At 42.6% G+C, this 144179-nt stretch overlaps 1 protein-coding gene across 2 annotated transcripts; it reads left to right on the forward strand.

The window, feature by feature from the left end:
* The first annotated feature begins 15136 nt into the window (after nucleotides 1-15136).
* LOC124719939 lies at nucleotides 15137-118225 on the forward strand. Of its 2 annotated transcripts, none has more exons than XM_047245137.1 (4): nucleotides 15137-15268; nucleotides 70380-70977; nucleotides 78801-78980; nucleotides 117737-118225. In XM_047245137.1, exons 2-4 carry the CDS (start codon nucleotides 70391-70393, stop codon nucleotides 118122-118124), a joined length of 1155 nt encoding a protein of 384 aa, XP_047101093.1. In that variant the 5' UTR covers nucleotides 15137-15268; nucleotides 70380-70390; the 3' UTR covers nucleotides 118125-118225. The 2 variants fall into 2 exon arrangements, with proteins under 2 accessions (XP_047101093.1, XP_047101094.1); XM_047245138.1 differs by lacking the exon at nucleotides 15137-15268 and adding an exon at nucleotides 31882-32012.
* The last annotated feature ends 25954 nt before the right edge of the window (nucleotides 118226-144179 follow it).

Here is a 144179-nt window from a genome sequence, read left to right on the forward strand (position 1 = left end):
GAAACTGGTATAGGCATGCGTATTCAAAAACAGGGATATGTAAACAGGAAGAATACGGCGCTGCGGTCGGCACAGCCTGTATAAGACTACAAGTGTCTGACGCAGTCGTTAAATCGGTTACTGCTGCTACAGTGACAGGTTATCAAGATGTGATTTTGAACGTGGTGCTATAGCCAGCGCACGAGCGATGGGACACAGCATCTCCGAGGTAGCGATGAAGTGGGGATTTTCCCGTACGACCATTTCACGAGTGTACCATGAATATCAGGAATCTGGTGAAACATCAAATCTCAGACATCGCTGCAGCCAGAGAAAGATCCTGCAGGTAAGGGACCAACGACGACTGAAGAAAATTGTTCAACGTGTCAGAAGTGCAACACTACCGCCGATTGCTGCATATTTTAAAGCTGGGCCATCAACAAGTGTCAGCGTAGCGTAATCAACATGGCCTTTCGGAGCCAAAGGCTCACTGTGATCCCTTGATGACTGTACGACACAAAGCTTTACGCCTCGCCTGGACCCGTCAACATCGACATTGGTCTGTTGATGACTGGAAACGTGCTGGCTGGTCGGACGAGTCTCGTTTCAAATTGTATCGAGCTGATGGACGTGTAGTGGAATGGAGACAACCTCGCGAACCCATGGACCCTGCATGTCAGCAGGGGACCAGGTTGGTGGAGATTCTGCAGTGGTGTGGGGCGTATGCATTTGAGGTGATACGGGACCGCTGACACGTGCAGATACGACTCTGACATGTGACACATATGTCATCATCCTCTCTGATCACCTGCACCCACTCATATCCATGGTGCATTCCGACGGACTTGGGCAACTCCACCAGGACAGTGCGACACCCTATACGTCCAGAATTGGCTCCAGGAACACTCTTCTGTGTTTAAACACTTCCTCTGGCTACCACACTCCCCACACATGAACATTACTGAGCATATCTGGGATGTCTTGCAACGTGCTGTTTAGAAGAGATCTCCACCCCCTTACACAGCCCTGCGGGACACGTGGTGTCGGTTCCCTTCAGACATTAGTCGAGTCCCTGCCACGTCGTGTTGCGGCACTTGGGCTTGCTCGCGGGGTCCCTACACCATATTAGGCAGGTGTACTATGGAGATCTTCCAGAGACGTTCGTTCACTCTAATAACGCAAGTAATGGCTGCTCAGTAAAAAAAAATGTTGAAGCTGGTAGGCTTTCAAGGGCACTGGACAAAATGTTAGTGACCCCCGTAGACTCATAGCCAATACTGTGTGGCACCACCTCATTTCGTCAAGGGAGAGATTCCAGGAGTTTCTTCGGGTGCACTAGATCAAGCTAGAGACATTCACTGATGTTTGGGAGCCAAAAGCTGTGAGACTGCGAGAATGATGATTGCACAAACAGCTACAGACGTGTGTTATGGGACAGCTATCGTGTAACGTAGCGGACAATTCGAGGTACGACACACTTCCGAACTTCAAGTAACCAGAAAACCATGAGCCTGCCCTGGGAAAACAGGTGTTGCCGTATTGGAATATGCAAAGGTGAACCATGTGCTCATCATAAGGTGTAGGAGAAAGTGCAAAACTTGGTATCGATAATGTTGAAATAAAGATCAGCGTTCGTGTTCGAGGTAATGTGACTGAATGGTCGCAATCTATGGTTCGAGAAACACCCATAAAACATCACACAACCACCTCCGGCCTCAACTATACCGTCCCCACGCTGCAGGCTACACGCCTCATAGAGCCGTCGGTCCAATCAACGGCCTGCATTGTTTGAAAAGGGGCAAAGTCGAAACTCGTCGGAACGTGCTACTCCCTACAGTCATGTGACGTCCAGTTGCGCCGTTGTGTGGCAAATCGAAGACGTGCAGCTTTACATGCCGTTGCGAGGGATGGACTTTATGGACTTTAGCGAGGTTTCCTACTCCAGTTTGCCACTGCGTGGAGTTCCCTTCACAATCATGGCTCAGAAACTGACTGGGAAGGACAAGCATTGACTAACAGCTGACATTTCTGTCGGGTTTGTAGCAATTTTGTGCCGTATTACATGTTTTCGAGATGGAAATCATTCGTTGCAGACATGTTGTAAAATACGCCTTGATACGTCAACAAATCAGGCAACTTCATTCACCGTGTAGCTATTGGCAGCTCCAAACACGGCAGCAGCTTTCTGTCACATCTCCACGCAAACAGATCTTTCGGTGTTCATTCAACACAATCGAGTGGCACATATCATCGACAGTCGCGTCTGCACGCTTTGTATCGCTTCTGTTGTGTGCGCAAATCGGTAGGAGTTGTCGCTATGATACAACGTGACGTCACAGCACTGAAGAGTCTCTGACTAGAAGATGTCTCCGAGAGTGGGCTCGAATTTTTGTACCCATTATACAGTGATGGTCCAAGGCGTCATTCCCTGCAGTCGTTCACACTGGTGGGCCCTCGCCTCTGAGTGATCGATGAAAAGAATTTCTGAATTTCGTGAGTATCTCTACTAGAGCGTTGAGTAGATTCGTATCTCGTTACAGACTTAGAATTCTTTTATTTTTTAATCTTTATTGAAATCACTTTGATCGTTATTTTTATTCAAATAACAGTTTTAAATATAACATTTTTTATTCCTTTGTAACGTCAATTTATTTACACTGTTCATTCTTTAAATTGCTCTCATTTTATCTTCCTAAAATTTTCTACCACTTGGGATAATTGTGCATGTGAATTTAATTATTGTGATTTATTGGTTACGATTTAATTTCTTTCCTTTTATCATCCTATATTCTCGTCCATGTTATCGCCTTCATTATTTTTATTCCTGACTTTGCTACATACAGTTTTACTTATAACCCTTCTTTCGTCATCTGCGTTGTTTTGTGCATAGTACAATAAGAATTTTTTTGTCAATGTCAATGTGGCACTTGCCATCCAAAAAAGCTATGCACCTTGTAACAAAAAATATGTTTTTGACACCATACCACAGTCAATAGGAGTAGGTTTTTTTCGTCTTTTGTTTTTTTGAATGATAAAATGGCATTTTAAAGCGTTTAAATATTATGATAGATACATTGAAAATAATGAAATTCACATCCACAAAGATTCGAAGTGGAAAAATAATGATGAGAAGAAGTAATTACAACTGAAACAATTAATACACTGATTAAAGTAACGTGATAGTGGAATAAAAATTTAAAAAATCACTTTCCTTCCAGTTAATTGAATAAAAATAACACTCAAATCAATACTCATGTTAACAAATTTCTCTTCTTCAGAAATGCTTTCCTTGCCATTGCCAGTCTACATTTTATATCCTCTCTACTTCGACCATCATCAGTTATTTTGTTCCCCAAATAGCAAACCTCATTTACTACTTTAAGTGTCTCATTTCCTAATCTTATTCCCTCAGCATCAGCCGACATAATTCGACTACATTCCATAATACTCGTTTTGCTTTTGTTGATGTTCATCTTATATCGTCCCTTCAAGACACTGTCCCTTCCGTTCAACTGCTCTTCCAAGTCCTTTGCTGTCTCTGACAGAATTACAATGTCATCGGCGAACCTTAAAGTTGTTATTTCTTCTCCATGGATTTTAATACCTACTCCGAATTTTCCTTGTTTCCTTTAATGCTTGCTCAATATACAGATTGAATAACATCGGGGAGGGGCTACAACCCTATCTCACTCCCTTCCCAACCACTGCTTCCCTTTCATGTCCCTCGACTCTTATAACTGGCTTCTGGTTTCTGTACAAATTGTAAATAGCCTTTCGCTCCCTGTATTTTACCCCTGCCACCTTCAGAACTTGAAAGAGAGTATTCCAGTCAACATTGTCAAAAGCTTTCTCCAAGTCTACAAATGCTAGAAACGTAGGTTTGCCTTTTCTTAATCTACCTTCTAAGATACGTCGTAGGGTCAGTATTGCCTCAGGTGTTCCCATATTTCTACGGAATCCAAACTGATCTTCCGCGAGCTCGGCATCTACCAGCTTTTCCATTCGTCTGCAAAGAATTCGCGTTAGTATTTTGCAGCTGTGACTTATTAAACTGATAGTTCGGTAATTTTCGCATCTGTCAACGCCTGCTTTCTATTGGATTGGAATTATTATATTATACTTGAAGTTTGAGGGTATTTCGCCTGTCTCATACATTTTGGTCATCAGATGGTAGAGTTTTGTGAGGACTGGCTCTCCCAAGGCCGTCAGTAGTTCTAATGGAATGTTGTCTACTCCCGGGGCTTTGTTTCGACTTAGGTCTTTCAATGCTCTATCAAACTCTTCCTGCAGTATCATATCTCCCATTTCATCTTCATCTACATCGTCTTCCCTTTCTACAACATTGCCCTCAAGTACATCGCCCTTGTATAGTCCCTCTATATACTCCTTCCACCTTTCTGTTTTCCCTTCTTTGCTTAGAACTGGGTTTCCATCTGAGCTCTTTTCTCCAAAGGTCTCTTTAATTTTCCTGTAGGCAGTATGTATCTTACCCCTAGTGAGATAAGCCTCTAAATCCTTACATTTGTCCTCTAGCCATCCCTGCTTAGCCATTTTGCACTTCCTGTTTATCCAGGTCCCATCTTCTTAAATTCCCACCTTTTTGCAGTTTCTTCAGTTTTAATCTACAGTTCATAACCAATAGATTGTGGTCAGAGTCCACATCTGCCCCTGCAAATGTCTTACAATTTAAAACCTGGTTCCTAAATATCTGTCTTACCATTATATAATCTATCTGAAACCTGTCAGTATCTCCAGGCTTCTTCCATGTATACAATCTTCTTTTATCGTTCTTGAACCAAGTGTTAGCTATAATTAAGTTGTGCTCTGTGCAAAATTCTACCAGGCGGGTTCCTCTTTCATTTCTTACCCCCAATCCATATTCACCTACTACGTTTCCTTCTCTTCCTTTTCCTGCTATCGAATTCCAGTCCCCCATGACTATTAAATTTTCGTCTCCCTTCACTATCTGAATAATTTCTTTTATCTCATCATACATTTCTTCAATTTCTTCGTCATCTGCAGGGCTAGTTGGCATATAGACTTGTACTACTGTCATAGGCATGGGCTTCGTGTCTATCTTGGACACAATAATGCGTTCACTATGTTGTTTGTTGTAGCTTCAAATGGTTCAGATGGCTCTGAGCACTACGGGACTTAACTACTGTGGTCATCAGTCCCCTAGAACTTAGAACTACTTAAACCTAACTAACTTAAGGACATAACACACATCCATGCCCGAGGCAGGATTCGAACCTGGGACCGTAGCAGTCGCGCGGTTCCGGACTGGGCGCCTAGAACCGCTAGACCACCGCGGCCGGCTATGTTGTAGCTTACCCGAACTCCTATTTTTTATTCATTATTAAACCTACTCCTGCATTACCCCTATTTGATTTTGTATTTATTCCTCATAGCACTGATGTAAATAATGAAACATGGCAGTTCACCATTGCCGGCCGCGGTGGCCGAGCGGTTCTAGGCGGTACAGCCTGGAACCGCGTGACTGCTACAGTTGCAGGTTCGAATCCTGCTTTGGGCATGGATGTGTGTGATGTCCATAGGTTAGTTAGATTTAAATAGTTCTAAGTTCTAGGGGACTGATGACCTCAGAAGTTAAGTACGATAGTGCTCAGAGCCATTTGAACCAGTTCACCATTGGCACGTGACAACTTCACTACAGTGACCCAACAAGACAATGCGTTCATTCTTATACTGTTCCGAAAACTCTGTGTTACATCTACATCTATGTACATAAGTCAGCAAGCCACTGTATGTTGTATTGTGGAGGATACCATGTACCACTACCAGCGATTTCCTTTTCTATTCCACTCGAAGCGAGGGAAAAAAAGATTGCTTACATGCCTCCGCAAGAGCTCTAATTTATTTGGTGTTTGTAATATTTATGCAAAATATATCTTGGTCACTGTAGAATTTTCTGCAGGCAGCTGTAGCTATTTCATGGGAACTGTGCCGTCTTCCCTTTAGGGATTCCCGTTTGAGTTTATGAAGCGTCTCAGTAGCAGTCTCACGATGATCAAATCTACTGCTAACAGATCTACCAGAATGCTTCTATATTGCTTCAATGTCTTTCTTTAATATTACTTTCTGAGGATACCAAATACTCTAAGAGTACTCAAGAATAGGGTTGCCTTAGTGTTGTATATGTGGTCTCCTTTTGTAGGTGAGCTACACGTTCCTAAAACTTTTCCAGTAAACTGTAGCTGAAAATCCACCTTCCTTACTGCTGTTTTAATGTGCTCATTAGATTTCACATCACTTTGCAATGTTATGTGTAGATATTTAACCGATGTGAATTTGTCAAGTAGCACAGCACTGTCACTGTGCTCAAACATTACAGGATTTTTCTTCCTACTTATCTGCATTAATTTACATTTTTCTACGTTTAGAGAATATGGCCATTCATCCAGACAAAACAGAAATTCTAAGTCACACTCTATAACTCTTCAGTCACACAAGGAGAACATTTCCGCATATACTACGGCTTCATCATACGGTGAGGAGTAAAAATTCTGCAAATTTTTTACTAAACAAAGGCAATTAATAACAAACTCCATTTCTTATTATGAAACGAAAGATGTTCCAGCTAATAAACCCAATATCCACCAGCCAAACAGTTTCTTTTTCTCTAAATATTATATGCACCTGCAGATATTAATGGCACTGTATCACTTGGAAGCGAGTCTGTACAGCCAAACAACTTACCGTGTTTCCATCCAGCTCGCATACTCAAAGTGTAACTACACTCCTGGAAATGGAAAAAAGAACACATTGACACCGGTGTGTCAGACCCACCATACTTGCTCCGGACACTGCGAGAGGGCTGTACAAGCAATGATCACACGCACGGCACAGCGGACACACCAGGAACCGCGGTGTTGGCCGTCGAATGGCGCTAGCTGCGCAGCATTTGTGCACCGTCGCCGTCAGTGTCAGCCAGTTTGCCGTGGCATACGGAGCTCCATCGCAGTCTTCAACACTGGTAGCATGCCGCGACAGCGTGGACGTGAACCGTATGTGCAGTTGACGGACTTTGAGCGAGGGCGTATAGTGGGCATGCGGGAGGCCAGGTGGACGTACCGCCGAATTGCTCAACACGTGGGGCGTGAGGTCTCCACAGTACATCGATGTTGTCGCCAGTGGTCGGCGGAAGGTGCACGTGCCCGTCGACCTGGGACCGGACCGCAGCGACGCACGGATGCACGCCAAGACTGTAGGATCCTACGCAGTGCCATAGGGGACCGCACCGCCACTTCCCAGCAAATTAGGGACACTGTTGCTCCTGGGGTATCGGCGAGGACCATTCGCAACCGTCTCCATGAAGCTGGGCTACGGTCCCGCACACCGTTAGGCCGTCTTCCGCTCACGCCCCAACATCGTGCAGCCCGCCTCCAGTGGTGTCGCGACAGGCGTGAATGGAGGGACGAATGGAGACGTGTCGTCTTCAGCGATGAGAATCGCTTATGCCTTGGTGCCAATGATGGTCGTATGCGTGTTTGGCGCCGTGCAGGTGAGCGCCACAATCAGGACTGCATACGACCGAGGCACACAGGGCCAACACCCGGCATCATGGTGTGGGGAGCGATCTCCTACACTGGCCGTACACCACTGGTGATCGTCGAGGGGACACTGAATAGTGCACGGTACATCCAAACCGTCATCGAACCCATCGTTCTACCATTCCTAGACCGGCAAGGGAACTTGCTGTTCCAACAGGACAATGCACGTCCGCATGTATCCCGTGCCACCCAACGTGCTCTAGAAGGTGTAAGTCAACTACCCTGGCCAGCAAGATCTCCGGATCTGTCCCCCATTGAGCATGTTTGGGACTGGATGAAGCGTCGTCTCACGCGGTCTGCACGTCCAGCACGAACGCTGGTCCAACTGAGGCGCCAGGTGGAAATGGCATGGCAAGCCGTTCCACAGGACTACATTCAGCATCTCTACGATCGTCTCCATGGGAGAATAGCAGCCTGCATTGCTGCGAAAGGTGGATATACACTGTACTAGTGCCGACATTGTGCATGCTCTGTTGCCTGTGTCTATGTGCCTGTGGTTCTGTCAGTGTGATCATGTGATGTATCTGACCCCAGGAATGTGTCAATAAAGTTTCCCCTTCCTGGGACAATGAATTCACGGTGTTCTTATTTCAATTTCCAGGAGTGTATGTTCTGACAATTACGTCAAATGCATTTTCATCTTTAGTATGGAATGGAGATGTAGACGAAGAGAATTTTTAACGACTGTGCAGTGGCCAATAGCCAAGTAGTGCTTTTCGCAACCACACTTCTTTCATAGGTGTGGCCCTGGTGGAGTCGGGGCAGCTTTGCCCTCATCTGTAGTGTGCACAGGATCACACGGACCCACTGTCCCACCCGGACTTGTAACACTGGTCTTCTTTTCTTTCAGTGTTCAACCCTGAGGTTGGTTTGCAGCAGAGCGCCATTCCTCTCTTCTGTCTGCCTTTGTCTTCATTTCCACGTATGTGTTACATCCAACGTCATTCATGATGTGTTGCATGTGTGATATCCTTGGTCACCCCCGCCGAATGCTTCCCTCAGTAGCTCCTTCTGCTATTGTTCCAATCATTTTGTTGTGTCGTAGGACGTGCCCTACAAGTTTGTCTCTTCTTGTTTAGATGTGCCTCCACAGACATCTGGTTTCCTGTACTCTTCCAAGCACCTCTTCATTTGTTACTTTTTGTCTCTCCAGCTGATCTTCATCGTCCTTCTATAGCACCACTTCTCCAGGGCCTCTAGCCGTGTTCTCTCTACTCTTCCAATTGTCCAAGTTTCTCACCCTTATAGGGTCACACTCCAAACGAAAGCTTTCATGATACGTTTCCTCATTTTCAGACTGATGTTGTTGGTGGTGAGTAAGTTCCTCCGCCAGTTAAATGCAATTTTGGCCTTTTGTATTCTGGTCGCAATTTCTTTCCAGCTTCTACCATCCCTTGTGATTTTGCTTCCCAGGTAAGTAAATTCCTCTATGACTTCCAGCTCTCTCTTTCAATTCTCATTCTCAGACGTTCATATTCTGCTCCTGTACTGCATACCATCACTTTAGTCTTTTTCTTGTTTATTCTCATTCCACACTGATTGCATAGAATTTTTTCCATTGTTCTGAGGACTTCCCATAGATCTTCTTTTGTCTCCATGACTATAGCAATACCATTTGCATAATGTACCATGTCTATCTTCAGCCCACTAATTTTGATACCCACCTTAGTAGTTTCTCGAACTTGGTCTATACCTTCCTAGATGCAAGCATTGAATATAAGAGGAGAGAGAGCACATCCTTGTCTTACCCCTTTTCTAATATCTGCTTCTTGTTCTTGGTGACAGTCCCTAATCTCTGCCACCTCATTCTTATAGAAACTGAGTATCACACGGATGTCTTTGTACTTTATTCCACTTTTCCTCAGCACTCTGAATATCTCTTGCCAGAGAACGTTATCAAACGCATTTTCCAGGTCTACAGAGGCAATACAAGTTGGTTTATTTTTCTGTCATTGCCTTTCGATAACGAGTCTTAGTGTCAGAATCGCCTCTCTTGTTCCCAATCCCCTTCTGAAACCAAACTGATCTTCACTCAGCATATCCTCCACCTTCTCTTCAATTCTCTTCGGAACTAATTTTATGTGAATTTTTGATGCATGTGATATTAGACTTAGAGTTCGGTACTGTTCACATTTTGTAGCTACTGTTTTCTTTGGTATAGTGCAACGTAACCTTCCAGTACTGGTGGTGGTAAAAGTCTACCTAAGTAGGTAGGTTACCGTCGCTTTGACCTGTCCAACCGCTCCTGCAAGCTACCGTCTGCAGTAAATGGTTTCTTAAATTCGTGTGGACCACAAAATTACTGGCCCCTGCGAGTTATTGCTGGGTATTAACAATTTCTAGCGGAAGGTTTTAATGAACCGGTAAAAATTGGAATGCAACGGATAACGCATTTTTTTAAACCACTACAGAAGGCACCTATACAGGGCTTAATAGGCAGTATACAGCTTTTATTTGCTTTCATGACCCAGAATTCGCCTGGGGTACTCACTGCCACCTATTTTTTATGATGGACGGAGTAAAATCAGTGGGCATTAAAATCCGATACTTTTCCTAGTGGCACGAGTATTTTACTTAACGCACAACATCGCCAACAAATCAGATCGCTATGGGGGTGCACAAGAAACATCACTGCAACGCAGTTCAACCCACATGGCCAAGTTTCAGTAGCCAACAGAAACCCAGAAAAATATGGACACACACGATTATTCTTTCCCTATTTTACACTCGCTCACTATCGTATGATTATTCATCGTGTACAATATATTTTCAGACCGAAACTACAATTTATCAATGCGGCGGTTGCTCCAACCGACCACGTGGTGCGAAACCAATTCACAAAGAAAACATATGGAAAATAAATAAAAATCCCAAAAATATTACTGTAAATGGAAGAGCAGATTAAAATACATTGAATGAGTGAATTTCCGTTAAGCACAGAGCAGTAACGTGACCGTGAGCTTATGGCACATGGTGCGTTGCCTGAACAGGGCACTGACGCAAGGTCTACTGAAATTCGAGTAAATTAAGAAAATCCATTCCCTTATGGGGTTCAGTGGTAATCTCGCACCTGATTTCAACATCTGGACTTCATTACAGAGCAGATTTGAGACAATCTAATACCTATGTTAACATTACCAAAACGGGAGCTGCGTCTCCATGTCTGTCCCGCACCTCGACCCAGGAACAAGTGCTCTTCCAACCGAATTCACCTAACCGTTCCGCTTACAAACGTGGTGTGGGTGGCGTGTCAACCTGACAGAGCCAATACGCGCGCCTCCGTGTCATCTTTGCCCTGACCTGCAAACTTGGTCTCTGTTAAACTTGTTCACGCTTGGGGGGTTGGTACTACCCTAAGCCAGGACGACCATTCGTGCAGTGTTACAATCTGTGCCTAAAGCTCTGTGCTAGTTCACACATTCACTCATTTATACCGTCCAGGCCGCACTAAGGAAAAGAAAATGGGAAACGTGGTACACAACATAAAAAAATTCAATAAATAACACTGTTTAGTCCATTCCCTCCTTTTGGACACCAGCTATTACCTGCAAGAGAAGAAACTCTTGTTAGTAATTTCTGCGTGCTAGCAATTTAGTAAAACATTGGAACGGTACAACAAGTTCCGTTTCAATAGGAACAATGATACATTTGTGGAAGTCTGTTGGTATCTCTCCTGTGTTATAGATGGACCTAATAAGTTTAAGCAGCATCATTTTCGTGCTGTCACCAACGTTCTTTATTAGTTCTGCAGGGATGTCATCAATACCCGTTGCTTTGTTGTCTCGTAGTTCTTTGAGAGCTCTGTAAAATTCTTCTTGCAGAATGGCTTCTCCCTTGTCACCATCTTCTTGCTCTTCTCTTCCTATTACTTCCTCGGAAAGAGGTGCTCCGGCGTACAACTCCTCTCTGTATTCTTTCCATCTCTTCACTAAGTCTTCACCAAACAGCAATTTCCCCTCTTTATTTTCTATTGTGCCTAAGAGTGTTGTTTTACGTTTGTTAAAAAACTGATTTGCCTTTCTGTAGGCTAAATCAGTTTCTTCCGTTTTGCATATTTTCTTCCACTTCCCTGCACATTTCTGTAGAGTGAAAATTTCATTCCAGAAACGTCCACCAGGCTGCGGCTAAGCCATGTCTCCGCAATATCCTTTCTTTCAGGAGTGCTAGTTCTGCAAGGTTCGCAGGAGAGCTTCTGTAAAGTTTAGAAGGTAGGAGACGATATACTGGCAGAAGTGAAGCTGTGAGGACGGGGCGTGAGTCGTGCTTGGGTAGCTCAGATGATTGCCGGCACGGTAGCTCAGCGTGTTTGGTCAGAGGGTTAGCTGCCCTCTGTCATAAAAAGACTGAGTGAATGGAACAATACCGAACTTCAATGGGCGTCAGGAGACGTCCGCCACGAACAATTGCAACTAACTATAACGAACAAAATGAGATTAAAAAAAAACAAAAACAAAAAAGATGGTAGAGCACTTGTCCTTGAAAGGCAAAGGTCGCTAGTTCGAGTCTCGGTGCGGCACACAGTTTTAATCAGCCAGGAAGTTTCAAATTTTCTTTTGCTTTCGTAGATTCTCTATTAACTTAATTCCTTAGTCTTCTGCATTCAGCTTTTCTTTGTTCATCAGTGCATTTTTGTATAATCTCTTGTTTTCTGTAAGCTCAATAATAATACAAGTAGTGCTTCATTTAAAAAAAGAAACAGAAAAACAGGGGATACTGGTAGTGGTCAAAATCACATATACTTGTCTGCAATTGCAAGTCAAACCCTGATACATGAAATCAGCCCCTTGGGTATGAAGCATCCAAACTGACAACGTACAGACAACTGTTTGGATGTCTGCCACCAGTGCTGGTGCTATGGTAATGAACTGCTAACTGGTTTTCATCAGTCATTTTTAGCCTACCATGCAGTCTCATTATCATTCTATATTTTGTTTGACCAGTACTTTAATTAACAGCTAGTCGTCTCATCGTTTCCAGTGCGAGAAACCGCCTGCTCTAATCCAATAGTTTCTGAGTCGCTGAGTTACTTTTCTGTGATTGACATTTCTCTTGGTAATTCCGCACCTCTGTGTGATTGGCTGTTAAGAGGCGGTTAACTAGATTATGTGATCAAAAGTATCAAGATACCTGGCTGAAAAGGACTTACAAGTTCTTGGCACTAGCCATCGCTAATACTGGAATTCAAAATGGTGTTGGCCGACCCTTAGCCTTTATGACAGCTTCCAGTCTCGCAGGCATACGTTCAATCAGGTGCTGGAAGGTTTCTTGCGGAATGCAGCCCATTCTTCACGGAGTTCTGCGCTGAGGAAAGGTAGTGACGTCGGTCGGTGAGGCCTGGAACGACGTCAGCGATCCACAACATCCCAAAGGTGTTGTATAGGATTCAGGTCAGGACTCCGTGTAGGCTAGACCATTGCACGGATGTTACTGTCGTGAACCACTCCGCCACAGACCGTGCATTATGAACAGGTGCTCGATGGTGGTGAAAGGTGCAATCGCCATCCCCGAATTGCTCTTCAACAGTGAGAAGCAAAGAGGTGCTTAAATCATCAGTGCAGGCCTTTGCTGTAGGAGTACCACGCAAAACAACAAGGGGTGCAAGCCTCCCCTCCCGCCATGAAAATCCCGATCACACCGTAACACCACCGCCTCCGAATTTTACTGTTGGCACTGCACACTCTGACAGATGATGTTTACCGGGCATTCGCCATACCCACTCCCTGCCATCAGATCGCCAGATTGTGTACTGTGATTCATTACTCCACACAACGTTTTTCCACTGATCAATCGTCAAATGTTTACGCTCCTCACACCAAGCGAGGCCTCGTTTGGCATTTACCGGCGTGATGTGTGGCTTGTGAGTAGCCGCTCGACCGTGAAATCCAAGTTTTATCACCTCTGACCTGACTATCATAGTACTTGCAGTGGATCATGGTGCAGTTCGGAATTCCTGTGTGACTGTCTGGACAGATGTCTGCCTATTACACATCACGACCCTCTTCAACTGTCCGTGGTCTCTGTCAGTCAACAGACGAGGTCGACCTGTACGCTTTTGTGCTGTACGCGTCCCTTTGCGTTCGAAAACATTGGACTTAGGGGTGTTTAGGAGAGTGGAAATCTCGCGTGCAGACGTATGACATAAGTGACATCTGTCACCTGACCATATTCGAAGTTCGTGAGTTCCGCTGATATGGAGTAGCTGGCAGTAGGTAGCAGCACACTGCACCTACTATGAGAAACGTATGTTTTTGGGGGTGTCCGGATACTTTTGGTCACATAGTGTAGCAGCGCTGGCCCGCCGCGGGACCGAATGACGTCATCTGGAACGAGGGGCCGGCGCCACGTTTGAAGCTGCCACTCCCGTCTCTCTGAAAACGTCGAGCGTCCACCGTTGTTTCCTTTCAACATACAGTGCCCGCCCCCACGCCCGGACAACTGTGTTCCCCTCGTCTCTTTTAAAACTGTTGCTGTCCACTCTAATCTCATTCAAAAAATGGTTCAAATGGCTCTGAGCACTATGGGACTTAACTTCTGAGGTCATCAGTCCCCTAGAACTGAGAACTACTTAAACCTAACTAACCTAAGGACATCACACACATCCACGCCGGGGGCAGGATTCTAACCAGCGACCGTGGCGGTCGCGCGGCTCCAGACTGAAGCGCCTAGAACCACTCGGCCACACGGCCGGCTAATCTCATTCATCTCTTTTATAACGGAATCCCAGTATGTTGACGCGTGAGCTAGGACTCTCGTGTTTTCGAACTGTAGTTCGCGTCCGTTTTCCAAGTAAAGGTCAGTTATGGTCAACTTGACAAGCTCCCTGTGTTTAATATCTTATGCTCAGTACAACGCTCTGCAACTGTGAATTGTTTGACGCATGTAAATGCTGCCACATTTACAAGGAACGCCGCACATACTGGGCACATGAACAGCTGTGCTGTCTTTAAGGGGGTAGGACGTCAAACGGCCCGACTTGTAACAGGAGAGGCACCATAGGACATTTTATTCAGAAATCACACTCATAGCAGTGGAAGTTCAAAAACATAAAATAATTTTCTTTTTACATGTGCAATTTCAACATTTTTCATCCACTATTGGCTGCATTTGTTGCTATAGGTATACTTTTCTTCATAAGTAAGAGAGATTCTACTATGAATTTGGCAAAGCATACAAACCATACTTACAGCTGTATGAAGCTCTAGAGTTTACTTAATTTATGAAAAAATGAGTAAGCTGTTACATTTTAAACTTTATGTTTAGATAAAAAATCTATTTTTATTGTCAATTATCACAGTTTTTACCAGAGTTTTTATAGATTTGGAAAATTCTAGATTTTCATACACTTGTAAGCATGGTTTGTACGCTGCGCCAAATTAACCGAAGAGTCTGTCTTACCTATGAAGAAAAGCCAATAGCAAGTGAAAAAACGATGAAATTTAATTACTTTATTTTTTTGAATTTATCAGCAATAACAAAATTGGGACGACAGTCTTCGTATTAAATTCGCATGTTCTGCGCGCGGCCCCTGGAAGCGAGGCAGACTGCAGTTGGTACCTACCGGCCTCGCAGCCGTTGGCAGCACTGACTGCGAGCCACAGCCCAGGCGTCTGTCGCATTTGTAGCGAGTCGTGTCCAGTGTGACGTTCCGCATTGGGATTTCGTGCTGCTGTTTCTGCGCCGAGAATTTCTTCTGCTACACCCACATCCTTAATAAGGTAAGGACGACTGTTTTCATGCGTTCCCGCAGTGTTGAATTATTTTCTTTGTTTTCTTTTGGTTTGTTTCTGCAAAGTCATGGCAGCTGTAAGGTTTCATTTAGGTTCACTATGGAGACTATCGCGTATAAAACAAACCGCGTTCGTTTATTACGCTCTCAAAATACTAACGAATTTCGTATTACAAATCTTATTATTTTAAAGTCCTACCGACGTTCCTATTAATTCTGCTGTTCTACGGACTTTAGGCATGAGTGAAAAGCATAGGCTCGGACGAGATTTATACTCGTATTCGCGCCATTTTGTTGAATTTTTTTTCCCGAAATGTAGGTTCGTATTTGTACACATGTGATCCATAAAAGGATTATTCTGCTTGTTAGGAATAACAGAACAGAATGATGGAACACTGCTTGTGCAAGTAGATAAGGTGCTATGGCAACTTCGACTATAGAGGAATTAAACAATTACTTTCCGTCAGGATAGTGCGTAGACCTTGGGACAGTCTGATCCTACTCCTAATGGCTTGATATCAAACCAAGCGAGACGCATTTTGACAGTTCCATAGTGGAGGATTGAATCAGATATTTCCCGAAGCAGTCGGCTCCACGAAAATTGCCGAATTTAGTACAACTAATCTGTTGGCGTCTTTCCCCCAATCCTGCATTAGCAATCGTCAGCACGTCAAGTCACGCAAATGTGCTTTAATACAGAACGCTGTTCCATTGAATTTCGATATCTTCACTTTTCTAGAGAAATGTTTTTGGTGACAAGGTAGTCTGTTGGGTAGTCAGTAAGACAGAAAATTTTATCGTCCATTTCGTCTTTGTTCTATATGTGTAAGTGCAGAAATCAATGAATTCTTACGTTGACCTAAAATTGATCCTCTTGCTGGAAATGTTGTCAAAATTCCCGGCGTTAGGGGCTTAGTCTTCACTTCTGTTAATAATCGTGCATCTCCAGGCAGTGACTGTGCCGTACACTTACCAAAAAAGTAGTCAGTTTTCTGCTAAGGGGGTATCTGGAAGAGTGAAGCAGTATCCCACGTAAAGGACGAGTACTCAAACATTTTTGCAGTAAAACCAGCCATCCTCAGAATCCTTTCTGACAAGTGTTTGTCATTGCTGAGAACGATATCAAGATACAGAGTAAAAGTTACAAATCTCACTGCAGAACTCGACTATTATATATATTCTTGATGGAACAGTCCATAGCTGTACTTTCGGTTCATAGCGTGCCCGTTGGACACTACGAACAGGCAGTTCACCTGTGGACTGTTCCATCAAAAAAAAAGTAGGGGGAAAATGAAGATTCACACACATGTTCTTGTCAAACCAAACGGGTGCTGCTGAGTAATACTTTATTAGGACAAATAAAGAATTATTAAACTGTTGTGGCTTTAAGAACGCATTGTTACATCTGTAGTTGCCTACAGTATAAAGTGTGTTGCTGTTGCGTAGAGAAAGGAATACACAGTTTATATCACAGCAAGCGGATCTCTTGACATTAATACGTTAAGAGTAATTTCATTGTCTTTTGTGGAAGTAAATGAAAAATAGCAATGCAGGTGGTTGTAGACAAACTTCCACAAAGAAGGGCTGATAAGATAGCCACCTCATCACCTCCCTGAAATATGGGTTGTGTTGGCAAATTGGTCTGCATACATACATACATACGTACATACATACATTGATCCTTGTTGCATAGAGCATTAATACATTTCGTAATGATGTGGGATGTGTCACTTTAACATAAGTTTTCTGTATACAAAATAGTAAATATTTTTATAGTTAATACTTCATGTCTAAAGATTCATCTATTCAGTAGGAGCTGTCATTCAGGAATACTTTTATTTTCTTTTAAATGTTGTTTAGGTATCTGCCGGATTTTTAATGCTATTTGGCAAATGACCAAATACGAGTATTTTTGTGGCAGCATAATTCACTCCTTTTTGTGACAAAGTGAGATTTAATCCAGAGTAGTGAAGATCTTCGTTTCTTCTAGTGTTGTAGCTATGCACTTTGCTGTTATTTTTGAATTGGGGTGAGTCATTGACAAATCTCATAAATGAATATATGTACTGCGAAGGTACTGTGAATATCTCAAGTTAATTAAATAAATGTCCGCAAGGTCATCTTCGGTGGGCTCCAGCTGTTAACCTGATGCTATGAATACTTTTCCTCTTAGTGACGAATTGCCCCCAAATAAGATACCATGTGTAAGCAGTGAATGAAAGTAGGCATAGTAGGCTAATTTAATGATGTTCATCACCAATATTTTGCAATAACCCCAGTAGCATAAGTAGCTCAACCTAATCATTTCAGCAGATCATTGATGTTTCTTCAAATTCAATTTCTCATCAGTGTACACATCCAGAAATTTTGAATACTCTGCCTTAGCAATAGACTTGCTTTCATAGCCTATATTTATCAATGGTGTTACGCCATTTACTGCACAGAATTGCATACACTTTTTCCTCAAAATTTAATGAGTCCATTTGCAGAGAACCACTTAATAATTTTGTGAAAGACAGTATTTACAATTTCCTTGAGTGTGATTACTGTACTTGTATCATTAGCAAAAAGAACTAGCTTTGCATGCATTAATATATATTGAGAACAGTAAGGGACCCAAGACTGAACTCTGTGGGACACCATTCTTGATACCTCCTCAGTTAAAGGACTCTGCTGATTTTTGCAGACAATCTGTTGTGCTAATTTCAGCCTTCTGTATTCTTCCAGTTAAATATGAATTAAACCATTTGTGCACTGTCCCACTCAGTACACAGTACTTAAGCTTGTGTAGAAGAAATTCATGATTCACACCATCAAAAGCCTTTGAGAGGTGACCAAATATCCTAATGGGTGATGTTTGGTTATTCAGTGCATTTAATATTTGATCAGTGAAAGCATATTTATAGCATTTTCTCTTGAAAAGCCTTTCTGAAAACCAAATTGACATATTGTTAGTACTTCATTTTTACAGGTACGTGATGCTACTCCTGAATACATTACTTTTTCAAGACTTTTGAATAAATCTATCAGAAGTGAGACTGGCTGGTAGTTGTTAGCATCAGACCTATCCCCATTTTGGAGATACGGAAGCGTCCGATCCCGCCCGTCTGCTTTGACGTCACAAATATGGCGGAAACGACCATAAACCACGATTCCAATATGGCGCATATAAAGTCGTTACGTACACATTATGAGGACGAAAATACATCGAAAAACACACACACTTTCCACAAAAAGCCTAATGAGACTAACGGGACAAGCGCGGGAAATGGGGTGTTTTTGGGTGGGGGCAAACTAAATATAAACTAATTTAGACACCCACCCCAATACAAAACAACACAACTCTCCAGATACCACTAAACTCAATATCATCTGGAATCTGACACTTCCCTTGACCTATATAGCTCAACAGCAGCTCCCGATCCCATAAATTAGGATCAAACACTTTCCTTGGCGTATATAGCTCGAAAAACATCTCCCGATACCAATACCAACACCAACATACGCAGCCACACATTGGGATCGAACACTTCCCTTGACCTGTGCACTGTTAATTTTATCCGTCATATCCATTCCTGAACAAAAACAACAATCGATTAATTTTACTAAAATTACCGCACGATGTACAGCGAACACTAAATTAACTTTCACACAAAATCGTTAACTCACTGAAACGAATTCCACCACAAGCACAGCCGACACTCGAACAATTCTGGATAATGATCAAAAGCAAACTGAGCCCATTACACCACACAAACGAAACCCCTGAACATACCACCAGAGCACAACAAACCACAACACGACGACATCTACAAACACGCCACACTCACAAACCAAACTCCGCGCCGTCGTGACGTCACACACGACACCCTTACGTCACGGGTCAAAGCCGACGCGTGGGATCGGACGCTTCTGTCGACCTCTCATTTTTACGCAGTTTTTGAACAACTTATTTCAGTCTATCAGGAAAAATACATATCTGGCTGAGACTCCTACTTATTTGTTGGGAACAAGCTTTCAGTACTCCGTAGCACAGCGAGAGGTCTAGGTTGGTGTGGAGTAAGGTGGTATGGCTGTGAGACGGGTAAGAAAATGAACGTGAATGCGAAATAAAGGGTGGGGCTACGGGGTTCGTATGTAGCATGTACTTCATCATAAGAGCGAACCAGATGTAAACAAACGCAAGCGGGATGATTGGTCAGCAGCCGTAGCTCTCTTAAACTGGTGGTGTTCCGCTCTTGGAAGTAGGTCCAACTTAAGTGTTCGGTAGCTTATTAGTATGTCATTGCGGAAGAACCTTTCAGACATTCTGACGTATTAACAGCCATCAACGTCTATCTTAATCGTATTTTACCTACGTAACTTTTATCTTAAATTGTGTACAGTCAGTGTCTCTGTAACCAGTACTTGTGCTCTGATTGTCTCGCTGTTCATACGTACCGCGAAAATGGACGACACTGCTTCCTGCTTCGTAGTGAAACACGCTCGTGGAACACCGTTAATGGCGAGAAACAAGTAGTTAATGTTCTTCACAAGATTACAGACAAAAATCAGCTTTTTACTTTTTTCGAGTAGGACTATGTATCAGAAATAAGGGAGGTGTTAACTACATGCGTGGCGTGATGGACAGGGTCGTAGACTGACCATCGTGTGTGCCGGCGGGCGGTGGTTCTACGCTCCACGTGGTGCGTAATTTTCTTTGTTAGGTTTGAATACCTAAAGCATATAAATATGAAACTCATCACATCTACATATACATCTATATGGTTACTCTGCAATTCACACTCAAGTGCATGGCAGAGGGTTCATCGAACCATTTTCATACTACTTCTCTACCATTCCACTCTCGAATGGCGCGTGGGAAAAAGGAACACCTATATCTTTCCGTTCGAGCTCTGATTTCTCTTATTATAATATCATCATCATTTCTTCCTACGTAGTTGGGTGTCGACAAAGTATTTACACATTCGGGAGAGAAAGATGGAGATTGAAATTTCGTAAATAGATCTCTCCTCAATCTAGACTGCCTTTGATTCAGTGACTCTCAGCCCAACTCGCGTCTCATATCAGTTACACTCTCACCCCTATTTCGCGATAACACGAAATGAGATGCCCTTCCTTGAACTTTTTCGATGTCCTCCGTCAATCCTACCTGGTAAGGATCCCATACCGCGCAGCAATATTCCAGCAGAGGACGGACAAGTGTGATGTAGGCTGTCTCTTTAGTGTCCTGCCAACAAAGCGCAGTCTGTTTCGCCTTCCCCACAATATTATCTATGTGATCTTCCCAATTTAAGTTGCTCGTAATTGTAATTCGTATGTATTTAGTCGAATTGACAGCCCTAAGATTTGTGCGATTTATCGTATACCCAAAATTACTCGGATTTCTTTTAGTACCCATGTGGATGACCTCGCACTTTTCTTTGCTTAGTGCCAATTGCCACTTTTCTTACCATACAGAAATTCTCTCTAGGTCATTTTGTAGTGGGAATTGATCGACTGATGACTTTACTAGACTGTAAATTACAGCGTCATCTGCAAACAATCCAAGGGGGCTGCTCATATATCTCCTAGATCATGTATGTAAATCAGGAACAATAGAGGGCCTATGACACTACCTTGCGAACGCCTTATATCACTTCTGTTCTAGTCGATGATTTACCGTCTATCGCCACGAACTGTGACCTCTCTCGGAGAGGAAATCACGAATCCAATCACACAACTGAGACGATACTCCATATGCACGCAATTTGATTAATAGTCGCTTGTGAGGAACGGTATCAAAAGCCTTCTGGAAATCTAGGAATATCGAATCGATATGAGATCCCTTGTCGACAGCACTCAATACTTGATGGGAATAAAGAACGATATTTTCTGAAGCCGTGTTGGTTATGTATCAATAAGTCATTTTCTTCAAAGTGATTCATAATGTTAAAGTAGAGTATGTGCTCCAAAATCGTACTGCAAATTGAGGTCATTGATTTGGGTCTGTAATTAAATGGATTACTCCTATTTCCTTTCTTGAGTATTGGTGTGACCTTTGCTACTTTCCAGTCTTCAGGAACAGACCCTTCGTCAAGTGAGCGGTTGTATATGATTCATAAGAAAGGCGGTGTTGTCTGCATACTCTGAAAGGAACCTGATTGCTACATCATCTGGAGCTGAAGACTTGCCTTAGTAAAGTGATTTGAGTTGTTTCGCAACACAAATCTACTTTTGTCACTCACGCTAACAACTGTTCTGGTTTCGAATTCTGGAATATGTACGTCGTCTTCTTTCGTGAAGGAATTACGGAAAACTGTATTTAGTAACTCCGCTTCAGTGGCGCCACCATCGGTAACTTCTCCATCGCTATCGCGCAGTGACGGTGTTTACTGTTTTCTGCCACTGGTTTACTTTACATACGACCAGAATCTCTTTGGGTTTTCTACCATATTTTGAGACAATGTTTCATTGTGGAAACTATTAAAAGCATCTAGCATTGACGTCCGTACTATTTCGAACTTCCGTGAATCTTAGCCAGTCCTCGAGATTTTGCGTTCCTCTGAATTTGGCATGCGTTTTTCGTTGCTTATGCAACAGTGATCTGACGTGTTTTGTGTACCATGGTGGATCAGTCCCGTCTCTTAACTTAGGCGGTAAGAATCTATTGCTGTCGATACTGTATCTGTGAAATTGAGCCATATCTTCTCTACACTTACATAATTAGCTTGGGAGGAATGGAGACACTCTTAGGAAAGCATCAAGCAGAATTTTTATCTGCTGTTGTAAATAGTTATATTTTGCGTTTGCTTTTAGTGGTTTTGGTTGATATGGTTTTGCGCCATATATGGCAATTAACTCATGAGTCACCAATTTTAAGAGAAATGCAGATCTTGCAGTTCACAATTACGTATCACACGAAAATTTCTGGTTTTCATTGCAAGTATAAATTCTCAATTACCGATATTTTATAAAAGATTGTAAAAGATGGTTGAAGATAAAACGTTATATAAATAAGTTTCTTGGAGAAAAATTGTAAAGTCAAGTACGCTCTTCGCATATGCCCATTGTTTTGTAGGACAGATGTGATCTAACATGAGCCAGAGTGATAAATGGCGCAGGAACATGGAAGACAATTTTGACGGCGTCGAGCACGCTGTACAAATGGATTATTTTTAGAGTTGTGGTCGTAACACTGCAGTCTGAACCCGGCAGAATTGATATGGAGCCAAGTTAAGGGATTTGTCGCGAGAAATAACAAGACATTACGCTGTCAAACGTACTGCAACTAATGCGCGAAGCTTTGTGACACGTGACTGCCTAACGATGGCGAACTGCAGAACAGCACGTCACGAAAGAGGAGGAGGAAATGTGGACATTTTTGTGGCTTGGGGTTCTGTCTCTGATAGACTCGTTATCAACGTAGCTGTACTGAAGTGTGTTCAGCGGTGGCCGATGTGGAAGGAGTTCAGAGATTACCAGACAACTGACTCCGATACCTTCAGTGGCTTAGTATTTTACTACATTGCGCTTTTACGCCACACACAGCTCATGTAGAAAAATTACCCTCGTTAGTCACGAATTTTCATCACTCCTGCTTTTAATTAAAATTCTATGTTCGCTAATATCGATGGCATGTTATATTTTCCGTCCGGTCACCTGAGGAGAAAACACCTGACTTTTACCATATATTATTTCCTTCTGTTTAAAAATTCACATCCAAAGCTGTATTGTCCTCTGCTCGTCTCTGTTTACGCCTGAACCGCCACTGCTCACACCAGTGCACGTTAGCTGGACCACTTGCCCGGCCAGCGCTGTCAGAGCTAAACGCGCCGGTAAAGCTGTTGCCCCGTATTACAGCACAAGTCGATACGCACAGCATAAAAGGAACCCTCATCAATGTACTTAATTGCACTGGTGACCGCTTGGCATCTGCTCCTCCTGAAACTAAATCCAGTGAGTTTCCAGCAAACGCGGAAGAGTACATAGTCTAATGTTTACATGAAGTTTATTGTGATGAACGGATGTCCAGATTTGCAATATATTTAATGCACTTTGCCGTATATATCATGCCTTCCAAATTAAAACCTAACACTGCTAGGGCACAACCACGTACCGTAAAACAGACTCCCCACCGAGTGTCCTAGCGATGCCACACACTGGCTTTGACCTGTGTCGTGATTTCACGGGACTCTCTTTCTACTCCCAGTGCAGAGGCAGAACACAACACTGACGTTTGTTTCCCTCCCACATTGTTGCTTGGAAGGCAGGGTGTGCTGACATTATTCTGCAGCTGAGACTGAAAGGGCAGTTCGTGATTTGAAGTGTATGAATGTGCTGTGATGGAAACAAACTAAATAGTCCTTGTTACTACACGTATTTTACGCACACTGCATTTTGGTTATTGGCTTATCCGGCATTTTCGTCGTCGGTCAAAGAAGATTGGCAGCGGTAGCAACAGGTGCGGTATTTTCTTATTCCTAGTCTGGACACATCTCGTAGAGTACTGGTCCGTATATCCTTTCACGAAATTTGTGTAGCAAGAATCGTCATGTGCTGTTAAATGTGCATTCAGTCTGTGTCGGAAAACATCTTTCTGTTCACTCTTTAGGTGTTTCTGATCATCTGATCTTCTGATGCAAAGCTGTAAAGTGTCATATGGAACCCAGAATTCAAATGATGGTTAACTCATCAGTATGCAAATGAACAGACAGTAATAAATTGGTCATCGGGATGGAAATTTCATTTTTAGGTACGTAATGCATACGAAGTTGTACGGAGAATTTTCCCGTCATTTACAATTAGCGGAAAGTCAGTGAATTCTCCCATGACTTCAGTTGTGTCGTGTCGTGTTGTGGTTGGTTGGAAACAGCAGTCGCAGTAGGCGCCAGGTTACATTCAGTTTCCTCGAAGCTTAAGTGGTGCATTTCGCAGTCCTTACTTACTAAATTGCACGCCACGAAACTCTTAGTGATACATTTTACGGTACATAGGTATTGGAAAACTGAAACGCCCTTCGCAAGTGTGCAGTCCAGGCATGCAGTACGGAGCATTGGACAGCGTTTCCAGTACTTGGAACTGGAACAACGGTTCTGCTCGCTTGGTCGGCTGTGTTCCTGTGGAGACAAAGGAAATGACGGAAGTTGAGGCTTGATGTGGGCCGCCAAGACTGGTTAAAAAAAGAAACTTATCACACTGTTACTCCGTGAGTTGACGACATTTGCACGTGACTGTTATAATTATTTATGCATCAAAAAGTAGTCATTTGTCATGGCTGCTACTGGATATGAGGTCCTGAATTCCGTATTATGAAAAAGCACCGTTTCAAGGCAACAGTACATGGAAGATATGTAAAAACACGTCACTTTCTTTCGGATGTGTTATAATCAGACGTCATGTAAGGACGTATCGGCTGCTAAAGCCTTCATTACATTCAGTTTATGGTGCGGGGGCTGATCTTCCAGCGGTTGATTGTGAGGCAGCGGTTGTAAGCGTTGAGTTACAGAGCAGAGGGTGGCTACGGAGGTGACTCGCGTCCTACCATATCACCTTCACGTTTGCAAAGGTTCCGGGACTTCTTTATTACGTTAATTGCAGTTAGTTCTTAAATATTCGATATTGTGTACATATAGTAGTTCCCTTTCTCTGCCGGCCGGAGTGGCCGTGCGGTTCTAGGAGCTTCAGTCTAGAACCGCGTGACCGCTGTGGTCGCGGGTTCGAATCCTGCCTCGGGCATGGGTGTCTGTGATGTCCTTAGGTTAGTTATGTTTAAGTAGTTCTAAGTTCTAGGGAACTGATGACAGCAGTTAAGTCCCATAGTGCTCAGAGCCATTTCAATCATTCCTTCCTCTCTCTCTCTCTCTCTCTCTCTCTCTCTCTCTCTCTCTCTCTCTCTCTCTCTCTCTCTGGGCGTGTGCGTATCAGGTCTGCGTTGTCATTGTCAATAATTTACAAGTCTACATATTAAGTGTGAAACTCGGAAATGCGAATAAATATTCACACGTTGATCATCTGGCAAAGCTAATTACCATACAAAATAAGCATAGAACTGACTGACACATTTGCAACAGAATAAAACGGTGGCGTAGTCTCAGCTATACATATAATGTAGCCATATGTGAAGTGTACAAAAGACAATTTACGGGCTAGTTTTTCTAGGCCACTTCTTTCCCAGACAAAAATCTCCCATTAAAGTACCTCTTCAACCACTTATATTACGCTTTTCTTGATTTTATTACACCAAATGTAACATATAGTGACGTGTTTTCGAGAGATGCTAGCTGTGTTTCGAAACGGCTTTGCTTACTGGACACAAGGTAAGTGAGCTGATGGTTTACCTCACTTGTTAGAGTGGCTGCCCCCCCCCCTCCCTTTTTTTCTGACTACGGACCAACTCCAAACATCAGTTTTCAGATGTTTTAAAAATTTTATTTTGTTGAAAAACTTGAATGAGCAGGATATTGGATTCTGTGCTGGCTGGCTTGAGATTCTTTTTGCTTGTAAGTCAGTAAGTGGTCTCACTTTTGATGTTAACGAAGGTGTATTAGCAAAAGCAGTTGGCACAACTTTTTCAGTATGTTTCAGAGCTAATTCTTGCCAACGTTTTAATCTCTCTTATCCACAGCCCGGTCCACATGAATGCAAAACTACTGGCGTCAAAAATGTCACGTTTGCAGAAACTCGTGTGAACTGTAGGTTGCCCTTAACACAGCTGCAAGATCACACCACAACGCTATCTCTGCGGAAGACGAAATATTAATATTAACCTCATAGTTTTTTCAGATGATCCTGTTATCTATGATGTATTGTCTGAAAGAAGCTGCATATTCACTCAGATCTTGATAAGATTTCAAAGCGGTTGAAAGACGGCAAATTGATTTAAATGTTCATAAATGTAAAACTGTGCCTCCAGAAAATTAAAAGTAGTATTCTAGGACTATATCATAGTAACTGTTAGAATCGGCCGACACATATAAAGTACCAGGTATGAAATGGAATGACGACATACGCTTAGTTGTACGTAAAGCAGGTGACAGACTTCCGTTTACTGGTAGAATTCTGGTGGAGAGCGGTCAGCCTACAAAGGACTTTGCTTACAAATCACTCGTACCACCGGTTGTAGAATATTGCTCAAGTGTGTGGGACCAGTACCAAATACGACTAACAAGGGATACTGAACGTATACAGAGAAGGGCAGCACGAATTGTCATGGATTTGTTTGACCCGTGGGAGTGTAACGGAAGTACACAAGTAACTGAACTTCCAGACTCAGACAGACGCAAACTATCCCGAGAAAGTGTATTAGCAAAGTTTCAAGAACCGCCTTTAGATGGTGATGCTAGGAATATACTTACAACCCTCTACGTACCGCTCACATAGGGATCGTGAGGATAAGATTACAATAAGTACTAAGCGTACAAAGGCATTCATTCTTCCCGCGCTCCATTCGTGAATGGAAAAGGAACAAACCCTGACAACTGGTACTGTGGGACGCACTCTCTGCCACGGTCGCTTGCAGAGCATGTAGATGTAGATGCAAATGTAGGTGCTGTTTAGCATCGTATTATCACAGCGTCTTCCGTAGTTTCAGGCAATTCTCGTTGTCATTTTCTTTTATTTTTTCATCGCAGTGCATCATAATTTTCGTTTCATCACAGACACAGGAATTCTGCTGTAGATTTCTTCTGCACTTTCTCGAGCTGGCCTTTTCATCCACAGTTGTTCCTACGTGTACTTCGGTGGATTCAAAGTTGAGCTCCCATTTCTCTTTCAAAATTACCTAATGTTTTTTCTCATTTCAGCTCGCAAGTACTGTGGATTCCTATAAAATGTTAATGATTCCAGTTTAAGTGGACTGCCTGTAGGTATTTGTTATGATTTGCCTAAGGCCTCTGTGCATGTACTGTATTTGCAACATCGAGCGTTCCCTTACCTGTACTTTCCAGTTGGAAAACTCCTGCTGTTTATTCGCTCCCAAGTGTCTCGATAATGTCCGTACTTAGCGTACATACAGGGTGGCGCACGAAATGTGTTAACATTTTGTTTTTGAATATAAACTTTCTCAATACAATCTGAAAGAACATATACTACAATGAGGAGCCGTCCATGGAGATTTGTTCTGAGCACATGCTCTATATATCCGCCATTGGGGAGCCAATTTTGTCCGTCATTGAAGCGACCTGGAAGCCTGAGTGAAATGATCCTCACGTCGAAATGCTCGTGTAAAAACTCCAGTAGTCCAGACCTCAATCCATGTGACTTTCTTCTTTGGGGGTTCCTAAAGGAAAAAATTTCCCCGAAACGTCCACGTGATGTAATGGAGCTCAGAAGACTTATTCTTCAAGCTTGCACTGAAATTACGGAAGACATGTGCTGTAGGGTAATCACTAACTTCAGTATTCGTTTGAAGGAAGGTCGGAAACGAAATGGTGGACATATTGAGTATGCGCTGAGTTAGAACAAATCTCCATGGACGGCTCTTCATTGTAGTATATGTTCCTTTCAGATTGTATTGACAGTAAAGTTCATATTCAAAAACAAAATGGTAACACATTTCGTGCGCCACCCTGTATGTTGCCAGTGAACATGGGCATTTGTTTTAGTAGATTAAAGAATTCCCTATGATCACAGTCAGTCACATCTCCCATACTCCTGTTCTAGCCACCTGGCAAACCAGCCTTTCCCGCTCACTCTTTCCTGTTCTACTTCTATCCCACTTCACCGGTTTCCTACCTCCTCAAGTGACGATCGGTTTGAGGCGCCGTGTCACGGATTGCGCGGCCCCACCTGCCGGAGGTTAGAGTCCTCCCACGGGCATGGGTGTGTGTGTGTGTGTGTGTGTGTGTGTGTGTGTGTGTGTGTGTGTGTTTTGTTCTTTGTATAAGTTAGTTTACATTAGTTTAAGTAGTGTGTAGGTCTACAGACTGATGACCTTAGTAGTTTGGTCTCTTACGAATCACACACTCTCACACACTCTCACACACTCTCACACACTCACACACACTCTCATACACACTCTCACACACACTCTCACACACACTCTCACACACACTCTCACACACACTCTCACACACACTCTCACACACACTCTCACACACACTCTCACACACACTCTCACACACACTCTCACACACACTCTCACACACACTCTCACACACACTCTCACACACACTCTCACACACACTCTCACACACACTCTCACACACACTCTCACACACACTCTCACACACACTCTCACACACACTCTCACACACACTCTCTCACACACTCTCTCACACACTCTCTCACACACTCTCTCACACACTCTCTCACACACTCTCTCACACACTCTCTCACACACTCTCTCACACACTCTCACACACACTCTCACACACACTCTCTCACACACACTCCTGACCTCAGTGATTCTACTGTAGTCATTGAGGTGCCATATTCGGCAACTAAATCTCAGTTCAGCTCCTCCTTTGACGCCAGCAAGTCTGCAGTCTGCCTTTAACTCTTCGCTATGTGCTTATTCTTTTTATCAGCGTGGCCAAATTGGCCAATCATGTTCTGCTCAGAGCTACATGCTCTGCTGCCCTCTGTTCACTTATTGTTGCTTCAGCCTCGCCCGCACTCACGCTTAGTAAGTTGTGCACTCGACCTGAAACACTGCTAGCTGTGAGTGGAGCAGGCTGTGCACATCCTAAATCTAAACATCTCCGCTGCACCACTGAAGTCTGGCTCACTCATTTGCCTCGCATCGGAGGAACCTACTGTTTCATTTTGCACATTTTCGTGGCTAAAAGTGGGGAGAATCCATCTCCCACACGTCTCTGTACCGTCGCAGTCTCTTTTTTGGGCATTTCGTCTACTGACTCCTCACCACCTTTTTTCTTTTCTCCCCGTACTGCTTTTGGAGCGACTACACGTAACTGTTTTCTAATAACACAAATGAAAATTTTATACAGAAAAAACACTACCTGAAACAGTCACTTAAATAACATGCTAAATTTTTACCAAGTTCATCACACTGGCTAAACAAGAGTATTCATCACAAGCAACCTAGTAAAATGAAAATGAGCTTCACACGCAATTCCCAGCGCAAAATCATCGTCACACGAGCATTAATTACATTTAAAAAACTCCCCACTCAAAAGGATTACAACGAAAAGCTCCCAAACTACCATAAACACACTTCACACAAAATTCAAAACAGACATCAAAGACGACACTGTTTCATAAATCAACCACAATGAAGAAATTGTGAGAGATCTGTAGAAAATAAAATTTACGTGTTAGTACACCCTAACAATGTCACAGCATCAACATGAGATCCCTGGGGTGACCGAAATCCTGTGCAAAAGGGTCTCGCCATTATGAAGGCTACCTGTTCTCCGCAAAATTCAGACTTAATGGCAAAGTCGGTGTTCCAAATGAAACCTGTTGCTGACTTCAAATACCAACAGCCACCAGGCAAACAGAGGTTATTTTCGTTTCATTGAGCACGCACCAGACACACAAACTTAGATTGTGGCTGAAATTCGTTCATGTGCTGGAAAAATAGCAGAGAAAACCACCACCTGTCAGGCTGTTGTATGAGCTAAGGAATGAAATATCCTCGTACTGGATACACAAGACAACATATTACAATTTTGTTGGTTCAAATGGCTCTCAGCACTATGGGACTCAACTGCTGAGGTCATTAGTCCCCTAGAACTTAGAACTAGTTAAACCTAACTAACCTAAGGACATCAGAAACATCGATGCCCGAGGCAGGATTCGAACCTGCGACCAGAGCGGTCTTGCGGTTCCAGACTGCAGCGCCTTTAACCGCACGGCCACTTCGGCCGGCTATTACAATTTTATTGATCGCTATTAAGGGAGGATAAGAACTGAATGATTTTAGGGATCTTGACTAGGAAGCAGAGTGGTGCTGTGAGGTGGTATGTAAAGAGCCACTCGACGTTTACGTCTGAATTAAAACACACGAAAATATTAAATGGTGCTTCAGCTTCGACATAGGGTACGTGTCTCTCGAATGCAGCCTCCAAATGTGGAACTCAATCTGCCAAATATGGAGTAGGATTTACTTGATGCAGACACTGACCATCTCCATACATTATATAGTTCTGAAGAATGCTTGCTTATTCTGCTTTTAAGTACACTGGGACAGAGAGCAAAATACTTTAGACAGTCAACTTCTGAGGACAAAGGCCCATTGCAAGAATTCACTATAAATCCAATAATTAGACAGTACAGTTACCGAATAAGAGCACCTCTACTCTGTACTTGACAAAGAATTTTATGTTCGTTTTTGGCCTCTAATATGAGACACACTAACACGTGTGGGGAATGAAGTGGTTCTAGCACTACACATTCCACCCTCCAAAGGGAACTTATAATTGAAAATATTCTTTCCACAACAATATTTGTGTATAGTACAGCAGGAGCAAAACTCACAAGCGTGTCTATATTTTTACATGAAGTACCTGTACTTTTAAGTGTATTGAAGACATCGCACAGTCTCATCTGTTTCCAAATTAGCTTTTTCCAATTCCTCAAGTTTCTGGGATACAAAGTTGTTCACGCATCCTTCTCGTCTGAAATATTGCACATGTCTACGGCCTTAAGAATTATCAGAAAATTTAAAAGTTCAGCCCAAGAAACAGTATTTTTTTTGGTGTTATCCAATGAGATGATTTCAGAGGTTGAGGTGGAGAACTCTACTTTTCCAAACAAGTCACAAAAGTGTCTTAGAATTGGTAAAAGGCTCGTATTTTGACTGAGTGAAAGTATCTTCTTTTCCAAGTTAATTAAAATGGTATTATTTCTTGAAGCAAGCTGAAACCGTGGTTATTTCCAACTTTTGGATTGAATTTAAAAAAAACATTTTCAATGGGCATTGTGTGAAATGAAGCCAAAGAAGTGACTGTGGGTTCTCGAAAATTTGTTTCAGCAACGTGGGACACGTATTCTGAGATAGAAAACAAGATTTCAAAGGTTCATACATATCAATAACTTTCGTAACTCCTGGCAACAATGACAACCATCTAGTTTTAATACTACCTAGAACTTTGCCGTATCCAGTATCAACGAAATCACAGAATGATTTCAGTTGGTCCACACGATGAGGGTAAATGTGTGTCGTGCCCAGTGTAACTTATTTTAAGTTACAGTAGTACGTGAGCCCAGGCACCGATGACCTCAGCATTGATATCCCTGTAACGTTCTTTAACGAAAACTTGTCACACTCGTCCGTCGTTTCTGGAGTAGCAAATGATCGATACGAATCGCGAAGCTCGCGCGTAAGTCACTGGCACTCAGCACGATGACGGAAGATGTTGTGTTCACACCTCTCCTCATCCCGTGACCAAAATGCAGCGTCTTTGTTCCATCTTTGCGTTCACCAAAAGCGGTACTGGGGAATCGGTTTACGAAATCCGGTTTTTGGGGCGCCAGGCGAAGGGTGTGTGTTGCCAGCTGTATAGCGCGGTTCGAGATAACGGACTGTGGCGTGGGTGGGACGCAGGCGGTCCGGCAGTGCCGACACAGACGTAGACGCCCTGCTGCAGCCGTTCCCTCGCCTGCCGCGCGAGCTGGCAACGCCGCCCCGTGACGTCAGCGCTGGGGGGGGGGGGGGGGGGGGCAGCCGGCTGTCTGTGCGGTCCAGTTGTGACGCAGCAGCCTGGAGGGAAGCAGCGTGCGACGTTGTCCTGCCTGCCCAGACAGAGCTTGTGTATCTTGTGTCTGCACGGGAATACCTCAGAAAGGTGAGGCAGGAATTTATGGGAGCGGCGGATGTTCTGCACGCTTTTGTGTGGTTTTTGTCGCGTAACTCACTTACTGCTCTTGTCTAATACTTTGTCTTACTTTGAAAAATTACGACCACTACGAACAAAGGGGGTGGCTAACAGTGTGTTAAATTACCGTCTTGAGTGTTCAGTGATTTATTGGTCGTTACGTGTGGCCTTGCTCCAGTCTGTGAAAACTTGAGCGAGAATAACGTGGAACGAATGGAAAATAACGCCACATTCAGTCGGCTAGTGTTTCGATGTGCCAGTGTAGATTTCCACGGAATTCACGTACAACAGGCATTTAAAATGAAAACCTCGCGTTCTTGATTATGTTCGTAGGACGCAAGTTTACGAAAACCATGAAATGCAGAACTTTGTAGTAAGCGAGTTTTAGTGCGACAAGGCGTGTAGCGGCTTGCAGGCGCGGCAGAAATTTTTTAATGTTTCGCGTAATGTGACCAAATTCAGACATCTAAAATGTTGTCAAGATGTACTCATTCAGAGGTATAATCTTAAATTGCGGTTGTCACGCAGTAAGAGAAGTACCGCAGTTGGAAACATTGCGCGTCGCGAGGTAACGTGACTAAGGGCGCCGAAATACGCGGACGTTATTCAGCCAGTATTTCAGAATAAGGGCAGTTACCGACTTCCAAGAAACTGCACGCAAGACTACGAGAACTGGAGAGATTTTTCCGCTACCCCCCTACTCCGGCCACGTTGCCGCTGTTCATGGAGTCAACTTAGACATCAGACGTATCGTTGTAATTTATCAGTACCTACCTATTTGCGACGCAGTTTGCAGACAGTATCCCCACACCCCGTAGCGTATCTGCAAAAATTACATCGTCGTACGGCCCACACATCAGTAGACATGACGTGTCAAAAATTTAGACGCGCGATAAACGGGCTTTTATTTAAAAAGCAGCGCAAATTAAGCAGACTGTGCTTACTCAGTATTTCAGAATGAGCACTTGCTTTCGAACACACATTAAGAACAATTTCAAACCGTTTGTAAACTTTTATCTCGCTTACATGCTTAACGTCAGATGTTACACACGTAAACTCGTCCGCAAAGTAATCAGACGTCGGAAGCTGTTTCGTGCGTGGGCGTTGCGGATCCTGAAGTCCATTCGCGAATCACAACTCGTGGCGTGACGCCGACACGCTTGTGGCGATGAGACGCAGCACTCGCGTTCATTTCAGTATCTTCACAATTTTCTGGAATTAAGGTTATGGTCAACGAGCAATCTGTAGCTTTCCCCAACACCCTCATTACAAACAGGCGACCATCTGCGTAGTAGTTGGCGAATTCTTGAGAATTTATCGTAATGTTTGTGCTTCACGAAATAAACATTTCGTATTTTTTATCGCTCTGTCACGTCTCCTCGTTTGTGATGTGCTCATGAAATTTTTTTTAGCACTCTACAACGCTGCATCGTTTTGTTGGGCTGTTCTCGTGTTACTATTTGTCTGATTATGATGAGAGAGCCCGGTGTGTCGACAAAGGAACGCGTCAGCGATCTGTGAGGCGCGCCGTGTTGTGTGCGGCCTGCGCTTCAGTCGTGTATTATGTGAGGGAAGGATGAAGGTCGGTGATTCTGACGCCGTCACTTACCAGCTTCTTCATTTCACGTTCAAATTACACCATTAAAGTGCAGTGTAGATTTCTATGTGCAGGCACTAACGGCGGCAGAATCTAGATTTAATTTGTGCCATTTCCAGTGCAACAGTTGCGAGAGTCAAGGTAGATTTGTTGTTAGTTTCCGTCAGAGGGTTGAATCACGTCAAAATTATAACATTTGTGGGGGCATTTTCTAATTATGTTTGACAGTAACCAACAGTAAACATTATTTCGTTTAGCCAGATACTGTGCCAGAAGCCTTACCCGTTATTCATGGTAAGTCAGTTTCGTAATCGTTGGTGGCCACTGACGTCGCATTTGCAGACACTTCGGCGTGACAAAGTACTGAAGACGACCCGTCTTGAAGAGTTCAGAAATGCCATGTGTCAGTTAGACTGCACATCGTCGTAAAACGCAAATTTGAATACCAAAACCATAAAATTGACAATTTTATCTCCGGAAACAGGTAGATCAACACGACTGTTCAGTGTGCTCCCCTCATCCACTGCAAGCAAAGAACGCGTGACGTCACGGAAAAGTGACTGTCGTCACACGTGAGGGACACGATGATTTGATAAAAGTTGCGCGAATTTTATGTATAAAAAGCAACCCGGAATCGGTGCTCTAAATGCCCTTCACTTTCGTGACATGGAACTGTGTGTGGTGGTTTTCGTATTTATACTCGCCTATCACAAAATATACAACGCAATTGATGCACGCCGTATTAAAGACCTGTTCAAAGCGTATCGTGTGTAGCGAGATAAGATTTGCTGAATTGTAGAAAACTGTGGCGTTCACGGATGAACAGCAGCGGCAGCCAAAAGTGTTTCCTAAAAAGGTCGCGATTGTGTGGAATCAGCTCTTTAGGTCACACATAGATATCCAATAATAAGGGAGTAAGGTCACTCGTGACTTGGGAATGTGCGCAGTGTTTCCGGGTGCTTTCAATTCATTAGGTGTTCTGTCCACCAGTAAAATGTGATAGCCGCATAAAATTTCACATTGTGGTGTCTCACAGGATACTTGGGCCGGCAGTAAACGTGACTCAGCGTGGAGACGGCGGCGAGGTGTCGCCCTGACACGTGGCTGAGGGTAGCCGTGCCCTACCACTGGCTGCTTGTAGTCTCAAGTTGAGCCACTCTGAGCTCCATCGTGGGCTGTGACTGCTGTATGGCGGCGAAACTTGGTGTGCTAATGCGCCCTTGCGGAACCTATTTACACTGGAAGGAATGTTCCCATATGTAATGGATTGGGAACGGAACGTGCACAGGAAGGGACAAACAAGTGAGAAAGGCAGAATGTCGATATTATTAACCGCCACTTGCTGAACTTGTTCAGTATGAGCACCGGAGACTTCCGCGAGGTGTTGCACAGTGACAGATTCGCACCTGGTATTGGAATTGATTTCCTCCGGCGCCAACTGGTTTCGCGTTAACGCATTAGCATGTCTACAGTGTTTCGCTGCCTTACCATACTCACAGACCACAGTCGACTTGGGTCAGTAGCTTCATTTTACTTACAAGCACCCGCTACTTGAATGTCTCAGACGGAGAAAAAAAAAAGTTCGTGAAAATTTCGCTGTCACCTTGGTGGCCCATGTGGTCATAAACCATTTAGTAGTTAATCAGTGAAGAAATCTGCAGTTTTCTCAGACTTCCGTCGTGTGTTTCACTTTTCTCAAAGCATCAAGGCTCTGCCAGTACCCGTATTTTTAGTACAGGCGGCTGCCTAAACTGGAGCAGCTCGCAGCTGCTGATAGCGGCCGTCGACATTGACCCGTGGCGTAATGGTTTGCTGCGTGACGTCACACACACACTCACGGATACAACAGAACGCGTGGCTGCTATATTATTTTCTGTAAAGAGTGTTGTGGTGGAAAAGTGATCCGTTGCTTGGCCAGAGTTCTGGTACAGGTTGTCAGGTTACAGTATGGTTGTCACTCAGCGGAGCCAAAGAAACGGAATGCTACAGTAACAATTTTTGTGTGGCACGTATTTCACGCATGTTAGCTTTCGAAGAGTGTTGTATGTCCGTTTTGGTGACGCACAGTTGGAATCGGCAGGTTCAGTGCTGGGCCCGCTTGCCCCTAGTGTGGAGGCAGGTCCACACCTGTGCAGCCGGCCGGCCAGCACGGCGCCCCGCGGCAGCCCCCACTCTCCGGACGAGTACAGACCGCGCTCTCCCGCCCGCGGTGTTTTTCTGTCTGTTTTTTGTACTGCGTCTCACGGTTACGTTGCTGTGTTTCGCGCCCTTTCAAATTTTCGCAAGCCCATTGGCCGAGTGGTCTAAAAAGATACAAAATGGCTCTGAAGATCATCGTGCATACATACCTGTGGCGCGAGTTCTCGGTAACATCCAGTATGGCCTCTATTTTGTGTAATCAGTGATCGAGTGGTCTTCTGCTAATATTTCAAGTTCATTTGAGTCAGCCACAGTGCAATGAAACCCTATTTTAATCGCTAGATTTTCGAAAATAAACATTAAGAGAAACAGGGCTGTAGTACAATTATAAACATTATGACTTAAATATAGGAGACAACCGCAATTACGATACACACACACAGTTTAATTACACAAACCCGTGACCAGCTTCAGATTTTCAAACATCCCTTGTTAACTGCTTTTACAAGCTGATCAGTACTTGCGTTAACCGCCTACGGCCAATCCAGCGATGCGAAATTTCGTCGTTTAGGTAGCAACAAACATCGATGCTCCCTGAAGGAATGAGTAGTCCAAACAACCACAACTGTAACATATCGAGGTAAGATGTATCCGGCACAGTTGTCTCTCAGTATTAAAACGGCCCATTCATCTTCGCCTGTCACACAGCACAGGATACATTAACCCTCGGCGAATCTCCTTCATGCGCCGAAATTACCTGAGGTTTTTCAGTACGGCACACTCTCACATTGCGGAGATAAACTTTTTCAGTAAAGTGTTAGTTGCTTTGTCGCTGAATATCAGCGTGGGGGCGAAATGTCCATCCTCAATTGATCCCTGCAATGTGGCGCAAATGTGGAGGCGCCGGCCGTAACAGTCCGCTTTTAATTGTTGTAAGGGATCCAGACGGTACGGTTTGGAGTGTAACCGCCGACGCACTGTCTTCCACATGCTTTGCTGCGGTGTTCAGAGTTGGTGGCTTCTGCGTGCTGTTGACTTGTGTGGACTGCGTACATAAATCTCGTTCAGCCCCCCCCCCCCCCCACCCACGCCTTACACGGTTTTTTGCACCTGCCACATTTGGTCAAATACCTCGCATGTTACAACACACGAAAAGTCTTCCCTTGCCTTGTCGGCATTTTGGCAAGGCGCTGAATTCGTAATGGCATGCAATCATATTCGTACATCTAATATTGCGGAAAAATTCGAATTCTGGAAACGAGTGAATCGTTCATGGTAGCCCTCTGTCTCGCCTTTTACCCGTCGTCTTTAGTTTCTGCACCAGTACGGTGCTGAGCAGTCCAACTCATGATCTCGATCCCCTTGCTCATTTTACACAAGGCCAAGAAGTCTTTAAATTCTTAGTCTGGTTGACAACATTGCATTTACGAATTATTTCAATAACGTACGTAATATCTGTACACGTAATGTGCCTCCAGGAACACCCGCGAAATGTTAACCATCAAAGTACTTCTGTGCCCTAACAATGAATCACTGCAGCGCCTAATATTTAATTCACAGAATCTGGTACTTTCTGAACACGCTTGCTTACACTTCACGTGCCGACTTTAATCCCAGTACATACACTGTGTACCTTAGTCGCGAATCTTTCCGTAAGCAATGAAAGATAATGTACGTAAATGATGAGTATATGCCTACTTCTACTGAACCCATATTACTCCTCTGTGGTACACAAGTTAATTATGTACGTACATGTAAACGATGCAGTTCCGCGTGTAACTGACGTATACAAAGACGCAGGTATCGTTAATACGTCGAGTGTGTTTGAATTCTAAAATTGGATGTTGAAGTTCGTTATGTGGAGAGCCAAGTACGGAAACCACTGCATCAGTGGCTTTATTCTTCTTTCAAAATAATGCTGAGAAACTTATACACAAGTGCGTTTTAACGCGTAAATACCTAGTGTATGGTGAGCTGTCAGTGTTGCTGTTCATTAACTTGTAATTCACGCCCTACCTACCCTTAGTTCACTTACAGTATCACTGAAGCGTCATTCCTTTCCGTACGTAAAATTCGTAGTACAAGTTACGAAATGCCACAGTAGGTGAAGTAACGTTCTCTAAAGCACTGCAGGACCTTTGCTTGTCTCTGAGTTGCACACCAGATACAATGAATTTTCGTCTCTTTTATTGACGATTAAAATGCGTAATACTTGGGCAAATCTGCTGATAGCAAATGTCGTTCTGCTTACTGTTTATCAAAATATGTCCCCGACCTTCATGCCTTCTTTCTTCTGTCGTGTAAATTTTGCCAACTCCAAGGAAACAAGATGACCGGCAAGTCAGGGATTTTTGTCTCCTTATCTATGAGTTTCAAACACCTGTTTCTCTTTCTTTTTCTCCTACAGAAATTAGTATTGCGTATTTCTTTATACTTACCGCGTGTACAAATTATTTCCTCTTTTTTACTTCTTTACATAAAAATATGCAAATAATAGTTACCACCTAGATGGACGTAGAACATGAAAAATATATCTATGGACGGTTAGTCTCTAAATTGGCTAAAAGAGAATTACTACCATCTTTGTAGCCTCTTTCATGTAGGTGCTTTAAAAATATATTCATTACATGATGAACGGTGCAGTTTTTTATAAGCTCACGCAAAGATTTATTAACGTGACTTTTCTCGACCGATATATTTCAGACAGGACTAAAGAAAACGATGGCGTCCACTCTTGGCAGTTTTTGTGTGGTGATCCACAGTGCGGACCTTACTGTAGTTAGTTTCTTACTGTGCTTAGTTTGAAGCGTCAGAAATTAAACTTGGTATTTGAACCTAAAGTAATTGCAGAGTGCGGGGATGACGTCATATAACGATATTTTGCGCGGTTAGATTGTAAGAATTCGTATATTTAACTAAGGGATTTCGAGGGATTTTTTTCCTTGCTCTTTCTTCAGTACAAAGCCACTAAATGTGGCACCAGTGCTCCGGTAGTGTAAAACCGAATACGGCGACCGGTCAGTCTCCTCTGCATCAACGAATCAGAGCGCAGACAACAGCCACTTACTGGGAACTGTTGAAAGTGAGCAGCGCAAATATATAAGGGTTACTGCAAAAAACAGCCGCCGTAAAATAAGTTCCGGCCATCGCACTCGGCGCAGCACAACGGAACAGACAGGGAAAATTTAGGTTCCTCTTCCGCCCACGAATGGCGCGTGGGTAGGGTGATCCTCGGTAAGGCGTCTTTATTGGCCGCAGTTTCTCGATTTTTCTCGTCGTCGTCATTTCGCTGCAAGCCTGGAAGCTTCGAGGAGACGCGCTGGCGCTGCGGAACAGCGGTTTGTGGGCAGGAAGCGGGCGTCCGCGCAGTGCAGACAACTGCGGGTCGCCAGTCCAGGGTCAGCCGGTGACGTCACGCGGCGAGGCTGGTGGAAACCGGCTGCAGTGAGAAAGACAGCGGCAGGAGGGGGGGGGGGGGGGGGGCAGCAGCGAGACTGACGTCACGGCGCAGCGAAGAACGGCTTCGGTGAACAAAAAGTACCTCCCTCCATATTCCGCAAAGTCGTGTGAGGTTTGAATCTGTAGGTGGTTACTTAGTTTTACTGCATGCCCCATCAAGACATTAATTTTGTGGTGCTTGTGTTTAGATTTGATTCATACATGAGAAGTGTGTTGGAAAAGAGCACTATAACGTATTACGGTTATGCACATGAGGGTATACAGGTACATTCATGGCGGTGCATTTTGTGTGGTTCATATCGTTTGAAAGATGTTTCACGCTGATACGGAAAACACTGGGGCGTAAAATGTGTACGCCACAGGAAGTTTTCAGGCGGAAGAACGTTTCCTTCAGCTTGTATAAATCATACAGAAGTGTACATGTTGGCATAATTTGACAACAGTAATTGTATAAATTTTTCGTTCCTGTTTAGATATATAGTAAAAGTTGTCTGTGGACTGGCGCGGACACACACGCACACACACACACACACACACGAGTGGTCCTACAAGAGTTTAGTTTCTACCGACTGAGCTGCGGAGCCATGGAAACAGAATGAGGTGGCGGTGTTGGCCGGGAGGTTTGCTCCCGGGGTTGCTCGGCCGGTGGGTGAAAGCCGTCCCGTTTCACTCGACTTGGCCCATCTGCTCGGCGGTGAGATGACCCGAAGTTACGGGGGCGGCGCAAACACCCAGACCCCGAGAGAAGGAAATTAGCGACTCTGTCGGGAATCGAACCTGGGACGCTAACCACGGACTGCGGACACTGCTGCACCGACCGTGAACACGAGTCGGTCTGGGATACGCAGTGTGGGGCTCACCGCCTCTCTTTCCTGCTAGAAGCAGTCAGTGTTCCGAAATTCTTCCGTTCATTACCGCCTTAACAACGTCGCGTTTTGTCTCTGTGGGGGGGGGGGGGGATGTGAAGACGTTCTACAAAACAAAAATCTACTCGCATTTTGACCTAGAACATGCGAATTTCTTCTCAGATGGGTCTCTGATAAGAGCCGTGCTGTCCGTTCAACGGAAAGAAAGATTGTGTTTTGCGGCATCGAATATCCGCTGACAAGCTTCGGGGTCACGTTACTCTGTTTACACTTATTAATAAATGAAATGGCCATGCTAGTACTCGCAATTATGTAGGAAAATTATATTACAAATCGCCTACTTTCAAAAAGAAATTCATAGCTCAGATCCTCAATAACAGAATTGCGGAATTGTATACAAAGAAAGATGGGTTAAACGAGAAAGCTTACTTGTTGTATCTTGAAATATTGATGCACTATTCGAAGTCTTAAAATTATCGAATAGATGATTTTTGGGCACTGGCCAATGATTTCATTGGTAAACAGAAAGAAGAAACACGCTGCAAGTCATGCGAAAAAGCGTCAAATTTGTGTAAGGGTGTTATCAGAGGTAACCAACAAGGATGTTCGAATAATAAAGTTTTAAACCCACGTTCTGTGAACGTGTTATTAGTAAAACTTATAATATTTCCAACAGCTAAGACCCAGTTACTGTCCAAAGGGCTGAAATTCAATATCGCACCTGCGATTAAAGAACCACACGTGGTAGACAATTTCATAGCAGGCCTTAAATTAGGTTTGGAGTGTACCAAAACGCCAAAGAATGTTCAAACGCGGTTAGGCTAAGAATTCTGTGAAATCTTAGGAAATGAATTGTCTGTCGCTCAATCAAAGCATTACGTTATAGAACTGTGAAAAGTTTTAATCGTAAACTGGAGAATAATGGCGCCCTAGTTACGAAAGCTGATAACGGGAACTCGTTAATTATAGCTTGCGTATTTCGGTTACTTCGGCCGGCTTTAAACATCTAAAATGTTGTAATGTACTGATTAAGAGGTATAACCTGACACGCAGTAAGGAAAGTATCACATAATCATCTTGTGGTGCAGCTCTTCTTGTCGTCTCCGTGCTTGCTAAGAAAATGGGATGAGAAATTCCGCCTTATGCAAGACACCTTTCTTCTTTGTTTCACACATGCATGTTTCAGCACTTTTGTGCTATCGTCAGTGGGTTCTATGTCTCTTTTTAACTGTAAATTTGTTCTTGACATATTAACATTTGTGTCGTTTACAACATTATGTAAAAGTTGCATTTCTAACTTAATTGGCGAAAAGTGGGTGTAATCATGAGTAACATGCGTTACATGATATGTGTCCACTTATTTTGGTAGCTGTTCTGCTACACAATATACAACTTGTCATCTGCAAACAGCAAAACGTAATTTATTTTAAATGCGAACATTTTTAGGTTAGGCTTTACCGTGACTGTTGCTGACATTAAATGAAACAACAAGTTCACTGTTACCAGTCACCGTTTTATTTATTTCCACGACGCGTTTCGAAGGTTTAAACCTCCATCATCGGGTGGATTTACATTAGTAAGTATTACATTTGTGTGTTGTGTTAAGATTTTTTGTTTGTTATCATTTACCAACGGAAATAAGACTGTATCGCGTTTTCTTTCCGTAACTTACAGTTTTGAAGTTGTGGTACGTTTCCTTGTATTGTTGGCGAAGTAAATAGGCTTTCTTCTGTGCCTTTGTTCGCGTGGCAATGCAGTTTGTCAAAACATGGGCGGAGTTTTCGCTGCCATTACGTGTTGTTGTGGCTGTGTGGCGTTCATTTGTTTCGTAGCGTGTTCTGCTGGGTGAGGCGCGCGAGCTTCAATTACATTTGGCGTTAGTGGTGTGTGTGTGTGTGTGTTTTACTTGTATGGTTCTTCTATTGTAGCGAAGAGGGTTTTGTTGCACAGTGATGTGTATTCATTGAGTACTTTGCTTCCTTGGGCTCTTGATTTTTGGATGTGGTAGTTTTCCTCTGTAGCTAATTTTTGGTGTAGGCTGCTGCTAGTTTTTAGGATGTGAAGGTCAGTTGTTGGGTAGTGGTTGTGTGCTACCAGGTGGTCTGCAAATGTTGAGTGTGTGCTATTGCTTTTCAGTGCTCTGAGGTCTTCATTATATCTGGTTCTGAAGGTCCTGCATGTTTGGCCCACATATACAGATTGACAGCAGTTGCAAGTAAGTTGGTAGATGCCGGACTGGCTGTATTTGTCAGTGTTGGTGATATTTCTTCCGAGTCTGCTCTGTATTGTGTTGTTGGTTCTGTATGCTATGTTGAGTCCTTGTTTCTTTAGTATATTACCCACCCTGTGTGTGACCTTGTCGTTGCAAGTCATTATGTGCCATTTGTTGCTTACTGCCTGCTGATTTGTTGTGTGATGTGTGTGTTTGATGGTTATGTGCTGTTTGTTTCTGTATTTTCTGGTTTATTTTGTCTACTCTCTTTGCGTCATATCCATTCTCCTTTGCAATTTGCTTTATCGTGTTCAGTTCTTGTGTGTAGTCATGCTTGTTTGTGGGTATTTTGTTCAGCCTGTGAAGTAAATATCTGAAGCTGGCTTGTTTGTGAGATATGGGGTGATTGGATTGGTTATGAATAATGGTGCTGGTGGGGTGTGGGTTTTCTTTAGATTGTGAATTCATGTTTGTTGTTTCTCTTGTGTATAGTGAGATCTAAGAAATGAAGTTTTTCATCTGTTTGTGTTTCTATGGTGAATTGTATTTGTGGGTGGATGGAGTTTATCATGAAGTTCTTTTATGCGAGACAGTGGTTCATCTATTAAGCAAGTTATGTCATCTATGTATCTGTACCAATATACACTCTTGGAAATGGAAAAAAGAACACATTGACACCGGTGTGTCAGACCCACCATACTTGCTCCGGACACTGCGAGAGGGCTGTACAAGCAATGATCACACGCACGGCACAGCGGACACACCAGGAACCGCGGTGTTGGCCGTCGAATGGCGCTAGCTGCGGAGCATTTGTGCACCGCCGCCGTCAGTGTCGGCCAGTTTGCCGTGGCATACGGAGCTCCATCGCAGTCTTTAACAGTGGTAGCATGCCGCGACATCGTGCACGTGAACCGTATGTGCAGTTGACGGACTTTGAGCGAGGGCGTATAGTGGGCATGCGGGAGGCCGGGTGGACGTACCGCCGAATTGCTCAACACGTGGGGCGTGAGGTCTCCACAGTACATCGATGTTGTCGCCAGTGGTCGGCGGAAGGTGCACGTGCCCGTCGACCTGGGACCGGACCGCAGCGACGCACGGATGCACGCCAAGACCGTAGGATCCTACGCAGTGCCGTAGGGGACCGCACCGCCACTTCCCAGCAAATTAGGGACACTGTTGCTCCTGGGGTATCGGCGAGGACCATTCGCAACCGTCTCCATGAAGCTGGGCTACGGTCCCGCACACCGTTAGGCCGTCTTCCGCTCACGCCCCAACATCGTGCAGCCCGCCTCCAGTGGTGCCGCGACAGGCGTGAATGGAGGGACGAATGGAGACGTGTCGTCTTCAGCAATGAGAGTCGCTTCTGCCTTGGTGCCAATGATGGTCGTATGCGTGTTTGGCGCCGTGCAGGTGAGCGCCACAATCAGGACTGCATACGACCGAGGCACACAGGGCCAACACCCGCCATCATGGTGTGGGGAGCGATCTCCTACACTGGCCGTACACCACTGGTGATCGTCGAGGGGACACTGAATAGTGCACGGTACATCCAAACCGTCATCGAACCCATCGTTCTACCATTCCTAGACCGGCAAGGGAACTTGCTGTTCCAACAGGACAATGCACGTCCGCATGAATCCCGTGCCACCCAACGTGCTCTAGAAGGTGTAAGTCAACTACCCTGGCCAGCAAGATCTCCGGATCTGTCCCCCATTGAGCATGTTTGGGACTGGATGAAGCGTCGTCTCACGCGGTCTGCACGTCCAGCACGAACGCTGGTCCAACTGAGGCGCCAGGTGGAAATGGCATGGCAAGCCGTTCCACAGGACTACATCCAGCATCTCTACGATCGTCTCCATGGGAGAATAGCAGCCTGCATTGCTGCGAAAGGTGGATATACACTGTACTAGTGCCGACATTGTGCATGCTCTGTTGCCTGTGTCTATGTGCCTGTGGTTCTGTCAGTGTGATCATGTGATGTATCTGACCCCAGGAATGTGTCAATAAAGTTTCCCCTTCCTGGGACAATGAATTCACGGTGTTCTTATTTCAATTTCCAGGAGTGTATTATTTTGTACTGTTTTGGTATTACTATTTTGTCAAAGATTTGTTTTTCCATCTGACTGAGGAAAATGTCAGGTAGGAGGCCACTGATTGGGGATCCCATGGGTAGTCCATCTTGTTGAGAGTAAAATCTGTCGTTGAATGTGAAGTAGTTTTGTTCTGTGATGAGCCTGAGTATGGCTAATATTTCTTATATGTTTGTTGTGGGTATGTTTCCTTGCAGTTGGAGGTTTCTTTCTATTATGTTGATGGTTTCTTCTGTTGGGGTGTGTTTGTGTACATTGAAATTATATCAAATGAAACCAATGTTGCTGTGTTTTGTATGTTTTCATTTCTTACTTTGTCTAAGACTTCTGTTGTCAGTGTATTTGTATATTGTCTGTAGCAGAGTGTGTTTGGTGAAGTGGTATTTTGTGGCTTTATTGAAGTTTATTAAGACATATGGGTATTCTGGGTTTGTGAACTTAAGGCAATGATTTTAGGGTGGGGGCCTTGGGATTTTACTGTATCATTTTTTTAATCTGTGTTTCTGTGAAAATTGTTTCTATGTTTCTCAGGGTTTTCTGTAGCTCACTTTGGTATCGGTTTGTTGGGTCACTGGTTAATTCTGTGATGTTGTTGCTTTGGATGAGTTCTAATATTTTGTAAATGTATTCCTGTTTGTTTATGACTACTATTGAATTACCTTTGTCAGATTTTGTGATGATGGCATTTTCTTGTGTTAATTTATTCTGTAGTTTTCTGTAGGTTTTTTCTTCAGGAGTCCTAGTGTTTTCTTTTATGGTGGTTTTGTTCTCTTTGATTATGTTTATTTCCTCAGCAATTAGTTCTCTTGTTAGGTTTGCATTGAATACAGGTGTGTTTAGTCTTTCTTGTTGCTTTATGATGTTTTCAGCTTCTGTTATGATATTTTCTACTGTCCTGTGTGACACCACTGTGTTAATGTTATGTTTGGGATGCTTTTCAAGTAGGCTGCTTTCTTGTTCAGATAATTTTGTCTGTTAGATTAATCACTCCTTTGTGAAAGGTGTGTTTGTTGTATCGGTGGTGGGAATGGTGGGTGTTCGTGTGATTTAACATTTTTGTGTGTTTCTTTTGTTGGATTGTCTGTTTCCTGCCTATTATGGTATCTGTGTATGCTCTAACCCTGTACATTAGTTCATCAAAAAATGGTGGGTGTGTTATGTGATTAGCTAGTTCTATATGCAATCTGTATAATTCAATATTCAGAGTCAGTTTTTTGGAATACAGAGACCGGATTTCTTGCTTTATTCACATGATTTCTGCTTTACGTTTTGTCTGCTGTGCTGCTGGTGACATGTTGTTTACAGTTATTGTTATATAGTTAGGTACAATTTTAGAAGCCAAACATAGTTTATTGAACTTAATGTTGAGTATGGTTTTATGAAATCTGATGGTTGTTCTGATATATGTTGAAGAGCTGCGATGGAAATACCTGGCTTGGTGTAGAAATAATCATCTTGTGGTGCAGTTCTTCTTGTGGTCTCCGTGATTGCTAAGAAAATGGGATGTATCACAGCTGGAAACTTGGCGTGTCTCGAGGTGACGCAACTCACAGTTCTGAAATACATGGTCGTCATTCACCCAGTACTTCAGAATGATGGCAGTTAGCGACCCGGAACCAACTTCAGACAACATTTCAAACACTTGAGATAATTTCCCCTAATGTCACCCCGCCCCACACACATACACACACGCACATAAACATGCGCGCGCTCTGGGAGATTGGCATGTCGGACATTTAGTCGCGCGAGAGACTTCCTTTTGTGTAAAAAGGAGTGTCAACTAGCCACACTGTAATCCAACTGTGTTTCAGAATGAGAGCACTTGTCCACATCGAACACACGTTAAGAATAATTTCAAACCGTTCCCAAACTCCTCTCATACATGCGTAACGTAGGATATCACACGCGTTAACTCATTTATAAAGCAGCCAGTCGCCGGGCGCTATTTCGTGTGTCGGCATTGCGTGTCCTGTAATCCACTCGCGAATCAGAACCCGTGACGTCATCCCGACATGGTTGTGGCGATGAAACGCAGCACTCGCGTTCATTTCAGTTTGTTGTTGTGGTCTTCAGTCCTGTGACTGGTTTGATGCAGCTCTCCATGCTACCCTATCCTGTGCAAGCTTCATCATCTCCCAGTACCTACTGCAGCCTACATCCTTCTGAATCTGCTCAGTGTATTCATCTCTTGGTCTCCCTCTACGATTTTTATTCTCCACGCTGCCCACCAATACTAAATTTGTGATACCTCCATGCCTCAGAACATGTCCTACCAACCGATCCCTTCTTCTGGTCAAGTTGTACCACAAACTCCTCTTCTCCCCAAATCTATTCAATACCTCCTCATTAGTTATGTGATCTTCCCATCTAATCTTCAGCATTCTTCTGTAGCACCACATTTCGAAAGCTTCTATTCTTGACTAAACTATGTATCGTCCATGTTTCACTTCCATACATGGCTACACTCCATACAAATACTTTCAGAAACGACTTCCTGACATTTAAATCTATACTTGATGTTAACAAATTTCTTTTCTTCAGAAACGCTTTCCTCTCTACTTCGACATTCATCAGTTATTTTTCTCCCCAAATCGCAAAACTCCTTTACTACTTTGTCTCATTTCCTAATCTAATTCCCTCAGCATCACCCAACTTATTCGACTACATTCCATTACCCTCATTTTGCTTTTGTTGATGTTCATCTTATATCCTCCTTTCAAGACACTGTCCATTCCATTCAACTGCTCTTCCAAGGCCATTGCTGTCTCTGACAGATTTACTATGTCATCGGCGAACCTCAAAGATTTTGTTTATTCTCCATGGATTCTAATACCTACTCCGAATTTTCCGTTTGTTTCCTTTACTGCTTGCTCAATATACAGACTGAATAACATCGAGGAGAGGCTACAACCCTGTCTCACTCCGTTCCCAACCACTGATTCCCTTTCATGCCCCTCGACTATAAGAGCCATCTGATTTCTGTATAAATTGTAAATAGCCTTTCGCTCCCTGTATTTTACCCCTGCCACATTTAGAATTTGAGAGTGTATACCAGCCAACATTGTCAAAGACTTTCTCTAAGTCTACAAATGCTAGAAACGTAGGTTTGCCTTTTCTTAATCTAGCTTCTAAAATAAGTCATAAGGTCAGTATTGCCTCACGTGTTCCAACATTTCTACGGAATCCAAACTGATCTTCCCCGAGGTCGGCCTCTACCAGTTTTTCCATTCGTCTGTAAAGAATTCACGTTAGTATTTTGCAGCTGTGACTTAAACCTGATAGTTCGGTAATTTTCACATCTGTTAACACCTGCTTTCTTTGGAATTGGAATTATTATATTCTTCTTGAAGTCTGACGGTATTTCGCCTGTCTCATACATCTTGCTCACCAGATGGTAGAGTTTTGTCAAGACTGGCTCTCCCAAGGCCGTCAATAGTTCAAATGGAATGTTGCCTACTCCCGGGGCCTTGTTTCAACTTAGGTCTTTCAGTGCTCTGTCAAACTCTTCACGCAGTATTGTATCTCCCATTTCGTCTTCATCTACATTCTCTTCTATTTCCAGAAAATTGTCCTTACGTACGTATAGACCCTCTATATACTCCTTCCACCTTCCTGCTTTCACCTCTCTGCTTAGAACTGGGTTTTCATCTGAGCTCTTGATGTTCATACAAGTGGTTTTCTTCTCTCCAAAGGTCTCTTTAACTGTCCTGTAGGCAGTATCTATCTTACCCCTCGTGAGATAAGCCTCTAAATCGTTACATTTGTCCTCTAGCCATCCCTGCTTAGCCATTTTGCACTTCCTGTCGATCTCATTTTTGAGACATTTGTATTCCTTTTTGCCTGCTTCATTTACTGCATTTTATATTTTCTCCTTTCATCAATTAAATTCAATATTTCTTCTGTTACCCAAGGATTTCCACTAACCCTAGTCTTTTTACCTGCTTGGTTCTCTGATGCCTTCACTACTTCATCCCTGAGAGCTACCCATTCTTCTTCTACTGTATATCTTTGCCCCATTCCTGTCAATTGTTCCCTTACGCTCTCCCTGAAACTCTGTACAACGTCTGGTTTAGTCAGTTTATCCAGGTCGCATCTCCTTAAATTCCCACCTTTTTGCAGTTTCTTCAGTTTTTAATCTACAGTTCATAACCAATAGCTTGCGGTCAGAGTCCATATCTGCTCCTGGAAATGTCTTAAAATTTAAAACATGGTTCCTAAATCTCTGTCTTACCATTATATAATCTATCTGATACCTTCTAGTATCTCCAGGATTCTTCTATGTATACAACCTTCTTCATTTCGGTATTTTCACAATTTTATGGAACTAACGCTGTGGTGAGCGAGAGACCTGCTGCGCTCCCCTGCACCTCGGTTAGACTGAGGCGAAGGCTGGATTAGCAGCAGGCGGATTCTCGAAGTTTTGTCGTGATGTTTTGCTTCGTGAAATCAAATATTGCATATTTCTCTTTTCATCTGTGACGTCACGTCTCCTGCTTTGAGATTAGCTGATGAAAGGGAAGCTATCAGACACAACACTTTTTTTGTACTATGCAACGCTGCAGTGCTTTGTTTGGCTGTTCTTGTGTTAAAATTTGCGAGAGAAGTCCATGGCGTGCTGACAAAGCAAAGCAGAAGGGATCTCTCCGAAACGCCTCGAGTTCTGTGTGGCTTTTTGTGCAAAAAATTTGCCGCAGTCGTGCTTGGGCGTTAATAGCATCCTTTGTTACGAAAGAATGGACGACTGACGCTGTCACTTACAAACTTCTTTACTTGAGGTTCAAATGACACGATTAAAGAGTAGTGTAAATTTTCACGTCCAGTCTACAACGACGGTAGAATTTTGTCATTTCCAGTGCAATAACGGCAAGATTAGGCGTAGACTACTCTGTTATTAGTTTTCCTGAAGGGACTGCTCCCCACATCCAATCGTGGCAATATTCAGAACTTGGTACCTCTACTTCAGCAGAAGCACCTTCCTCCGGGTTTTGTGCGTAAAACGTGCTTGGTGGTGCGTAGAGCTGGCCGCATCTTCGTCGTAAGTAGTTACAGAGTACACAGCAGGCAGGCACCGCATTCTGCATATTTTCTGCATCAATTTTTAAAGGACTGGAATGTGGAAGAGAGAGTCGGAAACACGTTCTCCAGTTCTTCGACAACGGGATTGGGGATAATAGCAAACCACCTTCTCAGAATTTAGTACCTTGAGACTATAGGGATCAATAAAATCGTGCCTTACGCAGAAGGCATCTCTCCTGCAAAAACATACGGCAGTTTGTGACCTATGACACAAGATTCACACGGTATTCTTAACTTACTTTTCTTCGGTTTGTTGCAAAATACTGTGTTTCGCACAACGCCACCATCAGGTATCCCGTCATTGGTTCCAAAGCCTCCATAGTGAACTCGTAATTTGCGTTCACTGTTGCAAGGAGCACCATGTTGCAGTAGCCATTGTAGTTACCACTCTCCAGGAGGAGGGACGATTAATGCGCACGTGTTCGCCGTCGATATGATCAAGACATTTCGGAACTCTTTTGCATTGTAAATCCATCCATCCTGAGACCTTGGGAACCGTAACATAGGAAGGAAAAACACAGCTACATATAACGTCAACCTTTTTTTTTTTTTTTAATTTACAACCTACCTCCATGTGTTCATTTATCAAAGCATAGAAAACTGCGGCACAAGTATCTGGCATAATTTTCGAGAGACCCAGTTGTGAAATAGCAACACAGTGGTGCAGATGACGGTATGTAGGGCCAGTAGCCAAGTACCTTAATGTTGGCGCTGATTTCTCATGCGGTGCCGCAGCTCTCCCCATCTGTGTCTCCCGTCTTTGTAGTAAAGGGCTCACGAAGGGGGAGCAAGTGCTGGTAAGTTTCTCCATCCATTCTTAGGTAATTGTCGAAATCACCACATTCTAAAACTGGCAACATTTCTAGGTGAGAGACTCTCCTCTCTTCTTTGCAGCCATTTCTTCGTCGAAAATGTTGGTGTCCTCCTCCTCTTCTTCCTCAAGCAGCCGTATAGTTTCAGAGCCGGAAGTGCGCACAGCGACAGCGAAACGACGTCGTCGTCCACCCTGTCCCGCTCCACACAGCAGACTGACAGTCGGTTCTGCCACCGAAAATCCGCGCGTTTTCTGCAGGGAGAAAGTGTCCTGTGGGACAGCGCTTCGTACGAACAATTTACCCGCGGCGGGAAATGCGCGCGCTCCCGCCTACGCCCTGACAGCTTCCCCTGCCGGCAAACCGCGCATTTTCCCCCGCGGTAAAACGCCGTGTCGCATAGCGCCGACGGGGAAACTGCCAGGGACGCCGAGCGCAGTGACGTGCTGCGGGAGGGAGGGAGGGAGGGAGTGGGAGCCGCTCCACGCCCTCAGGAGTGGAGGGACGGCAGTCGGGCTGGCAGAGGCCGAACCACGCAGTGGGGTCGCGAGTGCCAGTTTCTTCAGCTCTTCCAGGCGAATTGCGCTGCTGGACTCACGGATAGTAATATTCCCGTGTCACGACAGGGTGGCGAGCGAGAATGTTACCGGATCGCTGCTGAGTGGCTGTTTCTGAGACACTCGCCACTGGCCAATCTCTATTCTCAGAGTGCGTGTGTCCGTGACGTCCACAAATGCGCCAATACTTTGTCAGTTGATTTTGATTCATATATTCTGCTAGGAAAACATTATCTCATGTCTTCTTCAGTAGCGTTCGTGTATAAGCAACTTACTTTCTGGAGTTCAGGTTTAAGAGTGCCGTTGGCGACTGCCGCACACGTGGTACAGGGCGGCGCGAGGCGCACACAGACTGTTTCTGCAGCGTCGTGGCGTGTCCCCAGTCCAGACCAAATGCTGCCGAAGCTGCCGACGCAGGCTGCTTGTAACACTGCAACCGGTTGTACGTAGCGTGTGCAATCATACCAAATTTGGTATATTACGTGCTATGCCCCAAAAGAGCAAATAGTCCTGTCCCGGAAAAGCCACCTATAACACTTCTGTCAAATACACCTACTGTCATACCGTAACCTCAAAACTGGACGCAGTTCGTATAATGAAATTATTTTTATTCAAGCAATTATAGTAATAAGAAGCAGAGCAGTGTTACCCTCTGACAGGAATTTTGATATGTTGACCGTGTTGTACCTAACGGAGGTGGTTTATCGGAAGTGAAACACAAAATTACGTAAATATTTAAACAGTAACAAACAATATCTTACCGATCTGCACTGTTCAAAGAATAAAGAAAACGGTCGCCAGCCTAATTAGGCAACAGAATGATTGACATTCTTGTTCAACAAAATAGGTGTGAGTAACTTCACTGAACCAACACAACCTATACTTCGCCACACGTGACTGCAATGAGCTCTGGCACCTGAATACAGCATGTTCACGTTAAGACTGGAGCTACCAAATCAGAACAAACTATTTGCATAAATATAACACATAACAAAACACACTATTACCTTGAAGACTGTAGAATCGTAAATTGGACACAGATTTAATATTACTTTTCAAACAAATTCCTATCTGACATGAAATATGGATATGGTCCACAGCAAATTTAGTTACTCTGCGTAGATTAAGTCTTTCGCTACTAAGCACCTTTCTACTTAAAATGAAAATTAAATGGAATTAACTAACAGATTACTCCTCACTGTCTTTTGAATAAAGAAATTATTGTTTTCATAGATAGTGGTCTTTCTATGAATCGTTACCTAGCATGGGCACAATAGACAAACTGTTGCTCCTGTTACACCATTAATGGTCACCTTTAATACACAAGAGGAACCCAGTATTGTACAGAATTTCACTTGAATAGCAAGAATAGTAGAAACTACTTTGATTGGAGAGGGGCCCTTAATCATGACCACTGTAGCAGAGCATACTAAACACAATTTCAATACACTAAAGAAACAAGGCCTTAACAAGTATGAACACGTAACCTTCAATAGTATTAGTTCTCAACTCTTACTGCAGTAGAACACAACTCGATGTGGTTATAAGACAATAGCTCGCCTTTGGTTGATTTTCAACAGACTGCACTGTCATCATTTACTAAGCAAACTTCATAAGCCTCAGTTTTGAGGACTTTCACTTTAGAAGTTGGCAATAAAATTTTAATAAGCAGTTTTAATAGAGAAATTATTTTCAGCAAGCATTATTTACTATGTTACTCAGTTGTGCTAAAACACAGAGCTTTAATGTTCTTTCAATAAAGACACTCCGTAATCACTTTAACATGGGAAGGACCCTAAGAGGTTGTGTGACTACGGATAAAAAAATCAAGGTAGGTATAAGAGAGTATAAGTTACCTTGTATTTGTCCGCACTAAAACATCCAGTGAGCTGATCCTTCACCATACACTTCTACTATTCCTTGGTTCCTTTTCAGTGGCTGCGCAATGTGGTGGCGATTGCATGTAGGTAGGTGGATTTGCAGGTAGAACTGCTGGACTCTGTCATTTCTTGGTGGAGATGATACATATCAATTCAAAATTAGCTCCAGCTCTTTATGCATCCATCCATCCGAGGCATTGGAAAGCGCCACGGAAAGCCTCTCTCGGTACCAGCACAATACACAACTTTTACATGAGCAGTTGACAGTTTGGTAGCTCGGCCCCGACTGACTCTTGGTTCCACCTTTCTGTCCATGCCCACCACGTTTAGCGCGTGCTACGGAGTTCCGTTCCCGAGGGGAACCACAACACCTTTTACATATGAAATAACTTAAGAACCCTAAATGAAGGTCAGTAGTTTACATAACAGCAAACAAACGTTTAAAAAACAGAACATTAGCATATATTGACATTTCTACAAAAAATTATTTAAACAAAATTACAATTATATACATTAAGTTTCGTCTCCCTCCGAATGAGACAAAGAATTTAAATGATAGATACACTACATTGCATAGAATCAAACCATGACATCAGAGTTTTTACAAAGAAAGGACTATACAGTTTTGTCATCGATTCAATCAAACATTTACAGAAACTCAACGATCTGACATTAAATGAAACAAAAGGCAAAATGAATCAGTAGAGCATTAGAGCTATGGTGTTAGATGCTGCATATCGGCGGGCACACTTCTCTGTACGACATGCAGCCCGTCTTGTTCTCTCTAGTGTGTTAACTTTATTCGCAAAAACGTGATTCCTGTTTTCGGCAGTTACATGCAGACATCAGTTTAAATACGTACAAGCAGAGACGAATTTCAAAATTATCGACATGTGCTGTGGTTTTACCTGTAAGGAAGACGCAGTTTTCACATCGTTTAAGTGACATCAGAAGACATCAATGTGTACGACACCGCCCTGCTAGCGCCATTCACGAGTGCAGTTTGCTGCTGAGCTCGGAATGGAAATGAAAGAAAATTACGGGTTGCCTTAGAAACGTCCTTCCTTCTGTGCAAGGAATGACAGCTGAAACTACCGCTCGCGAAGCAGACAGCGTAATTTCGAAGTAGAGACAAATCGCTATCAAAGTACAAGTGGGCCACGTCACAGACGTATGCGCTTGTTCGCGCCCTGACAAGACTGCTGTGGGAAATCTTGACCCAATAGTCTCCGTCTCCGTCAGTGCACGATAGTTCCAACTGCATATTCCAGTGTATTCAACTAGATCCGTAATCGAGCTAATGTAACGCCTAGATATTCTGAAACAAATAGAACTCGATGGTTACAATGGCTGTGTCAATACCATCTCTGTATCACATTACACTGCCCTTGGGAGATGCATACACTCTCGTCTCACGATTACAGCTGCGTAAATAAAGCGAAATGGATTCGCATTTCACGAATCTGGATTTACGTGAGCCGTTTGTGGCACATGGAAGTTTGTGCGGGATTTGGGTTCGAGTCGCGCTCCGACAAAACGTTTCATGTTTCGCAAATAGCGGACGTCAATTCGGATTCGCGAAATGGGAATAAATTTCACAATAAATGTAAAACTCTTTCCGAGCTAGATGAACCACAGATCGGTGGTAACGTTTCTACTGAGGTTATGTTTCTCACACGCAAACAGATTGTCTATCGGAAAAACATGACAAATTGCAATTTTGTAAGTTTTTTTAGTGTGTCAGATGTGACGCTTGCATATCTTCCGTATAAAGGAGGTAACGGAATGAACCGTGAACGCTTCAGGGTTGCGTATACTGTTGTAAAACTTGCTGACATTTTAACTTTGTGACTCACGACAGATGACGCTTGCGTATCTGGACATGTTTAAAGTTGTGTCGTTAAGGCGTGGGCGGCTAGCTCAGCTGGCAAGAGTGAAGGTTCCGCGCTGGAAGCCTCTTTCGGGGCACAAACGACACAACAGCCAGAATACTCGGGTGCGGCTGGCGTCCTGTTGACAGACAGGCGCGGAAGTAAACACTGTGTCCGCAAGCCTGGACACTGGGGAGACACACAACACAGCCGCCGGGAGAGAGCGGTCTGCCGCCAGGGAGCGGCCGTCCGCCGGTGGAGACCTCTCCGTCCGCTGCGGCCAGCCCGGGCTGCACAGAGGCCGGGACTTCCCCGAGCAGCTGACGCAATGCGGCCACACCCGCGGAAAACTACTGGCAGTAGTGGGTGAAGGAGGGAGGGGGGGGGGGGGGGAAGGGGAATGTGCGGCAGACAAGGCGGCGCGCCGGCGGAGCGCAGAAAGGCCCTGGTGCTGAAAGTACCCTCCACCACACACCGTAAAGCGGCTGGAAGTAGGTTACTTTCTCCTTTTGGATCACACCCCAGCTGTGCCGTCGGATTAGAATTTTCTCAGGTACTTGCCAAAGTGACTTATGACATGGAAGTTGTATGCTCTGGATTTTCCGCAATTTTGTGATTAAACTGCCCTTAATCCACTCACTCGGCTCGTACTGCTTCAGAGAGCAATTTCCAATTATTTTACACCTTGTCCATAATTCCTTCACGTCCATCGTATCGAAATTAAATGATGCCTATTCATTGTCTTAAGATACTAATACCTCGTTATTTACTATATCCATCATACATATTCTCCTAGGCTTCGTGAAGCATGTATTAGCTTCAGTAAGCATCGTCCCTACGTTGAAATAGAGATCATCAATTCCTGTCCTTATAGTTGCAATATCTATAAAGTCAGGTCACTTTGTAGTTTCATCGTCTAAAACATTCCCAATGTGTGTGGGTTCCCGAAATAGCGGCTCAAGACAGTTCTCAGAAAAAGCGCAGTAGCACTTTCTCTTGCGATTCCACTTGGTTTTCTATCACATGGTCGCATCTTTCGATATCTGCTATTTTGACGTTTGTGCGATTATTAAAGGCGGAACTACGGACTAATATTCGTCAGTGAAACAGTTTTGGGAAAGGACGTTTAGTATTTTGGGCTTTTCTCTGTAATCCAAGGTTTTGAGGTTTTCTGAGGAATTGGAAGAGAAGTTAAACTTCATGGACAGTGTCGTGGAAGGAAGATACAAGATCATCAACAAAAGCGATACAATGTAGCCAGATTATATTAGGCGATTTTGACGAAATTAGTTTAGGAAAAGACGTTAAAAGTAGTAGGTGACCTTTCCTAGTTATGCTTAACTGATGGTAGACAGAGTAGAGAAGATATAAAATGCACACTGGTAAGGCCGAGAAAAGCGTTTCCGAAGAAGAGAAATGTTTAAAATTCGAATATAAATTTAAATATTAAGAAGTCTTTCCTGACAGTATTAGTGGTAGCCTTTTCTGGAAGTGAAATGTCGACGATAAAAAGTTCAGACAGGAAAGGAACAAAGGTTTTAGATTGCAGTGCTACAGAAGAATGCACAAGAATTGATGTGTAGATCACGTAAGTAATGAGATACTGAATAGAATTGCCGCGCAAAGAAATTTGTGACACAATCTGACTAGAAGAAGGCATCAGTTGACAGGACACATTCTCAGACAGCAAGGGATCCCCAATTTAGTAGTGGAGGGAAGTGTAAAACAGGGGGGTTGGGGTGGACAGATGGTTTCGACCTATTTATTCACTTAAAGTGGGACTAAAACTTCCTGGTACCAGTACATCCTGTCAAGTTGGTAGATAGGATTTGACTTCTAAATTCGTTGAATGCTGCACATAAGGCTCTCCTTACTCTAATTTAGTTCTGCTGTGGGGTTTTGGCCGCGCGTAGTTTTGCAGTGGAGCCGTGTTTGCCTCCTAACGCTGGTGCGGAACCTCGGCGGGTGTCGGCCCTCCGTCACCACTCTGGCCGGCGCACCCGTGCCGGAAGCGTGTCGCACAGTGCTGCCGAACTCTGCCCACTGGTGCTCAAGACAGCCGCTGGTGATATTGTCATGCTGACCCCCACATAACCTGCCGGCCTCTGTATGCGTATTTACAGCCGTACTGAGTGATGCTGAAAGATACAGTTACCAGTTTGATCTCTTGCTTCAGACGTTGTTCTACAGTGCAGTGATACGTTAGAGGTGATTAATCTTCTACTTGTTGAATATTCTACTTTGGTAAAGTAATTAGTCAGCATCAAGCCACGTCCGATGAACCCCGTACAACCACTCACACGAAGAAACATACGTAGCTAAAGACGGGGAAGTCGCACGGGTCACACCAATACTCAAGAAAGGAAATGGGAGTAATGCGATGAAAGACAGCCTCACATCACTGGAATCAATCTGCAGAATAATTTCGAAAATGAGTTACCTCGAAGAAAGCGATTTGTTCAGAAAAAATTTCTTGTAAAGCACAACTAGCTCTTTTTTCACACCAAATAACGAGCGTTGTCGACAGAGGATCTCAAATCTATTCCATATTTATGAATTTCGGGAAGGCTCTTGACAGCGGTCCTCACATGCAACTTGTAATCGAACTGCGTGTCGCCGGCCGCTGTGGCCGATCGGTTCTACGCACTTCAGTCCGGAACCGCGTTGCTGCTACGGTCGCAGGTTCGAATCCTGCATCGGGCACGGATGTGTGTGATGGCCTTAGGTTAGTTAGGTTTAAGTAGTTCTAAGTCTAGGGCACTGATGACCTCCGATGTTAAGTCCCATAGTGCTTAGAGGCATTTGAACCATTTGAAACGGCGTGTCCAGGGAGTGCCTTCCCAGTTGTGCGACTGGATTCGTCATTTCCTCGCAGAAAGGTCGCAGTTCGTAGTCATTCGAGGAAAGTCATCGAGTAAAACAGAAGGTGCATCTATCGTGCTCCGAGGAAGTGTTGAAGGTCCTCTTCCGTTCCTGACGTACGTAATTGCTTTACTAGATAATCTGAGCAGCCATTTTAGACTGTATAAAATTATCACATTTACCGTCTGGTAAGGTCAGCAGAACATGGAAACCAAATGCAAAATGATTTGGAGACGGTAACTTGTTTGTACGGATACTGGCAACTGATCCTACATAATGACGTGTTAAGCTTTATGCAAAACCGACTGAAATTACCATTACGGACAACTTAAATTGGAAAGAACACATAGAAAATGTTGTTGTGAAGGCGAACCAAAGAGCGCATTTTATTGGCAGAACACTTAGTAGATACAATAGAGCTACTGGAGAGACGGCCGACACCACGCTTGTACCAAATTACTAAATTACTAAATTGGTGATCCCTTGACGTCTCCTCGTTCGGAATGTTTGCTGTGGTGAAGGGATGCTTACCAGATGCGATTGACGGAGAACATCGAAAAAGTCCAAAGGAGGACAGTTTGTTTTGTTTTATTACTAAGTAGGGGAGAAAGTGTCACGGATGTGACACGCGAGTTGCGATGACAATAAGTGAAAGGCCATTTAGTCGGGGCGAGATCTTTTCATGAAATTTAGTCACCAGTTTTGTCCTGCCAATACAAGAATACTTTGCTGCATAGTGAAATGACCGTCGCTAGAGAATTAAAGTTGTCGTGGAACGTCTTGAAGTGTGCATTTTTCTCGCGCGCTCTTGGGAAAGTATAACGGGAAAGAATTAGTCGGAGGGTAATTCGATGAACCTTCTGCCAGGCTCTTAAGAGTGAATCGCGCCGTAATCATGTACATGGTGAAAATGTTGTGTGGCATAAATTATATGAATGATTCATCTGGAAAACTTTGTTGCATATTGCATGGTAAAATGTAAGTAAGTTCTTGATGCGAAATTGGACGAGAAGCGTATCTATATTTTAGGGGTATCTTCGATGTACATCACCTGCGGAAGTACGCAGTCTTACCTGTCGGCTCAGAATTAATTGGGGTGAAAGTCTGTCTACTTGATATGAGAATAAGGAGCTGATTTTTTTATCTTTTTATTAATCAAATTTTTATTTGATGTTTATTATCTTTATAGCAGTTTACCGTCGGCTGAGAACGACTGGTAGCAAAGCTAAACACTCGAACCAACAACGATAGTGAATAATAATGAAAAATGCAAAAATAATTCCCGGGCCCGTCCTGTGTGGCCGCGGTCCAGCAGATGCCGCCACGTTCTGACACACCACGGCGGGGCGCGGATTTCTGAGCAGGAAAGCAACTGCTGGGAGAGAACCCACGACCCCTTACGTCAGTCCAGTAGTCAGGACTCTGTAGAGGACACGGCAGTCAAATACTGTCTCAACACGAGCAGACGTCACTGGGAAGGTCTTGAAAAAAGTGTAGTAATTGGTGTGGTAGGGTCTTTTCTCGCATTATGAGATGGAATACCCACTCTTTACATGACGAATAGGACAGTGTTCCCAGCTGATGCGAAAGTTTATGAACGCGGCTTTTCTGGAACGAAATTTTTCAGGCAGGACTATACAAAACTACTATGACGTCAACAGTTTTGTGCGGTGATCCACAGTGTTGGCCTTACACTGAAGCGGCGGAAATTAAACTTGGTATTTGACCCTAAAGTAACTGCAGCTTACGTGGATGACGTTTTGGTATTCGGTTATTTTGCACCGTTGTATTGTAAGAAATTGCGCAGGTATATCGAGTGTTCGGTGGCCTTTTTTGCTTTGGACGTAAGTTTCAATACAAAGTGAGCAAATGTGGCACCAAAGCGCCGATAGTATGAAACCGAATACGACGACTGCTCAGTGTGTTCTGCCTCAGCCAATCACAGCACAGATGACACACTGTTATTACGAACTGTTAAATATTACTACCGCTTACTGCGAAAACTGCTGCTGCAAAATAAACATTTCGACCGTCGTACTTTGCGCAGTACATAGGAGCAGACAGGAAATTTTAAGCTGTTGCATGGACACCAGGGCAGCAGGCAGTCAACTGAAACGTTATAAGATGAATGGCCAGATCATGCGAATTAATTACGTTATGTACTTGTGACCTATGAGCTTCTCGGTTAAGACTGAAATCAAAATAACTACGGAAAATACAGGCGATGACGTAGGGAGAAGCCGGCCGGAGTGGCCGTGCGGTTCTAGGCGCTGCAGTCTGGAACCGAGCAACCGCTACGGTCGCAGGTTCGAATCCTGCCTCGGGCATGGATGTGTGTGATGTCCTTAGGTTAGTTAGGTTTAACTAGTTCTAAGTTCTAGGCGACTGATGACGTCAGAAGTTAAGTCGCATAGTGCTCGGAGCCAATTTTGAACGTAGGGAGAAGCGAGCGACGGAGATGTTCATTCATTCGTTAGGCAGCGTTCTGTCGCAGTAAGCGTTGCGTGTGCTCGCTTCTCGGAGAAGGGAATGAAACGCTGCCACGAAGCGCCAAGGTCGTGGCGTTGCTGGCGGCGGAGGGGGTCACGTGACCTGAGAGCCGCTGCCCCGGCCCGGCCCGGCCCGCCGCTTGTGGGGCAGCGAGGCGGCGCTCAGTCGCTTTCCTACGGGAGGGGGGGGGGGGGGGGGGGGCGAGTGTGCGTGTGGGCGCAGCAGCAGCAGCAGGTGGGGACGACGCGCAGTCGCCCCGTGCTGTCTGAAGGGTGCGAGATTTGTTTGCAAAAAATGTTGCAACTATTGCCGGTACTAATAGTTGAATTCAGTATAAAGAGCCGCAAAGTACAGACAGCTGTTACAATTGACAGTATGTACTCAGTTTAATCTCAAAACAAACAAATTTTTTCGTTGTAGTGATCTGAAAAGGCAGCAACACAACTCATTTAGGTACAATAAACTCAGCTTGCTACTAAGTGATAGAATAGAAATGAAGGAAAATTACTTGTTCCCTCAGACACGGCCTCTCGCGAAACAAATTTTATTGCACGCAACTTCCTGGCAGATTAAAATTGTGTGCCGCGCCGAGAGTCGAGAACTCTGGTCATTTGCCTTTCGCGGGCAAGTGCTCTGCTGCTTAAGTAGAGCTATGAGGAGGTGTTTTGAGTTGTGCTTCGGTAGCTCAGGTAAGCTGGCACGGTAGCTCAGCGTGTTCCGTCAGACCTGTTTGGCCTGTGCAATAAAAAAAAACTGAGTCCAAGGATCAACAAACGAACCAGACCGGATGTCATGCGACGTCCGCAACGAACAAACACAACGATCAACAACGAACAAAATGCAAAAAAAAAAAAAAAAAAAGTGGTAGAGCACTTGCTCGCGAGAGGGAAAGGTCGGGAGTTCGAGCCTCGGTCGGGCACCCAGTTTTAATCTTCCAAGAAGTTCAATATCAGTGCACACTCTGGAATTTCACTCTGGAAATTTTATTCCATGTTTAGAAGTGAAACTGTGACTGAAAGTACTCTGGTGAAGTAAGTAGGATACTTCAGACTCCGTATTGGCTAAATAAAATTCGTTTATATCGACAAGCCTACATCAAACTACAAATGGCCCACGTCGTCTGTACAAGCCTCTTACAAATAGTTACGTAGATGAACCCATTTCGTTAAATAAGGCGCCTCAAACGACTTCTGGAGGCAAAAAAATTTTATTCTCAGTATTTCACTCTGTTATCCGGCGAATTTAAAAGTTATGTCGTAAACTGCTCGCTAAGAGGTCCAAACTTGTGTTTAAAGCCCTCTTACAGCGAGACAAGTATTACGCTGAACGAGACAGATACGGAGATTGCCATCGCATCTCGTGGAGCCCAAATAACCCACGATACGTTCATCGATTGTCTGGGAATGACAGCACATGGCAACTTGCAACAGTTTGAACATTATCTCAAACCTTCTCAAAAGTTTCTCTCGCTTCCATGCATAACGTCAAATATTCGAGACAGTGGCGCATTTGTAAAGTAATAGATTACACGTGTAGTATAAGTGCGAGTTGTAGTCTTGACAGAATCGGCCGTGGCGTGGGGTTTATACTGGTTGTGACTTGTGAGACCTCTGCACTGTACCTCATGCCGCTGTAGGACTTTCAGCAAACTTGCAAGTCTAACACCTAAGTCTGTATGTACGTGCCGGCAAGCCGCGTGGCAGTGCGTGGCAGAGGGTACCACTCACTGCTCCCATCCGCCTTGGCTGTGCCGCTCGCGAGTGGTACGTGGCTGGCGTCATCGGCGCTAAGCCCGTGTGTAGGCTGCAGTTTCTGGAATTTTCTCGTCGCGCTCATTTCGCCGCAGGCCTGAAACCGTCGAGGAGACGCGCTTCCACTGCGGCACTGCGGTTTGTCGGCAGGAAGCGGGCGTCCGCGCGGTGGGTGCAGATAAGTGCGTGTCGCCAGTCCAGGGTCGGCAGCGGCGGGAGGTGACGTCACGCGGCCACGCTGGTGATAGTCGGCGGGGGTGGGCGGGAAGCCAGCGAGGCGCAGAGTAGAACGGCCTCTGTGCACGAAATACCCTCCACCACACACCGTAAAGTGGCCTTAGGTTTGAAGATGCAGGTGGTAACTCATTCCTGCTACATTATGCATCGCAATATTAGTTTTTAGTACTTCATGTTTAGATTTGATTGCTACGCGTAAGGGGCGATGTAACGAATTAACAATTATGCAGACGAGAGTATACCGGTACATTCGTAACAGGAAACACTGGAACCACTTAAAATTTACGGTTTACGGGTGGAACAACAGTTTCCTTCAGGTTGTATAAATAATGTAATTGTTCACATGCAGGCGTACTTTGACAACACAAATTGTACGGTTTTGTGGTGAATGTGGTTCGTCGATTGGCGGTCGGCGTCCTCCTTCCTGCTCCACGCTTCCGCAGTGCGTTCCTGCCGCCACCGAGTCCGCGGCACTCCCACCAGCCCGCCCGTTGCTGAGGAAGGGCCGTCTTTAGGCCTGGGCGCGACACGACGCTACAGCGCGACGCGCACGAATCACGCGTGTCCAGCGCAGGTCGAGACGCGTGCACGTGTTTTGCACGCGCCGGCTGACGGCGCTCCGCGCTGACAGAAACGAAGCGCGCGCACACTGTAATCTTTCTCAAACGATTTTGCAGAAACTACTCAGTAAAAATATTTCATTTTTTACTTGCTTGTAGCGTTATATGGCAGCTTCCTGGCCAAGTGCCCATAATCTCGCTGTCATACTTATTTCGATGTACACATTATAGTAAGACGCTACGCAAACTTCGAAAAGCCTGCAATGAAAAATAAGGGTCGCTATGATTTTGCGTTTGGTTAAACCATATGTTGTTGCGTTTGAAATTTAGCCAACATGCTGAATTTTTGTTTAGACTTGGGAGGAGGTCTCTATCTGCCTCCGATCTCGAGAAAACGGATCCTATGTAGCGCGCTCACTTCCAGTCTCACGCCCGCGAGAATGAAATACGCGCAACATCTCTCGTATCTCCTAAACCGCTCGAGACATCGAGACGAAAGGTTGGCGAATGATAGCGCACAAGGAGAATATTTTGCTAATTCGTAAACACAGGGAACTTTATATTTGGCGATATATCAGTACTTATACTTACCTTCTTATTTTTTTGACTCCATTGGTACTAATTTGAGTTATCGACAGCTAGCGAAACAAGATTTTCCTTGTTGTTGTTGTTGTGGTCTTCAGTCCTGAGACTGGTTTGATGCAGCTCTCCATGCTACTCTATCCTGTGCAAGTTTCTTCATCTCCCACTACCTACTGCAGCCTACATCCTTCTGAATCTGCTTAGTGTATTCATCTCTTGGTCTCCCTCTACGATTTTTACCCTCCACGCTGCCCTCCAATACTTAATTGGTGATCCCTCGATGTCTCAGAACATGCCCTACCAACCGGTCCCTTCTTTTAATCAAGTTGTACCGCAAACTCCTCTTCTCCCCAATCCTATTCAGCACCTCCTCATTAGTCATGTGATCTACCCATCTAATCTTCAGCATTCTTCTGTAGCACCACATTTCGAAAGCTTCTTTTCTCTTCTTGTCTAAACTATTTATCGTCCGTGTTTCACTCCCATACATGGCTACACTCCACACAAATACTTTCAGAAACGACTTCCTGACACTTAAATCTATACTCGATGTCAACAAATTTCTATTCTTCAGAAACGCTTTCCTTGCCATTGCCAGTCTACATTTTATATTCTCTCTACTTCGACCATCATCAGTTATTTTGCTCCCCAAATAGCAAAACTCCTTTACTACTTTTAAGTGTCTCATTTCCTAATCTAATTCCCTCAGCATCACCTGACTTGATTCGACTACACTCCATTATCCTCGTTTTGCTTTTGTTGATGTTCATCTTATACCCTCCTTTCAAGACACTGTCCATTCCGTTCAACTGCTCTTCCAAGTCCTTTGCTGTCTCTGACAGAATTGCAATGTCATCGGTTAACCAGGAGAACAGTTTGTGCCGAACATGCGTGTAAAAGTCGACGGTTTGCGAAACTGTTAGCGCGTTACGGAGATGATAGATAAACTCCAGTGGAAGACTCTGCAGGAGAGACGGTCAGTAGCTCGGTACGGGCTTTTGTTTAAGTTTCGAGAACATACCTTCACCGAAGAGTCCAGCAGTACATTGCTCCCTCGTACGTCTCGTGAAGAGACCGTGAGGATAAAATCAGAGAGATTAGAGCCCACACAGAAGCATACCGACAATCCTTCTTTCCACGAACAATACGAGACTGGAATAGAAGGGAGAACCGATAGAGGTACTCATGGTACCCTCCGCCACACACCGTTAGGTGGCTTGCGGAGTATGGATGTAGAAAGAATTTTCTACGCGTAACATTTTTTCTGTTACGCAAATTAGCCATGTGGAAAACAAGGAGTAAAATTCTACAGAACGAAAGCAACATTCATTTAACGCTAAGTGTGTGTGTGTGTGTGTGTGTGTGTGTGTGTGTGTGTGTGTGTGTGTGTATGTGGGGGGGGGGGGGGGGGGGTCAGCGTAAACACCACTAGTCCTGCACATCTGTTTTTTTTTTCCTTTTTTTAGTCCAAAGTGAGTTTGTGAAAACGTGCCTTCACATTTTTGAGGAAATAAAATTACTATTTCCGCTGGATGGGCAACTAGTTTAAATGTTAAGTCATTTTCTATTACTTTCAAAAAATACATTTTCATTAAAACTTAATCTCCCTTTGTACTGGTTAAAGAAATCTACGCCAATTGGCATTTTTATACATCGATCAGCGATTATAAGGAAGTCATGGAGTACACGATTTATTTTCAATCGCAACAGAACTTCCTGTTTAACAGGTTTTCAACTTTTCCTGTAGCTACAATTATCTGCAGCCCCGTTACTGGCATTATTACAACTTCATTTCTATTTGGCAACGATCCTAACAAACTTTTACCCACAGCACGTAAACCACTGCCACTATCTGCCAAGCACTGCACTTCTTCGTTCCACACTTGCAGACTGATTACTGGCTGACTCAACACCTTCCCTTCATTGCTGGTGTCAGAACCCTGCTCCAAAAAATCGTTCACAGCCTCTCTTCTATCGAAATCTTCCCTGTTTCCAGAAATTACACAGATTTTTGCAGAATTACCCACATCACTTTTCTCCCCCATACTATTTATTCTGTTCACTAATGACAGCTCAAAAATTTTTTCCGGCGTTTCGCCATTCTCCGTGTTCTCCTTCCCCACCGCCCCAATCTCTCTCTCTATCTCTCTCTCTCATGATTAGTTGGCTGACCGCCATTTTGGTCACAATTTTCCTGCCTCTCCCTTATAGCCTCACAAATGTCATTTATAGACAATAGTATTTCTTCTATACTGACATCACCAATCTCTTGTAATTCTGCAGCTTCTGTACTTATTCCTTCCCCAGAACATGACTAGACTTCAACTTGGTTGCTAAGGACGTTCTCCGCTAATTCATCACCCGTTTCGTCTGCAATACAGTGCTTATTTTGTGTCTGTCCAAAAAATCTCCTAGACCTCCGTTAAATGTACAGATGTGTGTATATAGCTCGTTTCGTCTGTTGTTACTACCTTCTTCTGCTCCTCACTCACAGTCCCAGCCTGTTTAGTTCTAACACGTACAAAGGGTTTTGCTAGCGGGTTCAAATTACTACTTCCCATCTTGTAAACGCTAGCCCTTTCACAGACGGCATTTAGTTTAACGGATTCTGTACCATTTCTTAAGTTTACCACCATTTGCTGTCACCTTGGCGCATCATCATCCTCTCGCACCGGAGAATACGGCCGATGATTGAGCACCTGCTCCCCATTATTTCGCCTATCATTTGTTGGGTAGCGCCACCTCCTGCTGTTTCCGGGGCTCACACCAATTCTGTTAACGTTTGCATTCTGCCGCGGTTCTGCATTATTTGGTGGTCTGATGTTACGATTTGCATGCTCCTCCTCATGGAACAACTTGTCAACTCTCTCCAAACAGCAATGAATTTATAAACGTCATCCCTAGGCGCTGCAATAATTTTGTTTCGCCAGTTCATGGGCAATTTACCTTCCAGGCCCATAACAATTTCTTCTGTCTCGGCTTTGTTGTTTAAATATGAAAAGTTTGTCGTCCATTTTAACGCAAACTTTCTTAAGCTTTCCTTCCTAGGATTAAACGTTTCCCTAGCCCAGAAGCTATTTAGCAACTTCATTTGTTTTTGCTTGCCCCAAAATTCTTTAAAAAACGCCTCTTTAAATATATATAGAATATCGTACTGTTTAGTAGCAATAACCCCCCAAATTCTAGGCTCTTCCTAGAATTGAGAGGTAATGAACCCTATTTTTTGTCTGTCTGGCCACAAACTAGGTAGAACTCCTTCGAAGTCATTCCAAAATTCTTTTGGATGTACATTTTCTGTTGAATCAAAACTGCCTTTTAGCGACATATGATATTTCAGATAATGCTGCTACAAAACTACACCCACTACTGTTTGTTCCATATCTGAGGTTAGTTTCAACTTGGCATAATCTACTGCTGTGCTCACCAGACTTATTTTCAACCTCTTCTATCTGGTTAATTAGCTGAAGAACATTTTCTTCTGTCTCGCCCATTCAGTCGGACACACTTCTTACTTCAGTCATACATTTGGCATATTCAGAACTGATTTTACTGCCTAACAGTTTGTGATCTTAAAACACACACACACACACACACACACACACACACACACACACACACACACACACACTACCGCCGTTATTTTGACCTAGTTTCTGCACTCTATCTTTTATCACTTCTGCCCTTTGTTTGTTTCCAATAGCAACTTCTTTCAAGGCATCTGTTAATTCTTTTTCTACAGTTCTAGTGGATTGTTGGCAGTTATTCTCAACTTCAGAAATTTTGCCATCCACTTTACTTTCTAACGACTTCAGATCATTTTCCCACATATATTTTAAAACCGCAGTCTGCTTTTCAAGTTTTCCATTGATGTTCTGATCAGTTGTTTCAGCCAAATTAGTATGTCCATCTTTCATAGAATCCATTAATGCTGCAAACATATCCTCTTTGTTCTATTTTCTGCTTTACTGTTCCCTGTTTATCTTTTTCCTTCGGTACCATTCCGAATTTGGTATCCACATTTGATTCAGTAACACTACCAATATTGTCATCATGCAATTGATTTTTACCGATTTCATGCGTAATGTGACTTTTTTTCAAATTGCTCTGAGCACTATGGGACTTAACTGCTGTGGTCATCAGTCCCCTAGAACTTGGAACTACTTAAACCTAACTAACCTAAGGAAATCACACACATAGATGCCCGAGGCAGGATTCGAACCTGCGACCGTAGCGGTCGCGCGGATCCAGACTGTAGGGTCTAGAACCGCTCGGCCACTCTGGCCGGCTTAATGTGACTTTCAGGATCTTCATTGTCTCCAGTAGTTACATCAACTGACGTACTTGAAGCAAAGTCTACTTCACCGTCCGTAAATAACAAAGAAACATCCTCAAAAACCTCCTCTTTTACTTTAACATCTACTCCTCTCTGTTCAAGCGTGCTAGTTTGTGAAGCACTTCCACTGAATGAGAATCCTTCTTTTTTCGTATTTACAAAATCTTTATCACTTACCATGTTACTCAGTCTGCAGCTCGCTCGCGCGCGCACACACACACACACACACACACACACACACACACACACACACACACACAAAACAGTTCTAACAAACTCATCTTTCGTCGAATGCTGCAGCCTCGGCGTGCAGAAACTGAGTGTCAGACCTCCTCCGTCTGCCGCCGTCCCAGTTTCAGGGTCCCCGCTTGTCGTGTAAGTTGGTAGCGCTGCCCTGCCGTATTGCTGCTCGTTGATGCCGCTATGAATGAATTTATTTACCTTCACTGTAAAGCACTTTTGAGACATGTAGCACATGCAGACATGAAACTGGCAAACAACTACTTCCTTCGGAGCTCATACTACACACGACCGTACCATTGAAAGGCTGGGCGCTGACTTCTTGGATTGGTGTAAGCATTCTCCATTTGCAAGAGAAGAGATGCGTGAAGAATACTCCGTTGCGATTGCTCAGTCTGCATTAAGGCCAATACAAAAATATTATTCTCCTGTGTTAGCGCGCTTTTCTCATGACTAACAAATCAATAAACAACACACTCGAACTGTACTTTTTTCCAAAATATTTGACATTCTGATACTTTATTTATACTTTACATTATTAACTGTTTACATTTACACTGAAATTAGCTTCCCTTTACCATAAACATACTTGACACACTATAATACAAAATTCCCCGTCGTCTTAATTCACAGTGTATTAAAAATTTCTCACGTTACTTCGTACGGCGTTTGTCACTATAACAGTGATCTACATATTTACTTTAGACCACATTCACACATCATCCACACTACTAAAAACATACACAAAACTGTACAACCATAAAAGAAAAATCCTTCAAGAAATAAACAGTACAATTCACTGTTTCTTGAATGTGTCTGTCCGCTACTGTACCCTGGTGGATGACAATTTGAACTGCGTACTCGGCTGAACCCACTTCACGACCTTTCACTGTGAACGCACGTCAGTCTCCCGACGCACGGGCTTCATCCCCTGTGTGAAGCAACTCCTGCAAGGGTACACGCATGACTGCTTGTTAAATGACGAATAATACAGATTCAGGTCATAAAACGGTGTTGTTTTCTTGAATAACAGAAGTAAAGAGAACATCTCGTTGAATAGAGTAATACTATAGTTCTGTACAGCCTATTTAGTATTTTGGTAGACGTCTATTTCAAACCATTTCCATACCAAATAACATTGCACTGTAGAAAAAAAGATGGAAATAATGTCCTTGCCGCTTCTGGAGCTTGTTCTCCAAATGAAATATGCTGAAAGAAAAGGTAAAGCTTGAAAATGGTATTATTAAAGATCTGCTGTTATTCACCAATGGCATCAGTCGGACAGAAAGGGTGTGATACTGCTGGAACCGACTAAGGATGGACTTTACACGGTGAGTCACCTAACATTACCGCTGGATATATTTCGTAAACCACATCAAATACTGACGAACCGATTCCACACACCGAACGTGAGGAGAGGGGCTAGTGTAATTGTTTAATACAAACCATACAAAAATGCACGGAAGTATGTTTTTTAACACAATCCTACGTTGTTTGTTTAATGGAACCCCTTTAGTTTTGTTAGCACATCTGAACATATAAACAAATACGTAATCAGTGCCGTTTGTTGCATTGTAAAATGTTAATTACATACGGAGATATTGTAACCTAAAGTTGACGCTTGAAACATTGTCCCCACTTCATTGCAGGGGCCCAAACAGCTGCAACATACATCGCGTTTCTACAGAATGATCTGCCAACGTTCCTCGAAAATGTCCCCACTGGAAACGCGTCGACGTATGTGGTATCAGCATGATGGTGCACCTGCACATTCTGCAATTAACACTAGGCTGGCCCTTGACAGGATGTTCGACGGGCGTTTCATAGGACGTGGAGGACGCATAAATTGGCCAGCCCGTTCTCCTGATCTTACATTTCTGGACTTCTTTCTGTAGGATACGTTAAAGGAGAATGTGTACCGTGATGTGCCTACAACCCAGAGGATATGAAACAACCTATTGTGGCGGCCTGCGGCGACATTACACCAGGTGTAATGCGGCGTGTACGACATTCATTACGCCAGAGATTGCAATTGTGTGCAGCAAATGATGGCCACCACATTGAACATCTATTGGCCTCACATGTCGGGACACACTATTCCACTCCGCAATTGAAAACGGAAACCACGTGTGTACGTGTACCTCACCCCTCATGGTAATGTACATGTGTGTCAGTGAAAAAGACCAATAAAAAGGTGTCAGCGTGTGGACGTAATGTGCTGTTCCAGTCTCTTCTGTACCTAAGGTCCATCACTGTTCCCTTTGGATCCCTACGTAATTCGGTGCTCTCCGATACAGACGATTGAACAACAGAGGAGTGGTATTCAAGCGTCAAGTTTAGGTTACAATATCTCCGGATGTAATTAACATTTTAGAATGCAACAAACGGCACTGATTACGTATTTGTTTGTATGTTCAAATGTGCTAACAAAACTAACGGGGTTCCATTTTTAAAAAAAACGTAGGTTTGTGTTAAAAAGCATACTTCCGTGCGTTTTTGTATGGTTTGTAGTAATCAATTACACTAGCCCCTCTCCTCACGTTCGGTCTGTGGAATTGATTCGTCAGTACTTGATGTGGTTTACGAAATATATCCAGCGGTAACGTTAGGTGACTCACCCTGTATTTATCAACTGTCGCTGGAGACAGGTGTGGCTGTCACTCGTAGAAGTATCGTCAGTCACCTGTATACTGAAACGGCTGCTCCGTGTTGCCGTGTTTCAGAATCGTCCGCAATGGAAGCAGTTAAGGACATCACAGAGACGGTGGCTGTGGACCTGGGGGACCTGCTGGACGCCGGGGACGACGCCATGGTGATACTCGAGGCAGGTGAGACTCGGCTGGTGGTGCACAGGGCCGTCCTGGCGGACAGGAGCCCTGTGTTCGCGGCCATGTTCGCCCACGACACCCTCGAGGCGAGCACTGGCGTGGTGAGGATTGCCGACATCGGGGGCCCGGTGCTGAGGCAGCTGGTCTCCTACCTGTACACCCAGCGGGCCCCCCAGCTGCCCGGCGCGGCCCCCCAGCTGCCCGGCACGGCCCCCCAGCTGCTGGCTGCAGCAGATAAGTACGGGGCGTCGCGGCTGAAGGCGGAGTGCGAGCGGCAGGTGGCCGCTCAGCTGACCGTGGAGACCGCGGCGGCCGCGGCCGTCCTCGCAGTCCGCCACTCCTGCAGTGACCTCAGGCGAGCCGCCATCGAATTTATTAAGGCACGTACCCACGAGGTGATGGCCACTCAGGGGTGGGCAGATGCGATGCTTCATCAACCTAAGGACTTGATCGAAGTGAGCAGATTGCTGTATGATCCACCACCACAAACCAGGTAAGTGTGAGACAACCGACTGATTAGTGTCTCTCGGTTCTAGGTGTGTGTATTTCCAACTGTATAATTTTTCCCACTGAATTTTCGTAGACGTGTGTCTGCTGTAAAATACACCATCATAGACAGTCATTTCACGATAGCTCACAATGCTATCATTACCCTCGTGTAGCAGTTTCAGCGAACCCCTAAACTGAACAGTGTTCATTACCAGGTATGCTAGCTAACAAAAACCATCAAAGAGCCAGTTTGTGGGCATTATATTAAACTACATGTATACAGAAAGTGGTTGTTCAGGTTTTAGCATCAACTGTCATGACAGAGGGTACACTCACTGTGTGAATAGAGCATGAGGCAGACTGCTGTGGACACAAAGCTGTATTGCCCAGCACAGGCTCAGACACAGTGATGGGTGTAGTTTGCAACCGGCAGCCTGTACTGGTTGCTGTAGCCCTGTTCCCATGAAGTGGTCTCTAAAGTTGTCCATTGCCTCTGTGGCTGATGACAATGAGACACCTTTGAATAGTGCCACACTGCATGAAGATGATGACAAAGTCACTTACAATCGACACCTCGAGCAAGGTAGTGTACTGCAGAATGATTATAGAGGATGGTGGTAACATTTTTACAAATTTAGATGGCTGATGTTGACCTGTGGAAGTTTCGTCTTGTATAAAAGCAGATTATCAGAGTAATCACTATTCACACCTTAGTATTACAGCTTTGGCTCTTACGTAGTTGTCGGTCACTTTCTTTCCACGTGCAAGCCATATGCCAGTAACTATCCCAAGATAATTCTTGGTTCTCTCCAAATCCAGATAGTACACGGAAGATGTTAATTGCTCTAAAGACGCATAATATAAAAGAATGCTCTGCTGTGAGGGCTTGTATGGAAGATGTTCAGAAAACCAGGTGAAGTAAGCATCGGTGCCCCAGTGGCTGACTGCTCACACCTCTTGCAGCGCAGTTCCAGCTGGTCCCATAAAGTTGAGTCTTCCCACCTCATTTTGTTCGCCTCTGTACTCAGCATTACATAAAGCTCACGCAGTGCTTGGATACGTTCCCTTCTGTGACACACAGAATACCGTGCCTTACTGTGTATTCGACGAACAGGTGTCCACCCCTGTGTGTGTGTGTGTGTGTGTGTGTGTGTGTGTGTGTGTGTGTGTGTGTGTGTGTGTGTGTGTGTGTGTTGTTTCAGTGGATCTATGGCTTTACTATAGCCACCCAGTGAAAACTACAGGCTTCCATTCTCCTGTGGCACACCTTATGACATTATCTATCCCATCCATTGTTGTTGCTATTGTGCCTCTGATTTCTGTGAGCATTGAAGTCTCTCTGCGTCCAGAGTTACCTTTATTCTGCACCATTTTCCAATTGTATATGTCCATAAAAGTCTACTAGCTACTAACACTGATAAATGATCATTTATTTTTCATTTAGGTTTTAATACTTACGTAATATTTTATGTGCTATGTGGCATATCAGAAATCTTGTGTTTGAGATGACACTATGTGCATTCCCTGAACCAATTGTAATGAACATAGAGCCAGTGTTGTAAATCATTCAGTGTCTTTCTCTTGTATTCTATAAAGATTAACTTCAAAATTCATTGTTATTTACATTCTTGAAAAAAATGTAAAACATTACATTATTCCAAACTCGTTATGCACGCTGTGGGAAATGACTCAAACTCTTATGTTTGAAAAAATTTTTGTTAACGGGAATCTTTTTACTAACAGTTATCTTTGTGTACATTTTAAAAATTCTCTTGATGATGTATAATAGATTCTTGTCGTGATCTTCACCTAGTTCACTGCCTCATACTTCCCACACTATTGGGTGTCAGTTACAGACAGATATACAATGTTTGGTTCTGGAACTGCCTCTGTCTTTCACTGATTCCACTTGACACCCCCCCCCCCCCCAGCCTCTCAAAATTATACATAGTATTACACACAAATTTTATACACCACAGGTACATATGATTTTAATAATTAAAATAAGACGTATAAAACCACATGTAAGCAGAATTATTTTTTACTTCATACAGTGTCCACTTCACACAGTGAAGTGATACAGTGTTTTCCCATTTTTTGGGGAGGATGTCTCACTATCCCATGTTCATCCTACTCCCTCTTGTACCCATGCCAGCCCTTCTAGATAGACTTCCAATTCTCACGGAATTTACCATTCATACCTACTGTTTGTGGAGGACAAACTTAATTTTATTTCAGTAGCAAGTTTACAGCACAACTTACATCATCAATCACAAACATTGCTCATCACCCCCCCCCCCCCACACACACACACACACACATTAGTGTGTGTTTTTCCATCACTGGGGAATGACACAGCTTACTTTAACTACCCCATGGTTTCATGTGTGCTTACACTGTGAGGATGCTCACTTGAAAAATACTTAAATTCCTGTCAACCGTATTTAATTAATGAAATTGAGATGAATGTGGTAATACTGTTATGACATGTAACTGTTCCACACCCACAGCCTCTTTCTGTTGTCAAATCACGAGTTTCACCGTGCCTTACTGCCCGCTGTACTGATTTCCTTCTCCAGCTCAATTTGAAACACGCTGTCAACCATTTCATTAGCTGTACCTTTCAAAGACCAGTTTTAAGACAGGCTTTGAACGATGTCTGATGATCAAAGTATCACATTAATTACAATACGAAATGTTTGACAATCAGACAAGTGTCGTGCCTGTCGAATTTATATGCGTGTGTTACCATGCTCAGAAGCAGCCAAATTTCCTGAACTGCGTTCCACCTGGTTTGTATGCAGGCACATAACTTTCTTGCACTTCGTCTATTATCGTCCATATGAAAACCAATACCACAGTAATGTAAATATCAGAAAACCCTTTACCAGAGATGATGGTCCTCAGTGCTTGTAAACTGAAGTGAATTACAATAAATGAGATTTCAAAAAGCAAGATTCAGCTTCAAACTACATGCTTTTGTATTGGACTGTGATCCAGGACTCCAATCCGGTCACTACAGATCTTAACTATCATTTTAACTGCATGTGACATCATATGCACTTTTTCAAACTTGATATGATGGGGCATAAAGTTTTGTTTTGGGCAGGGATTGTGAATGAAGCACAATAAACTGTTATAATTTTATGTATCAAAATTTTTCACCGCTAGAGGGATGATGAAACTGAAATGATTATACAACAAAGTATTCCCCTGCTGCATTTCGAACCCAGCATATATCATGTTGTTTTCTAGCCACATATAGATACACAATGTCAGTTCATTTCACCACCAGTGAGATATGCTCATGTCTGAACTAGAAATTATGCGAGGAAAAGTTCTGTGCTGACTGGGACTCTTAACCCTGTATGTGCTATCACCACTGGCTACGCACCTGTCAAATACTTTTCCACCAGCCACTAGGAGTGGAATTTATAAATCTGAAATGATAGGATAAAACGTTCTCTGCCTGTTTCATAGTCAAAATTGGCACCAATTGTTATTGTTGATGTTAGCATGCACAAATGCTAAAAATCGTAATTGCTTTCCACATGTTATTTGCAGTGCGAATGCTACAACTTGAAATCACACAGCGAAAATTTTTGTACCCAACCAGTATTTAAAACCAGACCTTCCCCTTTCATTGAAACCTGGAAAACTGTGGAATGTTGGGGACTCAACAAAACGATGGAACTGTATTGTTCGAAAAGTGTTAAAGATGGCAGAAAGAGATATCCAAGTTAGATTCCCAGTTCAGCACCAACATTTTCAACATTGCAAGTTCAAATAAGTGTGCTGTGACTTTACATGACAATTGTTTCAGGGATGAAATAAAATTTCTGGTGCAAGAAAGGTTAATGGTGAGCTTCCACTAGCTGGACGTCTGCCTCTGTCATGGCCCAACATACACCGACTCTCCTCCAGCAGGTAGTGAAGGAGCGTCGGCTTTATTGTAGATTAGGAAGGAAAGTGGAACCTTATGTTGTTAAACAGAAGTCACCGGAGGCAAAGAGGGTCTGTTAATACTAGTCAAGTGTTTGGCTGATCAGTGACTCGAATATAGAGCTTAAGCAAATGAAGCCAGAGCAATTTTAACAGACCACCAAACTACTTTCAATGCAGTGCCACTGTTTTGCTGTTAACGAAGGATGCTCGTCACTGGATGAGCGTTCCGTTTCCCTGAGGTTCATTACAGCCTTTACAAAACATTCTTTTCCTTGTTAATCCATGTCAATGGTCACTAGTTGCCTCAGCTACCTAATGTGTACTTTAGAGTTGTTTTTGTAATCACTGAAATAAAATCGCATAATTGTCAGCTGCACTACTGGCATTATTGTAGGCTACAGAAATTTCTGCAGGAAGTGTTTTCTCCCACCTGAGCTGCTGTGATCTTGTAAGAGTTTAGGTTACACCAACATTAGATCGTACAAAATAAACTCAGCGACAAGTATCAATCAAACTTCCAGAATGTTCTCCATTGTCACATTTATAACTGCAGTAGTGTGCCATTGTGTCAAGGAACGTTAATTATTTTCTAGCTCTTTATTATTGTGATAGAGGCTTATAATTTTACTAAAAGAAGAGAGGTCATTTGATATATAAGGAAGTCAATCATAGGCAGTGACTGTTGTTTGAGAATGCGTCCATTGTTATTCTTGAAGTGGCTTTCCTTTATTATAATTTCAGAAGGAATTTATTTTTTACTTTAAAGTGGTATTAAGCTACTAAGCAGCCATGTTTATCCACTATAATAGTTTTTTGAAGAGATCATTCATTATTATAATTTCTTCTGTTATTATTAACACCGTCAATCTTGGCAAAGATGAGGCTTGTCTTCAGTAAATGTAGCTTATGTAGCACAGATAATCCCTCCATATAAATTCCATGTGGAAAAAGGGGGCCTAAAAATGTACTGTGCAAGTGCGTAAGAAAGTCCATCATTTTTCCTCATGTAGCATACTACATTGATGCATGTAGCCTAAAAGGACCATCCATAATTTAATTGAAACAAGTAGATTCATGCATAATATCATAGACTTTTGTCTGACGTGTTGTCATGCATGTTGGAATAAGTACATTTATCAATCATAATTTTTTATTTGTAGCTATAAAATATTCTTGGAGTGACTTATTGAATATTGTACACTTGAAGGTCATAAGGATTGTTGTTTAAACCTTCGAAAATGCTGCATGAAGTATTTTGTGCATCTCAGTATATTCATAATTTTTACTTATGGACCAGCTGACAGCAACTGAATAAAACACAATTTTAGTGCCATACGCGTTTAGAGTTTATTTTCTGCAAGGCGTTATCAGTGGCCTGGAATATGTACATATGCTAGCTATTTAATTTACATTTTTGTCACTGTGCCTATAGGTTATAAACAGTTCTGGTGGTTGGTATTTCCTATTAAGTAGTAATGTTTTGAACTGTACTTACAGGTTGTGTGGACAATTTCTTACATATTACACTCCCATTGCATTTTTGGTGTTCTTCTTATGAATGCCAATTTGCAGTTTTTCCCACATTCCACAGCACTATGAACTGAAAGATTGTTGCAATGCAATGTTTTGGTTTCTGTTGCCGACTGTCAAATGTTTTTGCCAAATATCGAATGTTATTGCGAAACTTTCAAGTGTAATTATTGAAGTATCTGTGATCTGTTTGTGTACGCATTTGTGCGTGCATGCGTTTGTGTGTGTGTGTGTGTGTGTGTGTGTGTGTGTGTGTGTGTGTGTGTGTGTGTGTGTGTGTTATGGTGTGGTATTTTTTTTTTTTATTTTGGCTCTGCTTACGTGTGTTAGTTTGTGTGTAGGTTATGGTGTACCAGCTGGTTCTTTTCTGTGTGGTGTTGTCAGTGTGTGTGTGTGTGTGTGTGTGTGTGTGTGTGTGTAAGTTTTCAGCTTGTGAGTCCTTTTGTATTCTGGAAATGTGTTTGTTTTGTTGTATTATTTTGTGTGTGTGTATGTGGTAAGTGTGTCAAAGAAATTACGTCAGGAAATAATTTTTTCATTTGCAGTTGGTTTGTTTTGATGTGGTGGTTTACCAGTATGGCTCAATCGATCACTGCCAAATGTCATGAAATGTGACCAATTAGCCATCATGCGGCACTTTAATTCATAGGAAATGTTGAGGAAGAAAGAAAGAAGAAATTGTCAAACATCCCATCGACTGCAAGACCATTAGAGACAAAATAGAATCTACAGCTCTGAAATGTTAGAAAGGAAATAGATAGTGCCATTTCAAAGGAATGGTCACAGTATTTGCATTGCTTAGTTTAAGAAAATAAAGGAAAACTTAAAACAGGATGGTTGGATGGACATTTGAACTATTTGGCTCCACCTTCATAAAACAAAAATGTTTGGTCCTGACAAAAAACTTAAAATCAAAGGCTAATGTGAGTCCACAGAATGTAACAGTACACATCTGGTGTAATGAAGCTCTTTTGTGTTACGAAGTTCTTCCCACGGATATGTCCATAGTTATTAGCATCCATTGTATTCATGGTTGTCTGCAAAGATTTTCATTGTGTCATGCACATAAAACCAGAGGAGAAAAGCAATTTTGATTTTTATCGCCTCTGCATGTCTTGTCAACTATGACAGCTGGTGTCGATTTCAAGTCTGTCACACAAAACTTTAAATGATTGCTTGAAAAGTTAAAACATGTACCTCGTAGCAAGTGGCGAAAAAGAATTCGATAATCAACATTATCTTGTGTGCAGTCAACAACGATGGCGCATGCAGCATGCAGGGATAGATTCCCACCCCACACAGAATGTTCCGTTAGGTTATTTCCAGTTCATATATGGGCACATCCTGCTACAGCTAAACTAAGCAGATGTTTAACATGTATTTGTGGTTAGAAAACAACGGGAGGTGGTGGATTCAGATCCCAGTAAAGGAACAAAATACTTTTTCTCGACAGTTCAGATTCTCATATTGCTATATTTGGATATGTAATGTATTACTGCACGTAGTTAACAATCCTATTAGTTGCTAGGTTTGAATCATCAAACACAATGCGAAGCCATTTCAACATTCCAACATGCACACATACACACATGCTTACCTGTGGCTGAAATGATATTTAAGATCTTTCGTACTTAGTTAACAGAGACAATAGGTGCTCAGTTGGAATCCTGGATGGTAGTCTTAATACAAATGTTTTCGTCACTTAATTTCAAGTTGAAACTTAGTTTCCAAAAAGTCATTTATTGCAATAAACTTGAGTTTACAAGCTGCCATCTAATTATAACAGGTTTCGATATTCACATTATCGTGATATTAGTCTGATTGTGGACTCAGTGTTACAAATCAGTTGCTTCAAGTGGGGTCTTTTAGTAATCGTTTTGTAGAGTGAAATGCCCATATCGAAAAGAGATCAGAGGAACTGCAAGACAGTAACATTATGTGGGTGCATTCGTCGTTCCCCTACACTCTGTCAAGGAATATGGGACTTCATCATCATCATACAATTTAGGTGGAGTGGAATTCAGGCCGTTTGGATAGTTTTGATGGCGACAGCACCTGAGCTAACCTGTCCAGTAATTCTGTAATTATGTTTTGTGCAAGTATTGGGCGTTGTATGTACCTTCTGGCTGCACTTAGATTTGAACTACCTGTTGTACGGGGTTGAGCGACTGCCGTGGAAAGCTCGGATGGTACAACTGATTGTTATTAGCTTACTGGTAATTCATTTGTATTAACTGGAGCCCTATCCCCTGTGTGGATGGTCCCTCAGCAGTGCTGGCCATAGCGAGCCACCTCCACATCCCCACGAGGACACGCCTAGCCAGCTCACACCCTGCCTCTCTGTATGTGCAGTGCACCAGTCGTTACAGAGCTGAGGACCACCACTACCACCAGCACCACAACCACAACCAGAACCACCACCACCACCACCACCGCTGCCACCGCCACCTCTGCCAGCGCACCTCGCCAGACACCTGCTGCTGCGCGGCCCACGACTCCTCCACCTGATGAGGCCACTGTCTCTCAAATGCGGTGAGTTCCCTCAAAACACACACGCGCACACACACGCACGCGCGCGTGCACACAACATTATATGGTAGATAAGATATAAATACTGAAAAGCAAAGTGTAAATGCTCAGTCTAGACTTAATGAGGGTCAGCAAAGTGAACTGGGAATAAAATCAAAACATGCAATCAGAGGTGGTATCCCCACGACTAGATCATAGTACCATGGAAGAGAGGTTAGTTAAGAATAGGTTGGTAGGAAAAATAGTTATTGTCAACAGTTAAGTGTCTTATTCATAAAGACCAGCAAACAAATGCCAACAATAATTCAGACTGAGATTTTCACTCTGCAGCGGAGTGTGCGCTGATATGAAACTTCCTGGCACATTAAAACTGTCTGCTGGACCGAGATTCGAACTCGGGACCTTTTCCTTTCGTGGGCAAGTGCTCTACCAACTGAGCTACCCAAGCACGAGTCAAGCCCAGTCCTCACAACTTTACTTTTGCCAGTACCTCGGCTCGTACCCTCCAAACATTACAGAAGCTCTCCTGCAAACCTTGCAGAACTAGCACTCCTGAAAGAAAGGATATTGCGGAGACACGGCTTAGCCACAGCCTGGGGGATGTTTCCAGAATGAGAGTCGTGCTTGGGTAGCTCAATTGGTAGAGCACTTGCCCGCGAAAGGCAAAGGTCCCGAGTTCGAGTCTCGGTCCGGCACACAGTTTTAATCTGCCAGGAAGTTTCAATAATTCAGACAATGTCATGCCCAGAAAATTTAGTGATGGGGAGAGTATGAGTGCACTGAATGTGTAACACTGTCAGATGAGATAAATGTCTATTACTTTAGATGCATTGGAATGGTCTAGCAGAGGTCACACACACACACATTTATGAGACCATTTTTGGTGCTTGTCAGGAATGAGAGAGGAGAAAGAACCCAATAATTTGCTATAGTTTCTGTTAGTAACCAAGAAATATACTCGGCAATCACCAAACAGAAGCAAACGCCAGCAGAGCCTCAGCTTGCCAGGGTGTGCACCACCTTGGTTGCCCCACTGTAGTCTGCTGTAACAGCCAGTCTCGGTAACCACAGACATGCAAAGGGGAAACTCTGCCTTCTGTTGACAATGTGTCTGTCTGTCTGAGCAGCAGAATTGCAGTGCCATGAGCTCCCAGAGTCCACAATTATTTATGACATGCATTCCTATCTCTGTCTTTCCCTACAGTTTTTAACCTCAGCAACCACCTCTAGTTCCACAGTGGTTATTCCCTGATGCCTTCAAATATAACTTACTCTGCTGACCCTTGTACTTGTCACAGTTTTTCACATATCACACTATCCTCACCTATTCTGCAGAGATGTTCGATAGTTCTTCTGTTATGAGTTCACCTAGTTTAAACATCCGTCAATAGCACCGCATTTACAATGCTCCGATTCCCCTCTTGTTTTTTCCATAATCCATGATTAATTTTTATGCAGTACTCTGCTCCAAGCATACATTCAGGTATGTCTAACACAAATTAAGGCATATCTTTGATATTAGTAACTTTGTTTTGCGGGGAATCTCCTGTTTTTCCATGCTACATTATTCCTTATAACAACCGTGCTTTGACCCTCAGTGTAAATTAGCATCACATGTACCAGAGTCTGTACAAGTGGTCTACTGTGTGGTCCTTAATTCTGTAAACTTTGCCACCAATGTTACTTCTGCCACACCCCAATACTTTCCTCTTTCTTCCATTCATTAATCCTGATTTGGCACTCATTCAACTGTTTATTACATTCACCAATTCTGGAGATTCAGTCTGACTTTCGGTGAACACAGAAATATCACCAGTGAATTTTATCAATGATATCCTTTTCAACTTAAGTTTTAATTAAATTGCTATAAGTTTCTTCAGTTCCACCAATGATTCTTCAGTGTTCATCTGAACGTGTGTGGAGATTACCTGCATCCTTATCTTTAACAATCTTTAATTCAGAATACCAATTCTTGTTGATTATTGTACATATTCTATGTTACCTGCTGTTCAATATATCTTATATGTACCTTTTAAAAAAATTTCACACACTTTCATTATTTCATGCTGTCAAATGTCATGTAAAGATCTTCAAATCCAATAAAGATGCCTTGATTTTTCTTACACATTCCTTCCACTATCCCTGGATCCTTTACTCCAAATTTATCTTCCTCAAACAGATAATCACCTTTGTCTTCCATTCTTCTTCATGTTGTTGTTATTTTTTCAAAAAGCTCTATTCATGAGCTGTTTAGCTATTGCACTTACAAGTGCTTGGTTGCTTCTGTAGTATCTGGATGGTGTTTCTCTGGCATTCTGTTGCTATGACTCCTGTCTCACGGATTATGCAGACAAATGTGGATACTCGCTTGATTGCCGTTCATTATCACGTTGTCTAGAGCCTCGTAGAAGTTAAAATTCCCATTCCATTCCTGGGTACTTCACTATCCTATTTATTTACACACTGAATTCTCATAACAGTTCTCTTAAAATTTAGTTCACTCATTATCATACCTGAATTGTGCTCCGAGTGCACATCTGTTGCTGGATACACCTTACAATTCAATACCTGATTCCAGAGTGTGTGTCTGGTTGTGATGTACTCCAGCTGGAAATGTCTTTACCAACTAAAGCTCTGCCTTCCTCCTGAAGAGCTGAAAATGCCAAGATACCGAAGCAGCCATACAAATGTCACAGAATACAGGGCACAGCCTTCCAGAAAGTCAGCCACCCACATGTGGTGGAATTGTGCAGGAGGGCCCCTCCAAAGGGACTGCTTTTAACGGTAATGTGGCCAACCATAAAAGGCAATCAGTGCTAACCTTAAACTGCTGTGAGGAATTTTTGAGAAAGTTGTGACCACAATATAACCTAATGGGAACAGGACAAACAGACTGGGATTCGTTTCCAAAACACTCCAGTAGAGTATAACCAACACTTAACATTTGTGTGAGGAACAGATGTTCTCCAGCACAAAAGCAAGTCTTATTAATCACATATTAGTTATGTATTAATATCAGTCGCCAGCCTAATTAGGAATTCTTGTCAATGTAATAAAGCAGAAGGCAGTGCTAAGGCTAACCTAACCTTCCTTGACACACACACACACACACACACACACACACACACACACCTGTTTCATTATATCTGTTCACATTACACCAGAGCAACGTAACCTTGCAGATAAATGTAATACTAATTTGGAGGTCAAACAAATGGCCAATAAGATTGCAAACTGTAGCATATGCCTAACAACAACATGTACCTTGAATCAGGGCTTAATTTTGGCCACAATGCATTCTGGCACCTCCCAGAAACTCCCTTTCTTCTAATTCTCTCTTTTCTCCCCCCCCCCTTTTTTTAACAGTACAGTACCGGAGATTTGAAGCAGTACATGTGTATTAAATCAAACCGTAACCGTAATTTTCTGCTGCACCAGCACAAGTGAACATGACAATGGCTCGCCAACATGATGTGACGGGCAGGAGGTAGAGAGAGAGAGAGAGAGAGAGAGAGAGAGAGAGAGTGTGTGTGTGTGTGTGTGTGTGTGTGTGTGTGTGTGTGTGTGTGTGTGTGTGTGTGTACGCACGTACAGTATACCCAAGATAATTGGAGTATCATTCTAAAGTTGTGATTGGTGCATATTGCCTTTTGTATACGACTGCCAACAACCTCGGCAATGTAGTAGCAAGGCAACATCTCATGTTATGTGTGTTAATGAGAAATAATGTAAGCCATGTTTGAATGTGAACGTCTTTATAATGTGCTTTCACGAAATCATTTTATTCCATGTTGTAATTTACGTCACAGCTAAAAATCATATGTGCGAATGGAGCAAAAATGACTAAAAGTTGGCAGCCTTGCGACCCGATATGTCCCTTTGCCCACGGCACTCTTGACCTTTGTCTTTATCTGCCCGCACCCTCGTTAGAACATGGTTGACGCTATACAGTAGAGGGGAGCTCCCACAGGGGGCAAATTTGAACTCCCAATGCAGAACGGACATGTATATGTTTGACCCTTAAGTCTGTCTGTCTGCCCCAGCATAGTCCTCAAACGAAAGTTCCAATTTTAAAGCCGTTTTTTTATTTGAAAGCTGGTTTAATGGGGACGGTTCTTAGCTATATTTCTGAAAGTCTGTTCAGCCGTTTAAATGTCATCAGCTATGTGAAGTAAAAATGTTTTCTGCCAGCATGCTCTCTTGAAATACATTACATAATCCATAAGAACTATATCACGTTATGTAGTACCAAACTGTAGAGCTCAAAAAGATGTACCTAAATAAAAGATTAAGGTTGAAGAATAATGATGATTTTTGTCTTCTGAAGTCAGCTGTTTAAACACCCACAAAGCAGAAAAATTGAGTGTGACTCAACTGTGAAAGACAAACATATGCTCTTGCTGACTTTTTGTGGTTCTTTTTGAGGTCTACAATTCATTAAAAAATCAAATGATTTTGCTCTAATAGTGTAAGGAGCACGACGGCAGCCCAGTTTCTTGCGACTTGACTTACAATTATAGCCACAGCTTATTTCTTGTGCTACCTAAAGTAGCTAAATATATAATAATAGATAGTAAATGAATATATCTGTGAGTTAAAGAAAGAAACAAGTAAATCCCATAAGTGGTTCTCGCATTACAGTTGCCTGTCTGTATGTCTATGTGAATTCAGTCTTTTTAGTCCACGATTCAGACAGGTCGTGTCTATGGCTTTTTCAATTTGAATCAGTTTACCTTGTTAGCCATCGCTGCCTCACAGAGAAGCCAACAAACAATCCAACAGGCACTTCAGGAATTCACGTTCAACAATATTACTCAATCACTCTCTGTACGTCAATCGCTTGCAGTGCAGTTGTTCTGCTCAGAACCGACAGCATTGTTTTGGTTTGTTCGTAGTGTTTATTTACACATTGTGACTCAGTGGACAGGAGAGTTTAATAGTAATGTGTGTCTCTACAAAAATTAGTGACTTCTTTAAACCTAAAAGACAAAACGTTAGTGAGGGCAATGAAAACCACAGTTTAGATGTAGAATCCATGACGTCATCTGTGGCTGGAGAAGAAGATGCAAACAACAAAGCAGACAATCCTTCTCCTATGTCATTGTTGCAAAATGAAAATTTCTATAAGTTGGTGGATATGGATACAGACAACACATCTATAGACTGTATTGATAATTGTAATGATGATGGAAAGCCAGATTGTCGGTCTGTCGAACAATGTACAGATTATAAAGCTAAAAACCCGTGGTTGATTATTAAAAAAAGGCCAAGTTTGTAGATATACACTAGGTGCTGAAAAAACAAAACGGTTAAAACTGAGTGAGCAATGGCTTTTAGGAACTGTAAGCTCATGTGGGACATGATCAAATAACGTCTCTTAGGAAAAAACTGTTTGATCACTGCACATTTGAAGCTCACGGTTTAGCAAACAAAATCCAGACTACGCAGAAAAATATCACATTCAGAACTCCGTCGCTTCCACAGTAAAGGAACAAGAAGTTGTTACTGAGCGTATTTTTGGACAACTTATAAGCAAGCAAAGTTAAATAGACTGTTTAATGAGTTTCAGACAGAAATTGATCTCCAAATTAAAATTGGTTTGGATATGGGCCGAATACTATGTTCAAATGTTGCTTGATCTAATATAGTGATTCATATTTCTGACCAGATGACATCAGATCTAATAAATAAATTAATAAAAAGTGACTCCAAATTTTCACTTCTTTTGGATAAAGCCACTTCACTTTCACACAAAAAAGCTTTGATTGTCTAGTTCAGAACATTGTTAAAAGGGAAAACGCCATGACAATTTCTTTGCGACTTTTTGAGCTAAATGACACAACAGCATCTGATATCTTGAAAGAACTTTTAAAGCAGTTAGAATCACTAGGACTAGGCTGTGAGTTTTTGAAAGACCATTTAATCGCTTTGACTTGCGATGGAGCTTCTGTCGTGTTAGGAAAAAAGTCTGACCTTGCAAAGCTGATGTTTTCCAAACTTATTCATCTGGCATTGTTTGAATCATCGTTCAGAACTCACCATGCATGACACGATAGAAGAAGTGGTGGGAATTAATCACTTTAAAATATTCATGGATAAAGTTAGCAATATCTTCAGCTGCTCCCCGAAAAACAGCAGTGAGTTGGCAGTTGCTGCTAAAGGTTTGGAGCTAGAAATTTAAAAATTGGTCATGTGTTTTGACACTCGTTGGGTGGCCTCCAGTTTATTGGCAGTAAAAGCTGTGTGGAAAGATTGCAGGGCTCTGTACAGTCATTTTTTAGAAGTATCAGAGGACACGAAACGAGACTCAAAACAACGGTCTTCTTACAAAGGGCTTTGTAATACATTGTCATCTACAACTTTCGTCTCCAACCTAGCTGTAATCTCTGATGCCTTAGAAGAGTTGGCCGATCTATCCCTACAGCTTCAAAGATCAAGTGTTAACCTTGCTCAAGCTCACGACGACATTACACTTTTATTAAAAATGTTTGAAAGTCTGTTTGATGCAATGGGACAACATGCAAATGTAGCTAACATTGCACTGGAAAATATGAACTTTCACTGTGTTAAACTTTCTCAAAGAACAATTATTTCTAAGATTCCTGATGAACAGTTTAATCGCAGCTTGGCAAATAATTTGTGATCCAGGTTGCTATCAACAGTGAATGCATTTGAAAGCTACGATGATGATATGAACTACATGAAGGCCATTCACCTGAAATTGTGGCCTAAAAACATATCGATCACTTATGGAGAAAATGAGATTTTTCGAATGTGTGAAAGATTTAAGATTAATAGCCCTCTGAAATAATGAAGGACTTCAGGGAGTACAAACAGGGTCTGAAACCACTACTAAGTGGAGAAGTGCCAACTGTTCTTGTACAGCCACCAATGTTCAAAAATTTTGTATCAATAATAAACAGCATTGCAGTGTCGATTGCAGAGTGTGAACGTGGCATTTCTGCAATGAACTTAATTATGACACCACTGAGATCGTCACTCTACATCTGCACTGTTTGTAGTTCATTACGCATCAGACTTCTGGGACCACCTGTAGCTAGATATGAAAATGGGCGTCTTGGATGGTGAAGGGATATCATTCTGCACTTGCTACACAGTCAAAAGCACGAAGTGATAAAGTGGATAATGAGGATAATTCTGTATTATGGAAATGTTTTTCGTAATCCATCTCCATTGATTGTGTTTAAAATAATTTCACAATGCTTACTTTTTCTTCCTTTATTTGAGCCACTGAGTATGAACTTAGTTAAAACTATGAGTTCAGTTAATAATACATCCTAAAAAGGTACTTTTTAACAATAAATACACAATGTATATTCTGTATAAACTGACTCCTCATATGCCACTGACTTTTGTCAGGATAACAGATGTTTGTCATTTTAAGTTAATACACTATGTTGAAAGTGTAATAAAATTTAAAGGGAAATATTTAAACAAAGTTGTATACCCTTAGGTCAAAGATATATACTGCATGTTGACAGGACTTGTTATTTTATGAGTGAAGGGAAATTAAATTCATATTTCAAACTACAAAACTGTAATCTCAAAATTAACGCTCGGTACAATTTATTATTAATGTGATATTCTTGATTTGGAATCATTTGTAATTTTATCATATATGAGTTAACAGATCGATACTCAATCCCACCGATTCAGTTTATTGGTCATTAGCGGTTTAATTGTTGAACGGCAAATCGAGCTAAAAATCTACTGAGATGTGGGATTCTTGAAGTTTTCAACTGCTGTTTGAAACAGTATAACATCTTCGTGCAGCCCGCTGAAGTAAAATTGTTTAAATAATGGTTTAACGTACAAACTAATTTTTTTATATACACAGTATGTTATTGGAAATGAAAAAGTAATTTTAACAGAGCTATAATGGAACTCAAGAAGCTTTGACATTTTTGTAAAATATTCGCCAAAGATGGATGATTGTTATAAGTGCGACTTTGACTGAAATGGTCGACTTCACTGTGAAGCTGATTTTAATATAAGTGCATGTTTATTTTTGTAATAATTCTCTCCCAATGCCAAATGCATTGATTGCTTTTCCTACAAGATGTATTCTACATGTAAAACATTTTTCGGTCAGATTGCAGCAAATGTGTTAACATTTATAGTAACAGGTCCCTTTTGATTTTTTGTGGTTTAATAAATAAATATTCAGTTTGCAGTGGCTACCCATGAAGTATGTTTTTCTCAGTTAAGACACTATGGGCTTATGGAAAAGAACAAATCTGCCATCTCTATGACGAGTTTATCATTTCCTGATTATTATAACATAAAGAACACTTGCCCACAAAAAGCAATGGTCCCGAGTTCGAGTCTCGGTCCGGCACACAGTTTTAATCTGCCAGGAAGTTTCATATCAGCGCACACTCCGCCGCAGAGTGGGAATCTCATTCTGGGAACAATAGTGTTTTTTCAGTTCAATTTTTACACATAGGATCTCATGTTAATTAAATGGTAAAGACCTTTCTCTTTGGCTAGTAACATAGGAACAACTAAATTTTTTACGAGTGTAAAAGTTAAGTCATAGATATTTTTAGTCTATTAGTTACATTTTACATTCAGAAGGGAATTTATTTATTACCTGTATAAATAAAACTTGTGATTTCTTTTTCACTCACTATCATGAAAGTTTCAAATGACAAAATCTGACTGAAGAACATTACATATAGTCTTTTCCCATGGCAGTGTAACATGTGGGGAGGAGAGGAGAGGAGACGAGAGGAGAGGAGAGGAGAGGAGAAAGATTACGGCAGCCTCAGGGTGAGGAAGTGGGAGGGGGGAATGTTTTAACTTTATCTTGCATTGTTATCAACTCAGGCGCGACGCAACGATCAGCTGCTATAATACAAAATGCTCACAGAATTAACATTGCGTGAAGATGTGGGAAATCGAAATTGTACTAGACCCAGATGGAGCAGGAATATCTTAGTCATTAACTGCTAAATGCCTTGTTGATGAATACTGAACACACGTTCATAGAGCAGCTACAAAGAAACTGTTTGAACGTTGTGGCTGGCAGCATTTGAAAACGTGATGTCGTGAGTATGACTTGGTGCCAATACGTGTGAAGCAGAACTATGGAGCAAAGTGACACTGGTACGGCAGGTGGTGGAACCTTGTGGTGTTATGTTTTTGATTATAAGATATTATGGTTTAAAAACCTGAATTTCAGAACTGTATTTAAGAAAGAATTTCTCATTGTAAGTCTTATCACAAGTCTCTCTCCGTGGTCAGTGTGGGGAGTGATAGAAGGGGGCGCCTTACGGCACCTAAAAGTTTAAAAGTTAAGCCCTGCCTTGAATGAACTAGATGCAGCAGTTAATAGAACCAGTCACCAACACACATGATACTAATAGCAATACTAAACAGGGCAAAGCATGAAATGATTGATTTAAATCAGGAGGTCTATTATGATCCTACCATATAACATCATTGCTAGTACACGGTCTCTATACCTTTACGTTACCCAGCTTACATTTGAGTAGCTAATGCAGTAAATATTTCTTTATTGGGCAACGTTTGAAGCAATTAAACAGAATGCAAATCTAACTACACTGGCTGTGGAGGTACCTTTGCTTTGCTTCATTAACTAACTAGTTCAGTACATGAGGGCCTCAAAGTTTCATGGTTTGAACAGCCATGCTCATTAACAAATCTTCACAAGTGTGTATGGAAAATGGTGAGTATTCTCATCAATAATTATTCATTAAGCGAAGCACAACAAACTATAACTCTTCAAATAACAAATGTGCTTTGAAAAGTAGTCTTTTAACCTTCTCAAAATATAGTTGGGTGGGCAAATGCCAACACCATTAAATTCAAGTTCAAACACCTTCTCATGGAATGAACAGTAATAAAACTTTGTAATTCTGATCAAAGTGCATAAATGCAACAATTAATAATCTTTTTCACTTCTAATTAGTATTATTATTATTATTATTATTATTCTTTTAACTAACAACTTTACTATTTTTGGACAGCTTTTAAGTAAGGCAAAGTATTTAAGAAAAGTAATGCAAATCAATTTAAAAATGCACTGGAAGTGGTGTATTTCTCAAATTATTAAACTGAACTTGAAACACAATAACTCCACACATTAGAAAGCAATCACAACTATTTTTACGGCTGCTGAATAGTCTTTTCATAATAAATTAGCTCACTCGGAATTAAATTCACTAGGATAGGATTCCTGGTGAGGTTTGTGATTTGGGATAATCACAGGTGCAAGATAGAGCTTTTAGCAATACCGTGATTATTATTAAAATCAACCAAATTTCACAAATACCTGGTCCATTTACAGAGTGCCAAATATAAACATTTTGCTGGAAGGCTGGTGGCACTGCCACTGGTGGCATGATTTGCAGTGGCTGTTAACATGGCAGCGATGTAGTCATCGCAGTACTGTTGGCCCCGCCCTGTTATAGACCTTCTGAATTATATTTTTGCAGGGCCAAAAACAATGCCTTTATACATGGTATCACCAAATGCAGCATCTGAGGTCCATATGTAACACTCTTAAGTTCCTCTGCCTCAATACTCCAAAAATATGAACTACAATGTTCTGCTACTGCTAGCGAGATATTAACCACAGCACTGCTCAAGCCAGACTCCTTAGCCGTCGCAAGGGACGAGTTGCCGCTTGCGTGAACGACACCTTTTCCATTCTGCCAGGCTACTTCTGTAGCTGCAGGGATTCCCCTCATTTTTTACATTCAACCCTGCATTCCCTAACTATGGACCAAGTCATTTACAGTACATTATATAATAATCATTCCGGGAGTTATTTTCATTCATAAGCATAAATTGAACATTGTTCAAAAAGTTCACATAACTGAAATATGTATACATTGTCTAAGAATTTCCGTGACAGGTAAAACACTCTGCATATGACAGATACAGCACTCTACATAAGCAACTCTACAAATAGAAATATCAATACAAAGTAGGTCAAAAATGGATGTTACATATGCCCCATGGTTCACTGAAGATTCCTGCTACGCAAACATCAATAACACCTTAATGGTGCCAAGCAGTCGAAAATAATAATCACTTCATCCAGAGTTGAGCATGAAAAGAATACATTGCAAAACACATTAAAACACTATACACTCTATACACGTAATTACCAAAACAAGACATAAGCAACATTATTCAATTATTTACACCTGTCACATCTCTCATTTTGTGAAACAGTAAGTTGAGTAGTAAGCAAAATTTATCTGTATTGCCAAGAATATTGAGTAGCATTTTGTAAGCATTAAGAAATGTAGGTATACACATAAAAGTATACCCCCTACAAATATCACAAGCAATTTGACATTGTACATGCAACACATCCTATAGCATGATTTTGAATTTATGAAGGAGGAAACTATCAATGCTGATTCTAATAATAGTAGTCCATTATTTGATATTTACATAAACAAACATATTTAAACTGAACCTACTATTCTTTTCTTACTGCCTTTATTTGAAACACAGTCCCTCTTTGAAAACTGTAGCAAAACACATACAACACTAACAGATATGAAAATAAAATGATTTTGCTACCTGCAATGGCATCTTGCACTGCATTTGACAACATTAACAAATTACATATCACATTAATCAATTGGCTGCCCATTTTGGGTTTTGGCAGTCTATTATAAACAGTTTTTTTTCCCCACTTTGGCAAGTCTTCTATGCTGCCCATTCTGTATTTAAGGCATTCCACATTTCTTTTCAGTTTGGCAACATTTGCTTGCAGCCCTTTCAGTACAGGGTTTTACATATTTTACAACAGGTTTTAGAATCTGAAACTTCTAAGATAGTAACAGCAATTTTACATAGGTAACAACATTTTTATAGGAACATAAATTACAGTTAAATACAGTATGGTAGCTTCATAAGATAGATACATTTCATCTACAGCATAATACACATTTTTAGTCTGGTATGATTTCTTCATTTATTCATTCCTAGGTACATACAGTTTGAGATCCACTACATTATGGACATCAAGGAGCTTCTTCGACTCTGGGTAGATTAAATAGTAGGCATTGTTGTGAGGTGTGTCTTGTACTGTGAATGGCCCATTATATATACATAAATTTAGAAATTTCGTGGTTAAGTTCACCTGATTATTCATGGGTCTTCAGAAGAACATAGTCTCCAATTTTGAACATGGAAAACTTCAGGTTGCTCGTTTTAGATCTCGTTTCGGCTTTGTTTTTTCTTTTACCAATTCTTTCTTCTGGGCTAATCCCAAATCTGTAAACGGTGGGAACTCTAGTTTTTCCTCATTTAAACATTTGCTCTTAGTACTGAGCAGAATTTCCCCAGGTGTGAACTCAGTAAACCCATGAGGCAACGTCTTCATTAATATATTTAGTTTCTACACCATTGTGCTCCATTCCATCTTTCCAGGTTTTGAAATTAAATTGGGGCCATTATTGGGCAGTACTGCACTGGGTTTTCCAATGGTTCTCAAATACTGAATCATCCTATCGAATACTGACATTGCTGTCACCTTTTTCAGGAGATACAATTTTATAAATGTAGAAAATACTTCCGAAATCACTAAAATACATTTACAATTACCAGAAGTTGTGGGGAGGGGTCCATACAGGTCCACAGACAGTAAATCCATGGTATCTTTAGGTAACGTGTTCTGCATTGGGCCTTGATTAGTTCTATTGGTTACCTTAGCTATCTGGCAGATGTCACAAGACCTAATACGTTCAGTTACCTTTCGACTCGTACTATTGGCAATCACTATAACACTAGCCAATTTATCTAGACACTCCTTTGGCCCAATGCTAGTGAAAATAATCTGACATCTGTATCAAATTGGGTAGGCCAACACACCATCCATTCTTCAGTAATGAAGCCTTTCCTCTTATACAAGATACTTTTAAAAATCAAAATTTACTTATACAGATTTCCAATTTGGTTGCTCATTTTGATGATATCGCATGGTTTTGCAAATCTGTTCAGATTCATTTTTGCCTGATCTTCTTCATGTAATTAATTTGGAAAGTTCCATCTCCATTGCATTCCTTGGGTACATCAGTACCATTGGGACAATTCATTGCCACATAATTTTTTGTACCCTTTACATAGCAGATTTCATAATGAAATTGTTCCAGGTATTAAGCCCATTGGGTTAGCCTGCCATTTAGAAGGCAACAACCTTTAAGGAATGTTTGAGCTTTGTGGTCAATGTGTGAAGATCGTAAAACCCCACCAACCTATAAATTTCTTTAGATCCCATAATATGGCCAAGGCTATCTCCTCTGATATGGTATGGTTCCTTTTGTTTCCTGTCAATGCCCTGCTGGCAAAAGCTATAGTTCTATGTGCTAAATTTCCTGTACCATTTATCTCCTGGAAAATTTCAATACCAATCCCATAGGTGCTACTGTCAGTATTCATATTGAAAGTCTCTGACAGTACTGGGTGATGTAAAACATTATCATGTCAAAGTTTAATCTTTAAAGATTCACAATCCTGCCGACTCTGATCTGTCCAAACAAAAGCACTAAATCTTTTTATAGATTGTTCAAGTGTGGATTGTTGAAGGGTTTCCCCTTAACAAATTTTCTGTAAAATCCACACCAACCTAAAAAGGCTTACACCTGTTTCCTATTTTTTGGTGGGGGAAATTTTTCTAAGGCACGTAGCTTTCTCCAGGTCCTTATTAATGCTGGTAGTAGTAATTACACGGCTCAAGAATTTAATTTCTGATTTTACAAGTTCACATTTCTATAATTTTAAAGTGATGCCTCCTGCTTGAAGAGCAACAATTTGGAGCTTTTTTTGCCAGTTTTCATTGTAGATAAATAAATCATCTACATAGATAGTTAACCTGGAACTCAACTCCTCTCCTAACACAAAGTCCAGAGCTCTAATAAACACTGCCAGAGAGGTATTCAGTCCAAATGGAACTACTTTGTATCGATAACATTTCCCAGTAAACAGGATTGCTTTATATTCATGCAATTCTAGACTTAATGGGATTTGCCAATAGCCAGCAGTCATGTGGAAACTGGTTAAATACCTCATTATGAAAATTTTGCAACATTTTGTCCAGATTTTCAGGCCTGTGCACCTCTCTTTTTACTTTGTTTAGAGTTTGTGCATCAATGGCCACATGTACTCCTCCATCCTTGTTTACAATGATAAGTGGACTGATATATTCGCTGTTACTGTGTTATATCACTCCTCATTCCATAATCTTATCTGTTTCATTCTGTACGGCCTGGTTTTTAGAAAAAGGTACCGAATACGGTTCCACAAAGAATGGATCTAGAGTTGCAATACAGTATCCAAAATTTTGAGCCAGTCCGGGTTAGCCGAAAATGATCTACTGTTGCTTTCTAAGATAGTAATAAATTCCGCTTTCTCAGAGCCGGCCAGAAATTCTGCACGCATGCGGTGCTCCTGCACATGTGCAACTTCCGGGTCACAGCGTGCATGCCGCAGCCGCCAGCGTTCATATAGTGCACGTTTCTATGCACAGATGTCGCTTTATCCACTTGCTGGGGTACTCTGTACCAGTGCATTCTAGTGCTCTTTCCACAGCATGCAAGCCAACCATGGGGAGGTATTTTGCGTATTAAAACATTTAAAATACCGTCACAGTCTACTCATTGAGACGTCTACTTTTACGTTACCAGTTTAACCCAGTAAGACAAGTAATACAGTTAACAACCGTGGGTTTTTATTAAGGCAGCTTGACTGACGGCACGCAAATACGTGTAATGTTTTTGATCTAGTATTTAAGAAAGAGAGCAGTCAGTGACTTCCAGCGAACCTTATTCATGATTTCAAATAACATTAAACTAATGCAAGGTTTCCTATAACTAATTCTCGGTGCCCTCAGTTACACCCACATAATTTCTGTCTCACTGACCTCTGAACAGAATGATAACCGCAGACCTCTCGATCACCTGCTATTTCAATACTATTATCAGTTCCGTCTAAAATCTGCATAATAACAGACAATTAGATGAAGGTTATTGTTTATCGACTTTAGCTGAGCGTAGCCCTTCACACATTAAAAAAACCCTAAATGTAAGTATACATTGGAACAATCGGTTTAATGAGCAATTTTCCTGATAATAGTGTACCATGGAGCAGAATGATGCAATAATGCACAGTTAGTAAACAATAATTTTTAATTATGAAAGGAATAAATCCAAACACGTTTATCACTGGTCATGAGGAATGATATAGTTAATATCGGGCGTAAAGGATTAGCTCATTGACGAACGCAAGCAGTTGTGTAGATTTTCATAACTTATGCTTGACAGAAACCTTGATTTATTCATTTTCATCACCCAGAAAAACCTTTCACAAACATATGTCAACCCAAACATGGACATAAGTCTCGCGGCATCTTTGTGCAGGCGTGGAAATTCTTGTTGTGAAAAATTTTCGTAGAATTCTTTTGAACTTCCCACTTCAAAGAACTTGTCCTTCAGTCTTGTATTGCACTGTAGGTCGATCAGTTCCCTCTGTAGAACATTCGGAGCATCTTCAACTGACGACGAGAACGGTTGAGCAAAGAGGCCAATGGCAGGAGACAAACTCGTATCATCTGCAAATTGTGCTCGAAATTGTTCCTTAATTTTTACAATTATTGATATGTATTCTTGAAATCTAGCACTTTCATGGACCAGTCCAAGAGTCGGGAAATGTGCAGTGTTTTCTGTCATTAGCTGGCGCTCCCAAAGCGCAAGCTTCCTTTCAAAGGCATTTACTTTTTCCAACGTGTCAGAAATTATTTTCACCTTGCAAACTGATGTTCAGGCTGTTCATGTGAGACGTAATGTCCACAAGAAATGCAAGGTCTGATAACCAACAAGGGTCTTCCAACATAGGTTCACTTTTTCCGTTCTCATGTAAGAATGTTACTATGACCAAACGTAAATCAAAAAATATTTTCAGCATTTTACCTCAACTGATCCAGCCTACTTCAGTATAGTAAGCTATGTCGCCGTACTCCGCTCCTAATTCCTCCAAGAACCGCCGAAACTGGCGATGCTTATGCCCATGTGTCTTCAGGTAGTTTATAGTATGCACAATAATTTGCATGACGTTTGCTAACGTTACTGATTTTGCACAAAGTGCCTCTCGATGCAGAATGCAGTGAATTTCATACGTCCCATTTGTGCGCCCTAGCTTTTGGCGCATCCGTGCTATGAGTCCTCTCCGATGGCCTTGCATTGATGGTGCTCCATCTGTGGTCACTGAGACTCACAGATTTCAATCCATACCGACACCATCAATCGCTTGGAGTAAGTCCACACCTGTAGTAGTCCCTTTCAAAGGTACTAAGTCCAAAACGTCCTCTGTTACACAAAGTGCGTTATCGACACCTCGTATGTATATCACAACTTGGGCTGTATCTGTAACATCTGTTGCTTCATCGAGCATAACAGAGAAAGCAACAAAGTCTTTTGCCTTATTTATTAGCTGCCTGTGCACATCGCCGGCCATTGCACTGATACGTCTTTGTCACTGTTTGTTTGGATAGACTGATTTCTTGAAACCTGCTAACGTTCGTGGGACACTCAAGTTCTGCAGCATCAGTGAGACACCCTTTCACAAACTCCCCTTCCTAGAAGGGTTTCCCAGACTGCGCAATTCTTAATGCGATTTTAAAACTTGCTTGCAGTGAAGATATAGTGTGGTTGTCATTCTGGAAAATTGAAAACAGTACATTGTACAGCATACAGTAAAATAGACATAAATGTAACACAAGAAACTAAGAAGTATCAGCTACTCTGACGTACTGTAAAATCGAGTTGATGTGTCTCGTCCATTTTCTTAAGGACATTTAATTTTGCTTGCCGTTCTTCACTGTTGAGTACACTATACTCGTCTTTGTGATATGTATTGTAGTGTCTTTCAATTGAAAACTTACGTTGGCTGCCTATTATTCGGTGGCACAGCACACACTGAGTTTTCACCAATGGCTACAAAAAAGAATTGCAGTACCCAGTCATTTTTAAACAACTGAGAACATAGATCTACATCTACATACATACTCCGCAATCCACCATACGGTGCGTGGCGGAGGGTACCTCGTACCACAACTAGCATCTTCTCTCCCTGTTCCACTCTCAAACAGAACGAGGGAAAAATGACTGCCTATATGCCTCTGTACGAGCCCTAATCTCTCTTATCTTATCTTTGTGGTCTTTCCGCGAAATACAAGTTGGCGTCAGTAAAATTGTACTGTAGTCAGCCTCAAATGCTGGTTCTCTAAATTTCCTCAGTAGCGATTCACGAAAAGAACGCCCCCTTTCCTCTAGAGACTCCCACCAGAGTTCCTGAAGTATTTCCGTAACACTCGCATGATGATCAAACCTATCAGTAACAAATCTAGCAGCCTGCCTCTGAATTGCTTCTATGTCCTCCCTCAATCCGACCTGTTAGGGATCCCAAACGCTCGAGCAGTACTCAAGAATAGGTCGCACCAGCGTTCTATAAGTGGTCTCCTTTACAGACGAACCACATCTTCCCAAATTTCTACCAATCAACCAAAGATGACCATCCGCACAACTGCCATTACATGCTTGTCCCACTTCATATCGCTCTGCAATGTTACGCCCAAATATTTAATCGACGTGACTGTGTCAAGCGCTACACTACTAATGGAGTATTCAAACATTACAGGATTCTTTTTCCTATTCATCTGCATTAATTTACATTTATCTATATTTCGAGTTAGCTGCCATTCTTTACACCAGTCACAAATCCTGTCCAAGTCCTCTTGTATCCTCCTACAGTCACTCAACGACGACACCTCCCCGTACACCACAGCATCATCAGCAAACACACACATTGCTATCCACCCTATCCAAAAGATCATTTATGTAGACAAAAAACAGCGGACCTACCACATTTCACTGGGGCACTCCAGATGATACCCTCACCTCCAATGAACTCACCATCGAGGGCAATGTACTGGGTTCTATTATTTAAGAAGTCTTCGAGGTATTTACATACTTGGGAACCAATCCCATATCCTCATACCTTAGTTAGGAGTCTGCAGTGGGGCACCGAGACAAACGCTTTCCCAAAGTCAAGGAATATGGCATCCGTCTGATACCCTTCATCTATGGTTCGCATGATATCATGTGAAAAAAGCGCAAGTTGCGTTTTGCAGGAGCGGTGCTTTCTAAAGCCGTGCAGATTCATGGAGAGCAACTTCTCTGTCTCAAGGAAATTCATTATATTCGAACTGAGAATATGTTCAAGAATCCTGCAATAAACCGACGTTACGGATATTGGTCTGCAATTTTGAGGATCTGCCCTTCTACCCTTCTTACATACAGGCGACACCTACTCTTTTTTCCAGTCGCCCGGGACTTTACGTTGGGCAAGAGATTTGCGATAAAAGCAAGCTAAGTAAGGAGCCAATGCAGTAGAGTACTCTCTGTAGAACCGGAATCCCATCAGGACCTGGCGATTTATTTATTTTCAACCCATTCAGCTGCTTCACAACCCCAGGGATGTCTATCACTATGTCCTCCATATGGGAATCTGTACGAGACTCAAACGGTGGTATGTTTGTACGATCCTCCTGCGTGAAAGATTTCTCAAATGCTAAATTTAGAATTTCAGCTTTCGTTTTGCTGTCTTCGGTTGTCAGGCCAGACTGATCAGTGAGTAACTGGATGGAAGCCTACGACACGCTTACCGATTTTACGTAAGACCAGAATTTCCTTGGGTTTTCAGCAAGATCTTTTGCTAAGGTATGACGGTGGTAGTGGTTGAATGCTTTGCGCACCGCTCTTTTTACAGCAGCGCGAATCTCTAATAACTTTTGCCTGTCCTCATTCTCCCGATCTTTCTTGCACCGTGAGTGCAACTGCCTTTGCTTCCTGAGCATTCTCCGAATTGCGCTGTTAAACCACGGTGGGTCTTTCCCGTCCGTAACCCACATTTTCGGCACACACTTGTCCAATGCGTGATTTATAATGTGTTTAAAATTTGCCCGTAATACTTCCACGTCCATCGTACCGGAAGTCAATGAAGTCGATTCATTTACTAAGTGGGATGCTAACAACTGCTTATCTGCTCTTTCTAGTAAGAATACTCTGCTAGCCTTCTTGACGGACTTTTTAACTTTCGTAACCATAGTCGTAATGACAACATCATGATCACTAATCCCTGTCTCAACACTGACACCATAAATAAGGTCTGGTCTGTTTGTGGCTACCAGATCTAAAATATTTCCATTACGCGTTGGCTGTCGATTCAGCTGCTCAAGACAGTTTTTGGATAATGTGTTGAAAAGTAATTCACGCGACGGCTTGTCTGTACCACCTGTAATGAATCCATAGAGATCCCAGTCTACTACGTAGGTTGAAGTCGCCTCCAACTAATATTGCATGATCCGGGTACTTCTGCGATACAGAATGTAGACTCCCTTTGAATGATTCTAGAACTGTTACGGTGGGACCTGGTGGCCGGTAATAACACCCCACAATTACCTTTATTTCCCCTAGCCCTGTTAAACGTGTCCAGTAACTTCACTATCACACTCTACTTCGACCTCGGTAGACACAATATTTTTGTCAACTGCATTGAAGACACCACCTAGTATGGTGTCTAATCTGTCTTTCCGATACACGTTCCAACCCTCACTAAATATTTCAGAACTTTCTGTCTTGGGGTTCAGGCAGGTCTCAACCCCGAGAATAATTTGCGCGCCACACACTTCCTGGAGGGCAGTAAATTCAGGAACTTTATTCTGAACACTCTGAAAACTTACTGCTGATATCTTGATAGCTGAAGTGTCTTTACACAGAGCGCGTCCTGATTTCTCTGCCTGCACGTCGACTGGTGAGCGTTCATCAGGACACCTCGCACTACTGCCTAGCCTAAACAAAACCCATGTGCATGCCACAAGTACTCTGCTACCCGAGTAGCCGCTTCCTTTGTGTAGTGCACCCCTGACCTATCTAGGGGCGTCCTAAAATTCCCCACCCAAAAGTGGAAGTCTAGAAATCTGCAGCCAAGACCGTCACAGTCGACGAAGCCTCTGGTTGAGACCCTCCACTCGGCTGCAAACAAATGGACCCCAATCTACTCTGGGAACGATGCTGCAAATAGAGAGCTCTGCTTGCACCCCGCGTGCGAGGCCAGCGGTCTTCACCAAATCCGCCAGCCGCCCGTACGAACTGAGGATCGCCTCAGAACCCTAGCGACAGGCATCATTGGTGCCAACGTGAGCAACTACTTGCAGGCAACTGCGCCCCGTACGCTCGATAGCCGCAGGCAAGGCCGCCTCCACATCTCGGATGAGGCCCCCCGGCAGACAAACAGAGTGCACGTTGGAATTCTTTGCAGCCCTGTACGCTGCTTCCGTAAGGGGCCCCATTACCCGCTTAACATTGGAGCTCCCAATAACCAGCAAGCCTTTGCCCCCGTGTGCCTGCTCGGGCCCTGCTGAAGGAGCGGTCACCTGCCCACTGACTGGACGATCGGGCGAGGCCAGCCGGCCAGCCTCCACATTGGCCCTCCGCCTAGAGAGACGCGAATGCGTTGCAGTCCGCCACTGGCCCTGAGGTGAGTCCTTTGCTTTTTCGCAGTACCTGCCATTTCTCAGTACTTCTGTCAAGGTTTTGGACACCAGGGGTAAACGGGACTGGGTGTGTTGCCGTCTTGCTTGTACCACATAAACAGGGAAATGGAGCCGCCGCCGTTCATTTAGGACAAACGTCTAATAACAGATGTGACTGTCGTTTGCTGCCGCACATGTGCGCACATGATCAGCACATCCCCATGTCTGCACACTCATTTCCACTTTGACCTTTTTAATACATGACACATGGTCGTGTGACTGTTTTCATTTCTGAAGAAGTCCAAAGTACGATACATGTGAATGTGATGCTTTCAGTTTATCTTGTTCTCATCGTGAAAGCTGGTTACTCCAAAGACTGTGTTTATGTATACATTTTCTGGGAATTACCTTTCATTTTGAGTAAAGAGGTCCACGTGACAGTTTTAGATTATGCTCCGGTAGCGCCGAAAATAAGCTGTTGCGATCCCGCAGTTGCTATACTCAAATTCCTATGTTTCATGCTGTCCATCCACCCTACACTTTTCGTCAAACTCTTCTTCCGCGCCCTTTATAATGTTGGATGGCAAACCTCGCTCCACCAGCACTGCTTAAATTATTCATTTCTTAGGTGCGTTATGCATTATCACTGAATGACCGCCAACCCGGGCGTCAGCCTGTATTCCGCCAAGCGTCAGCAGCTTGTGGTCTTGCCGTAGTGTTCTCGGTTCCCGCGCTCGGAGTCCCGGGTTTGATTTTCGGCGAGGTCAGGGATTTTCTCTGCTTCGAGACGATGTTGTGTGTCCATCATCATGTCATCATCATTGGCGTCAACTAAAAAGGATTTGCAGTACGGCGACCCAACTCCCACGCGGGGGGCCTCCCGCCCAACAATGCCAAATGATCGTATCATTTCATTCCGCCATGTCACTAGAAAGCCAGCACACTATCTACAAAATCACGAAACCAGCACCATACTTGAATAGTGACACATTACTGATTGTGAGCACATTCAGAGATTAATCACAAATTCACGTGGTAGTAATGCAGAAGCCGAGTTGACTTTTCCGTTAATTCCCCGTGTAATGCAGCCCACAGACCTTCGTCGCTACCTCAGCGAATGATTGTTGCCGCTAGCGCCGAGGAAAGTTGAAATTTTAAACTCTCCCGCAAGGACCAAAGACACTCTAAAGTTAGTACATACTCACAGCACTGCGTTGGGCGAAGTTCGAACATAATGTACGAGGTAGGACTGGCAGCTTGCATTACCAAATACAATTTTTTCTTCTGTTTGACACAGTAAGTTTCATCTAAACGTACTTGTTGTACAATATACTGAATACGACACTGCAGAGCCCGTGTTATTCCGAATCACAGTGCGAAGTTCCGCTGCATATGCTTGCGTCTCCAGTGGAACAGGCACTACGGCGGCTACAGCGTGTGCTCGTACATCTGTACAGGTGAGACATTTTACCTGCAAGTCGTTTGCCTGATGTCGGCGAATAAATACGATATTGCGACCGGTCGCGATAAGCGGGAAACACGGCTTCGAGTCCCGGTCCGACACAAACTTTCACTGTCGTCATTCCACTGTACATCTGATGGTTGTCCGTATTCGCGACTGCGGAAGCGTTTCTCGTATTTCATAGCACCTGCAGTCACCGCTTCGCCCGTTCCTTCGGAGGTGCACAAGAACTTTGCATCGTAATTCTGAATACCACAGGCACTGTAATAACGCAAGTAAATTCAATGTTAGTGCGTATCTGTAAAGATAAGATTGTGGCGGTAACTCTGTCATTGACGCAAACTTCCGATTACCCTTCCAGGAAAAAAAGTCAAATGTAAATACAACGCATCGAAAGAAGCAGAGCAATGGGCAATTCCGTTGAGTTTTTAGTACTCAAAGCGACATCAGTGAACCCCTGTATCGTAGATCGTATCTCTGCGTAGCAACGTAAACAGAGATCGCAGTTTGGTTCGCACTGCTAAATAATTTAAAAATATATTTGGATACGGACAGTTGTACTTTGGGCGGTGTCCATTATCGTTCATAGCCTTTCGTCAAGCAATTACACAAAAGTTTCGTTTGTCTGGGACCAGAATAGCAGAATAGCGGCTTTTGCGGCCGTCCTGAGCGGGCGCGCTGTGGCGCTTCTGTTTCGGTTTTACGACTTTACGTTCAGTCTCTGCGTTACAGTGTTGTGTAAAACTGATTCTGGTGATGCAGCATTTTAGTTTCCTTGTTTTCCCGAGCTGTTAACTGCTGACATGGCAACCACGTTTCCCAGAAAGCTTACCCCAAGATTTGGACTTGACAAAGCAGGCCGTAATGTTCAGCCAAGTTAACTGGAAACTCGTGACTGGATCGTTGACGTTATTGGCGTTACTTCGGACCAGACGCACACTGCTTATTATAACTTGGAGCAATACTGCTTTTTTGTGAAGCTGCTTTCCTCGTTGGTGCTGGAACGGATTTTGCAGAAATTTGAAGGAAAAGCCGAATTCCGCCATCGCGATAATTCGGTGAGTAGAGTTACCATTTCAAATGCTGATGTTGATTATAAACAAGTCAGAGAATTTAATTTCCCCCCTGAGGTAGAAAACTGCTACTTAAAAGACGTATTATCTAAATAAGCTGACATCAGGCAAATTTGTAATGAACGATGGTCAAGCCAGCATAGATTTGTTCTGTCGATATGCATGTCAAACAGAACATTCCATCTCACATTTTGGTTTGTGGCTACAAAGCGCACGTTATATACAATGGACAGACTTTGATTTGTCACATATGAAAGTGGGCATCTCCGGCAAAACTGTCCAAAAAAAGTGTTTGTATTGCAGAATAATTTACTACAGCGTAAAAGGTTATCACTGGCTGATCTTGTGACCGAAAATGAATGACGGGCGGTCACCTTTCCAGCATTACGGGAAATGTGGACGATAGGCCACAAAATACTCTTGAAGCATTTCCACCTTTACTCAGGAAAGACACTGCAGACAATCCGGCTGGAAAAAGTAGTATAGCCACTAACAAGACACGTCGAACTTGTAACGGCAGTAGCACAGATGAAGAAGGTATCAGCCTGTCGCTGAAAGCTGTAGGTGACGTTCAGAAAACAGTACTGGGAACTACTGTTTCAGACAATATTGTCAGCATAGATTCAAACTCTTGAGTCAAGTGCATCAGTAGACAAATCGTATCCGCCACCATCACCCGAACAGGTCAAAGTGACACCACAGCCCCACTCTGTAGCGCTGGGCGCGCCGGTAGATGGCAATGCGCTCGTCTTCGTGATGCCACAGCCCCCGCGCTGCAGTAGCCGTACGTCGACCAGCGCAGACAGATTCACTCGCAGATGCAACTGAAACCAAACGTGACGAGGTAGCGAGTGATTGTCAACAACAGGCGACGTCACAGCCCAAATCCCAAGACGAAGAAGCGGAGTTTTACAGCAATAACACACAAACAGCAGACGAAAGTGATCATAGAAGTGACGGGGCGTTGGAAGAACGTTCGCAAACTGCGTGTGCGCCGCCTTTGGCAGACGAGACGAGATGGTGGCACACGACTGCCCCCCAGATCCACCGACACCGCCCTCAGTGGAAAACTGCTCAGGGGGTGGGCGGAGCAGACATTCGGTGAAGGCCAGAGTCAATGCAAATCGCAAGAAAAGTATAAAGAAAGGTTGTAATGCAAACCGGGACGGTGGTCTCCAGTCAGATTCTCAGGAAGTATCCGGCATGGAGTGGCATCAAATGATAGACTAGCGGGAAAAGAGGTCACTCCCCTAAGTTAGTCATATACGATTACCACGCTAAACATTAATAGGATACAGTCGGATGTTAAAATAGCTGCTCTGAAACAGTTTTTGTATGAGTCAGCGACGGATATTGCTCTCCTACAGGAAGTGGTATTCCCACAATTAAATTTGTCCAGTTACGTCGATTTTTACAATATTTCCGCTGAAACGAGTGTTGCACAGCCACTTTAGTTAGAGAAGGCATCCCCGTACATAACGTTGATAAATTAGAATCGGGATGAGGTATTGGAATAAACGTAGCAGGAGTCACTATAGTCAGTTCATATGCTCCTTCTGGCAGCAGTAATAAAGCTGCAAGAGCCACATTCTTTATTGAAAGCGTCATTTCTTTACTGAGGAAACACCCCCTCCAACTTAATAGGGGGAAATTTTAATTGTGTATTGAGTCGAAAGGATCAAATCCCCAACTTCAATTACTCACGAGACTTGAGACATCTCGTTGTTGATTTAAAATATGCGTGGGAAATAAAATAACCAACAATGGTGAACTTCACTCATTGTTGCGAATTAATGTAGTAGAATTGACAGAATTTACGTAACGGAAAATTTAGCAGATAAAGTACTGAAAACAGAAGCTGTTCCCGTTAGTTTTTCCGATGACAGTGTGTTGTTGACCTGCGTAAATTTAACACCACAACCTACCAGAAGAGTAAGAAGCCAGTGGAATCTAAATATTTCGTTATTATCAGAAGAAGACTTAGAAGATGCCCTGACCAGAGCTTGGGAAATATGTCTCCGTTCACTGACCAACTTTCCAAGTGTGATAGAATGGTGGACCCAACGAGCGAAACCGAAGTTAAGGAAAGTTTTAATATCTTTCAGTATAGATATGGCCACAGAAAGGAAACAGACTGTAGAATTCTACTACAGCGTGCTAAGGGAACTCTACGATCAGACAGATGCAATTCCTACAAGATTAAAAGACATCAAGCAAATAAAAGCAAAATTATCAAGTCTGAAACGTAAGTAACTGGAGGGACTTGAAATGAAAAGCAAAGCAGAGTCAAGTCACTGAATATGAGACTGCTGCACTGTACCACCTTGTCAGACACGCCAAGAATAGTAGTAGTTTCGTGGATGAACTTCAGATCGATGATGGTACCATATTCACCACCCAGAAGGAAATAGAGAGATCTCAGTGTATTATGAACGTATGTATGCGTCAGGGGAAACAAACGAAGAAGAATACGATGAGCTCTTTGGTGCATATCTTCCACGAATATCGCGAGGAGATGATAACATTTCTTCGGACATCACCAAGGAAGATGTATTGGAAATCGTGTGCAGCTCCCCCGCTAGGAAATCTCCAGGACCTGACAGACTGCCCATTGAATTCTATAAACGATTTTGGACCCTAATAGGAGAAAGTTCACCGAAATTGTCAATGAAGTCTTACAGGGGAAGCCAGTGCCTGCAGAGTTGAAACAATGCAAAATCGTGTTGATCCCGAAGAACACAGGCTGCAAAAAAATAACCTACGGCCGATTTCGCTTTTAAATTCGGATTATAGAATTATAGCTCGAGTAATTAACAAGCGCTTTACACCATGCACCGCCGACATCATAGGCCAACAGCAGACTTGTGCTTTCAGAAGGACGATTTTACAAACTGCGGCTTTGTGTCGCGATGCCATTGCGCTAGCGCAGGCAAGTGACATAAAATGTGGACTGCTTTTCATAGACGTCCGTAAGGCGTTTGATCAAATTAATCACAAATACCTGATAGAGACAATGCGTCGAATGGACTTCCTGCCAAAAACCATCGACATCCCCGAGAACGTGGCTATGGGCGTTACTGCACAAATCTCTGTTAGCTGTCAACTGACAAAAAAAATTGAAATAAAAAGGGGTGTTACCCAAGGAAGCCCCTTATCCATGCTCCTGTTCGATATACCGCTGGAACCTTTCTTGAGACAGCCACAGCACAGGCTGACAGGCATTACCATGACCGTGGTAGGCGCTTACGCTGACGATGCAGGCGTAATCATCAGAGACCAAACAGATGTGACGCAACTAGAGATGGTACTTGCAAAATACTGTTCCGCATCAGGTGCCGAGGGTAAATGGAAACAAAAGTAAATTTCTAGATATAAAGCGGCTTGCTAACTTGCGCATTGAGTGGGCGAACCATGTTAATGAAAGCAAAGCCCTTGGAATAGCATTGACAACTTCCCTTTTAAAAATGATCGCAATAAGTTGGCGGGAGGTGGCAAGAAAAATCAAGGGAGCTTTGATTTTATCCAATGCCTACTACATAGCACAGGTTCTCCCCATTCCATCAATGGTGGAGAAGGCGATCATGTCCACTTTAGCAAAGTTCTTGTGGATAGGGGAATTGTTTCGAATGCCGGTGAAGACAGCAGTTTTGGATCCAAGCAATGGAGTAATGGGTCTGACATAAAGTTTAAAGCGATGGCATTGTATGTTAAACGAACATGGGGCATAATGTGTAACGATCCAGGGTGCACTACAGCGAAACTATAAGACATTGTCAGGCCAGAAAGTGTAGAGCCGCCGATAAATATACAAAAAATAAGTTTTAAGCTAAAACACATTCGGGAGTATAATATTGAACTAAGTTATCTCAGCAAAAAGCTTTTAAACTCCAAAAAAGTTACAGCAAAGGTGATTTTAGCTGAAAGACGGAAGCATGAAAATACGGAAAATGAATTCGAGAAAATACTGAAATATCAGAATCACAATAAGAAATGTGGCAACATGCTCCGAATTGTCTTCAGAAGAATGGGTATTGGTTAGGAACTGGATTCCTAGTAGAGAGGGAATGGGTTGGGTTCCCGACCCCAACCTCACCTGCAAGTCGCACATGAAAAATAAATCAGTAGTACAGCAGATACAAGAATGTGACGGCAAACATCTGGTGTCTGATACGAAGGAAGATCTTGAACTCCCCAAGGATGCGTTTAGAAGGCTGGAACTGACAAACATAACAAGGCAGTGAAGGACTTTGCGATGTCGCTGTTCGGGACTGCTCCTCTGTCCACGTAATTTACTCTGGAAGGAACACTCGTCAAGGATTTGCTGAATGATTAATTTGGGTCCGGGAAATTATGATCAGGAACCTCAGGCTGCAGAAGAGGAAAATGTGCACGCTGAACTGCCACCTGTTGAAGGTAACAGTGAAGGTGCGGATTTGTGCTACTGCTAAAGACTGAATATGATTCCTCATTCTTTGAACACTGTAATTTATGACTGCAATTATCTGTCACCTCATCTATGTCATTTCTTTCTTTTTGTCCAACAACACAAATCATGGCGGTGGGTTTTCCATTTTCCATTGTAAAGTATATGAGGAGAAACATTGGTTTTTTAATCAGAATAACAAAGTCGATTGGGAAAAATTCAGTTTTTATACATATAATAATTATAAACAAGAACCGCAGTGGTAATTATCGTAAAAACAAACAAAGCAGTAATTTTTGCGACATCTTGCGCAACATATAAAAACGGGCGTTCGCAATAAATCTGTACAAAAACATGCCCCATTAATATTTACGAAAATGTTTCTAGTTTCTGATAATTTTGAGGCAAACCAGTCATACTGAATCATGTCTCGGAATATTGGTGACGATGATTGATGGAGAATTATAGAATGGATTTTGATGCAATCTTCCCGGGAATTAATTTCACGATTCTCCTGTTACAATGCGCTGCTATTTTGCAAGCGGTTTACGAAATTTTTAACTTGCCTGTAAAAGTAAACATCACAAGGTTGCACCAAAGAAGTGCATTTTTGAGGTATGACTTTCAGAGACCAAGTTGGCATATTTCCGTCATCTTGAAAAATTGCATCATATGTCTCCGGAATCGTTTGACCTCCCCAAGAGTCAATGAGAAGCAAATATTTACTCTCCCCGACGAAAGATTTTAAACATTTGCGGAAAAAATATCCATGTATAAAACTGTTGTTCCTTTTCCGGACTGCGATGGTTACGATGACGTTCGTATAAGTATTGCCATAGCCATCTATTAATTAGTGAATACGAGGTCCGAAATGACCGGTCGCTTCTTGTAAGCATATGAAGACATGTGGGAGCAGTTTTCCGGATAATGTTATTGAATATTGTGCGGTGTACGAATGCGTCACTTCATTCAAATCCGACTTTTTCACGAAAACTGTTTTACTTACTTTTTCAGTGAGATTGATATTGGTATCCTAAAACAATAGTATTTTTAATATTAAACAATATTCGAATGTGTATGTAAATATATTTTTCTATAATTAAATTTGAATTGATATATTTTACATCGGTAAAAACATTTTGTACGCACAAAACATGTATTTACCTGTTTGGTCAGTATTTATCGCATAATCCTCGTCGTGGTATTGAGGGATTAACCGGCACGTCTGCCGACGAAAGGCATCCGCAGACGCCTGGATGGCCTCCATTGACGCCGCTTCTTTTTTCGAAACCAGTTTCGTGAGCTTGCGTTGTGAAATTCTGTGCTTCTGTTTAAATGCCGTGACCTATCGATAAGACGCCTTGAATTTGAAATCGACGAATTGTGCAGCCGCAGCCAATGTCCATTGTCGCAACTTGCTGATGTTGCTGTCTTGCTTCCACAAAACGGTCGTAGGTCCACGAATCTATCGCCTCAGATTTTAAAAGTGGTGGTACGCGAATGGATAAATTTGTCTTCCATTGTGAAAGATATTCTTTTCGCATCAATTGGCTTTTTTTGCAATGTCGCCAAGGACCACGTGAGGTGCGCTTTAGCAATATTCACGACTTTGACTTTGTAGGCAAAGGGAATCATGTTACCTTTAAATCTTTTCGGTGACTGTTTATATTCGTCTGGAGACGAATCATTTTGTGGCACTTCGAACTGTTCGTCGTTCTCCTCACATTCTTCGCAATCCTCATGAGCGTGAATTAATTCCTCTTCAGTTACGAATGTTTTTGCGCCCAAAAGTTCCAGTGTATAAAGTTCTCCGGCCAATAACATAGCATCGTGAGAGATTTCTTCCGAAGATGTCGATGCAATTAAAATATTTTCCGTCAACAGCTTTTCATAATACACCACTGCGCCCTTCAATCGTAATTTTGGTAGGTCACTATGAACGGACTCTTCAGGAATTTATTCTCCTATTCCAGATGAGCCAGCAACTTCTTCAGTCGACGTGTTTAACCTCGGATCGGAATAACACGTCGAAATTTCCAAACGGACATACGAGACGTCACTTTGCTACTTGCTGCGCGAGAGTCCTTCTAGGGTGGGCCATGACAGAGACCTAACCATGCCAGGTTGAAAGTCAGCCACCAGTAACCTTTCTTACGCGAGAGTGTTTTTTGATGAATGTGCCACTGATCGTGCAAGATCACTGGGCAGCTGATTCTTATTTTATTTCGGCATGAGATGTGCAAAATATCGGTGCTGGACTGAGATTCGAACTCGGATCTCCCTTTTCGTCACGTCTGATGCCTTGGTGTTGATACTTCCCACCGTTCGCCGCGCGGTCTGCGCGGCTGCCCCCGTCGGAGGTTCGAGTCCTCCCTCTGGTATGGGCGTGTGTGTCGACCTTAGCGTAAGTTAGTTTCAAGTTAGATGATGTGGCGGAGGGTACCGTGAGTACCTCTATCGGTTCTCCCTTCTATTCCAGTCTCGTCTTGTTCGTGGAAAGGAGGATTGTCGGTATGCTTCTGTGTGGGCTCTAATCTCTCTGATTTTATCCTTACCGTCTCTTCACGAGACGTAGGAGGGAGCAATATACTGTTTGACTCCTCGGTGAAGGAATGTTCTCAAAACTTCAACAAAAGCCCGTACCGAGCTACTGAGCGTCTCTCCTGCAGAGTCTTCCACTGGAGTTTATCTATCATCTCCGTAACACTTTCGCGATTACCAAGTGATCCTGTGACGAAGCGCACTGCTCTCCTTTGGATCTTCTCTATCTCTTCTATCAACCCTATCTGGTACGGATCCCACACTGCTGACCAGTATTCGAGCAGTGGGCGAACAAGCGTACTGTAACCTACTTCCTTTGTTTTCGGATTGCATTTCCTTAGGATTCTTCCAATGAATCTGTCTGCCATCTGCTTTATCGACGATCAACTTTATATGATTATTCCATTTTAAATCACTCCTAATGCGTACTCCCAGATAATTTACGGAATTAACTGCTTCCAGTTCCTGAGTTGCTATATTGTAGCTAAATAATATGGGATCTTTCTTTCTGTGTATTAGCAGCACATTATACTTGTCTACACTGAGATTCGATTGCCATTCCCTACACCATCCATCAATTCGCTGCAGATCCTCCTGCATTTCAGTACAATTTTCCGTCGTTCCAGCCTCTCGATATACCACAGCATCATCCTCAAAAAGCCTCAGTGAACTTCGGATGTCATCCACAAGGTCATTTAAGTATATTGTGAACAGCAACGGTCCTACGACACTCCCCTGCGGCACACCTGAAATCACTCTTACTTCGGAAGACTTCTCTCCATTGAGAACGACATTCTGCGTTCTGTTACCTAGGAACTCTTCAATCCAGTCACACAATTGGTCTGATAGTCCATATGCTCTTACTTTGTTCATTAAACGACTGTGAGGAACTGTATCGAACGCCTTGCGGAAGTCAAGAAACACGGCATCTACCTGGGAACCCGTGTCTGAGGCCCTCTGACTCTCGTGGACTAATGGCGCGAGCTGGGTTTCACACGATCGTCTTTTTCGAAACCCACGCTGATTCCTACAGAGTAGATTTCTAGTCTCCAGAAAGTCATTATACTCGAACATAATACGTGATCCAAAATTCTACAACTGATCGACGTTAGAGATACAGGTCTATAGTTCTGCACATCTGTTCGACGTCCCTTCTTGAAAACGGGGATGACCTGTGCCCTTTTCCGATCCTTTGGAACGCTACGCTCTTCTAGAGACGTACGGTATCACGCTGCAAGAAGGGGGAAGTTCCTTCGCGTACTCTGTGTAAAATCGAACTGGTATCCCATCAGGTCCAGCGGCCTTTCCTCTTTTGAGCGATTTCAATTGTTTCTCTATCCCTCTGTCGTTTATTTCGATATCTACCATTTTGTCATCTGTGCGACAATCTAGAGAAGGAACTACAGTGCATTCTTCCTTTGTGAAACAGGATTGGAAAAAGAGATTTAGCATTTCGGCCTTTAGTCTGCCATCCTCTGTTTCAGAACCATTTTGGTCGCAGAGTGTCTGGACATTTTGTTTCGATCCACCTACCGCTTTGACACAAGACCAAAATTTCTTAGGATTTTCTGCCAAGTCAGTACATAGAACTTTACTTTCGAATTCATTGAACGCCTCTCGCATGGCCCTCCTCACATTACATTTCGCTTCGCGTAATTTTTGTTTGTCTGCAAGGCGTTGGCTATGTTTGTGTTTGCTGTGAAGTTCCCTTTGTTTCCGCAGCAGTTTTCTAACTCGGTTGCTGTACCACGGTGGCTCTTTCCCATCTGTTACGATCTTGCTTGGCACATACTCATCTAACGCATATTGTACGATGGTTTTGAACTTTGTCCACTGATCCTCAACACTGTCTGAACTTTTGTGTTGAGCCGTCAGGTACTCTGAAATCTGCTTTTTGTCACTTTTGCTAAACAGAAAAATCTTCCTACCTTTATTAATATTTCTATTTACGGCTGAAATCATCGATGCAGTAACCAGTTTGATAGTTGATTCCCTGTTCTGCGTTAACTGTTTCAAATAGTTCGGGACTGTTTGTCACCAGAAGGTCTGATATGTTATCGCCACGAGTCGGTTCTCTGTTTAACTGCTCGAGGTACTTTTCAGATAAAGCACTTAAAAAAATTTCACTGGATTCTTTGTCCCTGCCACCCGTTATGAACGTTTGAGTCTCCCAGTCTATATGTGGCAAATTAAAATCTCCACCCAGAACTATAACATGGTGGGGAAATCTAAATATTTTCCAAATTATCCTTCAGGTGCACAGCCACAACAGCTGCTGAGCCAGGGGGCCTATAGAGACATCCAATTACCATGTCTCAGCCTGCTTTAACCGTGACCTTCACCCAAATTATTTCGCATTTCGGATCTCCGTCAATTTCCTTCGATACTATTGCACTTCTTATCGCTATAAACACGCCTCCCCCTTCACTGTCCAGCCCGTCTCTGCGGTATACATTCCAATCTGAGTTTAGAATTTCATTACTGTTTACATCTGGTTTCAGCCAACTTTCTGTCCCTAGTACTATGTGGGCATTGTGACCGTTTATTAATGAGAGCATTTCTGGGACCTTTCTATAGACACTCCTGCAGTTTACTAATAGCTTACTAATATTGTTTTTCCCTGTTGCATTTTGCCTACTCCTACCTTGCCGCGTCTCAGGAGGCGTCTTGTCGGGCCTAGGGAGGGAATTCTCTAACCTAAAAAACCCCCATGTGCACTCCACAGGTACTCCGCTACCCTTGTAGCCGCTTCCTGACGCCTGACCTATTCAGGGGGACCCTACATTTCTCCACCAGATAGCGGAGGTCGAGAAATTTGCACCCCAAATCTCCGCAGAATCGTCTGAGCCTCTGGTTTAAGCCTTCCACTCGGCTCCAAACCAGATGACCGCGATCGGTTCTGGGAACGACACTACAAATAGTTAGCTCTGATTCCACCCCGCGAGCGAGGCTTTCCGCCTTCACCAACTCCGCCAACCGCCTGTACGAACTGAGGATGACCTCTGAGCCCAGACGGCAGGAGTCATTGGTGCCGACATGAGCAACAATTTGCAGTCGGGTGCACCCAGCGCTCTCTATCACCGCCGGCAGGGCCTCCTCCACATCTCGGGCGAGACCCCCGGCAAGCAGACAGAGTGAACACTGGCCTTCTTCCCCGACCTTTCCGCTTTTTCCCGAAGCCTAACGTTGGAGCTCCCAACAACTAATAAACCCCTCCCCCCGTGTGCCTGCTCGGACCTTGCTGAAGGAGCGGCCACATGTCCACTCACAGGCAGAGCGGGCGATGCCACACGGCCAGCCTCCACATTGACCCTCCGCCTCGTGCGCCGCGAACGCCGCTGAACCCGCCACTCCCCTTGGGGAGAGGGTGGCCCAACCGCGCCCGGTACCCGCGAAGATGTCTCGACAGCAGGGACAGTGGGTGACGCATGTAACACCTGGGGTGTACCTTGCGACACACCGGAGTCCCCACTGCCGCTACACTGCGAGGCAGCAGCCTGAAGACGGCTGACCGCGGCCATCAACACGCTCAGCTGTTCGCGGACAGTGGCCAGCTCCCCCTGCGTCCGTACACAGCGGTCACACATCCTATCCGTCCTAAGGAATCAATTTACTGTAGAGAGTTAATCAACTTTTAACTAGACTGCTAATCCAGTAAAGGCGGCTGATAGCTGACTAAACTGTGGTTACCAGACACTTCTTGTAGAAAACAATAAAAAAGCACTACCTGTCTAAGGACTGTATTGAAAACACTAGCACTGCTGGCACTATGGCTGACTAAAGGGACTCTTGAGATGAGTTATTGTCCTGAATGGTGGTTACAAAATTAATGGTGCGCGTTCTTGCTGGAGAGTGAAAATGATAATGCATGAGGTGACTGGCCCGTATCGAACTACGGTGGGTAGAGGCAGATAAAGTATTCAGACTGTCCGTGAATATAGCGACATGGTAGCTGCGGCACATGTTGTCACGCTCGAGTGCGCCGTAATGTCGCTCGATTTCGGGAATGCTTTCGGTAGGGTGAGTCACCAGTGCCTTCGTGAAACAATGACAGTACTGGATTTTCTGCAATATTTTGTCAAGGTAATTGGTATAATGTTGAAGAACAGCAGTTTGCAAGTCATGATCAGTGAGTGGTCCGCTAACCAGGCAGCTCGCACTCAAGAGTTGTGTGCGCCGAGGTGGTCCTGTGTGGAGGGCCTCGTTCGCCACTGCCGCTGAGGCCCTGCTAGCCGCTCTGCAGAAACAGCTACGAGGGCTGCACGCACGCACGCACACGCACGCACGCACACACACACACACACACACACACACACACACACACACACACACACACACACACATATGTCGCCAGAATATCGTGTGTAGGGCATACACAGGTGACGGGGTGTCGTGATCTCCGGCGAGAGCGAGTCGCAGAAGGCACTGCAGGTCACCAGCAAATACCAACTTGCATCAGGTTCAAAGCTAAGCAACACTAAAGCACACGTCATGAATGTGGGGTGCGGAATATCTTTGCGAAACATGCGATACCTCAGTCCAAGTTCTGGCTCTGGACTACAGGTCTAACGTAAATCGTACTGCAGCTGCAAACTCTAAGAAAGTGCTTGCCAGCGTGCCAGTTGGAGTCAAAGAACATAGAGAAGGCTTGACGACATCCAAAGGGCACACTTTGCACATATGTAGATGGTCTCTAAAGTCAACTGCGTGGCACATGTTTTACCCATACCACATGAAACAGCAGCAAGATTTCTGTCAGCTACGAGACATTTTCTAACTCGTGGTAATATTTTTAAGATAAAGTTTGACACGTTGACCATCTCAGGCGGCAACGGGGAGGGGGAGATTAAATATCGCCGACTTTGGGAGAAAGTGAGAAACTATATTCGTGTGTTCGACACACTAGATGCGGAAGAAGACACACACACGGCCCTCACGCCGCACTTACCAGACGAAATTACTCCCACTGTCTGGAATCCACCCACAGATGTACGGCACGTCGCCAATGACTTTTATCATTTTGAACAATTTTGATTCCAACTCAGTTATACTCAAACCAGAGTTGGCCGTCGAATATGGTAAAAGTCAAGAACATGTACGTGGAATTAATGAGAAGCAAAAGCGGAAACGTGACTGTACAAAAGTAGCCGCACTACGGCTGGAGGGCCATCTGGACAAACATCGGCACCCCTCACCTACCAACGAGTGTGAAAACTACTCGGTAGAGGGCAGTAAACAGGAAAGTAGCAACCAAAGCGAAAGTTGAGGCAGTCCACCTGGGTGGTCGGCAGCACGTGAGAGAATTACGACCTGACAGCAGGCGAGGTTCGTACGCGCTCAAGTGAACGACATCTGGTGAGTTATCAGACAATTGTTGGCCACAATAACACGAACTCTACTCCCAGTACCTTGCCTTCCAAATTTTTTTGAATCGTAGCGACGTGCCGTGTGAATAAAGGAATGCTGTAAACTGGCTAAGAGGACAGACAACGCACCACCTGCCAGCAGAGGGAAGCGAGACGGGCGGGCGCTGGGTGGGTCGCCGCACGCACGCCGGGCACGAGCGGGCCACGGGGCGGCGCGTGCGTCGCTGAGGCGGGAAACTGCGAGAGGAACTTCGCAACATGTTTCAGTACATACAGTTACGTGAAACAGTGTGCAAACTGAATAGAAAAAGGCGTAACGCAAGAACAACATAATGTATCGTCCTTAAGCTCTTTTGTGTTAAACGGTGTTTCTTACTGCCTTATTTATTTTTAAGGAAACAGAAATCTAATTTAAAATACATAGGTCAGAAGCACTCTATTTTGTGTTGAAGGAATCTCGGAGGAAAAGCTGGTCCTCATGACAGAACACGTCGTACTTTTTAGTACACTTTATTTTACTTCATTCCGTATGTTGAAACTCCTTTTGTCCAGAAGCGACTGCACTGATTTCTGCTGTTCTGCGTTACATTCATCGTCACCCGCTGTATCAGGAATCGCAGCAGGGAGCTTCCAGCGCGTGCAGTACTCAGGGGTGGCAGAAGACAAACTTGCCAAACGAGCCTCGGGAACTGAGGCATTGGCCGAGTTACAAGATGTTGAGAAATAAATCGGAAAGCAAACCATCGTGAACACAGAAGTTGGAAGGCGTCGCTCTCAGCTGAGTTAGTTTGTGTGCAAACATGGTCTTTCAGATCAAGTGCTAAAAATAAAAAAAAAATTAGAAATAAAAAAAATAAAAAAATTATGCGCGAAAATAGCGCAGCGACTCTGTGACAGGTATGGGGAAGGCGTCGTGGCCAGACCTCGGAATGGTTAAAAAATTAAATGAAATAAAGGGGTTAAGGGCGCGAGTTTCTAGTCTGCATGTAGTGGATTCGAATACCGCAACTCGCATGAATTTTAATTCGTGGTAATAGTTGCTAGTTAAGAAAAAGTTGAAATGATTCTTGCTACATATGCTGAAGGTCTGGGTTCGTTTCTCGTATCCGGCAATCATTTTTACCAAGCATAAGCAGCATCTCTCCCACCTCTGGTAGCCTGGAGGAGAGTCGCTACAGGTTGGGCCCTGACAGAGGCGGAAGTCACGCCGGGTCGAAACTCTGTCGCCAGTCACATTTCTTAAGCGATATTTTTTTAAAATCAATGAGCCAATTGCTGTACAAGGCCGCAGCGCACTTGACTCTTACTGTATTCGAGCCTGAGACGTGGAAAATATTGACGATGGACTGGAATTCGAACTCGGATCTCCCTTTTCGTCACGTTTGATCACTTTCAGATGATGCATTTCCACTGCTTCATTGTCTCCACTTGTCTGCAAAGTCATAAAGACGTTCACAAGAGACACATCCCTGGGTTCGAATCCTGGCATGTCACTTTAAGTTGCAACATGAGCTCAGCAAAATACATGTGAGAAATTATTCTGATTTTACCGATTCTCTGGACTTTGTTAACAATAATGGTGGTACTGGTTTCGAGTCCCAAGTCAGACGGGCAGCTTTTCGTCCCTTTCGTGTCACTTTCAAACATGCCACTCCTAGCTACTGGTGAAAGAGAATAGCACAGCCGAGGTATCTTTGTATGTAGTCAACAACTGTGTGTCCAGGGTTCGATTGCTAGTCAGCAGAAAATTTTCATAATTTTATTTACAATACAGAAATGCGCACATTTCGCTGCTAATGAAGTAAGTCATTATACAACGTCTACACGTGACTAGAGGTCCGTGTCGATAGGTGTTGGTTTCGAATGCCCATAACACAAAACACTTTCGTCTCCTGGTTTCAGTTTGTCATCTCATTGCTGGTTAAAAATGACGGTTTCTGGCGTTTCATTCTGCTTAGTTAACCATCCGATTAAGTGCTGCGTTCGAATCTCCGGGAAGCAAAACTTTATGGCAGATCATTTCAAGTTTCAACTTGGACACTCTTTGTTACTTGTGACTGAAACCATACTTGAGATATTTCGTCTTTACTTGCTGGATTGCATTCCCAGATAGTAGCGAAGTGAGAAAACTTTTGTCGTGTCATTTAAAGGAGGATGCTGCTTTCTGAGGTTTGATTTATTACAATAAATTTGAATATGCAAGCGTAATGGCTGTGTAATGTACAATAACACGATTCCTGATATTTGCATTATCAAAGTGTCAGTTTGCATGTAAACCGATAATCACACAGAGCAGTTTTCTCTTGTGGGCTCATGTAGTGAACATTTTGTACAGGCAAAGACTGCATAGAACAACAACAAAGAATGAAAGAAAATTTCCGTTAACACAATTAATTAAGTCTCCAGCAACTATAAAATCTACGAAGCCAACAAAGCACAAGTGTAGCTGTTCTGTGTGTGGAAGTGTGATTCAACGTACACATCTGGCACAGTTCTTCTTCAATAAGACAAGAAATTTTAAATGTCATTCATACTGAAGTAATTAAAGAAAATAGAAATACTATAATTACGCAAGAAAACCAGAATTACACTCTAATACAAGAAGACAAGCCAGATGCTTTGTTGACTGAACCTGTAATGACGCATTATTCAAGACATTGAAATAATGAGAAAAAAAGCGAGTTTTGTTACCTTCATATATATTGATGAAAAGCACTCTAATCATTACAATATCTCCATTAGAACAACATCTGCTGTCTAGCCCATCAAACAACTGCATAAAACATGGAACAAGCACTCCCTACTAAAACATCTCAACACCGACTCGCTACTACCACATCTCAACAAGCACACTCCAGCACGACCTCTCGACCAGAACTCTTTACTACGACATCTCAGCAAGCACTGACAACTGCCACATCTCGACAAGAACTGCCAGTGGAGGCGGCGGAATAAAACTCTTTGGTGCAATCTCTGGCGCTGTGGCTCAGTGTAGCCACCTTTCAACTTGCAGGAATGAGTGTGACAAAATGTGGTAATGAAATTCTTTCAGAGGTTGTATAATGCTATTTGTAATGGACGATGAATGAAGATTTTCTTATGAGGGGGGTAGAACAGATTTGCTGTAATTTAATACATACACACAATTGCGCACTGTTTTGTACTGTGGGAGGGGGAATACGGTAGGTTTATTTCAGGACAGATTTGTATTCGCAACAGTTGTTTCCTCGTGTGACTGTTTTCCTCGTTCTGTGTGTTGTGTGTTTGTAGCAGAGAGTGGCAGTTTGTGTGTTTTGTGCAGGAGCCTCTCTGCAGAGGAGAGGGGCAGGAGGCTGGTCCAGGCGGCTAAGCAGCGGGCAGTGGGGGAGCTGAGGGCGCTGATCGCCGCAGGGGCCGACGTGGAGGCGAGGGGCGGGCCGTGGGGGTGGACCGCCCTGCACTGGGCAGCAGCCAGGGGAGACGTCGAGGCGGCGAGGCTGCTGGTGGGGGCGGGGGCGGCGGTGGACGCCAGGGATGATTATGGGTGGACGCCGCTGCATCACGCGGCGCTCAATGGCCGCGCAGAAGTGGCGGCTGCGCTGCTCGTCGCGGGGGCCGACAGGGGGGCCACAACTGGTGATGGTGGGCAGACAGCGCTGGACCTCGCCAGGGAGTGCAACCTCAGGCGGCTGGTGGAGATGCTGTCATGAGGCAGGCAGTCCAGCGAACTCTGTGCAAAAAAACAGGAACTGAAAGAAGTTGTACGAGAGCAATATTCATAATTTTTTAAATAAAGATCCAAAAAACTCAATCCTATTGTGACTCACTAATTTCAGTCCTCCTCAAGTAACATACAGCACACACATAAGGAACGTTGTAGCAAAACCCAGACAACGCCAGATAACAGCAAAATAATTCATATAACAATGGACAATCCTCCTCTCAACAAAAATGTCTCGAGTAGACTTCCAGACTAAACATGGCAAAAGTCATCAGTTCATTGTGAACAAACACAACTGCTCTATAATATCTTATCGCTGAAAAGTATTTCACACCAGTCTACAAGGTTCTACATCAGACTATTCTAATTTGCAACATACCGAGATTAATGCTATATCAGTTGTATCACCAGAATTCTCGCTCCTGATACCAGACTCAATTTACTTCTCCATATTCAGCAAACATTCTACTCTACCGTACCTGTTGTGTTCAACAACAATGACATAGTAGTAGCGGTATTCACACCACATAATGCGACCATCATCTGGAACCATACAGTCAGTCTACATTGAACTAAACTCAATGAGACCACAACGTGACACGCATACAAAATGTGAAGGAAATCCTCTCTATCTGGTACTGTTGTCTCTACTTGACGTAAAAGATTGCAACGAGCAAAGCAATCCTAGTTGTATTGGAGACAGAACACCGGGGCCCGAGTTTCAGCACACGAAAGCAATTTCGCAACGACGCACACGAGTCTCCACACTCATCGGTCACAACGGCACAGCTGAGACGGTGACGCAAGTCATGGAGCTACAGGTAATAAAATTACACTTACTTTGACTCGTACAGCCCGCATCTCGTGGTCGTGCGGTAGCGTTCTCGCTTCCCACGCCCGGGTTCCCGGGTTCGATTCCCGGCGGGGTCAGGGATTTTCTGTGCCTCGTGATGGCTGGGTGTTGTGTGCTGTCCTTAGGTTAGTTAGGTTTAAGTAGTTCTAAGTTCTAGGGGACTTATGACCACAGCAGTTCAGTCCCATAGTGCTCAGAGCCATTTGAACCATGTGCGAAATTGTTGAAATTTGATATCGATATGCGTAAATCTCAATACAGTGCAGCAGAACTGTATAAAAATGTATGTGAAGGACACGCTACACGATGCGAAATCCCCTCTAGCCAGTTCATCAAACGATTTGCCTGCGAGAGAGCAGGCCGCTTTGAATGTAATTTATATACGCAACTTGTCTACAAAACTAATGACTTAGATTAAAATGTTGGCCCTGGATACTGTTAATCCTTATCTTTAGACATGGAAACAATGACTGTACCAGAACTGCTTTTGTATTTATAATGCAAATGAACATAAAATTTAACACATCTGAGTTTGTGTCAAACTGCTTAAAAATTCACAAGATAACATCTTTCTGAAACAATTTACCGATCAGAAACGTCTGAAATGATATGATATCTTCACAGATCCATTCTGGTGTGTGATGGAGGATACTCTGAGTACCACAGGAGTTTCAGCCTTTTCCTGTTCCAGTCGCCAATGTGTTGTACTCTCATAAAAAAGTTTGAAATCGACTGAAAAACTTCCACGTCCACAAGAGTAAACAGCTTTCATAAGTTTTAGCTCAAAGTATCAGTTCCAATTACGATTAGCAGAAGTGCCGAGCGCATCCTTCACGTACTTCGGTTCAAAATTTAATTTTTGTACAGTTCTGTTGAACTGTATTGAGATTATGAAATTGCATTGTCCTCCTTTTCCAAAAAGCTGCTTCACAACTGTAGTGGACAAGGTTCATTCTGACGCTAGGCTTACTGTAACTCAGGAACCAATCGAGAACGGAGCTGAAATTCTGCCGTTTCTGTTCACATGCTTCCCATGTATCAATGATTCGGAACGGAGGACTGTAGAACATTCGGTAAGTGAAAGGCCGTGGCAGGTTAGTCCTCAGGGACGGTGCGAGAAATATCTTCCGACTACTCGTCTGTTAAGAGCTCTGTCTGGTTTTTCGTCCTTTGGCGACAGACCGACGTTGGGCGGCCATTGCTCCCAGAATCCACTCAACTCGTGACGTGTTTATTACAACCGATCCAGCGCCGTCACGCATGCAGCACGCTATAATCTGGAGAACTTGGCCTTGAATTGTTCTCACTGTCTCAACGTGGTATTAGTTAACTGCAGCAGCGTCTGCGGAAAGTTCTCAGAACTAATCTCGCTTAAAAGCGGTAACAGTGTCCACATAGTAGCAGGGACGGAAAGCTGGGTGAAACGCGAAGTCAGTAGCAACGAGATTCTAAATTCCGGTCGAAACGTAGGTCGTAAAGACAGGTCGATCGCTGGTGTTTAAAGCAGTGAGAAGTAGGATTACATTAGAGAGATCAGTGGAGATACCGAATGTAAAATAATTTGTATCGACAGAAGTGTTAAGGTTGGCTCAAATGTGGTAGTGAGATGCTTCCATAGACTCAGCGGCAACAGCGGCGCAACAGTTTGAGGGGAACCTGGAGAATGTTTCGCGTGAACTTGCTGGCCATTTTAGGTGGAAACTTTATCCTGCCATCTATACAGGGAGACAGGTGGCTAAAACTGGTGGTAGGGCCAGAAAATCATAATAAATTGATCCAAGTACTTTACCCAAAAACTACCCCGAGCCATTAGTCTGAGAACCGACTGGTGAAGATAACATCTTAGACCTGCCGGTAACAAAGAGACCCGAACTTTTCGAATCTGTTAGGGTAGAACTGGGAATCGGCGATCACACGGCCGTTACAGCATCACTGAGGATGACTGTAAACAGGAATACAAAGAAAGGTGGGAAGGTCGTTCTGCCTAGCAAGAGCGACGAGAAACAGGCTTCAGACTACCTGAGCAGTCAGCACTAAAATTTCCTCTGCAGCACAAACAGCGTGGGTGTCTGTGGGAGAAGTTGAAGAGCATCGTACAGTACGCTTTAGGATCACAGCGATGAGTTTAAGGCACCGATCTGCATACAAGTGCGCGTCGGCGCACGCCAGAACACGAGAGAACAGTACAGAAATGACAGAGATCCGAATGTCAACAATGGAACTCGAGCCAAAGAAAGAGTTCTTTGTGGGAAGCGATCCACACCTGTAACTTGCTGCGTTACTCTCTACGTGACGAAAACCTGCGTAAACATTCGGTCTGGTGGTTTAGGGAAAAACGTTTACGGCACTTTTATCCACGTACAAGTAGCTGCAGGGGGCGACATTTACGCCGTGGGGAAAGTCGTAGGTGGGGGCGCGACGCAGAATGTGCGCAGCGAATCCGGCCGAGGGCCGCGCATGCGCAGAAGCAGCAGGCGGGACGGGAACAGGCGGTAGGGGCGCTGCGAGCAGAGAGAGGGAGAGAGAGAGAGAGAGAGAGAGAGAGAGAGAAGACCGGCCACGCGACGGGGACGCCGAAACTAAATCGGGATTATCACTTAGCATATAAAATCTGCAACACTGTTTAGCGTTACGAGCTCCAGTTCTACTCAACAGCTTAAAATTCAGCCGTGATCGCAGACACCAGCGTCCGGCTGGCAGTTAATGTCGCGATATTACAAAGATATTTTCTTCTGCTCTACTAGTAATTTCGCAGTTGTATCTCAGCAGGTTACATCTACCTAATGGCCGTATACGGTGTACAAACACTAAACACTATTTCGACAACAGTTGTTTCACTTATGAGACAAAACGTTGCGTTATAAAATTTCTGCTGCAAACTTCAGCCGTACGCAGTGTCATAACAATAACAAACTACACAGTTACAAGTATGTGAAATACGGACATGTTTCCATTACTCGACGTATGTCGGTACAAAGTCCCCCTGAGCTAACGCTGTCTCCAGCACACGGCAGCCGAGTACACAGCCAGACCGCCCGACACACACACTGCCTGCCACTGCCGTGAAAGGAAGCAACACCCGTGGTCTCGGCAACAGACCTACAACGAATATGATTACAACGATACTACAGAAGTTGAGTGCAATTGTCGAATTCACAACTTCATTCAGATTTGTGGCCCAGACGTCTAGAAAATTGACACAGAAAATAGGACACCCCGTTTCCATTTCTCATTTCATTGCCGACACGAGATATTTCTGCATTATGGGAATTTTCCAAAAAGCGTGAGCGTCCAGTTTAGCGGCAGTATGAACTCCTGAATCCAATCGGGGGTGGAACGGAGTGGAGTACAGTAGAAACAGACCAACACTTGACCACCACTTACACACGTAACTTCATTACCGCATCCTACACAATGCAGGGCGGCCATCCTTGGATAAAATATTGCCCGGTTTCGGCCGACAGTTGTGAGTTCTGTATGTCTGGAGAGACGCCCACACGGATGTACCTCTCTGAATACACAGATTCTCGTCCGCCGACCCTAGTTAAGCTACTCTGGATGGCGAGCGCCTGTTGGCTTTAGTCTTGTTCTTTCGCGTCCTCTCATATTTATACCCAATATTGCGATAGGAACTGCATTAATCATGTCGTACCACGTCGCACGCAATCTTCCACACCGTCGCCGTGGTACTGAACACCCTGTGTAGAGGCGACAAGCGCACTCCTGTACCCAGCTGCTGGCTGTAGCGAGGTGTGAGAGGTTACGGCAAAACACACACCGTGTCCTCCAGAACTCAAAGTAGTGCCGTTAAGTCGATCTCACGTCGTACACAATTCCCGCCACGCCCACTGCTTACACGTTTCGTCATTTATCCACAGCCACAGCTACACAACGCCCAGCAAAGAATAAATCCGCACCATCACCTCATGAGCGTAATTCGTGTTAAAAAAATTCTTCGCGTTCAGTCTCGCCACCCAGGTCATAGTGAGTGCCGTGAATGTTTCGCAGCTTGTTACGGAGATTTAGGATTGGCGCAAACTGAATGCATCAAAGTGAAACACGCATCAAAGGCAGACACCTGTAAGGACTGTGTGAAGAACAAAATTGTAGTTAACCTCTCAGATGAGCGTTTGAATAGTGCAGCATGTGGTTCGTTGGGACTGAAATGCTCGATAAAACCGACTGCTGGTTCTCCGAAGTGAAGAAATCGTAGGCAGTTACTCTCGTAAAGAAACGGCCAACGATAGTGACTTAGATGACCAGCAAATGTTTCCGAAATAAATTTAAGAGTTAAAATTTCCATGCCGCAAGTACAGAAAGCGTTGGTGTATGGGATGAAAGAACGTGCTGAGAAGTGTGTGGTAAGGAATGCTTACATACTGGTAGCCCTGGTGGAAAGCAATCCGATGAATAGGAAGATGCAGAATAACGTGAAATCCGGTCGTTAATAATCACGACGTTTAATGTATACACTTTAGACCTATTGCTATGAAGCAATAGAAAAGTCAATCAGTGACAGAAACACCATCTTGCAGGACATGGTTTCCGATATTGCTAACGATATAAGGAGGGAAAGAATTTGTGCTTCACCAAGTTGGACAACCCGCTTCGAAAACATCGCAGAAAATCACGTCTAGAAAGATAATAAGGAAGGTAGCGAGAAGGAGGTCTTAAAACTGTATAATTCAAATTTCGGTGTTAGTACGTTTCGTTTGATGGTAAAGAATACGATCGCTGTTCACAGTGACTCTACCGTGTACAATGAAACCAGTCCCTGAATTTGCGATAAAAGGACGCTTTCATTGAGAGGCGTTAAGAGGCGGATACAGGGTAATACACATTATCACTGTGGGTGGCTCAATGTCCATTGTTACCTGAGTCAATCGGCTGGAAAGTGCAGGACTTGTGGAAAGGTCAACGTCACCCACACACAAAGTAGTGATAGACTCATCGACATCTGGAAAAGTGGCAACACGAGTGTTGTTACAGTTGTAATGCGTCACGCTTTCCTTCCGCTTTCACGAACCAAATCCCTCTTCTTTCTAGATTTGTGTTTAGCTGAACGGAATGAAACTAAAAAGCTACCGTCTTTCCCAACCAGAATTAATCATCGAAGTGTTGCCAGAAAACAGTTCCACTCTTCCGCTAAACAGCTACTTTGTACATTCCGCCTCATACGCTGATAACAATTAAATTAAGTTCAGCCTGTGTCACATCTGTAACGGAAAAAAGTATTTTCTATTTCTGGCGACAATTTTGTGGGGCCTTTCGTCTCGCTACGGCTGCTTACGTCCGTCTGAGCGGCTGCCAGGGAGCGCCAGGAAACAGGCGCCACTGCGCACGCGCGGCGGCGACTGCGTGGGAAGCCCGAGGTTCCTGTCAGCAGTTGCCAGCGCGTTCGTGCGCATGCGCAGAGCTGAATTCGCGTACGAGCAGTGCCTTCTCCCGCTCCTGGCTACTTGAAACGCGGCTGTTTGCCGTATGAGCAGCAGCAGCGAGCAGCCAGATGGTACCCAGAAATTTTTTTTTAATAATGCCAGATTCGCGCTTGCGCAGAGCAAGCTGAGTTACAGTGCGGGGTCATTCTCCACGTGACCCGTGTGTATGTTTCGTGATATTGCCGGTCTCTCTTCGTTTACAGCTTCCACATCAAATGAAAACAAAACGGATTTGTGTCTGGCAGCCATCAAGTGAATTAATATACATTCTTATGATAATGAAAGACTAAAATAAGTCAGTAGTTTCAATTTTCTGATTATATATTATTTCGACGTTATTAACAATCAACCATTAATCTCTTAATTAAGCTATTTCTGTGAGTTCTGTGGAGAAATTTGCATCTATTAATTTTCCGGAAGTCTCGGAACCGAGGTGATGCTTTTAGCATATAGAACGTAATAGTAAAAATGTTAACCAGATGTAATTACTTACCGAATGAAAGAGGGAGGTACTGATTTCTGTGTGTTTAAAAGCTTTCTTTCGGGCAGAGCATCTTCATTTTGCAAATAAAACACAATTGTTGACAGAAAAAATAGTGGCAGCCAGAATAAATTCATAAATGTGCTGAAAAACAACAGGAGAACAATGCTATTAGTGCAGTTCATAAGGGAATCTGTAGACAGCATTCGAGATAGCAGAATGTAATGTTAAAAATGTAGCCAGATGTAATTACTTACCAGAGTAAAGAAGGAAGTAATCAGTTCTCTACATTTGAAAGCCAGCTTTGCAGCAGCGCGTCTTCCCTTTGCAAATAAAACGCAGTCGATGCCAGAGTAAGTGGCGGCACCCATAAGATGCTCATTAACCTGCTGATAAAAAGAAGGCGAACAAAGCCATTGCTACATTTCATATACGAATCTGTAGACAGCATTCGAGGTTCCAGGATGTAATATTAAAATCGTTAATCAGATGTAATCGCTTGCCAGATGAAAGACTGAAGTACTTATTTGCCCATTTCTCAACGCCAGTTTTCCAGTAGCTCATCGTTATTTGGAGTTAAAGCCCAGCAGGTGGCAGAGTAAATGGTGGCAGCCAGAATACACAGCTTAACCTGCCGAGAAAGAGCAGGAGAACAAACCTGTCACTGGACAGGTCTACTGGGAGTCTGTTATTTGCACTTCTGGATTTTGTACCTACTACGTATCTCTCAGACGCTGAGAGACACTTCTGAGTCGCTTATTATTCGCTCGCAGTCTTTCCTCAGGGCAACTGTGTCACTGGAAGGTGTGTTCGTTTTTGTCATCGCTGCTGGGATGAAGGAAACATTTTTTTATTTGGTGGCACTGCAGTCGCGCGTAGTTAGATTCATTGTTGAATTAGACAGCCATGTGAAGGGAACTGAGATTTTTCATTAAAGATTGCTTAATTTTCACTGTAAGGGTTTTTTCATGTCTGTCAATTATTTTTCTAACAATTGTGAGAGTAAGCATTTGATATCAATGTTGTCCTTTTTCAATGTTAATGCATGTTGTAACATAAATTTCATAGAATTAATAATGTATCAGATAATGTAAAAACTGTTTGTCGGGGCATATTTCACCTAAGAGCATTGTCCACATCCTCAGTCCATGTCGTTTTTATTTAAAGCAGTCTCTCACTCAGTGGTGTGTACAACACAGTTTACTTTCTGGCTGGAGCATCGGCAGTAAGCTCTCAGCAACTGCAGTCAGAACTTTGCAACTGGCGTGCGCAGAGCAGCAAGCACTGCGTTTCCAAGCACTTACATTACGAGGTGAGACATTTTCATTTCACGATCTGTTTGCTACGAAAATTATCAGCGCACAGGGACCATTTCATGTACAACATTATTTGGCTGACCACTGAAGCACAGGGACAACTTTGTTTAATTCAAGAGATTAACAGTACAGTTCAGGATTTAATGAGTTTGCACATTTTCACAAAATGAACACAGTAACAGAGCGTATCATATCGTTGGCAGACATAAGACACACGCTATTGCAGGGCAAAGAAACAGCAACAAATGCATGTGTACCATCCGGTTATAAACGTACCAACTGACTCGCATAATTTCACCGCAGCAGCTGACTGTGGCTCTCCAGTTACACTGTTTTGTGATGCAGCATGTAATGAACGCAATGCCAGTAATTCTTGCTCTACGATCCCGTTACAAAGGACTAAAGTTAGAGGACACTCAAAATTTACTCTTCATGGCCACACATTTTATGCAGGGTTTTTGATCATCCCACATTTAATAACGGAAGTTATACTGGGTATGGATTTCTTGATAGAAGATGAAGCGATTTTGGGCTTTAAAGACTCTTCTATTCTACTATGCAACAATAACCAGCAAGTTGCATTAGAGTTTGAGAAGAGCATTTCCATCGAGGAACAGGAAATTAACAGATTGGAGCTTTTTCCACACACAAACAATACACAATGGTATACACAATTTTTCACCGACACGTCTTTTGCTCTCGCCAATACAGGTGAAGAATCAAAGCCAAGGTAGACACTTGTGAAGCAGCAACAGACGAACCAAACAACACACTGAAGGGGCAGATATTTCAGCACACCGTTCATAGAATTTCTAATGATTCAACTTTGCTCTCGCTGCATTTAGTTTTGAAGAATAAAAATCCGCCAGACAAAATAAAAGAACTTCTTTCTCTCCGCAAGTCACAATGTTTACGTCATCGTGAATTGAATGACATTGCAATTACTAATACAAAAAAGGCAGCTGAGAAAAGGAAAATGCTAATAAAGAAGGTAAGTCACAATAGAAAATTCAAAGTTGGACAAAAAGTTTTAGTTCGAGCACACCCTTTGTCTTCTAAAGCAAAGAACAGGTGTCAAATATTTATATTCCTGTATAACGGACGATTTCGGAGTCGACGAATCCCACTTCCGAACGTAGTACATCTTGAAACACTCAGAACGAAAGTTTCCAGAGGTTTCCATCACCTCACCAACATAAAACCTTTCATTGTATAATTATTTGACTTTCTACTCTTCCTTGAGATGACTACACCACACCAATATACAACACTTATGTTCTGACAACACGTATTTCACTCTCTAATGACGTCAAGCGTTTGCAAGTAGTAGTTAAGCTTTTTCTACAGTTTTTGTTTCACTGACATGTATGTGTACATGAAAATAACAATTTTTTCTCATACAGTACTATAAGTACAAGCCACTTTGTATGTTAATTTTCACTGTCATGATTTTTATGTAATAGATACAACAGAGCACACATCACGTCATGCTCTAACGTAACTCACCCCGATCTTTACATTACATCATTTTACAAGCAGAGATTACGTAAAAGAAGACAGCAATGATTTTTCCCTCAGTGACAAAGGCACCACAGAAGATAAAACCAACACGAGAAACAATAAATAGAATTTTGCGCGTCGCAAAGCATTTTCTCTTACAGGCTAACGTACAGAAGTATGGAACAACGGATTCCAGACAGTACTGATAAAACAGGTAGAGTATATATTTTTTTCACAGGTATAACACGTACTGTCAGTAATCGGAGCAGATATTCAATTTAAGCGTCTTGCACTGAGATACTCAAACCCTGAGATATAACCAGGATTTCTTCATTCACTGTCAGAATTTTATTGTAGATGTCGTACGTGAGGTGAAGACTTAAGGCTTCATTATAGATGAAGTATGTGTAGCAATGATTTATAGATTTTTATAATGAGAATACGATGAGATAATAGGAAGTGAGAATAGTGATCTTTTTATGATTATTATGCAGACGTTTATTATTTATGATATGAAGTGGCATATCGATGTTAGGGATTGTCACGGACTACATGATGATTTTGCCCTTGTTGCATTCCTTGTTGATCATGTTTTGGTCTGTATCTCTGACGAGTAGTACTTCTAATGGTTTGAGAAAAGGTGTTGCAAAACGATAATACAAGGCTATGAATTTACAGGAAGATAAACACATTGTTTCAAAAATATGCATTTTTTTTGTGAACAGCAATGAGAAGGGTTGAAGACTCTTATTACGATGCACTTGCTTTGATGAATTTCTGACTTTGCTTGCGCTAGTGTATTTTTTTCTCATTTATAGGATAATACCGTTTCTCATTCTTTTTCGCCTCTAGATAACAGACTTAATCGGAAAGAGATAAATTCTTAATTCCAGAATGAGATTTCCACTCTGCAGCGGAGTGTGCGCTGATATGAAACTTCCTGGCAGATTAAAACTGTGAGCCCGACCGAGGCTCGAACTCGAGACCTTTGCCTTTCGCGGGCAAGTGCTCTACCAACTGAGCTACCGAAGCACGACTCACGCCCCGTACTCACAGCTTTACAGTAGACGAGGTACTGGCAGAAGTAAAGCTGTGAGGAGGGGGCGTGAGTCGTGCTTCGGTAGCTCAGTTGGTAGAGCACTTGCCCGCGAAAGGCAAAGGTCTCGAGTTCGAGCCTCGGTCGGGCTCACAGTTTTAATCTGCCAGGAAGTTTCAAATTCTTAATTGTTTCCGTTCTGCACCTTGACTTTACTTTTTCGTAGATATTACGTACTCTTCCTGATACCACTTAAATTTTGCATTTGGGGCAGTTTTAAGTAATTGGCACGTGCATAGGTTTTGTGAACACTTTTTCATTTGCTTTATGTTTTGTGAGTCACAGGCAAAAGACACACGTAATAATTTCTTTTTGTTTTCTCTACAGAAGTAAAATATTGTTCACATTCCATTCCTTTCCCTCCCTTTAGCCTGTATCCTTATGGGCATCTACTCGAGTATATGAAAACATACACGCTGCAGAAATCAGTATTGTACGCTTGCATAAGAACACGGGTGGCAGACGCATGCTCGTGTGAAAACTAAGAAGACTGGCGACAATGTTTGCCTACTGATATTCTCACAACGCATTGTACGTGTAGTGGTTACTGTATTTTAATGTTTCTTTTCTCTCACAGCGTGAAGCCGATTTTGATTATGATTATTCTGTCTGACATGTCACTGCCGACACAGCAGTGTATATTGTAATTTGAATATTCGTAAGAAATGCTTGTTATTCTTTGTTTTTTAATCTGAGAATTCACCATATGCAATTTCAGATAAATGTAAAAGATTTATTTTCTTTCACTGCGTTGTAGCAGGATACACGTACTTTGCGAAAACAGCACATTGATGGACTCGAGTAGAGATATTCTGTGCACTGTGAGACAGTTGGACGTATTATGGACGTTTTCCTTACGACGGCATGCCACATCGATTATCGTGATTTTAGATGGCTTCACAGACATTTTGTTAAAGTGACGTGGAGGTACCTTTTGTGAGCGGTCTGGTTCTGAGTTGTCACTGGGTTCATTATGGACAGGTGCAGCGTCCACCGAGTCCGCCCTCAGCCGCCCCCCACACAGTCAGGGTACGACGCTCTCACCTGGTCAGATATCACAGCGTTGTGAGTGAGTGCTGGAAGACACTCCAGCATGAGCTGCACAGCGCACTGTGTACACTCGAGCCAGCAGCTTCGTGTACGAAAACCACGAAAAGACATTGCTTCGATACACATTTGCCACGACAAAAAGACGACGTAATCACAGCCAGTCTCACGACATTTTGTGCAGAATAACGGCAAAGGAAAATGCCGTCAGTGTCATTTTTCCCACAATTAATGACTTTAGAACTAGTGCACACAAATCTAGTGGACAATTTTCTTTAACTTGTGCACACTGCTTCCAAACGAAATGTAGCGCATTCTAAATACACCTGAGCACCAATGTAATCAGCTTTATATTTGGAGTGCAGCTGAGCGCGAAATGTACGATGATTTTTGCAAATTAACAAATTAATTTATGAGCGACAGAGCACTGCTACTTACAAAACTTCTTTATAGTGCATATACGCACTTAACATGTATACATTGCATATTCTGTTATCTCTATATATTTATTCATAGTATACTATACCACTTCCTAGCTTACTACTATTTTCGTGTAATATTACGTAGACGAAGTTTTCAGTACATTCTTCAGCATGTGTAAAAATCATCCTGCAAAGTTCTGCCCAGAGAGGCTGTGAGATAGTGAAATAGATCTACTATGAGTTTCTTCTTCTTCTTTTTCTTCTTCTTCTTCTTCTTCCTCTTCTTTAGAATAACCTATTTGGACGGTACGATGAATCAGCTTTGGCTACTCTTCATTGTATTAGATTTCCTTAGTTTCCAAATTTCCTTCCTCCTTTTAGTGTGTTGTTCCCTTTCTTGTCGAGTCCACTCTCGTCTAGTTGTTTTCTTTCCCTCCTGAAATTCTGCCTTTTGTACTGACTTTCTGAAATGTGTTCTGTTTTCTATTATGTCTATTGTCATTCCAGCGTTTTCCTTGTCCTTTGCAGTCTCTATGAACCATGTGGGGTAGGATTTGTAGCTATAGAGTAATGTGAATATACGTTTGGTTAGTCTGTTGTTATCCATTCCGAATATACCTCCAAAAAACTGTAATCTTCTCTTCCACATTACATCAGTTAGTTTTTCAGTTTTCAAGTACAGCACTCTGGTCTTAACTTGTACTCAGCATTATCGTTTCTTTTAGCCCCCAGAATTTTCCTTAAAACTCTTCTTCCGACCTTCTGTGAGTTTGCCATTTGCATTTCAGTATTTTATACGTACTATGTGTGCCTGAGACGCCAAACGACAATCTTGAGTCTGTTATTCTTCGCGGGCAGTCTTTGGCCAGAGTCTGCTGGCAGCGAGGAGCGCGGGAGTTGTGACGTCAGAGGGGTAGCGAGGCAGGCGCCGAGCAGCGGACTCGTGGCAGAGTAGGCGTGGAGGTGGGCGTGGGTGCGTCTGAGTTAAAGTGAACTGTGTCTGAATATTGTGAGACAGGGGGGGGAAGACTTGACCAGTGATTTGGAATGAAATGAGATCAGGGAAGAGTATGAGGGGGAATGAAGGCAACATTCCTTATTTAGTGACACCGCAGTCGCACGTACCTAGATTCACTGTTGAATGAGACATCCACATGAGGGAACTTGAGGTTTTTCAGTAAATATTGTGTGATTTTCACAGTGAGGTATTTTTCATGTTTATTGATTATCTGTCTAACGTTTGTGAGAGTGAGAGTTTGGTATCGGTGTCGTCCTTTGTCAGCGTTAATAAATGTTGTAATATGAACTGCATACGAGTAATAATATATCAGATAATTTTAAAAAAAAAAGCTGGTTAAAGAGACATTTCATCTACGAGCATTGTCCACAACCTCGATCCAAGTCATTTTCATTTAAGGACTGCCTCACTCAGTGATGTGTGTGAAATAGTTTACTTGCTGTCTGGAGCATTGCACTGGGCTCTCAGCAACTGTAGTCAGAAATTCGCAACTGGCTTGCAGAGAGCACCAAGGACTGCGTTTCCAAGCAGTTAAATTACCAGGTGAGATATTTTCATTTCACGATCTGTTTGTTTGCTACGAAAATTATCAGAGCACAGAGACCATTTCATGAACAGCATTATTTGGCAGATCATTAACGCGTAGGGACAACTTAATTTAATCAAAGAGATTAATAGTAAAGTTCACATTTTTAGAACGATTATGCAACATGTCGCATTCTGGCAGACAATTATATTACGTTTCTCTCGTTATTGGAAATGCAGCGAAGGCTAAACAGGAAACTAGTACGAAATCTCAAATAAAATGAAAGCAATTATTTTAAAGGAAACTTTCAAAATTACATTTCACATAGGAATCTGTAGATATTATTTGACGCAGCAGAATGTAATATTAAAAATTTTAACCAGATCTAATTACTTAACATCCGATAGAAGGAAGTACTCATTTTTCTACATTTGAAAGCCAGATTTCGTGTAACGCATTTCATCTTCGCAAGAAAAAGGCTGTCGATTGCTGAAAGGTGGCTACACTGTGCCACTGCGCCAGAGAGTGCGCCAAAGAGTACTATTAAGCCGCCTCCACAGTGCGTGTTAAGAGCTCATGGCAGTCAGTGCTTGTTATGAGATCGGACTAGACAGTGGTTGTTGAGAGTTCGTGGCAGTCAGTGCTAGTAGAGAGCACAGTGTGTGTTAAGAGCTCGTGATTGTCGTGAAGTCGGAGTGAGATGTGGTAGTAAAGAGTGTTGCTCCTTGTTTTATGCAGTTATTTGATGGGAGAGATAGCAGATGTTATTGTAATGAGTGCATTTCGTCAATATATATGAAGGTAAAATTTATAATGTTTTTTTTTTATTAATTGTCTATCTGAAATAATGTGTCACTACAGGTTCAGTCAACAAAGCATCTGGCTTGTGTTCTTGGATTAGAGTGGAATTCTGGTTTTCTTGCGTAATTATAGTTTTCTAATTTTCTTTTGTCACGTCTGTATAGTTGGTATTTAAAAATTCTTGTCTTGTTGGAAAAGAACCGTGCCAGATGCATACGTTGAGTTACACTCCCACATACAGAACAGTTACATTTGTGCTTGGATTTTGTAGGTTTTTTAGTTGCTGGGGACTTAATTAATTAACTGTGTTTACGAAAATCTTCTTACATTGTTTGTTGCAGTCAGATAGCGTAATAATACTAGTCAGGGCCAACCGGTTACGAGACTTACGTAATCGGACATACTAAAATTAAAAGTATTTTCAAATTTATTTAATTAAGCCCCCATGCACGTGGCGACCGCTGCTTCGGATCGTCCCTTGGATTCTTCTGATTGTGAAAATTGTAGACTGTAGTATTGTTGTGGTAATTTGTAGTTTATTAATTGTAGTCTATTTTGCATGTGTAGATTTGGTAATTGGCATTCTTCTAATCGTATTTTTCAAAATTTAATTTTCTATTGCCTTGTATATGCGTTTGACAATTTTGTGCAATTATTGCAATTGTTCGATTGATCGTGTTTGAGGGAGACATTGCGTGTGAATAGTATTGTTGGAGATAAGGGGTCATTGTGTGTAATTTTCGTACAGTGACGAATCTTTCGTATATTTTGTAAATGATTACGCGATCAATGAAAAAGGCGAAAATGATGAATAGTGAGAATAACGAAATTGTTGACATGGCGAACTCGCCAACAGAGGAAAACAGTATGATGGATAATGAAGTGGAAAACAATGTAATAAGTCGGGAAAATAGTCCGGAACCATTTCAAAATTTTTCTCAATCAGAAAATTCACAGAATCCGAGATTAACGATAGAAGATTCTGAAATTGTATCGAACACAGATAGCTTTACAGCTATGACGGAGGAAACTGGTTTTGCGGGAAATGTTGGGCGCGAAAAGAATTGCGAACCGGCTACCTTGGAGCAGTTGATGGGTGCAATATTAAATCTGGGATCACAAATGGGAACAATGGAAACACGGTTTAGATCGGAATTAAAAACAGAGATAGGAACTTTACGATCTGAATTAAAAACTGATATGGGAACAATGGAAACACGGTTTGGATCTGAATTAAAAACAGAGATGGGAACTTTGGAAACACGGTTAGATTCACGAATAGGAACATGTTTCAAAAATATGAAAGATGAATTAAAGAAAGAAATCAGAGAGGAAGTACAACCGATTCTGAATTCTCACAATAATAGATTAATTGCAGTAGAAATCAGACAAAGGGAACAGGATAGAGAACAGGAAGAAAGAGATCGCGTGATAGTACAGAATTTTTCAGAGTTAAATTTACAACGTGCAAAGGATAAGGAAGAAATATTTGAGAGAATCGAAAGATCCGTACCAAATGACAGATTAAATAACCTAACACAACAATATGAACAGCTAGCTACCAAATGTGACAATACTGAAACCCGAGTCGCGACACTTACGGAAGACATAAATAAACAGAAAGAACAATTAGGTGACTTATCGGAAAGAGTTGAGGAAATTTCAGATAAACTGACAAATCTTAGTTTACATGGGGACAGAGATTCAGATGATACAGCCCCATTGCCATTTGCAGAAACCGAAGAATACCAGAACATAAATAAGCATGTTGAAAATCAGGGAAAATTTAATGAACGCGTGAAAAAGGAATTTGAGGCATTACGGAAGCAAGTCAAACAAATTGAAGGCGAAATAGTAGGAAAGGACAGTAGAAGGAATTTAGAATCACAGGTAGCAGAGGGGTTTGAAGAAAATAATTTGTTTCATTTACGGGATGCAACAAGAGAGCGCCAGGCGCGTGAACTTGACAATAATCGACATTCGGACTGGGACAGACGCGGTAGGTCTTTGTCGCCACGAGGCGAAAACTTTGATTATAAACACTTTTTGACTGTCCGGAAATTTAAGATCTTCCGCAATTCTAAGTATGACATACATCCATGTGCATGGCTAGATCAATTTATGTACGCACTTCCACCAAATTGGCCACTAAGTCACAAACTAGAATTCATGTGTGGATATTTAGAAAACGAACCGGCGACGCGGATGCGCGCACTCATTAGAGATTGCAATAATTTGAATGATTTTTATCATGCATTTCTATCGGCATATTGGTCCGAAAACACACAAGACAGAGTCAAACATAGTCTGATTATGCAGCGTAATTTTAAACAGTCTGAGTTCCGCACGCCGGCAGAGTACTTTGAAGACATGATTCGAAAGAATCAGTTCCTGTCTAACCCTTATAGCCCGACTGAATTAATTCGCATTTGTTTAACTAAGTTGCCACAATCCATAAGACAAATTGCTTTAGCTGGAAGATGTAAGGACGACATCGAGACTTTTAAGACTTTGTTGCAAGAACTTGAGTATGACAACGACGACGGGACCTCTTGTAACTTTTTCAGTAACAGTATTTACAATAGATTTCCAGAGAAAAGAGATAGTGATCGGAACGGGCGTTATGTGAGTAACTTTGAGAACGATAGACGTAACAGACAGGACAATAGATACCAGCCCTATGACAATAACAGACGTTCTAACAGAAATTACACAGACAACTATAACAACGGTAATTCGTACCGGAATGATCAATCATACGGAAACAGTAATCGGTATTATCAAGACAGAAATTATTCAAACAGTAATAGAAATTCTTACTACAGAAATAACCAGGGTAGTAGGTACAACAATAATTTCAGAAGTGACAGTCGAAATTATACAAGAAGTAGTTATGCAGACAGACAGGAAAATAGAAATTTTAATAACAGACACAACCCAGAATTTGCATCTAACAGACAGGAGGGACCTAATTGGCATCCTCCACGTGACAGAACTTCTGAGAGACAAGTGCAAATCGTTGAAATTGATCCGCGAAATGACGCGAATAATCAAAGACGTGACGCAAACAATCGACAATGACTTGTAGCTTCGGCTTCTGGCAGCAATATAGACGGTTCAGAAAGTAATGACACTACGACTTTACACTACGTACGCCTGGAAGACATGAGAGACATTTTATTAGACGAAAAGGAAAATAATGTAGACGCATTTTTACACCCTGTTATTGAAGTATGTGTGGGTAAGAATAAGTTCACTGCAGTATTAGATTCTGGGAGCCCACTGAATGTCATTAGTGAATCAGTTTTTCGTATATGTGAAAGATCTATTGCCTGTCCTGTGTTACCTATTTCTAAAACTACAATTCGAGGTGCGATTTCTGGAAAAAGTGTGGAGGTCAGACAACAGACCAATTTAAATTTCATTTGTCAAGGATACGAATTTTCTGCTAATTTTATTATTGTTCCATTACTCAGTACACAAATTATATTAGGTATGGAGTTTCTTAACGCACATAAGGCAATTTTGAACTTTAAAGAAGGAAGTGTAAATTTGACTGTTGCTGGAATGCCGAAATGTTTAAAATTTTTCGAGTGTTTAACAAGATCTGAGTCAGATACAAAATGTTTAAGGTTTCTTACTTCTGATGTTTTCGTTGAGCATTATGACGACAATGTGTTTATTCATGATAATGACAACAGATACAGAGACGCGATGGATGATATAATTAATAGCGAAGAATTAATTAACGAAAAGGTTAAGAAAGCTGAAGTGCCAGATGACGTTGCAAGAGAAGAGCTGCACCACATTTTGACTTCACATGCTACGGTGTTTAGTCATCACACAGGAACTATACAAGGCTTACAATATTTATTTAAAGTGAAAGAACACACACCATTTCGCGGGAAAACGTACGCTATTCCTTTGGCTTACAGAGACAAGGTTAAGAATGAACTTCAGTACATGTTAGATCAAGGCATTATTGAGCCTGCAGTCAGTCCTTATACTAGCCCATTACACGTTGTTCTTAAAAAGGATGGGTCAATTCGTTTGGTTCTGGATTCCAGACAGATAAATAATATCATTATTCCTGAAACTGACCGTCCACAAAATTTAGATGAACTTCTTCAACATTTCCATGGAATTAAAGTTTTATCCACGATTGACATGCGCGCAAGTTTTTGGCAAATAGAACTCCACCCTGATTGTAGAAAATATACTGCCTTTTTAGCCTTTGGTAACTGTTACCAGTTTCGGAAATTACCGTTTGGACTTACTGTATCTTCAGCAGCATTCATTCGTAGTTTAAATGAAATTTTACCTGTTTATCTTCGTGACAACATTACTTCTTATGTTGACGACATTCTTATTGCTAAACGTTCTTGGAGTGAGCACAACAAAATTTTGGATTCATTATTACGTATTTTTGCACGAGTTGGCATGACAGTGAACTTGGAAAAATCAGAATTTGGTCGTTCACAGGTGAAATTTCTCGGCCACATTATTTCTACAGAAGGTATTCTTCCTGATCCAGAAAAATTAGATGCTATTCGTAATTATGCTGTTCCTACTACAAAACGTGATGTTCGTAGTTTCCTTGGTGTCTGTAATTTTCTTAGACGCTTTGTTAAATTGGACGATTTGGCCACACCTCGTTTATGTGAACTATCTGGAAAGAAATCTAATTGGTGTTGGGATGAGGAAGCTCAGTCAGAATTTGAACAGCTTCGTGATGCTTTAGTTGCTGCTCCACTTCTTTCACATCCGGATTTATCAAAAGAATTTTGTTTGGCGACGGACTCGTCATACAAAGGCCTAGGTGCACATTTATTTCAAGAGATAGAAGAAAACGGCGTTGTAGTCCAGAAAACTATTGCATTTGGAAGTCGTGTTCTTTCTAAATCAGAAAAGAATTATTCGATTACGGAACTTGAAGCTTTGGCTGTTGTATGGGCTTTCACAAAATTTCGCACATTTTTGTTTGGCAGACATACTAAGGTTTACACCGATCATCGAGCTCTGGAATTTCTTATGTCAACAAAATTAACTCATGGCAGATTGTCACGATGGGCGTTGTACCTACAGGAATTTGACTTTAGTATTGTTTACATACAGGGTTCTTCTAATATTGTTGCCGATGCTTTATCTCGTGCACCTATGGGTTTGAAACAAAGTGCTGAAGAGGACTGCAAGGAAAACAATTTTTGTTTGATGTATATTCAAGGTGTTGCGTTTGAGAACTTTATTTCGTCTTCGCTCCAGGATATCGCTAAGGAGCAAAATAAGGATCCAATCTGGAAGGACATTAAGGAGAAGTGGAGGAGAAAGGAAAGTGTGGCGATTAGACAGCATTATCTAGTTCGCAATGACATTCTTTTTAAACGAAAATCGGTCGACAACTCCGTTTGGTTAGTTTGTATTCCTGATGAGTGGGTCAATAAATTGATTTGGTATACGCATTTCAGTTATGCACACTTTGGTTCCCGAAAATGCTTTCACAAATTACGAGAAAATTGCTACTTCAGTAATATGGAAAAACGTATTCGATCTGTTCTTGCCAAATGTAAATTATGTCAAATGGCTAAGCCTCCAACGATTTCTCACAGAGCACCGTTGTTTCCCATCATCCCAGCGAAATTAAAGGAGATGGCTGCAGTCGATTTGTTCGGTCCAGTGGTTCGTTCTACTAATGGTTTTGCGTACATTTTCGTAGCAGTGGAACTGACATCAAAATATGTGTGTTTTACACCTTTGCGCAAAGCAACAGCTCGTTCAGTATCCAACGCTTTTATCAAACATTTTCTTAAAGAAGTCGGTCACGTTGATAAGGTTATATCAGATAATGGATCACAGTTTCGTTCTAAAATTTGGCTTCGTACTCTACACCGTCGTAAAATTAAACCAATCTTCATTTCACTTTTTCACCCTCAATCTAACGCTTCAGAGAGATGGATGAAGGAAATCAATAAATTGTGTCGACTTTATTGTCATCAGAATCACAGAACTTGGGATCAGTATCTTCATATTTTTCAAAACATTCTGAATGAACTTCCTAATGATTCAACTTCTTTACCGCCTCTATTGATATTAAAAAATAAAGCACCGACAAATCGCATTTCTGAAATCGTTCCTTTTCCGCCTTCACGGAAACTGCGGCATTCTGAAGTTGTCAACCTGGCTCTACAAAATATTGCATCTGCGGCTGCTAGAAGAAAGAAATCGGCGAAGCGTCCTGGTCGTTTAAAAAATTTGTCGGTTGGTCAAAAGGTATTAATTAAATCCCACCGTTTGTCTCACAAAGGAAAAGGCTTGTGTCGCAAATTTTTTCTGCTTTATAACGGTCCATATAGAATTCGCAAAATTATTCATGATAACACTATCGAAGTAGAAACTCTTAAATCTCGACGCTCTAAGGGAATACATCACATATCTAACGTAAAAATTTTTGTGGAATGATATACTTTTGAAAAATTTTTGTAGAATGACATACTTGTGAGAAACTCACAGCTACATGTAAACACGCAGAGAATACACAAGGATACCGCGCTGTGTTTTGGCGGCGGCACATACTCAAAGCAACAGTCAAGTCTGCGCGCCGCACAAGGCAGTCGTTGACCGCAAACAATTGCTTCCTACGTCACGCGCCTACAGCTGATCGAGCGCTCAGTGCGAATGCACTGACAGACATAAACAAATACACAGTTTAATTTCTCCGATTAAATTCAGTATAAAGATATAGTGACTTGATGAATTCTGTTATTAACATTCAGTATTTTGCAGGATACGGTTGTATAAAATATTTAAGACCTTCAGGTAAATTCTGTGCGTGTCCGACGTTAAGACGACTTGCTATCGAGAAATTTTCAGGAAGAATGTAATTTCGAAGAAGAAACTAATAAACTAAAAAAGGTAACTATTAATTGAGTTCATTTTTCAGGTAACATATTTCCACTTAGGTACGTACTTCAGACGTAATTTGCTGCTCGCGATTACGTGATTCATACTTTGTGCTAATTTCAGGTTCTATGAATTTACTTGTGAAGCGACGTGCTTGCGTACGTTAACTGATTTTGACAATGATTATTAATGAACTGGGTTGTAACTTGTGTATATTATGCATCGCTTGGCTGCGCTGCTTTTTCACTGATGTCCTATTTTTTAGTTATGTGCCTGCTGTGCTTATTTATTTAAATTATAATTGTAACCTGATTAATTGTGCTGACTGTGATTATGTATGCAAGTTATACTTTGTGATTTATCTGCTTGCGCCTTCATGTTTACTTATTAAGATGACATATGAACATTTATTTGCTTATGCTGATATGATGCTAATGACATGTTTGCTGCTTTTTGTATGGATTGCATATTTACACATTTCTGTTTTGTTGCCATAACTGCTCTTTAATTTGGTATATAGCAATGCTGTTGTACAGTGTACAAACATAGGGTTTAGGTCACACTACTGTATTGATTATAGATTGTTCGCTTGGCAGAGCCTCGTTGTAGGAATTGTGCTGCATCCACTTGTTGACTTTTTGTTCTCTACTGGTATATTTACTCGCTATTGCAAGTTTTGCTTACACATTTCTGTTTTGTTGCCATAACTGCTCTTTAATTTGGTGTATAGAAATGCTGATATACTGTGTATGAACATAGAGTTTAGGTCACATTACTGTATTAATTATAGATTGTTCGCTTGGCAGAGCCTCGTTGTAGGAATTGTGCTGCATCCACTTGTTGACTGGTATATTTACTCGCTATTGCTTGTTTTGCTTACGCTCAGTGCCTTATATTTTTAAGATAAGAAAATTCACTGCTATAATTCGACGAACGACATTAGTACAAGAAAGTCATAGAAGTCACATGAGCTGAGGTTTTATGGAAGCTGTATAGATTTATGCTAATAGGAAGGAAGCTAACGACATGACATACCAATACTAGGTTTAGACCATTGACAATTATTACACTGCATTTTTCGTGAGCAATTGAAATAGGAAGTGACACTTGACACAAAAAATACTCCACATGTTTGCTTCTGCTATGATTCTTGAAGTGGTGTACACACTGTGAAATATTATGATTATTCACACTCCGTAATCTTACTTAATTACTGAGAGTTATTCGAACTAAGTTTGTTAGAGGTCAGGTATGCATTTCTTTTATTTAATAATGGACAAGGAACCAAAATGTATCTTATAATTTATAATGAGTAGAAAATTTGGGTCAGATGGATTACACAGAGGTTGTGTGTGGACACTGTGTCTTCGGATTGTATGGGATGCTGAATTGAAGTTGCATTAGGATTTTATCTGTACTTGTTCAAGGAGACTGACTAGAGGAAAGAGTTGTGTTGGAAGTGAGATGATATTGGCAATGAGGTTTATATTTATCGATGTATTATTATAGGTATTGAGAGTATATGAAGTTGTTTGTGGACAAGAGGTAAGGTGATATTGGTGCTGAGGTTTACATTTATCGACGTATTATTGAGGTATTATTGAGATTATGTGATGCTGTTGATTATTGGAGTTTTGGTGTATAAGAGGTAAAGTAAGTGAGGAGCATATTTTTTTTTGTTGGTCTTATGGAACAAGGAGGATGAAGATAGCAGACTAGAACACTAAAATAGAAGGAAGATAGTCTATACACACACTTTGTTAAATAACTAAGCAGTATATACTTTTTTTGGAGAGAGGAAGTAATTGCATATCTTGGCTCACTGACAGTTGTTCAACAACAGTACGTTTTGATCTGGCTTGGCAAACATTGGTCTTGACATGATGACTATGACGTTGACTAACTATTATTGACTGTTATACATTGCTGCCAGTACTAGTTGATACACATGATGAACATCAGATTTTGACAGAATTACATTTACACAGTTAACACTATTCAATTACACAGTAGTACTTAATGTGGATGAAGGATGAGTGAGTGTGTTCTGTGTGTTTTCCTTTACTAATCATACCCACCTATCTCCTAAATATTATTTTATTTGTTTGTAGTGGCTTGCACTGACACCCATAAATATTATAGGTTTATTGGTATTTGTGTATTGTAATAGTTAATAGGACAATTATCTGATATCATTTGTGTGTTTGTTATGATTTGTATCTTACTGTAAAAGCATTTGTATGTGCATTCAAACTATTGTTCATGCCTGAACTGTCTGATTAGTGAAGATAAATAATCTGAACTGTTACCTGCACTTTTCAACATGATATGTGACATTTGGTCGTGTTTAATTTCTGCTGATGAACTGTGTGATCAGTGCTAGTGAGTTTGATGGAACTGCTTCTGCTGAGAGATGTGACTTTTTGCTGTCTGCACCTACTCAATATTGCTGGGTGCCACTGATAGACTGCGTCTACTGAAGAGATGTCCCCTGTTGCTGTGTGCACCTGATCAACATTGCTGGGTGCCTCTGATGAACTGTTTCTACTGAAGAGATGTCCCCTATTGCTGTGTGCACCTGATCAACATTGCTGATGCCACTAATGGACTGCTTCTACTGAAATGGTATCACTTGTTGGTGTCTGCACCTGCGCTCAACATTGCTGGGTGCAACTGATGAACTGCTTCTGCTGAAATTATGTCACTTGTTGCTGTCTGCACCTGCTCAACATTGCTGGGTGCAACTGATGGACTGCTCCTACTGAAATTATGTCACTTGTTGCTGTCTGCACCTGCTCAACATTGCTGGGTGCAACTGATGGACTGCTTCTACTGAAATGGTGTCACTTGTTGGTGTCTGCACCTGCTCTCAACATTGCTGGGTGCAACTGATGAACTGTTTTACTGAAAAGATGTCCCTTGTTGCTGTCTGCACCTGCTCAACATTGCTGGGTGCAACTGATTGACTGCTTCTACTGAAACGAAGTCACTTGTTGGTGTCTGCACCTGCTCTCAATATTGCTGGGTGCAACTGATGAACTGTTTTTACTGAAATGATGTCACTTGTTGGTGTCTGCACCTGCTCTCAACATTGCTGGGTGCAACTGATGAACTGTTTTACTGAAAAGATGTCCCTTGTTGCTGTCTGCACCTGCTCAACATTGCTGGGTGCAACTGATTGACTGCTTCTACTGAAACGAAGTCACTTGTTGGTGTCTGCACCTGCTCTCAACATTGCTGGGTGCAACTGATGAACTGTTTTTACTGAAATGAAGTCACTTGTTGCTGTCTGCACCTACTCAACATTGCTGGGTGCCTCTGATGGACTGCTTCTACTGAACTAATGTGACTTGTTGCTGTGTGTACCTCTTGAACATTACTGGGTGCCACAGATGGAACTGCTTCTACTGAAATAATGTCACTTGTTGCTATCTGCACCTGCTCAACATTGCTGGGTGCTAATGATGGACTGCTTCTACTGAAATAATGTCACTTGTTGCTGTCTGCACCTGCTCAACATTGCTGGGTGCAACTGATGGACTACTCCTATTGAAATGGTGTCACTGGTTGCTGTCTGCATCTGATCAACATTGCTGATGCCACTAATGGACTGCTTCTACTGAAATAATGTCACTTGTTGCTGTCTGCACCTACTCAACATTACTGGGTGCAACTGATGAACTGTTTTTACTGAAATGAAGTCACTTGTTGCTGTCTGCACCTACTCAACATTGCTGGGTGCCTCTGATGGACTGCTTCTACTGAACTAATGTGACTTGTTGCTGTGTGTACCTCTGGAACTTTACTGGGTGCCACAGATGGAACTGCTTCTACTGAAATAATGTCACTTGTTGCTGTCTGCACCTACTTAACATTGCTGGGTACCTCTGATGGATTGCCTCTACTGAACTAATGTGACTTGTTGCTGGGTGTACCTGCTAAACTTTACTGGGTGCAATTGATGGACTGCTTCTACTAAAAAGATGTCACCAGTTAGTGTCTTTTTTTTTTGTATAAACTAATCATTGCAAGCATTTTATGTGAACATTTGTATAAACTGATTTTTTTGTATATTGTGTAAACTATTATGTAAAGTCACATGTATGAAAAGAAGTTGTATTGCTTACTGCATTTCATATGTTAGGTTAGTGAAAGGTCAGTGCAAAGCCAAAAAAATTTTAACTAATTATGTGATATTTAGATATTAATATTATCTTTTATTTTTGTCTGTATTTTTCTGGACGAATTTGGTGGTATTTTCACCACCAATGCTGGCAAAAATACCATCAAATTCTGGCCTGTGGAGGAGGGGCATATGAAAGGTGGCTACACTGTGCCACTGCGCCAGAGAGTGCGCCAAAGAGTACTATTAAGCCGCCTCCACAGTGCGTGTTAAGAGCTCATGGCAGTCAGTGCTTGTTATGAGATCGGACTAGACAGTGGTTGTTGAGAGTTCGTGGCAGTCAGTGCTAGTAGAGAGCACAGTGTGTGTTAAGAGCTCGTGATTGTCGTGAAGTCGGAGTGAGATGTGGTAGTAAAGAGTGTTGCTCCTTGTTTTATGCAGTTATTTGATGGGAGAGATAGCAGATGTTATTGTAATGAGTGCATTTCGTCAATATATATGAAGGTAAAATTTATAATGTTTTTTT

The sequence above is a fragment of the Schistocerca piceifrons genome, chromosome 11 (genome assembly GCF_021461385.2).
Source record: "Schistocerca piceifrons isolate TAMUIC-IGC-003096 chromosome 11, iqSchPice1.1, whole genome shotgun sequence".
In the NCBI taxonomy this organism is placed as follows: domain Eukaryota; kingdom Metazoa; phylum Arthropoda; class Insecta; order Orthoptera; family Acrididae; genus Schistocerca; species Schistocerca piceifrons.

Excerpts from the sequence above, each read along its gene's own strand:
- LOC124719939 (XM_047245137.1), top strand. The coding sequence starts at position 70,391 with ATGGAAGCAGTTAAGGACATCACAGAGACGGTGGCTGTGGACCTGGGG. Across the intron at positions 70,978-78,800 it reads GATCCACCACCACAAACCAG|TGCACCAGTCGTTACAGAGC; the intron begins GTAAGTGTGAGA and ends CTGTATGTGCAG. Across the intron at positions 78,981-117,736 it reads GCCACTGTCTCTCAAATGCG|GAGCCTCTCTGCAGAGGAGA; the intron begins GTGAGTTCCCTC and ends TGTTTTGTGCAG.